The sequence below is a fragment of the Podarcis erhardii genome, assembly GCF_964252035.2.
Source record: "Podarcis erhardii genome assembly, chromosome: 3".
NCBI classification, from domain to species: Eukaryota; Metazoa; Chordata; class Lepidosauria; order Squamata; family Lacertidae; genus Podarcis; species Podarcis erhardii.
Genome location: NC_138507.1, coordinates 93585354 through 93692881, shown reverse-complemented (window position 1 = coordinate 93692881; position 107528 = coordinate 93585354). Strand labels below are relative to the sequence as shown.

The 107528-nt window shown below is 41.7% G+C and overlaps 2 protein-coding genes across 5 annotated transcripts in view; both read right to left on the bottom strand.

Annotated features, from left to right (window-relative positions):
• The window catches only part of TLR5 (toll like receptor 5), a 21630-nt gene extending 4700 nt beyond the window's left edge, over window positions 1-16930 (bottom strand). The window contains exons 1-2 of one of the 2 annotated variants that reach the window (XM_081857787.1): window positions 16080-16930; window positions 1-2394 (exon numbers count right to left, since the gene is read on the bottom strand). The exon at window positions 1-2394 is cut by the window's left edge and continues 4700 nt beyond it. In XM_081857787.1, coding sequence (XP_081713913.1) covers window positions 1-2394; window positions 16080-16157 — 2472 coding nt within the window. In that variant the 5' untranslated portion in view covers window positions 16158-16930. Of the gene's footprint in view, window positions 2395-8800; window positions 8944-16079 lie in introns of those variants that run through there. The other variant, XM_081857788.1, reaches the window with a different exon arrangement.
• A 17564-nt stretch (window positions 16931-34494) lies between these two features.
• SUSD4 (sushi domain containing 4) lies at window positions 34495-107254 on the bottom strand. 3 transcript variants are annotated; one of them, XM_081857811.1, is made up of 9 exons: window positions 106833-107254; window positions 105955-106182; window positions 66243-66455; window positions 55977-56156; window positions 52716-52904; window positions 38962-39153; window positions 37936-38080; window positions 36591-36973; window positions 34495-35220 (listed from the first exon to the last, which is right to left on the bottom strand). In XM_081857811.1, exons 2-9 carry the CDS (start codon window positions 106145-106147, stop codon window positions 35192-35194), a joined length of 1524 nt encoding a protein of 507 aa, XP_081713937.1. In that variant the 5' UTR covers window positions 106148-106182; window positions 106833-107254; the 3' UTR covers window positions 34495-35191. The 3 variants fall into 3 exon arrangements, with proteins under 3 accessions (XP_081713937.1, XP_081713938.1, XP_081713939.1); XM_081857812.1 differs by lacking the exon at window positions 52716-52904 and having other exon boundaries at window positions 106833-107253; XM_081857813.1 differs by lacking the exons at window positions 52716-52904; window positions 55977-56156 and having other exon boundaries at window positions 106833-107248.
• Window positions 107255-107528: the final 274 nt, after the last annotated feature.

Below are 107528 nucleotides of genomic sequence, written 5' to 3'. Positions count from 1 at the left end.
CATTATGAGGACATCTTTCAGGTCACAAAAATACCGACTCTGAGCAAAATTAAAAGCTTCGACGCACCAGCCATCCTTGAGAAACTGCTTTGTCACTACGCAAATTGTTTTCCTACAGTTCCAAATGGCATCACGAATGTTGGTGATGTGATCCTCTCCTGGCAAAAAATCTCGCTCTTCAAAGCAGAGAGCAAATTTGTTTTTATCAGAATACTGGAGGTCTAGGTGCCTTATCAAGGAGTTCTGGACCCACTCAAAATCCTTGCTGCTGTAGCACATGTAGGCATCGTATCTATAGGTCTCTTCCTCCAACGCTGGCTGTTGCTCCTTCAAGAATACTCTTACCACGGTCTTATACCAAATGAAGCAGGTCCCTCTAAAGCGAGCAAAAACAATCACCACCGTTAGGAACATTGTCACAGCAACGGTGGTAAAAATGAAGAGCGACAACTGCAGAGGCTCCAATATCTTGTCTTCATTGCAATCATCAACATTAAACTCATGAAGGCTTTTGCCAGCAAGATCAGGGGGTCCAAAACAAAACCTTTCATCTGGTGACCCAGCTAAGGTGACATTGGTTTGGTTCAGCCACACAATTAGGTCACTTAAGAGGCAATTACAGTAAAATCTGTTATAGGTGATATCCAGATTGTCCAGAGTTGCAAAGAGCTGAGGGTCTGGATAAAGCAGCTGGTTCGAGGATAAGTCAAGTTTCCTGAGGCTCACAGGAAAAGCACTGTGAGAAATGTAAGTTAAGAGGTTTGAAGCCAAGTTAAGCCTAACCAGTGATACCAGGCCATCAAAGATGCCCTCTGGAAGGAAACTAAGGTAGTTATTATTGAGATGCAGGACCTGAAGCTTGGACAACGCCTTGAACACATCCAAGCACAAACTTCTCTCCCACACAAGCTTCAACATATTGTCTCCAAGATCCAAGTAGAGCAACTGGTTGTCTTCTGCTATATTGTTGTACCTGTAGCAGTAGGAGAAGCGATTATTTCTTAACAAAATATACTGGATATCTGGATATCGGAGAAGTTCATAGAGGTCTCCCAGATTGTCCATCCTGTTTCCTCCCATGTCAACATATGTTGAATTTATAGCCACTATTTTGCTGCGGTCTCCAGACTGTATCCGGTTGCTACCTAAAAAAGCATAGCTGAGACTTGGGAGTGTTAAGATTACTTTTAGAGCATTGTCACTGAGGTCCACAGTGTGAAGGTTTGGCAAGCCTTTAAATGGAGCCCTATCAATCACCCCAATATGATTGTGTTGCAGAGCTATAATACGCACATTTAGAAGACCTTCAAAAGTGTAATCCAAGAGTTCTCCCAGCAGATTGTTCGACAGGTTTAGGTGTTGTAGGCTCCAGAGACCAAAGAATGCTTCTTTTTGAATTTTATTTATGTTATTTGAGTTGAGATCCAGCAATTCCAGATCATCAAGATATTGAAATACACGTGGGTTAAGAGAAAAGATCCAGCCATGTGAAATATTAAGCAGGCGAAGGCCACTTTGGGCCAGACCTGCAAATGTATTGTTGTTTGGGTCTGGCATGTTATTAAAGCCAAATGATAAGCCCATGGTGTGAGGCGATATCTTCAAACCCACAAGTGGTGTTCCCTGAATAGCTGCACAGAATTGCTGGGTTGTTCTTATACCCCAGCCATTGCCACCAACATCCAGCGTATCAAAGACAATGTTTTTGAAAGGATTGCCACAAGTTGCCCAGTCTTGAGAATCTTCTTTAAACAAACCATTAGAATTAAGATTCAACAATGTGAAAGCTTTTCCTTGAAAGCTGTAGAGATCTCCCTCACATATGGTTTCAATGCGGTTTAATTTCAAGTTCAGAAGTGTTAACTTTTGCATGTTGCGCAATGAAGGGTGAGGGTGAAGCCTAGTGATCTTATTGAATGCAAGGTCCAGATATTCCAGAGAGACCAAATCTTTAAAGTAATCCTTTTCCAGAATGGATTCGTTAAGATCATTATAGTATAGCAGAAGGTTACTTAACTTCCCCAGCCCCCTGAAAGCCTGCGGATCCAGCACAATCATTTTATTGTAAGCTAAATCCAGTTGATGAAGATTTGGCAAATTCCTAAAAGCATTTTCTCCTACTGTGACAGGAAAGACCAGCTGGCTTCCAAGTGAGAGAACCGTCAATGTCTCCAGCAGTGGGAAGGAAGTGGCATTCACTTGCTGGATGAAATTGAAATTTAGGGAGAGTAAAACAATGCCTTCAGGCAGAGGGGGAACCTGTGTGAAGTTGCACCAGTCGTAGTTCACAAGCCTGCTTGTTACGGCACACCGAGGATCTGCATTTATTTCTCTGTATGCAAATGTCAGTCCAATGAGAAATAGTAGGTGACCATGAAGCATTGTGCTCTTGTCCTAGAGGAGAGAAAAACAGCATTGTAATTCACACAGGACTACAGAAGGCTGGGCTAAACAGCACACAGAGTTTGCTTTACCAGAACTAACCAAAGGCTCTTCTAGCTCAAAAGCCTATTTCCAACAGAGGCCACCCACATGCCCCTGAGCTCATTATTTAATTTAAAGGGATTTGTACAGTTCTTGCTCATCAAAGCCCCTGTGCAATTTAAACAGAATAAGCAGGGTATAAAGTTTATAGAGCACTCTCTGCTGTTGATGATCGGAGGGATGAGATCTCAAGATGGGAGCTTCTATTTAGTCACTATAGCCAATAACTCAGGCGCTGGGGGAACCAGTGGCTTTCAAGATATTGTTGGACTCCCAACTCCTAGCCAGCAAAGGCAGTGGTCTGAGATGATGGAGCTGGGGGTCCATCAACAGCTGGAGACCACCTGTCCAATATATCAGGGATGGGGAACCTCAGGCCAGGTTCCAAATGCAGATCTCCAGGCCTATCCAACTGGTTTCCCACACACCCCACATGCCCCGCCCCCAGCCACGCCACCCTTTTGCCTGGCTGGAATGCATTTTTTAGCTTAGGACCTGCAAGGACTCTGTTCCTTGACCATGAGTAGCAAGTAACTTCTTTCTACCAGTTTCAGTTGTAGCAATACAGTGGTACCTCACATTGCAGACGCTTCAGGTTACAGACGCTTCAGGTTACAGATTCCGCTAACCCAGAAATAGTACCTTGGGTTAAGAACTTTGCTTCAAGATGAGAACAGAAAGCGCATGGCGGCGGCATGGCGGCAGCGGGAGGCCACATTAGCTAAAGTGGTACCTCAGGTTAAGAACAGTTTCAGATTAAGAACAGACCTCCAGAACGAATTAAGTTCTTAACCCGAGTACCACCGTAGTTTGTTGCACAGTAGCTGGGCTGAGGGGAAGAACACAACAAAGAGGCTGAAGGACTCAATGTCTTCCTGATAAGGAAGGGTTGGTTGGGATCCTGGGCTTCCTACACCTATGATAGTTGTTATCTCTTTGCAGTTTATTATGAGTTGTTTGCACAAGCCTCTCACCTGCACAAGCTACATGTTTATGGCAGGGTATAAATCCAGCAACAGATAATATAGAGCTGAATAATTAGACGGGACTGAAAATAATTAGCACTGCTACCACACAATGGCTCCTTTCCTTTGCTATTAAGGTTGCCCTTTTTACTGTGCAAAGATGGATTTAACAATGTACTACCCTAATCTGCTGGGAGAAATTATTCTTTTCATGGTTCCTATCCCTGTGATACTGCCTGGGCCAGAAGAAGCCCAATATATATTAAGTGGAATATTAATCAAAAAAATGAAGGATGAGTAAATGAATCATTGGCAGCTATGGCCACATTCACACCAAATACCCTTAAAGCATCATGGAAGCACTTTAAATTGCCGCGGAGAGATGATCTTGTAACACTTCTGGAGTGCTTAAAGCAGCCTTGCCCAACCTTGTGCACTCCAGAGATCCTGGACCTTGTATGTTAGTACACTGGTACCTCGGGTTACATACACTTCAGGTTACATACGCTTCAGGTTACAGACTCCGCTAACCCAGAAATAGTGCTTCAGGTTAAGAACTTTGCTTCAGGATGAGAACAGAAATTGCACGGCAGCAGCAGCAGGAGGCCCCATTAGCTAAAGTGGTGCTTCAGGTTAAGAACAGTTTCAGGTTAAGAACGGACCTCCGGAACAAATTAAGTTCTTAACCCGAGGTACCAACATCTTGAACTTGTCCCAGTAGCAGTTTGGTAGCCAGTGCAAATCATGAAAGCGGGATGTTTATATGCTGGTGTTAGTTTGTCCCAACAAGCAACCTAGTCATGTTCTGCACCAACTGCAAAACTCCTGACCAACCCTCAAGGGTAGCCCCACACTGAATGCATTGCAATAATCCAACCATGAGGTCACCAATGCATGAACAACTGTGCTCAAGCTATCTGGAAGACACCAGGTTGGGCAACACTGCTTTCAGCATTCCAGCAGTGCTCAAGATGACCCTTTGGGCTAGTGGTTTAAAGGCTAAGAGGACCCTGCTACTGAAACAAGCTTCCCACCAAGGATGTGAATTGTGGAAGAAACACCACTGTGGTTGATCCCGTGTATATGGATGTGGGCCTTTCAACCAAGGATAGCAAATGTAGTGCCCTCCAGATGTTGCAGTCTACAAACTCCCACCAGCCTTCTCAATGGTGAGAACATAAGAGAAGCCATCCTGGTTCCTGTAGTCCAGCGCTATGTTCTCACAATAGCCAATCAGATGCCTATGCCCAAAGCAGGATCTGAGCATGGGTGGGTGATGGGGGTTGTCCTTCACAACATCAGGAGGACACCACGGCAACAACCTCTGCTTTAAACATTAAAGCCATTATCATGAGATGAACCTACAGAAAGAGGCTCCTCATAACATGTAAATGGGCATGTTATAGTTTGTGCAGAACACTGTCGTTTGCCAGCACAGGAAGAGCCAGTTTTGTTTTTTAAGAGTTTACTGAGATTATAGCTGAAATAATTTTTTTGTCCCCTTCAGCTTTATTGTGTTCAAAGTTAATAAGCATAAACTGCTGTGGAACCGAAATCCCTGCAAGCCATCCCACAAATGTATGCTTTTAGGGGGAGCAGGGAGGAGAACTGGGCCATGGGCCAGTAATTAACAAATAGGCCAGTGCCATGAATTATTGATACAGAATTAACTGAACTGCTGCATTCACAGAATGGGCTGCCAGCATCTTGCACAGACTGCTTTTTGCAAAAGGTTTTCTGCTGGGCAAATGCTTGTGTTGTTGTTGTAGTTTAATTACTAGAAATGTTTGCAGTCTTTAGAAGCAGTACAGATATCACTTAAGAGTTTATATTTGTGACAAAATAAAGAGCAACCTGCCTTTTTTACTGCTAATCTGGATGACATATTTGGAATGGCTCTAACCCCAGATCAGGTTTAATCTAAAGCCACCAGCAGCACAGAGAAGGGTTTTGGGGAATGTGTGGGCAAACCAATTGCACACCAGTCACTTCATTGTCCATTTTGGCTATTAAAAACTTGACAGCAGAACTTCCCTCTCCTTTTTTTTTTTTTTTACAGGGACTTCCATTTCTCCAATGCGCAAATTCCATTCATCCCCAGTCAACATGCCAATGCAGTGATGATGGAAAATGTAACCCAGGTGGCACCTGAAAGGCCACATTTCCTCCTTATCAGCTGCAAAGTAAAAGGAGGATATCCCAACAGCCTTAAAAGCATAAATTGTCAACCTCATCATATTAAAAAAAACCAAGAGTTTACTGCCCCAAGCTCATTTTAAAAAGAAACTACGGACAAGGTGATTCGCTGACAACTGCAATTTCTGGATGCATATCAGATGGGTTAATGGAGGTTGAACACATGAACTCAGTAAAGGCTGTTATTCTTCCACCCTGACTGGAAGATGATGGTGACTCAGGAACTACAGTGGTGCCCCGCAAGACGAACGCCTCGCAAGACGAAAAACCCGCTAGACGAAAGGGTTTTCCGTTTTTGGAGGCGCTTCACTAAACGAATTTCTCTATGGGGTTGCTTCGCAAGATGAAAAAATCTTGCGAGTTCCTGCGTTTTTTTTCGCTTTTTTCCGCCCTTTCCCAAAGCGCTAATCCGCTTATCAGCTGTTCCGCTGATAAGCCGCCTCTCAGCTGATCGCTAAAAGCCGCTAGACCGCTAATAGCGCTAATCCGCTAAGCTGTCAATGGGCTTGCTTCGCAAGACGAAAAAACCGCTAGACGAAGAGAATCGCGGAACGGATTAATTTCGTCTTGCGAGGCACCACTGTATTAGTTAATAAGGAAGACAGACTACTGCAACACACTGAACACGGGGCTGCTCACAAGGACTGTTCAGAAGCCTCAGCCAGTGCAGAATGCAGTAGCAAACACAGTGGGGAAGGCTGTGACAAATATATTATATTGTCGCGTCAAATCTGCATTGGCTGCCAGTGTGCATCCAATTACAATTCAAGATGCTGGTTGTTAGCTAATATTATGCATAGCCCAATGATAGCACTACCTGTGTTTGGTTTTCTTTGGATGGAGGTCATTGGTGCTTTGCAATATTTGTGTTTATTTACAAATATACAAGTTACAAATATATATGGGGGTCTCACCCACATGGCTTCTTCTTGTGCAAGTAGGAGGCCTCCACCTACAGATTCAGCAGTCTCTGTGTGAAATGAGGCTGCCCATCAACACTCACTCACCTTTGATGTACATCCTTAATGTACATGCTGTTCTTGGCAAGGCTTCCATACCAGACTTGAAATACAAGATTCCTTGTCCCCCAGTGAAAATATTATTAATGGGAGTACAGCCTCAAAGAACAAAGAGAGCCAACAGTGCCCTCCAGATGTTGATGGATTACAATTCCCATCATCCCTGATGGTCCAACAACATTGGTGGTGGTGGTGGGATTATCACCTTGGCTCAAAAGCATCAAGCTGAAGAGCTAGATGTGGTCGAAAGCATTTCTACAGTGCCATAAATTAGCGACACTGAACAAACCACAGATGCACACAAAGAGGAACTTGGACATACTGCTGAGCTTGTAAAAACTGACCTGCACTGCTTGCACAACACACAACCAGAATCAAGCTGTTCTAAGCCAACAGTGACTTCAGCTTTACCCCCTCCCTGCCCCCACCGGAGAGCTGGGAAGCATGTGCAACTGGGTGTCTGCCCAGTTCCTTCCCTTTCACCAACTCTATCTTCCATGGCTTAAAGGAGTGGCAGCATAGTGTGGGGATGTGTGCATGTGCACCCACCAAGACTTATCCTGACAGCTCCTCTGCTAAAAATAGTTCCCTACCCAGCTGGTTCCCCTGCAGATCTGAGATGTGTAGAGGCGCCTCCCTATTTGTGCATGATCGATATGTGTATGATGTTTTCAGCACCGCAAGGGGACGGGGCAGGGGCAGAACGAGGTGCGGCGGGCTTACGCACATCCTGCTAATGCAGCCTGTGCCTCGGAATGTAATTGCTGCGTAAATAGGAAGTTGTCTGTATTACATTTGTAAATGTGCATCTGGAAAAGAAGCTGCAGGGAATTTTGAGCAGAAAAGCAGCTAGTAGGGAAAGGGTTAAGCATTCCTCCTCTCCTTCTCCTTAACCCACTGTCATTACTCTCTTCCAAAATCTTTGCCTTCCAGCATGCTTTTCAGTTAAAAAAACAAAAACATTATTATTATTATTATTATTATTATTATTATTATTATTATTATTAGAATTTATATACCACCCTATACCCAGAGGTCTCAGGGTGGTTCAGACTAGTAATTACTTGTCCCTGATTCTTAAAACAGTCTCACCACAAACTATAGCAAATACAGAATACTGTTTGCAACCAAAAGACAATATTATAACGAAACCAATATATTGATGCCATCCTTTCCGATATCAAAGATGTAATGAGACTTAACATTATATATATTCTTGGTGCCTCGGACTGAGTTAGACTGTTTCCACTCCAAAAAGAAAATAAACATGGGGTGGGGAAGGGAATTTATTTTTCCCCACTCCGTAAGATTCAAAGTGGTTTACCAAAAAGAAAATACAAAAAAATTACCAGCAAGAAAAATTAACAACAATTTAAAACCATTCTGCCTAATAACTACTTGATCTTGTTACTAAAATTGGTCTGGGTTCTGGATATGCCCGTGATCTTGCTCAGTGACTTGCAAATGCAGAGACAGAAAAAGGGGTGGAGGGAGAGGTAGAGAAATTAAATGCCATATTCAAACACACCAGTTTGTGTTATTGTATCTGATTAACATTTAGTCCCCATCCTTCCTAATATAGCTTCATACAAATCATGAGCAAATTGAGCAATTAAATGAGCTATGTAACTTGTACTATTTTCTGAAACAGTAAAGCTGTCATACAGTATTTAAGAATTTATACAGTTATATAGCTCATATTCTTAAGTAGTGGAAAGGTTCCGTTTAGCTATATCACAGCGTGTTTTATGGTGATAACTTTAACCTTAGGCAAGCACCCTTGCAATCCTGTTTTAGATGCCTGTTTTAGATGCTGAAACTTTTCCAGGCACATAATTTAGCTACATATACTTGTTTTTAAAGGTTGCTGGTCTATGTAACTGATTTTTCTCCCTCCCTCTCTCTCTCTTTCTACGCCACTTAGCAGTTGTTTGATTCAGGTGTTTATAAATGAATCTCAAACAGAGAACAAGTAAATTAGTGCGCACTTTTGCTGAAGAGAAATAGCCAGTGTAGAAGTCAGAAACCTGATCTCAAAGATCCACTGAGAGCAACCTTTTAATTGTCCAGAAATATAGTCCAGCCTGATCTAAAGGCTTAAGGAGTGTGGTAAATATCAACCCCTACTAATCTTACCCATCTGTACAACAATCCTATGCTGTAGTTCAAAGTGGGGAATCCCAGGCTTGTGACATGAATGTGGCCCTCTGTGCCTCTCAATCTGGCCCTTCAGACTCTCTCCAGCCACACTACCTCCCCCAGTTGCAACCCTCAGCAGCTCTGCTTCACAATTTTGCCTGACTGGAGAAGAGAGGTGTATTTTTTTGCTCGCTTTTGCCTGTGGCCCTGCCCACTACTGATTTGTGGCCTATGGAAAAGTTGCCCAGAAGAGGAATGCAGTACTTAAACCAAAAAAGATTACTCACCCCGATGTTGATCCACTGCTGCTCCTGTTTCCATACAGGGAATCGGCTACTACTGCTTTGGGTGGGGCTAAGGTTCCCCCAGTTAATAGGTGACCTTTCAGCCAGTGGATTGTATCTGCCCCTAGCAAACAGGAGGACCATTTGCCCTGCTCCCACAAATATTGGCAAGAATACACAGCTCACATTGCAACAGTCAAGGTCCAGCCAGGCCCTACGTTCTCATTCCCCACTAAAGAGGAAATTATTAAAGCAGGCATAGGCAAACTCCAGCCCTCCAGATGTTTGGGACTACAATTCCCATCAACCCTGACCACTGGTCCTGTTAGCTAGGGATGATGAGAATTGCAGTCCCAAACATCTGGAGGGCCGGAGTTTGCCTATGCCTGTATTAAAGGCACCTTATCATCCTTCTGAGATTAAAAAAAATAAAATCCAGTGTGACTCAGAGAACAGTTTTCTTTTTTTAACAGGAATGTGTCATGTTTAAAGGGGATCTATCAATAGGGACACTTTATGCACATAATATGAGTCAAATGGGTTTCCTATCTAAAATATTCCAGAGATTTAGCAAACTTCAAGCTGATGATTTGATTTGGGAGTGAGGGTGGTTTGAATTGGAAAGGACTGGATCCTGCACTATTAGTAAAGGCATGTCAAAATTGCATTAAAGGGAAATGCAATACATTGTAAGGGAAACTTCAGTTTCTACACTTGATTAATAAATTTGGTTTGAAGGACATAGGGTCAGAATGCATCCAGCACACCACAGTTTTACTCCCCCCCCCAGTACATACAAGTAGTGTACGGCTCTGGAACTGATTTTGAGAGTTCACCAGAACATGGGGGGCTGCAAGGGAGAAGAGAGGAGGAAAAAGTTCTGTTCTGCTAGTGCACATCTCTTGCATTGGATAACATCCCATATTTGGGGCTTTAAATACTTAAAGTCCAAACATGCCCCGTCTCTGTGTGCAGGTGTGATTTGAGCTCCAAGCCTTAAATTAAACAGTTTAAAGAAATCAGATAGTTGCTATACCTTCAAGAGCTAAGAATACAGCAGGTTTTTGTCTAGCTTTGCAAAAGAAAATATTTATATTATGCAAGGAAGATGATCCAGGATTAGCGGCACGAAAGGTAATAGCTGGCGAGATTAAAAACACTCACACAACAATGAACACTCATGGTAGTCTAGCTATTCCAGATTACATGTATTTTATACTTAGGGGCTGTCACCCAATTACAGTAATTGTGGTCAACCAAACAAGAAGATGTGATACAAAATATCCAGTTATTTTTTCATATGAGTAAAACACTAGTTTTCAAGTGAAAAACATTCAAATTGTTGCAAACCACCCTAAGTGGTGTATGAAAATAAGAAGGGCTGGGGGGAAATGTTACAAATAGTAATAAAATTGTTCTATTTTAAAGGAGCAACATTGCAGTCATTAAGGTTGAGAAAATATGCTTGAAAATGAGTCAGCAATGAACTTCCAAGTGCTAGGGATGTGGCTGAGTAAAATTCCAAGGCTTCACCAAAATCCTTTCTCTTCCCTTGACTAGCAAACACAGAAGTGATTTGAAAGCATGAGAAAATTCTGACCGATTGATAATGCAATAAAAATTGCCTGACACTGATACCTATCTGGAATGGTTTATTCAGACACTGAATTTGTATTGTTCCTTGTTCTCACTGACAAACCCATCTGAACACTTCCCCTTTAATAAACATGTTGAACAATACTAGGAAGTTGTCTTAAGGATGTAATATGGAACACCCAAAAGAAACAAGTTACTGTCTTTCTTTTTCATCAGCTGCAAAGGTGTTACCTGTATTATTGTAACTTGTTGAAATTCTGGTTAGTAAGTTCGTTCTGTACATTACTCAATTACAGTTTCCTCTGTAATGGAAGCAGAATGGAACAACAGCTGCTCCTTGTCCAAGTGTTCCCCTTAAGCTAAATTCATTGGCAAAGCACATCAATACAAGGTAAGCTAAGGTATAACTTTAGGACACAAACCAAGGAAACATGAGATCAAGGGAAGGATTCACATAAGGACTCCTGTCAGCATAGGAAAAGACTTCTGCTATAGGGCTTTTCCACACTCCTCCCCAGCACACACCTGGTGCACCCTAAAATAGGATTCAATTGAGTTAGGTGAACCCCCAGAACAGCATGCAGAGGAGAGACGGTCATTCCACCTGGAAAGCTGCAAGGATGAGACATTCACCATAGCACAAAGTTAAATTTCACCCTGAGTGAATCTTACCATCTGTGATGGAAATATCCTATAACTTACTGTAGTACAGGGCAGTGAAAGGAACAGAGATGTCTGTAGACAATCCTATAATGGTACTCATTACTTTGACACTACTCATCTCTCCTGAGCTTTCTAAAGCCATGTGTGCACACTGGGATTTAGAAAAAGAAAGCAGTAGTACCCACCCTAATCTAGCTAAAAGATACATACATGAATTGCATGCATTTGAAAATCATTCGTAACATCAAAAAGCTGGTGGGGCTGATAAAGCATTACTGCTGATCATTAATTTTGTCTGGATGGAATGTGTCCTTGAACTCTGATCATGCCTAGTTTGGATGGCGGACAGAGAGGAGTGTGTAGAAACTAGTATTGATGAATTAGAGAAGGGGAAAGTTGCTGTTGTTGAATATAAAGCAAAATATGGGGGAGCCTTAACCCTAAAGAGGCAAATGGAGGATTACAGCTTGAGGCCTTATATGACTGTAATTAGGAGAAGCCAGTTTTTGAAGATGGGTGCCTGGCCTGATCTGGAAAAGGAAAAGTGGAGAGATCCCTTTATGCAGGGATCAAATGACTTTTGGAATATGAATTTGAGCCAGGAGGAGATTGGAGCTTCGGGGGCCTTTGGACTTGGAAGAATTGTGAAACAAGGTTTGGAATACTTCATGGGCCCTAGCTTTAATTATGGAAACCTGGCAGACTTGTCAAGAAGGAATATAAGCATCGCTGGGTTGGAGCTCCCCCAAGATCTGCTTTTTAGCACCAAAGATTATCAAGAAGATCGGCAGAAGGGAAATGAAGAAGAGTTAAGAGCCTCGGATATCAGATCTCCAGGTTGATGTACGCTGGGAGGTTGATGGAACTGACGGCAGGGGCCGGGACTGGGGAGGGGAGAAGGAGGAAAGAAATTGGGAATTTAAAGTGTATATAAGGAGATTTTTTTAAAAAAAAAAAGTAATGAGAAATGGAAAAATCGTGGAATGAAATTTTTATGACCCTAGGGGAAATGTCTTAAGAGATTAAGTTCAATATATTAGTTTCAATGAGAAACAAGATTAAATAAAGTAAAAATGGATGATTAATTGGTGAAAGAAGAGAATGTTAAATTACAGTATATTAAGATAAATTATTAAGATAAAAACAAAGATGAAGGATTTGCTGAAATATCTAACTGAACCAGAATACAAAGAGGGGAGGTGTGAGGAGGTCAAGGAAATAAGTTAAAGAAGGAAAGTCATGTAAAGGTTTGATTTGTTCTTTTGGGGGGGGGGGTCTGTTTTCCATTTTTTATCTTTTTTCTTTGATGTGACTTGTTTTTATGTATTGTCTTTTTTTTTTTGTTTAACTGGGTGTTTTTCTGTTATCTTTTTTATTACTTATGTAACCTTTAAAATTTTAATAAAAATCTTTTTTTAAAAAAAATAGAAACTAGTACACTGTACAAAGGTAGTGTTTTCATGTCCCCATCCACATTTGACTCTGGCCTCACCCACCTCTGTCAAGTGCCTCTCAGGTGCCTGTCCATAAGAGAAGGTGGCTCAGGAGTCTGAACCCTGCTTAACCTCTTGAACTTGTGCTAGTAACCTAGGTCCTCAGCATAAGAGAAGAGAAGGCTAATATTTTCCTATTTTAGGGGACATGAAGAACCACTGGTCAAAAGCTTGAATAATGGGTTTAAACAAAATCTACTGGATGTCAGAGTCTACAGTAGAGATGCTGGGGTTGCATATATTAACACCCTGCTCCCAATCTCCAAAAAGGTTTGAAATATGACCTTTCAGTATCAAGCTGCATCTACAGAAGAACATTCAGTTCCCTAGCCATTCGTATGCATTCTTCCACACTCCCAAAGGCTGCATAAATGATCCTTCTCTTAGAAGCCAGCAGGAAAGAACAATCCAGCAAGTTTAACTTCTGCAATTCTCAGTTTACTGTGATGAGCCAGCAAGATAAGATTTGCTTCCCTTTCATGTTTTGATCAGAAACTTCCATATAGCAGAGGTAGGGAACCTGTGGCCTTCCAGTTGTTGTTGGACTCCAGATGTTGTCTCATCAAACCCAGCCAGCATGACCAAGGGCCAGGGATGGTGGGAATTAGGCTCCAATGACATATGGAGAGACATAGGTTTCTCAGTCTTGAAAGCCAATATGACCACCCTCCCCTGTGTGGGCACAGATATTGCACGCAATGGAAAAAAAGATGAAAAAGTAAAACTAGACAAATAATTACAAAATGATAAGACCTACAGAACTATGAAAAAACAAACAGCTTAAAGTAAACACAAGAATAGATTAAACGGTTTCCAATATTTACATGCACATGAATTATTGTCGACCAGTGTAATAGCCTCTACCAATAACATTATATAAACAAATGCAACAGACAACCACCAAAAAGACCAGACTCTGCCTTGTGCCTTGCTTACTCTAACACGCCTTTCTTTCTTTCTTTCTTTCTTTCTTTCTTTCTTTCTTTCTTTCTTTCTCTTTCTTTCTTTCTTTCTTTCTTTCTTTCTTTCTTTCTCTTTCTTTCTTTCTTTCTTTCTTTCTTTCTCTTTTTGTCCCAAACAGCTGCAGGGTCTGCGATCTGCTTCAGTGGGAAACTGGCATCAGGTGAGCGGGGAGCAGCTTCTTGCATCTGACATTTTCTCTCACTAAACACCACCACCCTCCCCGCCTTTTCCCTCATGCAGAAAAAAGATAACAGGTCTTTGCATCACTTTCCTTATGGGGAAAGATTCAGGTTGGTCTGACGCAGTCAAAATATATAAAAAAATAAAATTGTCCAGTAGCACCTTAGAGACCAACTAAATTTGTTCTTGGTATAAGCTTTCATGTGCATGCACACTTCTTCAGATACACTGAAACAGAAGTCATCAGACCCTTTTATATAGTGGGAGGGTGGGGTGGGGTTTTTCTAAGGAGGGTAGTAGAAGAGGGTGATTGACTCAATGGGGAAAAAGAGCAGCTTGGGGTAGTGACAGTTGATTTTAAAGGGAAGTCTGTTAAGAAACCTCTCTACTTCAGCAGCTGTCCACACCTTTTGCAGCTGATGTAGGTAAAAAAAACAAAATAAATCACCAGTAACTTAAACAACTAGTGGTGTTTGGCCTGAAGTCCATCCAGCAACCCAGGTTGGTCGATATGTATAGTATTGATTAAGATGGAGCAAAATTTGATATAAAAATAACAACTCTGAAGACACTGTTCCAACAGTCATGGAACACGAGGCAAGTCCTCTTGTGGATCAGGAATTGGTTAAGCAGCAGGAAAAACAAAGTAGGAATAAATGGACAGTTCTCTGAATGAAGAGACGTAGAAAGTGGAATCAACCAAGAATCAGTATTGGGACCTGTGCTTTTTAACTTACTGATAAACAAGTTAGGGGTCAGCAGTGAGGTGGCCAAATTTGCTGATGATACTAAATTGCTCAGGGTTGTTAAAACTAAAAGAGATTGTGGAGAGCTCCAAAAGGACCTCTCCCAATTGAGTGAATGGATGGTAAAATCACAGGTTCAATTCAATGTAAACAAGTGACCAGGAACAAGATATTGGGGTTGTAGTAGAGAGCTTGATGAAGAAGCTAACATGGCTGATGAGCAAACGACAAATTCCATGCTACGAATCAGTAGGAAGGGAACTGAAAAATAAAACTGTTGCTATCATAATGCCGCTATACAAACCTATAGTGCAACCACATTTGGAATACTGTGTAGTGTGTGCATTTCTTTCCCCCTCACCTCAAAAAGGATATTGTAGAGTTAGAAAAGGTTCAGAAAAGGGCAACCCAAATGATCAAGAAGATGAAGTAAATTCCCCTGTGAGGAAAGGTTGCAGCGTTTGGGGCTTTTTAGAAAAGATCAGATAAAAGGTTAAGAAAAAAAGTAAGAGGTGACTTCATAGAGCTTTCCAAATTATGCATGGCATGGAGAAGGGGGATAGTAAAACTCTCTCTCGTATAACGCTAGAACTCGTGGCCATCCAATGAAGCTGAAAGCTGGAAGATTCGAGTGTTACGAAATCCTTAAGTTTATATTTACCAATGGGCAACCAATTTTGCAATCTAAGGCAGAAGTGTTCTACTTAAATCATTGCGGCCATTTCCCTTCACAGTACGGTTACCAAATCTTGCTTAAAACAGCAGGCTGTTCTTAAACAGCATTTTACTACGCCCCCAACACCTCCATGTTCCTTCCCTAAACTAGGGGCACCAAAAGGTGAGGTATGGCTTAAGTGCTAAGGAAATATGCAGCATCTTGCTCCCATCCCAGATACGTAGCCCAGCACAGACAGATGGGGGGAGGGGATCAGCTCCAATTCAGGGGTGCTTTCTTCATTTCACTTCATGCATTCCTCTCAGAGTTAAGCTCTTTCGCTCTCCCACCATGTGCTCTGAAGCACTTTTGGTGATGAAACTTCACATGGAAATACAGTGGTACCTCTGGTTAAGAACTTAATTTGTTCCGGTGGTCCGTTCTTAACCTGAAACTGTTCTTAACCTGAGTTACCACTTTAGCTAATGGGGCCTCCCGTCGCCCCGTGATTTCTGTTCTCATCCCGAAGCAAAGTTCATAACCTGAGGTACTATTTCTGGGTCAGCGGAGTCTGTAACCTGAAGCGTCTGTAACCTGAGGTACCACTGTACACTTTAAACATGTTCAGAGGCACTAGCTCATTTGGCCCTCCCGAGACTAAGGCTGTCTCTCAAGGAGGAGGGAATAGCAGCTTACCTTGGGTTGCTTCCTATATTCCTTCCCGGGCTCTGCGTCCCATGACAGAAGGGAGAAAAGTGAAGAGGAGGTGACCATGGCCGCAAGCCGAGACTCTGTGGCAGAGGCGGGGAGAAGGCGTCCCTCCAAGCCGGACGTTTCCTAGCTTACGCCTCGCCCACCCACTGCCACCCGCCCCCCTTTCGAGGACCAGCGAGGAGTCCGGCGGAACAGGTGTCTCGCGCTGCCCTACCTGGACGCACCTGGATGCAAAGCAGGCACCCGACGCGACCACTGAGCAAGGGGAGGGGCAGAAGCTGCCTAGGCAGAGACCCCTCCTCCCTAACGAACAATGTAGGGCTTCCTCCCACCCACCCCCCACTGTCCCGTGGCCAACTAGTTCCGCCCAAGAGGGTGGCAAAAGCCGCGCGCCCCCTCAGAGAAGCGACCAAACGGTGCCTGTGCGCCTAACTCTCCAGGCATGGTCGCTCCTCCTCGACCCTCCTGAGGACTAGCTACGTGCGCTTGCTGCATTCAGCCCCCTCTTTCGTCACAGGGCCAATGCAGGGCAGAGGCGCCGCCCTCTTCCTTGAATCTTCCCTCGTTAATCCTTCCGCCGCTCAGCAAACTGGAAGTGTAGAAATAGGAAAGGCGCCTGTTTTTCGAGCCTGTAGGGGACTCTGTTTTTTTTTAGCAGAGAAGACGCTCTTTTCCTGTCCGGGAGCCGCGTCGACTGCGCGGCCGCTTTCCGGCCCATCCTCCCTGAGAGCTTACAGTTGGCGTCGCAGGAAAAGAAAGCCCCCCTCCCCACCCTGGTGGGTTTGCACAAGGCAGGAAGGCTTAACACGGCCACAAAAGAACTGCCCCAACTTTTCAGGAAGGCGGCGGACCGGGTGAGCGGCCCACGCTTTCTCTGTATATCCACACTGCAGCGAGGATCCTCAGCCCTGACAGGAAATCGTGCGCTTCTCCAGGCAGTCAGGGAACAACAAATTCCAAAGGGCGAAATTCAGGTGCTATTGGGGCTCCTGCAGAAAGTCGTCCTAAGGCCAGCTGCCTATTCTCCCAGTATACCTTTGAAACACATTCCAAGCACATTCCTTCCCCCCCAAAAAAAAAGAATTCTGGGCACTGTAGTTTAAGGGTTGCTGGGAACTGTAATTGAGAGGTGTGAACTACATCGCTCAGAATTATTTGAGGAGAAAGATTGTGCTTCGATTATACAGTGGTACCTCGGGTTAAGTACTTAATTCGTTCTGGAGGTCTGTTCTTAACCTGAAACTGTTCTTAACCTGAAGCACCACTTTAGCTAATGGGGCCTCCAGCTGCCGCCGCACTGCCGAAGCACGATTTCTGTTCTCATCCTGAAGCAAAGTTCTTAACCCGAGGTACTATTTCTGGGTTAGTGGAGTCTGTAACCTGAAGCGTATATAACCCGAGGTACCACTGTATTATTAGAAGTCCAGTGAGTATGCATCCAAAGGATTGCATGCTCTATAAAATCTCTAACATGTTCCCAGCATCTTCTTTCTTCATCTTTGGCGATCACTCATAGCCGAGAGATAGTCTTCCATAAACAAGGTTTTAACAATGAGTCCGTAGGTGACTGTGGAGGCCAATTCTGGACCTGATTATCATCTTCCAAAGCAATTACAGTACTCTAACTCCCAGCATAGGCTTCTACCAACAAGGGTGGATTATTTCACACACCTGCCAATATAAGGATTTGATTAGCTGTGATTCCTGCACTGGGGTGGGTTTTGATGGATTGGTTATTTAATTTTTATACTGCTTAATATATTTTTAAAAATCTGTAAGCATTGCACAGAAAAGTGAAGCAACAACAGACACCTTAAACAAAATAATACAAAAATGCACCGTTACTTATAAAAATGCACCCCATACATTTAAGAGCATGTTTAAAACTCTTTGTATCCCCCAAAGAATCCTGACAGCTGTAGTCAGTTGGGAATTGTAGCCCTTTGAAGGGTAAACTACAGTTGCCAGGATTCTTGTGTGGAGTGCTTTACATTTATGGTATACACAACAGCATCAGCAAAGGCACAATATGGAAATTAAAAGGCCCTAGACCTACTCAACAATCTCAGCAGGAGGAAACGGGACTTTGACAACAATTCATGCATAACCACCCAATTGGTTGTGATGTCCTTCTTCCTCCACAACTCTTTAAGAAAACATGGAGCAACATTGCTAGATTTAGACCCTAGATCTTATCTGCTGTCCTTTTAAAGTTGCACAATTAAAACAGCTACAATCCAGATTCATAAGAACAAGTAATGACAAACAGCAGAATTTGTTTTTAGAGAGATGGCTTTTGTTGGGGATGTTCTGGGATATCAAGTTTTAAGGCAATACTCACCTTATACTTTTTTTTTACTTATTAAATATGTCAAAATAAACTAAAATATGTATGATTCATTGTAAAGTAACTGAATGTTTAAAAAAGGATTCCTGTTTGACATCCATAGAGAGGTTGGTGTATATGCATTTGCATCAAGCATGTTTAGGACCCTGTATGAAGGCTCCTACTAATGTGGATGAATTACCGGTTTTTCCTCAAAATCTAAGCATAAATATGGGGAAAGCAAACTACTTGGTAGAGGAGCTAATTTGTAGAAGGAGCTGGTTCTCCCTTTGAAATGCCAGCCTTTACTAATAGGTGCTTTTGATAATGCCAGTTGGCTTGGTCTTTACTCATCAGTCATCTTTATTATTATTTAATATGACATTAAGCAGTAAAATGCTCCTCTAAGTGGTATAGAAGAGCCAGTCCAATAATGCACACTCTACACATGAAAGGAAAAAAGGGGACAGAGTAGGGAAGACCAGGGCTGGCTATTTTGCTGCATGAGGCGAAGGTAAAGATGGCACCCCCATCCATTTCAAGATGGTGACCCCTACTTTTCCATATATGCCACGCTTGAAGGCTGGGAAAGCTGAGTAGCACACACAGATATATCCTCCAACACCTTGCTGCCACTCACCTCTTACTCCAGCATCTGCTGCCTGAGCCAATTGCCTCACTGTCTAACGGTAGGACTGGCCCTGAAGAATGTAGTAACCCACATTCGCGCCAACCAGCTTCCAGATAGAAACTAATTTAGTTCTTTAAAAGCTGGCTCTTGATAGGGGCTGACACGTATTGTCCTCTTCCAGGTCATATGCTGAGTGTCAGACTGATGTGGAAAGTCTGCAATCAGGCTTTCCTTCATTTTAAAGAAGGTACAGGGCTGGGGGGCCGGGCCTGGACCAGGGACTAGTGGTGTGGGAATCTACCCCATATTTTCCCTATACTGTTTTCCAGATTTAAAATTCCCACCCATTTCACAAAGCTGTTTGTCCTTTGAGAGGAAACATTCACTTACCATATAGGCCAGGGGTTCCCAAAGTGATGCCCTCGGTGATATTCGACTCCAACTCCCATGAGCCCTAGCAAGCACAGCCAATGGTCATGGGTGTTGGGAGTTGTAGTGCAGCAATATCTGGAGGGCACCACATGGGTTACCGCTGATATAGGTAGAGAAGCTATTTAAACCAGTGATTTTCAGAGAATGAGGCTGAGATTTTGGTGATTTGGTCAGAGTAAAGGGAACACCTTTGGGAGGTTATGGACTCCTTCCTTGGAGGTTTTTAAGCAGAGGCTGGATGGCCATCTGTCATGCATGCTTTAGTTGAGATTCCTGCATTGCAGGGGGTTGGACTAGATGACCCCTGGGACCCCTTCCAACTCTTATGATTCTATAATTATAAGCCTCACCTTCTGCAGTTAAGAGTAGTGTAGTTTTTCTGAGACAGTATTCTAGCAGACCAAGAAAGGGGTGGCTGTAGCGTTTTCATAGATATTGAGCAATCTGATACAGAGTGTTATAAGAATTTTAAGGTCATATTTATATATAAAAATATGTTCATAACTGTATATATAAACCACATGTCTGAAACCCCCCAGATTAGGTCCTGAACAAATTGACCTCAAATATTTCTCTGCAAGGTCAAAGTGGGAATCCTCCCCATTGTCTCTTTCCTCACAAATCCTGTCTTAAGGGCACATTCAAGATATGAACAGGGTGTGAGCCTATGACCTGTTACCTAGATTCAAGAATTAAGTAGTTATAATAAGAAAAGAGTGGCCAGAACCCAGATAATGCAATCAGGTAACTTGCCAAACAAGAGATAAACAGCGTACTCAGATGTCTGTTGTAGACCGCCTTTTCTGTGATGTATGTATGATGTTTCTGGGGGTGGTCTTGGACTCCAGGGCGGGCAATTTAAAATGTCTATATAAGGGCAGGCACACCTTTGTTCTGGGTCCTCCTCCTTTCTCCTGTGTGTGGGGGAGCACCCTGTTGCAACAGTTAATAAAGATCAGGCTTACTAGCTGCTTTGCTTCTCAATATTCTCTGGTTGGTCTCTGTTATTTCCTCCTACCGACAAAGAACCTAAAAAGAGGACTCTATATGGGCTCTTGGGTACCTCATAAGGGAAAAAGAGCAGTTTATTTTTCTTATAACAAGAGCTTTACTTCTGGAGGAATCCAAAGAAGAAAAAGAGTTCTAAACTTGCCCTTTATCTCACTACTGAAGTTTATAAAAACACTTAAATTTGCATGCACTGTGGACTATGAAAAAGAACTTGACACCTCTATATTCACCCTGACAACTCTATATTTACTTTATATCTAATTGCATTTACTTGTTGATAAGACATTTTGTTGGATGTTTTACAAAAAAAGGATATTATTTCTTTGAGGGGCGTGCTTGGGTTAACCCTGTAAGAAAAAACAAACACTGAATTATTTATCCAGCTTTGTCTAAGCAGTACACCTTGCTCTAGGACTATTTCAAAGCAACACAGTTTGCAAATAATATTTTCAATCTCTCATTCCCAAAAAGCAGGTATAAAAACTGATCATTGATATTTTATTAACTGGATGTTGGTCCAATAAAGAGAAATCATTCGTAATAGATACTGAGTCTTTCTTTCTCCAGTACCAAAATAGCAACAACTCTAACCTCCAACGTAATTTTTGTCTCCAAATAGCAAAGCCCACAAGGGCTTGAATGAATCTGGTCCGCAGTGATGTGTTTGTGCATAGTCATGCGTAACACACCCCCCCCCTTGTAATCCATTGGGCTGAACTATATGTTTTATTTGTGAGTGCATCTGCTCTCACACTTTGGGGTACCAGGCAAATGTAAATATCCTCAGTACGTAGTCTGAAGTCTGTGAGTGCGCATTTCCCCCCCAGAGTGTTCCCCAGTGTGTGTTTGTTTCTTTGGCAACTGTCACATTAACAGGGAGGACCTCAGAGGGAGGTGATAGCCACAGCAAGTTGTTTGCACGCAGCAACTGATTTTCAGTCGCTGCCCTTTCAGAGCTCAGCCATTCCATTCCATTCCTCCTCCCCGATTTTCCGTTTTCACTGAAGAAGCATTCTATGGTCACGGAGGATTCTCCACATTGGGCTGTTTTGAGGTCCCTGCCTCTTTGTTATTTCTCTCCAAAGGGAAATAAGCTGATGCCTCTCTCATAGTAAATAGAAGGAACCCTGCCATCTCTGTCCATGGAGGTTCTGTTTCATAACCAAGGTTAAAGGTTATTCTCCACAAGCTTGTCTAGCCCTGTAAAACTATCAAAGCTAGCAAATCAATTAAAAATGTTAATGATGTATTTTGTAGGGAAGTACTTTTTGTTTGTCCTGCCTTAACTCAGATAGGTTTTATTGGGTTTATTGGGTTTATATAGGTTTTATTCCCCAGAATCCTGGTATTATACGAGGGGGGAAATTCTGCCCATTCTGTTGTTAACTATTTCTACATCCTCATTTATTCCCCTAAGACAAACCCCCAGGCTCAGGTGCTCAACGTTTTGTGGAACTGGTTATCTTGTTACAAAATCCCCAAACTATTACTGAGGAAGTTATTTCCTCATATTTAGCTTGAAGCGTGCTGCTTTTCAGTTTGACCCTTGGTAGATTGTCATATAGTGGTACCTCGGGTTACAGATGCTTCAGGTTACAGACTCCGCTAACCCAGAAATAGTACCTCGGGTTAAGAACTTTGCTTCAGGATGAGAACAGAAATTGTGGCTGGCAGCAGCGGGAGGCCGCATTAGCTAAAGTGGTGCTTCAGGTTAAGAACGGACCTCCGGAACAAATTAAGTACTTAATCGAAGGGACCACTGTAATTTTCTTGGGCAAACTGTCACCTTTCTCTTTCCTCTAAACCAGGGTTTCCCAAACTTGGGTCTCCAGTTGCTGTTGGACTACAATTCCCATCATTCCTGACTACTGGTCCTGCTAGCTAGGGATGATGGGAGTTGTAGTCCAAAACCAGCTGGAGACCCAAGTTTGGGAAACCCTGCTCTAAACCAAGAGTGGGTTACCTCATGTCCTCCAGGCCTCCCTTTCTGCACCTTGGGACTCTTCCCCAGGCCACATCCTTCATGGGACTGCAAGCCCTCCAGGAGTGCATTGATCTGGCTGGAATGTGTCCTTAACTTGTGATAACATCTCTTGCTTGCCTGGATAGAGTGTGGTGTGTGTGTGTGTGTGTGTGTGTGTGTGTGTGTGTGTGTGTGTACAGGTGTGCAAAAGGGACCAGAGCTGATGAACCAGCTGTAGCTGTTCTTAGCCATCCAGGCCATCCAGGCCACCTGAGCCCCCAGTGACAGTACTGAACTTGGGACTTGGGCATTTTCGTCTCTTTTCCTTTCCTGACACCTTCAACATGAAACGGTAACTTCAGCGGACAGATTCCTCAGGAAACACCATACATACAAACTCTAGCTCATTGTACTAGTTAAATATTAGCTAGGAAAAGGAGCCTTTCGACTTTTCACTTCAGGTTACAAATACCTTTTTAAGGCCAGCACAGCAGGCCAGATCCACACAGCACAAGTCATCTGAGGGACAGAAATTCCTTCAAGCCTGAAGCAGACCACACTATCTTCCCCTGTTCCTGTTATACAGACAGTGACAGTAACACACACACACACATTTTTGTGTAACATTCTAACTCAGCCAGCACAGTATTGGATCCCATTCCCATTACTGCTATCACATTAGTGGCTCGTAACACAATGAGCTTGTTTCTCCCCACGCCATATCAAGTCAAATTGTTACATTGCTGTATATTCTGTGGGGTGCTGAGGATGTCTTCACCCAATGTGTTTTATCTGATTTGTTTACCTGCAACCCTCCCCCCCCCCAGCTCCAATTCAATAGACAGCAGCTGTCTGAAGTGTACACAACTCAGGATAACCATGGCTTGCGTTTTCAAAGTAAATGGAAGCTGGCTTGAGGGAAAATACATGACATGGGAGTATATCTCAAGAAGCTACAGAATACATATGGGTTTATGACTAGCATCATGTGTGTTGGGCTTCAAACACCAGTGGTGAGAGCACATTGGAGCCTGAGTAAATGGAAATGTGTGCACAGCCTCTCTCTCTCAAGCTGCTGCTTATTTTGTTCTCTCTCTCTCACCCCCATACCCATCAGTCAAGGAGGACTCACTTTCTCAAGCTGATGGATTTCACATTTCCAGCATGCCAGATCTCCACCTTGAAGTAAACACCTCTGGCCATATTAGCTCCCTGTAAAGAGTCCCTGTATCCCTGTAAATGGATGTGGGTGGCGCTGTGGGTTAAACCACAGAGCCTAGGACTTGCCGATCAGAAGGTCAGCGGTTCGAATCCCCGCGACAGGGTGAGCTCCCGTTGCTCTGCCCACCTAGCAGTTTGAAAGCACGTCAAAGTGCAAGTAGATAAATAGGTACCACTATGGCGGGAAGGTAAACGGTGTTTCTCTGTGCTGCTCTGGTTCACCAGAAGCGGCTTAGTCATGCTGGCCACATGACCCGGAAGCTGTACGCCGGCTCCCTTGGCCAGCAAAGCGAGATGAGCGCTACAACCCCAGAGTTGGCCACGACTGGACCTAACGGTCAGGGGTCCCTTTACCCTTTACCTAAAGAGTCGTCACATTACCCGAACATCTAAGGTTGTTCCAAGCAATTTGCCAGGGAAGGGGAGGTATGGCTAGGTCAGCATTTAGAAGAGCCCTGCTGGATCAGGCCAATGGCCCATCTAGTCCCACATCCTGTTCTCACAGTGGCTGACCAGATGCTTGTGGAAAGCCTGCAAGCAGGACACGAGAACCACAGTTTTCTGCCCGCCTGCAATTTCCAGCAACTGGTATACTGAGATATGATGCATTCATAACAGGGGAGGGATAAACTAAAACACTTGAATACCACAGACATGCTTTAGGCATTGAGAGAGAGAGGGAGGGAGAGAGGTGGGGGAGAGAGAGAGATGATTTTACTCAGGATGCTAATGATACAAGGAGCTGCCTTATACTATGTCAGGGCAAAGTACTATCAGCAATAATTTGTAACAGCTTTCCTTGAACTCTGAAGCAAAGGTTTCCCCTGGTCCCAGGCTTTCATCCAACATATATCTGCTAACTAGATATGTGAGGGATTTTTACTTGAGGCTTCATGCATGCAAAATATGTTTCATGACTCAACCACAGCTCCCATCCTGCACTCTGTCCCCCATGACTTAAAATCTCCGACTGGTATTTTACTTCAGCTCTAGAACAGTGTTTACTCCTGTAAGTGCCCCATGTGACAGAAGAAAGGAAGGCAGATTTTCATAATTTATGGAATTAAATTATGTATTTAACCAGTGTAAACATGTTTAATTAATGTCACAAACAATTAGGGGAAGTCTGACTCTCTGCCTCATATGAAGGATATATGGTGCTGTCGTGCTGAAATCAGACCACCACTTCTAAATAATATTTATTTGCCTGGAAGGGGAAAAAAACCCTCACAGATCTTATCTCAGACTGAACAGACTGAAAGGATAGATGAATCACCAACTATGCTGTGCTGGCAGCAAATTAAAAATTTAGTGTTAGAACATAGTTCATAAGCGATAGACACAAGTGCTATAGTGGAACAAGCACTCAATATCTGCGAATCTATAGTTTTGAAGAATTTATAATGCTTCATTTAAAAAAATAGAATGCAGCTGTTTAGATATTTAGGAGTTGGCCACCCAAAGTGGCTCCTTTCTTCTTCTTCTTGGCAGGGGGTTGGACTTGATGGCCCTTGTGGTCTCTTCCAACTCTATGATTCTATGATTCTTCTTCTTCATCTTCTTCTTCCTCATTTCATTTTTATACTGCTTTATATTTTTCAGAAAAAAATCAAAGCGCTTCACAACCTACATTAAAATTAAAATATCCACTAAAACAATCCAGAATATAACCTTGCTAAAGAAAGTCAAATATAAAGTATACACCCAGAGCAACATAATTAACAGGAAACTGAAATATTAAAAGATTTCAAAACAGAACATTACAAAGGTCAGCTACAGAATGCATGTTTAATGCAGCAAAGTTAACAAACAAAATATTAATTAACTCATGGAGATGTTAGATGTAACAAGTGCAATCTAATATAATTCTGTTACCACCCTGGTATAACTGATGAGCTGCCTTGGTGATATTGTGAGCGATCCTGGTATTCTTGATGCAGAGTGGTACCGAAATGCTTTAAATAAAATTAACACAGGGACAGGAAATATTTGAGACTGTCAACACTCCTATATGGTGCTTTTGTGCAGTGTTCTGCTTAGTTGATAGATAAGCTGATGAACCTATCAGTCTGTTTGTCAAGACAATGCCACTGAATTTACTGTTTTGGCAGTGAGACATGGAAGAAGGGCTGACATCCAAGAAGGGCTGCTTGCCACACCTTCCTACAAGCTGCTGTTAAACAGGCTAATGTTCATTTTTCCAGAACACACCTTTGAATGGAGGAAGGAAACAGCTCTTTCTGAAGATTCTGAGGAAGGGAAGTGATCATGCTCAAACCAAGCAGGATTGGGTTGGCACTGGCAGGTGTTATGTGCAAAACATGCACCAGTGTAAGATATTAGTGCATACTGGTGCAAACTGCTACAGCTAGAGCCTATTGCTGCCAACGTTCTTCCCTAAAACATTCTCACCTACCTTCCATAGCATGAGCATACATGACGCCCCAGTTTGAACTGTATCCAATGGTTGTGTGAATGAGAGGCAGCCCACACAAGTGATCTTTCTAGTTTTCTCTTGCTCTTTACAGCCCGACAAAAAAAAAAAAAAAAAACCCCTTTCAGAGAGATGGGGAGCCCTCCTGAACAGTATATATTGTATGGTAAGACTGTGTGTGTGTGTGTGTGTGTGTGTGTGTGTGTGTGTGTTAGTGAGAGAGAGAGAGAGAAGAAAGAAAGAGAGAGAGAAAGAAAGAAAGAAAGAAAGAAAGAAAGAAAGAAAGAAAGAAAGAAAGAAAAAGAAAGAAAGAAAGAAAGAAAGAAAGAAAGAAAGAAAGAAAGAAAGAAATGCAGGCAGAGAAATCTTTTGCAAGCTACTTACTAGCAAATAGAGAAGCAGAGATATGTAATTTTATGTTATTCTTACTTTACTTGTATTTTACCACTTTTAGGTTTGTGAGCCACTCACAAAATTGTTACTTGAAGGGCCTCAAAACAAAATATAACAATATAATAAATTCATAAATGATGCCTGTCTCTTAAGTTTTTGTTTGCTGATTTTAAATTCACAGGTTAAAGTTAAAAATGCAACAGGTCAAATGCCTACATGCAGCAATGGAAGGCTAAAAAGAGTGGGGTGTTTGGGTCAGCTAGACCTCTTTGGCCAGCGTGCTCTAGAGCATTGATTGTGGCCACAGAAGGTCCTGGTTTAGCATCCCAGCCAAATCCAACTCAGATGATAGATGGTCTTTCCTGAGCATTATCCCTTTCTGGGGAAATTCTCTCGAGGTCAAGTTGACCACAAAACAAACTGGTGTCATTACATTGCCAAGATTTCCCCACACCAATCTAACGTGTGGGCATGTTTTGTTGATGACGCATGCAAGTCTGGTTGAGTAGGGTTTAAGTAGCTCAGTGCTCACTCTCACAAGTTGATGCTTTCAATAGCACCCGCAAGCAGCTGGGCGACACAAAGGTGAAGCGGGCCCACTTTCCACAGTATGTTTCCAGTGTGGGAGTGATTTACAGGAGCCCTCCTCTAACTGGCATGCCTCATATAAGAAATAGCCTCCAGAGATAAGCAAATCCAAAGGATTCTCAGTTAGCTGCTGACAAAGGAATTGCTCCTGGCATCTGCTGCGAGGTTTCATCTATTCAGCACCAGGTGAAGACAAGTGCATCAAATCAGTCTACAGTTATCATTAATGTATTCCTAGCTGCTTTCCATGAAATGCAGATTATGAAGTGCAGGGTATAGTAGTGCTAAAGAAAGCTAATCACATTAACTGGCTTAGACTGCAGAAGATATCACATCAGCCATTTCTATTACAGTATTAAGCCAATGCAGAGGTCTCTCTCTCTCTCTCTCTCTCTCTCTCCAGAGTCTGATGCATTTGAGCCCCCAAGGGATCATATTTCCAAACCACTTTAATGTCCCATGTACAGACCTTGCAAACTGTTGAATGACAGCATGCCCATGTCAGCAGAGGGAAGATAAAAGCGTCACGGGGAACCTGTTTTTGCTTAACACCCCTGGTTGTCAGGCAGACAATGACAACACAGGCATAGAAAATGTAATTAGCAGGGGGAAATACAAGGCATCAAATCACTGCAAGACAGTCACAATATTGTCATACTGGAGAGGACAAGAAATACATGAAAGCTGGAAGCATCCCAAAGACCATAATGAGAAAGAGAGAGAGAATGAGGATGAGAAACCACACAAAAATGGCAAACAGGGGCTTATGCACTTAGATAATTCAGAAGCAAGTGTGTGTGTGTGTGTGTGTGTGTGAGAGAGAGAGAGAGAGAGAGAGAGAGAGAGAGAGAGAGAGAGAGACTACGCAAAGGAACACACAAACATGGTATAGGGGGCCTTATATGCCTGGGTAGGTCAGAAACAGCAAAGCTTCAGCATAGAGGCAGCATCTTGCCCCCAATTCCAGGGCGGATAGCAGAGAGCACTCCAAAATGAATTTCGACAGATTTTGATGCATTAGCTTAATGTAGTTGGTTGTTGTTGAGCTGGCAGTTCAGCAATAATTTTGCACATTGATAGACAAAATATTCATGCAGGTGCATCAAATAATGGAAAGTTACTTCTTTGAACAGCTCAGTAGTCGGTATAGCAAATGGAGTTTTCACAACAGAGAATGGTAAGCAAAGAAATGGAGCCAGTGTTATTCATAAAATGATCTGGACTCTTAATAATTTTTTTAAAAAAATGTTAGAGATGTTTAATTGCCTTGGCCATGCTGAAGAAGAGGGGGAGGAGGAAGAGGGGGAGGAGGAGTTTGGACTTGATATGCCACCTTTCACTCCCCTTAAGGAGTCTCAAAGCAGCTAACAATCTCCTTTCCCTTCTCTTCCTCCCCCACAACAAACACTCTGTGAGGTGAGTGAGGCTGAGAGACTTCAGAGAAGTGTCACCCAGCAGCTCAAGGTCACCCAGCAGCTGCATGTGGAGGAGCGGGGAAGCGAACCCGGTTCACCAGATTACGAGTCCACCGCTCTTAACCACCACACCATGCTGGCTGTACTCTGTAACCTGGGGATCTTTATTGTAGAGCCAGTCCATCAGTACAAGATCATAGAATTGTAGTCTTGGAAGGGATCCTGAGGATCATCTAGCCTACCCCCTTGCAATATAGTAATCTCAACTAGATCATACATGACAAATGGCCATTCAACCCTTGCTTAAAAACTTCTACCTCTCATGGAACAGCTCTTCCTGTCAGAAAGTTCTTCCTGATGTTTAGTCAGAATCTCCTTTCCTGTAACTTGAAGACATTGGCTTGGGCCCTACCTCCTGGAGCAGGAGAAAACAAGCGTGCTCCATCTTCCATGTGACAGCCCTTTAGGTATTTGAAAGTGGCTATCGTATCTCCTCTCAGTCTCCTCTTTCCCAGGCCAAACAAACCCAGCTCCCTCAACCATTCATCATAAGGCTTGGTTTCCAGACCCTTTGATCATCATGGTCATCCTCCTCTCCACACGTTCCAGCTTGTCAACATCCTTCTTAACTTGTGGTGCCCTCAACTGGACACAGTTCTCCAGGTGTGCTCTGACCAAGGCAGAATAGAGTGGTACTATTACTTCCTTGGATTGGGACACTGTATGTCTGTTGATGCAGCCTATAATAGAGTTAACCTTTTTTATCACACTGTTGACTCATGTTAAACTTGTGGTCTACTAAGACCCCTAGGTATTTTTCACATATACTACTGGCAATCTGAGTGTCCCTCATCTTATATTTGTGCAGCTGGTTCTTCCGGCCGAAGTGTAAAACCTAACATTTGTCCCTATTAAAATTTATTTTGTTGGTGCGAGCCCAGTTCTCCAAACCGTTAAGATCATCTTGAATCTCAAGTCTATGAGCACAATGTGAGTGTGGGGTTGCTATGTAAAGCTTTTAAAAATATTTCCTAGAACCAGTTTTAGGAGTTCTCCATTACAAAATAGCTGTCTATAACATATATCATGCCCCAAAGCCTTTGTTCCCTTCCTGCAGTAGAGTTACATTTTTTAAAAGGTCAGTGTTTTAAGCATCAGAGGCATCACTTGACTGTTTTATTGCAATACCTGAGGATTCAGTAACCACAAAATGAATCAGCAGGATAAGTTCAAAAGGGTAGCACATGTGGCCATTGAAGACTTTGATATCTACTTCTGTGCCCTGCAGACTCTAGTTGCCTAAAATGGTGATGGTTTAATGGCTTAAGGAGATGTATTAAACAAAAAACAACTCTTACCTGATATTTTCCCACTTCACCTCAGGTGCTCTTCGCCAGCAGCCTGAGACAGATCTGATCCATTCAGTCATGAGACAGGTTCAGATGAACTATCTACAAACTGTTGTTGCCACATTTAAGAAACTATTTTATCTAAAATGTCCAAGATCAGATTTGTAAACTCCCTTACTGGGAGTTAATTCTCATTAAACTCAGCAGGATTTACTCCTGATTAAACATGTATAGGATTGGACGATGAGTTGCGTAGAGACAATAACTTCCATGGATGAAATGCCGCCGCAAATACATTTACTTGAATTTATACCGTATCTTTTGGATTTTTCTAGTTATAATTGGGAGGTGGGGCTTAAGTGCTGAACTTTCCTTAGCCTCAGGACCAGCAACAGAGGACCAAGTGGGGATGGATATAGCAAGAGTTCATGATGTAGCACAGGAGAGGGATGGCCCCATTAATTGGGAGCAATGCTTATGAATTATCCACCTGAAATGGGACTCTCATGAGGTTTTTATCTCCAACATTCCTCAAAATCAACAGACATGAAGGCAAAATGAATGGAAGATTTTTGATACATTACAGCAACACTTTTCTCTAAGTCCCACAATAAACTCTGGGAATATCTGGATACTACTCAGCAGCCATAGAACATTGACAAAAATACATGCTGTTTGTTACATGACAGTTTCCCAAGGCTGTTTACACTGTTCAGTGCATGGTTCTTGAGCAGCCGTTGCTTTCAGACAATTGCAATTGACTCAAATACCCCTGCTTGCAAATACATTTCCAGGAAGCTTTGTCTTATTTCAAGCATTACTTATTTTCATTATCATGAGCCGTAAAATAAAAATATAAGGCACAATAGCTGCACTGCCAACCTACAGAATCCCTCCTTCCCATTTCCCTATAGTGTTCATCTTTTTTATCACTGCGTACCTACACAAGTGGACTCTTCAGAGCATTTTCATTGTGTATGTGGATGATTATACACTTAAGACTGAAAATAAGAAGTGGTTCAGGATCTTTAAGAGCATTTACAACGAGCTCTTTCTTCTACTATAGAAAAATGAACCATATATACCTGGATTGGTAGTAAAGGTGATACTCCTCCTGGACTTTTTTTAAAGTCATGATTTAAAATCTGAAAGCAACCTAGTTGCATTTTCTCTGTGCTTTACTGTGAGGCTATATAATGGCAAGTTGTAGCTAGTATGTCAATAGCATTTGTAATCTGCAATGCTTGTACGGTTGGGAAAAGGTATTGTTTCCTAAACCAACCAGTATCAAGCTATCGAGAAAATTCTTCTCAGAAGAAGCAGAAGAAGCTTCTTCTGCTTCTTCTTCTGCTGCTTCTGTACCAGTACATTCGAAACTAAGAGGAATGTCGACAGAAGAGGCCTTAGCGGTTGCATTAAATAAGATAAATGATTCACTGGAACAGCTTAACAAGAAAGTGGATGCTGCAACTTCTAAAATTGATTTAAATACAGAAAGTATAAATAATTTGGGACGAAAGGTGAATACCAATACAGAAACCATTCAGAAATTGATACAGGAATCTACTTTGATACGGCAGACTGCAGAGGAAGCTAGGGAGAAAGCCGTTGCTGCTGAATGTAAAGTAACACAACTGGAGAGAGAGTCCCAGCCCTACAGAGGCAACGTGATGATCATAAGTTGACGCTTGCTATGATTGAACTTAAAGAAAAACAGACGAATCTGAGGATCAGAGCCCTACCTGAATTGGAGAAGGAAAGTTTGCTAGACTTTCTTACACAGGAATTTGCTGACTTTTGGGACTTGGACTTGGGTCAAGAAGAGTTTAGAATTGTGAGGGCCTTCAGACTGGGAAGAGGAGGGGAAAAAGAGAAGAATAGAATAAGAGACTGCTTGATCACCCTTCGAACTAAAGAAGAGAGAGATAGAATTTTGGGTTGGCACTACCAGAAGAACCTAGAAGTACAACAGTCAAGAGTGGAGATTTTTAAAGACGTCCCGAAATATCTTTTGGATCTTCGGCCTAACTACGGAGATATAGTTGCCCTGCTGAGAAGGAATAAAATCATCTTTAGGTGGGAGTTTCCCCAAGGTCTATCCTTCAGTTTCAAAGGAAGGAAAATAAAAATAAGATCAGTAGAAGATAAAGTAAACTTTTTGTATAAATACGAAGAAGATCTGCAGAAGGGACTTGGAAAAGAGCCAAGAGCATTGGATAGAAGATCACCAGATAGAGGACTAGAGCAAAGAGCATCGGATAGAAGATCACCAAATAGGGGAATATTGGATATATCAGCATTATCCTTTGGATTGGATCTCCCAGTGAACGTGTCACCACCACCACCAACAGAAGAAGAGCAAGCATTGGGTGCAGTTGGAGGAATATCAGCGTAATTACATGATGGCGTTGCAGGTTTCGAGCTGGAATGTGAATGGATTAAATTCCCCAGAAAAAAGGCGGAGAGTCTTTCATTTATTGAAAAAAGAACATTTGGACTTGATTTGTTTACAAGAAACACATGTGATAAGGCTACACAGGAAGATATTGAGTAATAAAAGATTGGGCCAAGAATTTATCTCATCAGATAAAGTTAAAAAAAGAGGAGTGGTCCTTTATGCAAAGGAGAGCCTATCACCGAAATTCATATTTAAAGATGACCAAGGAAGATTTGTTGCAATTGAAATTCAATCACAAGGAGAGAAATTCCTAATTGTAGGTATTTATGCACCAAATGAAGGAAAATTGGAGTTCTTTAAGAAGCTACATGAGACTCTGATGGATTACATGGACTATAATATGATTTTGATGGGAGATATGAATGGAGTGGTGTCTACAAATATGGACAAGGCACAGAGACAGGTAGTCACCAAAGATGGTAGACTACCAAAAACCTTTTTTGACATGACTGAAAATATGGACTTAGTTGACATTTGGAGAATGAAGAACCCTCTGGGAAGAGAGGGAACTTGTATTGTATTATTATTATTTTCTTTTTTTCCCTTTTTTTTCTTTTTGTTGTTTGTAGTGTTTAAATTGTTGGAAAGTTAATATATATATATTTTTTAAAGAGAAAATTCTTCTCAGAAATTACATGCACTAGAGAAGTAAAAAGTGCACACATTTGGGAAGCATCCAAAATTGTCTTATTTAACTGTTTGTCTAGATATATACAAATTGTTATTGTCAGAGGTCAAGATACAGGTGCACCATGCAAATATCTTCCTATCTGCACAAGCATTTTAGAAAGCAGAAAATCCAGAGCAAAAACCTATTTTTTGGGGGGGGGTTGCATTTTGTTCCATGTGTTTGTTCATTTTAAGCTGTATTTATGTTGCAGTACTGTGTGAATTAGTCACACTTTTGCATTCCATCGCTAGAATCTTTTGAAGAAGTGTGGTTAAGAGATATTTTAAATAAGTAAAATGAATGCCATTGTATTATGGAAGATAATTTTTGTACTTATCTTCAAATACTTGAGCATGTGGAGCTAGGAAGCCTAAATGAGCTGGATTTAACAGTAGCTGAAGTAACAGCTTAGATGTATTGAGTGGGGAGGAGAAATCTGCCCTTTCCCTCCCTGAAATGATATCCATGCTTCCCTTTTATGTCAAAAGAACAGCAACAACAATCAAGGCCATGGAACAAAAGAAAAAGGTTAATCGACACAGTTGTGATCTGGATTGGGAGTAAGGAAGAAGTTGTAGAAAATTCCAGATACTGTGGTACCTCAGTTTACAAACTTAATTTGTTCCGGAAGTCCATTCTTAAACCGAGGCGCACTTTCCCTACCGAGGCCTCCCACCACTGGTGTCCTTCCACCGTTCTGATTCCCTTCGGCTTCCAGGGCAAAGTTCACTAACCGGAACACCTACTTCCGGTTTTGCAGAGTTTGTTCACCAAATAGTTCATTAACAGAGCTGTTCGTAGACCGAGGTACCACTGTATACAGTCTGGCATTTTGTGTTAATGAAAAAAAGGAAGAAAAATAGGAAGCTGTCTTATACCAAATCAGACAACTGATCCACCTAGCTCCAGAGTTTCAGTCTTTCCCAACCCTTCTTTCTGCATGCAGAACATGTGCTCTGTCACTGAACTATAACCGTTCCTGATCATACCATGTGTAGTATAGATCTATAAAGTTATTAGTACAAACCTCAGCTTAGGTGTGAAAGCACTAGTAACTAGTAATACTGATATCTCACAACAGAGCCAGCCTGGTCTTCCTCCAGGATGTTCCTCCTTGTAAGTAGCTCGAACAGGCCAATTAACCTCCCTCCCTCCCACCCACCTCACCAGTTTCCTCTTTTCCTTTTTCAGCAGACATTCAACATCCCACGATTAGATGCCACTGAGCATGCTCATTCCTCACTGACCTATTTAAGCAGAGACTTCCTCTTTGAGTTGGGGTTCAACCAATACCATTGCCTTCCTCTTGTTTCTCAGTGGCCTCATTAAATATGGGTGTGAGACACTACTATTTCAACATTTGCCTAAGCGTAGCTTTGCTACTTTTGTTTAGAACTTGGAACATTCATGAGAAAAAACAAGTCAAATGAAATGCAATTGTGATGATGTTTCATAAATACTTCTATTTTAGATCTTTTTTTAAAAACAAAAAACAAAACCTTTAGATCATGACTCAAGCCTCTTCTTTCCTTTTATTATACGTTTACCCAGAATAAGTTCTTTCTTGAACTCAGGTGCTTTGTTGCTGCAGCCGCCTCTTTAAATGACATCACCACAAGAGTTTCTCTCTACAAGCATGGTTAAAACAGACCATTCAGGAATGACCTTTTCCCAATTTTAATTTCAACACTGTTTATTTCCCCGCACCCCATAAATTAGGATTCCTTTGTAAATTGTGGTCCATCATAAATATTTAGCAGCTTCAATAAAGCAAAATTTACATCATCTGACATGCTTTCTTTAGGCAGTTTGTACCTGTGCCACAAACCACTTTCACTGGTGTTTCTAAAGAGCAGTTAAGACTTCCTGCGATGCAGATACACTCATCACTATTCCATAAATCTATAGTTCTTTTGCAGTGACTAGTCTCATCAAATCCTCAGGATTCATTTTTGTAAAGCTGCCGTTGAATAGCTGATGCTCTCAACCCCCAAAGTTGATTAAGATATGTGCACAAAAAAATCTGGTGACATCATAATGTGGAAGATTTATAAAAACCGAAAATGCCCTCCCCCGATATTTAGTCAGTCTTTATATAGAGATTTATATAGATATATAGGTATGTTTGTATACATATGTGCATGATTCTTTTACGCCCCCCCCCCAAGAGGTGTGAGCAGGTAATGATCAAGATTTGTGCAGATTAAGGGTCTTCATCCATCAATGGAATTTCTAGAAAATAAAAGAAAGAGTTAATTGGGTTTTAATAGTGAACTCTGTGAAGGGAGGACCTGAAATGTTATTTTGCTATAACATGCCATTAACAGGGCCGCTGTTGCTAAGAGGTTAAGGCACTTTATGCATGGAGCCAGACAACCCATTTTTTTCCTTTTACTTTACTACATAGCGACCTGGTGCAATTACAAAGTATGCTACATGGCTGCATACAAATCAGACTAATTGTTCAAAGCACTTTGCAGGTGGCTGTGCAGTGAAGTAGTCCTCTGATTATTCTTTCTTAGGCCAGGCTAGTTTTCAGAATGAGAATTAAATGAAGATTCAATTCCCGCCCACCCTCCCCCGTTCAGCTTGTGTGCTTGAAGCCTGGCACACATTCATGACTAATTTGGAGTCATTTAATTAGTATGTTTCATGAAACAGTTCAACATGCAGAGGAATAAGAGGCCATGAAACCTTCGGCAAGCCAAATTTTAAAGATGGCCAAAAATCACATTGGCCGTGGAACCTATTCAATAATGTTGGATCCTAAGCGTGATCTTACTAGCTGGGGAAACCCAGCCAGATGGGCGAGGTATAAATAATGAAATTATTATCATTACTACTATTATTTGCTCTCAGCATAAAAGATGACTTAGCGTATGTCTTCATTAGAGTAGGTGACCATGAAAATCAGCCGCTAACACCAGTTTGCCACTGACTCTGACTTTGAGCATTACACAAACCACAGTAAACTATACATAGCTCATTGAAATACACAGCTGGATGTTGAGAAAAATCAATATTACAACAAGGTAATTGGATTGGTCTTTCAGACAGAGTAACAAAAGACTAGGTAGATACCATGTTGAATTTTACTGTAATGTAGTGTGTGCGCTCATTACTATAAAAAAAAAGAAAGAAACACCAAGAAAAAAAGAACTAGGGCATAGGCTGATGAAACAGGGCATTTTGGGCTACTCTCATACTCCAGGCCCAGACTATAACTCCACATGTTTTTAAAGATGTGCCATGTACCCAAGAAAACTAGCTAAGCTGACCTCCAGCAAATGTTCAGTCGTTTGCAGTGGGGGACGCGTTAACCCTCTCCTGCCAAAAAGGAATTTTTAGGCACAAATCCTTGGTAGAATCTGATGCAAGGTGGTGGTGAAACTTTGAGTTGTAAAGAATTTGCTGCTGCTGTTGTTGTGGTTTTTTTTTTTTAAAAAAGTCAGAAGCAAAAGAGACATAGGCTGGAACAGAAAGAAAGACCCAATATGCAGATAGGTTCCTTCTCCAAAGCACAATCTCATGGCTTCTTCATATGGGGGGAAAAACCTCTGACACTAAAACAAGCTCACATAATGTTCAAAAATCAAAATTACCATCTGCAATGTCAATGCTTGGGCTGGTTGATGCTACTTCCCCGGTGGTGCTATTGATAGCATCAGTTCTCTCTGAGATAGGATGTGCTCCCACTTGACACACAGAAGATGTGTACAAACTTTGAAGAAGTTCCGAAGAGCCTGAAATGCTGTCACAGGTATCAAATTCCGCTGGCAACCTGCCCAAGTCATCTGGCCCCGGATAAGCTGGAGGGTTCTGATCATCAGCCTGTAAAACATACCCCTGTCCAGCAGGGGACACACATCCAGGTGCCAAGGCATTCAATCCACTGCTCACAGCTTCATCGTAGGAAGGTAGCATCACAGGAACACCATCCACCACCACGAAGTCAGGGCCACTGCTGCAATTCTCCTGAGCTCCTCTACATTGGAAGGAGAGAAAGAGTGTGCGTGAGTGTGTGTGTGAGAGAGTGTGAATGGCAGAATATCATCTTCCAGCAACATATGAGGTTTGCCACTTAGAAAGTTTTTAATAACCTGAAATCGAGGCAATGCATCATTAATATTTACTTCAAATATGCCCAGGTATCTGTTCAGACCGATAGCCATGTGCAATTTGTCACAATAAGCTAAATAGCTCCAGCAAACCGGGGAAGAGGTGGGAGAAGGAAAGCAAGCAGCTGGGTGGCAAAGATAAGGAACTCTCTTATTCCTCATTCCACACTGTGAACATCAGCCTACATTAAGATTCCCAGAATCACAAGTTAGGCTGGGAAATCCAAGGTTGGCAGTGAGAAAATCTCAGCTAACTTTCATGGCATACTGCATCTGTATTGCGCATTAAGGCGACGGACACATCAATTGCGAATAGCAACTTTATTTACTTTTATTAAATTTGTCAGTTGCTTTATTTTGCCCAGGGCAACCCAAAGCGACCTGCAACTAAACAAATAGACAACAAATCCCACATGAATACATTAAAACCAAGAGGAAAGAGAAATACTTTAAAAACATCCCACCCACTTCTAAAAGGTCACAGATAGTTAAAGGCCAAAGGCCTGGTTATAGATGAAGGTTTTTGCCTACAGATACATAATGATGGTGCCAGGAGAATTTCCCTGGGGAGAGCATTCCACAAACAGGGAGCCACCGCTGGCAGCCACCCTAGTTTAAGATAAGAGGGTTGAAAGGACATTATTGATTTGCTTGTTCATTCAGGGCTTTCGTTTACCACCCTTGATGATACATATAAGAGAGTGGTTCGCAATATTTATTAAAAAAGAATATAGTGCAGTAAAATCAAGTAAGGATTAAATACAGTACCACACTGCCAACTACTGGGAGAAGGGGAAGGAGGAGAACATAAGAGAAAAGCGTTACTAACCTTGGAAGAAAGCGTGCCTTAAATTTGGTCTGGAACATTCTGGCAAGGATAACTAACAGAAGCACCAGAAGAACACTGGTAGCAGTGAATGCCACAATCTTCCATGTTGTCAGGAGAGTTTCCTGTGTGTTTGGCCAAGTTTGTTCTGTGGCACAAACGATAATGAAGAAGTGTCATGTTAGGTAATAATGGTTTAATACTTACTTTTCATTAGAGCCATAAAGGATCAGGGCCCAAATACTTTACAATCATGCAGATGACACAAAACTGGGAGGGGTAACTAATGCCTCAGAAAACAGAATAGGGATTCAGTATGACCTTAAGAGATTGGAGAACTGGGCCCAAACTAACAAAATGAATTTCAATAGTGATAAATGTCAGGTTCTACATTCAGGCAGGAAGAACCAGCCCATATAAGATGGGGGACACTTGGATTGCCAGTGGAACATGTGAAAAGGGTCTAGGGGTCTTAGTATATCACCAGCTTAACATGAGTCAACAGTGTGATGCAAGAGCAAAAAAACAACAAAGGCAATGCTAATCTGGGTTGCATCAATAGAAGTATAGTGTGCCAATCAAGGGAAGTAATAGTTGTGTTCTATTCTGCCTTGGTCAGACCACACCTGGAGTACTGTGTATATATAATATGTCCTTTAAAAATTATCTGCATATAAACACATCAACATAACAAGAACCAAAGCCAAAATAAATGTTACATTGGTAAGATTGCGCACTGTTAAATAGGGGACCCCACCTTTCCACTTCTATTTGCCTGAATGTTTACTGTCTAAACCAGGGGTTATCAACCTGGTCCCTACTGCCCACTAGTGGGCGTTTCAGGATTCTAGGTGGGCGGTAGGAGGTTCTACAGCACAAGCTGAATCCTCCTTCCATCGAGCACTGGTGGGAGGTAAGGAAATTTTACAATCAAGAAAGATGCATTAGTGGGCGGTAGGTATAAAAAGGTTGACTACCCTGGTCTAAACTTTCATGTACAGGTCAGGTTCTCAAGTTGTTGTTTATTACCTGTTTTGACACAGTATACTTGATATGACGGAAACCATTCTCCATACTGGCAGGTGATATATTTGTAATCATTGGTGAGAGTGTAGCCAGGATCACAATAGAACTCAACCACAGTCCCATGGTTGTAATGCTCGCAAGGCCGCGGGTGGCAAATGTAATCTCCATGAGTCACCATAGGAGGTAGTGGACAAACTTGGACACAAAAAGACCAAACATATGTGAGGATGAGTGAGGTATAACATTGCATGACCGACATCAATAAATATAAACTGAATGCAATGTTGGATGATAATCAGAATCAGAATTTATACCCCGCCCATCTGGCTGTGTTTCCCCAGCCACTCTGGACAGCTCCCAACCGAATATTAAAAACACAGTACAGCATTAAACATTAAAAACTTCCCTAAACAGGGCTGCCTTCAGATGTCTTTTAAAATTAAGATAGTTGCTTATTTCCTTGACATCTGATTGCATGCAATCTCAATACACAAACAAGCTTGTGCACATCCCTTTATTTATGCCATTTACAAACCAATATATTAGCAAACTACAGGCCTGAGCCCTGTGCATTGGCAATTATAATTTTCATACCAAGGCAATAAAATTAACAAGACACAACCCAGCAGACTACAGAGCAATTTCTACCTCTATTCTCCCAGTCATTATAGTGATTATTTTGAAATGGTTTTGTGGTATCTTGTGCTTTATTGCACCTATGTATATGATTTGGCACAAGCTTGAAAATTTATATGAGTGGGCAGTCTATAAATATTTTCATAAATAAGTAAGTAAATAAAATGAGGGTGTTTTTTTTTTAATAGAATAGGACTACCTAGGCATTCAGCCTTGACATCTCTAAAGTAGTTCAGGCAACAGAGGTTTATCACCTCCAGCTCTTAAAGACTACAGAAAGCTACAAGTACACAAATAATTATTTCAGGTGGAGGAAGGGGAATAGTAGTTCAATTAGTTTATTGGTTTCGATAAATGTTTCTATCCGTACTTGAACTTGCTATTTGTCTGTGGTGCAGATATACATACACCAAACATTAAATGCTTCCTTGGAACCTCATAAAGAAAGAAAAGTTCAAAATACAGAAGCACTTCCTAATACCACCAGGAGGGGATGAATGCTGAGTGCTATCCAGCACAAGGTAGGCATATGTAAAGCTCATTGAAATTGACGAAATCGATGAAGTGCACAGCAAAATACTCATCCCACTGATTTCTGATTTGTTAAGGAAACCTAACTTTCAATGAATTGTACTATACACCTGCAACAGATGTTAAGGACTGACCAAAAAGGTACATATGAAAAGAAACATCAACAGTTTTATATTTCACCACAATTAAATGTGAAGGGATGGCCATCAATGCATCACCATTTACACATTGCTCCAATACATTAGCATTTCATTTATTTTATGAAGGTTGTTTTACAAAGAAAAGAAGCAAGCAACAGGTGTCTAAATTGGCATTTTGGTGTGCAGAGTATTATATAAACATTCACTAATACATCAAGTAAGGCAGGTAACTGGCATTCCTATTTTACAGATACAGTTATTTGAATTCATAGTATTTTTACTAAATATAGTTGTACATGCAACATTAGGAGCAGTTTTGCAGCTGTTTAGAAAGCACTGGATAATTTAGCTCCATACCATATCCACACAGACTCCAGAAACTCTCCATTTACTCATTGCTAAATAAAAGGTAACCACAACCACTCTCACTTAGATTAGGGCTTCCAGGCAAGAGGATAAAACTAATGGGCTGAATTCAGCCCTGGTGCCTTTCCTTTTACAATTTAAGAATCACCTGTTGCCAATGTTATATGCTGCATTAACCATATAGGTAAAAGGTAAAGGTACCCCTGCCCGTACGGGCCAGTCTTGACAGACTCTAGGGTTGTCCGCTCATCTCACTCTATAGGCCAGGAGCCAGCGCTGTCCGCAGACACTTCCGGGTCACGTGGCCAGCGTGACAAGCTGCATCTGGCGAGCCAGCGCAGCACACGGAAACGCTGTTTACCTTCCCGCTGGTAAGCGGTCCCTATTTATCTACTTGCACCCAGGAGTGCTTTCGAACTGCTAGGTTGGCAGGTGCTGGGACCGAACGACGGGAGCGCCCCCCGCCGCGGGGATTCGAACCGCCGTCCATGCGATCAGCAAGTTCTAGGCGCTGAGGTTTTACCCACAGCGCCACCTGCGTCCCTCATTAACAGCGCCACCCGTGTCCCTCATTAACCATATACACAGACTCAAAAGAACCTTTTTTGGGGGGGGGGCTTAGCATCATTTGTGTAATGGATCTTTAGAGACTAGAAAGCAAATCCACTACCTCAAGCCAAAATAGTTAACAGAACAACCCCCTTTGTGTCACAAGCTCTGCATGCTGAATTCCTGCTACCAGCATTTTCATTTCAATAGCTGAACCTGCAGAATATTAATTTATTATTAAACAGCAGCAGGTGCCTAGTGCACTGGAGATAGATTTGGGTTACCTAAAAAGGGTCAGGCTCGGCTCCTTTCCAGGAAAGAGCAAATTTGTTCACTGTTTCCTTCCAACGGCTGCTGTGTTTGGATTTCATGCCTCTATTATGCAGTAAAGACCTACTGCATAGATATAAATAATGCACGCATCAATTCACAACAGTAGATTTCCCACAGAAATCACAATTCAGTAACTTCTCCCTATGCATCTACTTACATGAATAATGTATTTCAAAAGTAATTCCCTACCCCACCTACCCAAAAAAGCACAACAAGACATTAAACGAACCTTCAGAAGAGCCTGAATGTAATGTGCAACACTTTCTATTCTGCATGCCCTGGAGACATGGCTTTGTTTGCATTTTCACTAGGCAAAGCTTTATAAATTATAATATCTGGAAACTAGAGCACATAATTCACACAGAAAGCAATATTCTACATCTTTTCCAAGCTGGACTCAACCTAAGGGAATGCAAGATGATTCATTAGGAAGGTCTGAAACGCTTTCCTTGTTTGGCTTAAAACAACGGCTCTAAATGGGAAGGAACCAAGGGAAAGAAACTGCTGATAAGCTCTCTCAACAAGCAAACCTCTCTGACAAGAATAATCTTAGCTGATTAGGGGACACTCTATTACCTGCTGTCCCTAGCCACTTCTCTGCTTCTCTATCTAAACATCTTTGCAATAGTGTTGATTTGCAAGGGTCTGGCATAGATAACAGGCTGTCAGAGATGTGTCAATACAGAGCAGTGATCCAACGCCAAGCAACATGAAAAGATTTTCCACCAGAGAGATTAACTACTTTAAAGAAGCAAAATTTCAAGCCTGCAGCAATGCCACCTGCTGCCTCTTCTGACATTCAGAAAGGCCCAATGCATTACCCAAACTGCGAAAAAGACTCCATGAACTGAAAGTGAAGACACTAAACATACTTTTCCTTATTTTTTTGTTTTGTAACACAAGAAAATCTTTTTCAAAAAAAAAACACAACAACTTAAAAAAACAACAACAATATTAAGGAACCAAAAACAATAGAGTGGAAGTAAAATGAACAATGCCACACGGGCTCGTTTGTCTATTAGGAATTACCATTTCTAGATATTTGATTATAGAACAGCAGTGTGCAGGGATGAGCTCCCACAATCACCTCCCAATGAAGTCCTACTAGCACAGATCAACTGTAAAGCCAAATGTCTTCAGAAGACTACAAGAGGAGAGTCAAGGCACACACTAGAGTGGAAAGAACAATACTCTCTATCTGTGGTAATGAAAAGCAACAATTATGTTAGCTAGCGTGTTGTTATCTTTTGGAGAAAAGAGGATAGGTGTGTATTTTGGACCTAGAATGCATTGGAAACAGACACAAATAAAAATATATACATTTTAAACAGGTAAGGCAAATGCTATTTCTCTATTATTATTATTATTATTATTATTATTATTATTATTATTATTATAAAAAACAACAACAACCTCTTGCCTGCTGCTCTCCCCCCCCCCCAAGTAAGGACCACAGATGAAAGAATAATGGAGCAGGTTTGAAAATAACCAAGTTATCCTTGATTCAAATTGTACTTTGTTCTTATTGTAGTTACACCCATGGGAATAAAGGCTTTCCATTCACTAAGTAATTAATTTTATGCTAATGCAGGCAAATTCAGTCTCTTGCTTTCCAAAAAATCTGTGTGTGCACTAAGAGACGCATTGTTATATTTACGGTAAGCTCACAAACTGAGATACTGATATTTTAATTGATAACCTGCAGGCTCGCACAGGCCTTTTCAAAAGAAGTCATCATCTGTCAAAGCCACTAAAAACATTACTGCTTCATTCAACATTATTAGCGTTAAGACCAATCTTTTGCAGACTATTAATTCAGAATAGAAAGAGCCAGTTAGGCGATGCCTTTGAGATAGTCCTGTGCATTACAAAACTTCTAGCCTAACCAAATGAAGTGGGCCCTGCTGTGCAGAGTGCTTCTGCCCAGAGCTCTAGTCAGCTATGCTTTCTTTCATAATACTTATTTCCACCCTCACTTGAGTCTTCTGATTCACCCTGACACTGAGCATGCTCAGTCACAAGAATGCAAGATGAGCCTACTGGATTGGGCCAATGGTCCTTCTAGACCAGCATCCTGTTGCCACAGCGGTAAGCCCTCTCATGATTCCCAGTGGAGATAGAATATAGCTATCTTCCATGAGTTGGTCTGAGCCTTTTAAGCCATCTAAGTTTGTGGCCATCACTGCTTCCTTGGGGAGTGAATCCTCCATTGGGCTGAGGTTTGTTTGTTGTTGTTTTTTTGCAGCAGGGGGAGGGGGCTGCCCCTTAGGCTGTATTCATAAGCATTTTTCAACTTCTACAAACCTAGCCCTGTTTTGGCTACATAACCTGCAAAAACCCTGAGCTCATTAGTAGCGTTTATTATTATACAGTGGTACCTCCGGTTTACCAACAAAGGTCCATATAGTTAAAGCCATGGTTTTCCCAGTAGTGATGTATGGAAGTGAGAGCTGGACCATAAAGAAGGCTGATCGCCGAAGAATTGATGCTTTTGAATTCTGGTGCTGGAGGAGACTCTTGAGAGCCCCATGGACTGCAAGAAGGAAATCAGCCCTGAGTGCTCACTGGAAGGACAGATCCTGAAGCTGAGACTCCAAGACTTTGGCCACCTCATGAGAAGAGAAGACTCCCTGGAAAAGACCCTGATGCTGGGAAAGATGGAGGGCACAAGGAGAAGAGGACGACAGAGGACGAGATGGTTGGACAGTGTACTTGAAGCTACAAACATGAGTCTGACCAAACTGCGGGAGGCAGTGGAAGACAGGAGTGCCTGGCGTGCTCTGGTCCAGGGGGTCACGAAGAGTCGGACACGACTAAACAACAACAACAACCTCGGGTTACATACGCTTCAGGTTACAGACTCCACTAACCCAGAAATAGTACCTCAGGTTAAGAACTTTGCTTCAGGATGAGAACAGAAATCGTGTTCCGGCGGCGCGGCAGCAGGAGGAGGTCCCATTAGCTAAAGTGGTGCTTCAGGTTAAGAACAGTTTCAGGTTAAGAACGGTCCTAGGCCACAATCAGAATAAGATAGGTGGATATATTTTTGAAGAGCTTCCTGTGGATCTGTTGTGGGAAGGAAATAACTGTGTCATCCTGACTGGCTAGGTGTTTCCAGCGTCAAGGAAAGAATCACAACACTATTTTTTCTGAAATTCAGTACATCCTTCCCTTTCCCTAGAGAGTACTGGGGCAGTGCCAGGTCAAGCAACAGAAAGCAGAAAGACATGCAGAGAGTGATCATGACATGGAAGAAGGGGAGAGTTTAAGCTCTGGAGCAGGGGTAGGCAACCTAATTGCCTTCTCAATCTGGCCCACGGAGGGTCCAGGAATCAGCATGTTTTTACATGAGTAGAATGTATGCTTTTATTTAAAATGCATCTCTGGGTCATTTGTGGGGCATAGGAATTCGTTCATTTCCCCCAAAAAAATATAGTCCGGCCCACCACATGGTCTGAGGGATGGTGGACCGGCCCATGGCTGAAAAAGGTTGCTGACCCCTCCTCTGGAGGGAAGCGGGAGACTGACTGCTGCTGGTGAGCTAGTGCCCTTGTTGTTCTTATGAAAAAACCACCACTGATATTACTGTCTCACAGACTGTAGGGTACTTGCCTAATCTATTACCCATTAAAAAGGGATGTATATTTTTTGTCTTCTTGAGAAGGTATCTAGGAGATAATGGGCCACTTTTGGTCTTCATTCTGATTTTACCAGGCATTGTGATCCAAAAGCATCTTTCCACTGTACAAAAGAAGCAGATGGCAGCAGAAAAAGCAATTCAAGTTCGGCAAGAGATCCGCCTGCATGGGTTTAGAACCAACCAGATAATCTATTTTATTAGCCGAGGAAATGCACAGTAGCCCTTGCTGCTTAAACCTTTGCTTCCTTTCGTGAGGTTTATCACCCTTCAAAAATGCTTTAGAGCCTTTGAATAAAAAGGCATTACATTCCTCTCAAATCCAGATTAGCTGCTGTATTACAATGCACTGGAAAACTGCTATTCAAAATACTCTGGAAATTATAGAATGCTTTTCAAAATAAGTCCTGCCTAACCTATTATCCCAAACAGAGGGAATCTTGCCTTCCTGACAGATGCATCCAGCAGTTAATACAGAATTTTATTCTTCATTCTGGTTTATCAAGTTTACAGTTCCATTCCTGTTATTCATTAAGAAATAAAGCAGAACAATTAAAAAAAAATTGTACATCTCTGTATTAAAAAGTGCTACCAGAGCCATGAAATGGGAATCTCAGTTTAAAATCTCAATTTATACTATGAAGCCGCAGCTTTCTGCTGGCTAAAAGACTGGCTACTTCTCGAAGACACTGACGTACTGGACCTGGAAGGTTTTAACAATGCTTTTGGTTGGCATGCATACTTATGGTATGACAAAGTTAAGATCAATAAGGCCTTTAAGAACCATATTGTCAGGAAAGCAGTGTTTAACGTCTGGACAAAATATAAAGACTTATTGGAAAATAAAACTCCAAGGTGGCTTTCACCTCTGGAAGCTAAGGCCCGAAAAAGACCCAATATGGAGGCCAAATGGCCAAAATATTGGGAAATATTAGAAAAAGATGGAGACAATTGGAAATTGCAGAGTTTGGAGAAAATGAAGGATAAGGTGCGAGACTGGTTACACTATGCTCAGATTAAAGAAGTTTTTAAAAATGACAAAAAGTTAGGGTTCCAGGTGGAGAAATCGAAGTTAGAAACAGAATTGTTAGAACCAAAGACTAAGGTACTATCTAGAATGTATAACTTGCTGTTAAAATGGAATACACAAGACGAAATGGTTAAATCGGCTATGATAAAGTGGGCACAAGACATTGGGCATAACATTATGTTTGAGGACTGGGAAAGGTTGTGGACCACTGGGCTGAACTTCACCGCATGTAATGCTCTGAAGGAAAATGTAATGAAAATGATATATAGATGGTACATGACCCCAGTTAAACTTGCCAAAATATACCATTCGTCTGATAATAAATGTTGGAAATGTAAAGAAAATGAAGGAACATTCTTTCACCTCTGGTGGACATGCCCTAAGGTGAAGGTCTTCTGGGAAATGATATATAATGAGCTGAAAAAGGTATTTAAGTATACCTTCACTAAGAAACCAGAGGCCTTCCTTCTGGGTATTGTCGGCCAGAAGGTGTTAAAGAAGGACCGAACATTCTTTATGTATGCAACAACGGCAGCAAGGATACTCATCGCAAAAAACTGGAAAACTCAAGATCTACCCACACTGGAAGAGTGGCAGATGCAGCTGATGGACTATATGCAACTGGCCGAGATGACTGGCAGAATCCGTGTTCTGGGAGAAGAGAAGATGGAGGAAGACTGGAAGAAATTCAAGATGTATCTACAAAAACATTGTAATTTGGTTGAATGTTAAGAAGGATGCTAGATTATAAAAAATTGGCCACCACTAAATTAGATTTAAATTTGATGATAAGTGAGACTAAAGAAAATATAAAATTTTTTGGAAGAAGTGCTAGATTATATTTGAATGAGTGGACACGAGATTGTAAACAAGTTGATAATATGTTTGGAAAAAACTTTTAACGATGTAAATGGGAGCGGGAGACGCGAGGGAGTCCAAAGAAGTGATGAAATTATGTTTGTGACAGAAGTAAGATTGTTTATTATTTGTGCATTTATATTTAAAAACTTTAATAAATATTTATTAAAAATAAATAAATCTCAATTTATATTCCAAGCAACCTGGGTACAAGATTTGCATCTGAATACTCATTCAGGTGAGCCAAGGCAAGTTGGAATATCCTTGCATGTGAGACTGATGCTCTGAGTGGGAGAGTGATATTATTCCACAGACTGTCCTAAGAAATACAACATCCCTAATTAAAGAATTGATATGACTGCATTGCCATATTTAGTTACCTCTAGCACAAACATAAGAACAGTAGCAAAATCTAAACTACTGCCATGGTCTTTTCTGTTATTTGACGAAGTACTAACCAACTGTATAGAGGTATAAGAGTCTGTACTGGTTGTGTGTGAGCTGAATAAATAAGATGAATAAGGCAGATTCAGTAATCTCTACCAAGTCTAAATGTGATGTCAGTACTCCCTACACACACACACAAAGAGAGAGAGAGAGAGAGAGAGAGAGAGAGAGAGAGAGAGAGAGAGACTTGTTGCTATACTTGTATACTGTTGTGAATTTGTGGGTGACAGACCTTTTACCCTCTGGACCCAGAAATTTCCAAAGGACATCATTTATAACTCTGAGGAAGCCCCTGGACTCCCTGGAATCTCACCCTGCTATGGAGACTGGGGTGGCATGTAACAATAATTTTCCGTGCCATATAACTTTGTTTAATTAGGTATCTATGTTTCTCTAGGTCCATGGGCTTTGTAAGCAGCAGAGTAGTCCAAAATGTTGAGGCTTTGGGAGTTAGAAGAAATGCAGATTCCTGTGTAGGCATTGAAACAACAATAATGTAATTTATCCAGTAATACCAAATAAAGTGGAACTTAATCCAATCTTCTAAAAATAAGCAAACATCCTGCAGCAAAAGATACAGTACTAAACTATTCTTTTACAGCAATGTTGTCAACATTTATGTGAGAAAAATCATAAACCCTGTTGAAATATAGACTTAGATGGGGCTCACTATTTCTCTCAAAGAATGGGCATGAAGGGGAAAGGAAATAGAAAGGAAAGATATCGCATCAAAGTTTATTAGGGGATCTATTGCTAATGTTGACAGACAAGTTATATAAGGACAGTAGACATTTCCCCTTCAGCTTTCCATAGAGATTTCAAAGTACCAAGATTAGTCTCTCAAACCTCTGACTGGGAGAAGGCTAATCTGACTAGATTTTGTGCCTTATTTACTGCTAGCATTTGCAACATTTAATATAATTAAAAACCAAACCACACACCTAAAACTACAGAGAAAGCTGTAAAATGGGGTTGGTGCAGGGAAGCTTGAGAACAATTATTTATCCAAGTGGGTGATCATGACAGGCACGCTCCCCATCATAACCTCCAAACTGAGTAAATTCAGGCAACCACCACCTACTGTTAATTTTTATGTTACATGGCCTGATGGCTCTTTTAATAGCTGTTTTTTTTAAAAAATGCTAATTATACAAATATCTGTAATGGCAGTTGGAGGTTTAAAATTGCTTTGGATTTATATATGATCACTTTTAGTTTGTTGTTTTATTTAATTGAACCAATTCTTATGTTTTCTGTTCTATGATATAAATTGCCTTCAGATCCCATAGTATAAGGCAATAAATAAAGTACAGCGGTATCTTGGGTTACATACACTTCAGGTTACAGACTCCGCTAATCCAGAAATAGTGCTTCAGGTTAAGAACTTTGCTTCAGGATGAGAACAAAAATCATGTTCTAGCGGAGCAGCGGCAGCAGGAGGCCCCATTACCTAAAGTGGTGATTCAGGTTGAGAATAGTTTCAGGTTAAGAACGGACCTCTGGAATGAATTAAGTACTTAACCCAAGGTACCACTGTAGTAACAGCAGCAGCAGCAGTCTGGAAAATGAAATAATCTGAGTATCATTCAAAAGTAACTATAAACGGCATAATATTGACTTTTAAATCTCTGTGTTAGCTGAGTTTGAAGCTTTGACTGACAGTATAGCTTCTAATACAGGGGTCAGCAAACTTTTTCAAGAAGGGTCAGTCCACTGTCCCTCAGACCTTATGGGGGGCGGACTATATTTTGAAAAAAGAATGAACAAATTCCTATGCCCCACAAATAACCCACAGATACATTTTAAATAAAAGTACAAATTCTACTCATGTAAAAACACCAGGCAGGCCCCACAAATAACCTAGAGATGCATTTTAAATAAAAGGACACATTTTATTCATGTAAAAACACGCTGATTCCTAGACCGCCCGCGAGCTGGATTTAGAAGGCAATTGGACTGGATCTGGGCCCTGGGTCTTAGTTTGCCTACCCATGTTCTAATACGTACAAAACCTTTAGTGGGAATAAAGCAAAGGAGATTTATCCACTGACCTCGTGCTCAATCAATCAATATGGTCCAAGATACAAAACGGTAATACAGCTCTCCCTCCATGACAAAAAGCAAGCATGCTTATCCTTACGTAAAATGTAAGTTCAATATTAAAAGGCAGGCCTCAGGGAGTAACCAGCTCTTCTCTCTTATTGCCTAACCCTTTAGCACAATTTGATAGTCCAGGGAGGAGGAGAAATGGATTTTTCAAAAGATATATGTTGCAACACTTTGGGGAAGAAAATGCAGCTTAAAAAAAAAAAAAAGATGCTTAGAGATTTGATTAACTAGAAACTGTACCAAGGGGTTTCTACACAGAACACACAGGTGACAGTAGGAATAAAGTAGTGATTTAGTTTGACAACCCTATTATCAAACTGGAATAGAAGCCATAAAAAGGAGACGCAGATAACAAGCCAATATTTTGTTCTCTTAGCACTGTATTGTGTGCATGGCTTCAAGATTATAAACATTCAGCAATGGAGAGGTGGGGAGGGGGAGAAGGATATGCAACAGGAATGAGTCACTTTGCAGCCTCTGCCCCCTGCCTACACAAGCCTACAATGTCCACAGATGGGGGAAAAAATGTGTTTGCAAACTTACTACAGTATGGCATATTTCAAAACACTTCTATTATTTCAGCAGTAATATGCTTTCCAGGATGCCATAATGGAGTGGATGGGGGGGCAACCAAATCAGGTGTTTATATGCACAGATATGACAGCCTTCAAAGATTGATAATATAATTTCATTTTATTCATGCGACACTAACACAGTATTATTTTATTTAGGTTTATTACCAGTTGAAATGCGAAAAACTGTCTCCGAAAGAAGAAAACCGCAAACCTTGCAAACATGTTATTATAGAGTAAGAAAGAATCCTACATAAACTAGGCAGATTTTGAAAATTCTTCTTATCTCTAGTGTTTTTATTCCACATACAAAATACTTTGCACTTATCTGTTAATACTGAACATTTGTGTATGTATATACAAGCTACAAGCAACAATACAATACAGGTGTAATTCCATAAATATTTGCACCAGTGTTAATGCACAGATGAAGATAAAAATTGACACGGTAAAGGCCAACTAAACCAATTTCCTGACCTTCAGCAATACCAATTATATCCAAATCATTCCTGACAGATCATCTAATTATCCTTTTTTAAAAGCCTCCAGTGTTGAAAATCTACATGTTCACATGAATATTTGTTCCTCTGCCAAACCATTCTTTATAGACAATTCTTCCTGGTTATTAAAACCTTAATTGATCCATCTTCCAATTTAAACCTGCTGCCTGTATCCTCCCTTCTCACCATTAACCACAGGAAGCAACTTTCCCCCATCTGTCCATATTTAGGAACATAACAAGGAAATAACAAATGTAATTTCTGGAGCCAGGGGCTAAAGGAAAAGAACAACCCCACCCCTCTATCACAGACGCACAATTCGTTTTTAGAAGCCAAGCAGGGGCACTGAACAAATTTCACAGTTGTGTTGTTTGTACAGCACACTAAACTGTAACTTAGTATTATGTGCACAAACAAGAATAAACTGCATGGGTATTAAGTTAGAAAGAAGTATCAATAGAGTTTTAATTTCCACACCCTGCTTGCTCAAATCTTTTGGCGAAGCTTGTCAACTGGGACACAGAAAATCAGTCACAGGTACTCATTTTTCTATTCGACAATGCATAAGTTTAAGACAAGTTTTTTTTACTACTAGTATTATCATTATCTGTAGAACTCCAGAGTTGTTTATACTGTTTGCTTTTTGTAAACTCTCTGAAAACCAATAAAATACAGTTATGAAAGAAGAGGAAGGAAAGATGTGAGAGAATCAATGGGGGCTTTGGACAACTGAAGGACAACAAACCAAGGAAAAGCAACACTGAAGACATATTGCCAAAATATTACAATGTAAGACTGTCGTGCTCATTCTATAGGACTGAAGGTGATACAGTTCAACACAGTGCCAATGAACATGATCCCTCCATCTTCACACAAAAGTGAGCACCTACATAGGGCAATTCTTTTCAGTTGGTTAGTTGTGCTGAACACTATCACTAATAGAAGTTCCTGCAGAAAAAGGTTTCAGAGCAAATCAATAGGTCCAACAGCAATGATTCACCAGGATCAGATACTGTTTCATCCAGGGTTTTGAAGAAACTTAGATGTATGAAATTGTTGAATGATTGGAAGTGATATGCAATCTCTACACACACACCCCTCCCATTGGCCTATGTACTGGAAGGTTAGGAAGTAGATAATGCACTACAAATTCTTGGAATAGGCTTGAGAAATGATCCTGGAAACCAGGAGTACTATTTCAGATGCCATGACTAAGGAGGACATATTCTCAGCAAAGTTTAAATGGAAGCATTCTTTTTTATACATTCACATTTAAATTTCAAAAAAACCAGTGTATTTTAAGGGCATTTGTTTGTACCTCAGAATAAACTACATTAATGTTATTACTATTCAGACAAGGACTCATATTTGCTGGACTTGTCAAGAAATGCCAATTGGTGGAAAGACCGAAGGACAGAGGAAAAGCAGAAGCAGCCTGTTCTCATGGGCATGTTTTCAATGAGGCACTGCAAAGAATGTGAGAGGGCACACATTTTGATAAAAAAACAGGTGAGAACAAATGCGGGCAGGGTGGGGGGAATAGAGACAATAAATACATTCAGGATAGTTAACCCGGGGCGGGAGTCATATTCAGAAGAATCAAGTGGTGTCCAGTCCCCTTGGAATTGTACCACTTCAGAATGAAAATACAGTGGTACCTCGGGTTAAGTACTTAATTCGTTCCGGAGGTCCGTTCTTAATCTGAAACTGTACTTAACCTGAAGCACCACTTTAGCTAATGGGGCCTCCCGCTGCTGCAAATAGAAGGCATGGGGGGGGGTGACCTGAATTGGCACTGCAGCAGCAGGGAGAGGGTTAAGGGGCTTTTTTCCTCCCATGTCAGACTGGGCCCACTTTTGGATACCCCACCCCAACACCTGCAATTTATTTTTTAAAAAAACCTTCCACATAATAGTTAATTGTGTGAATAGAACATCTAAGTTTGGGTCTAGAGAAAGGTGAAGTGGAAAGTCATTAAATGAAGTAAAAAATATACCAGATATTATCTGACAAGTAATAAATATTTTAAAAAGATATAAGATGTTTTACCTTCCACATCAAGGCACCTAGGTGGGCTATCTGACCAGATAAGGTTATACATGCACTCAAGGAACTCTGTCCCCTCTAGTTTATATCCAGGAAAGCACTGAAAATATATCATAGTTCCTATTGGGAAGGAGGACTCGAACTCAGATATGTTAATATAACTATGAGGAAGAACCAATGGCCTCAGGCAACCTGCAAATTAAGAAGAAGGAGGTATCTTATTATGAGACGCTTATTTTTTAAACATCCCAATTACAGCTATCAGGCTAAAATATATATTCCCTTCTCTCCCCACAGCGAATGTTACTCCTGCTCATCTGATTCGACTCTCAGATTCACCCCGCAATGTGCCAGATCACTACTCCTAATTGTTTAGTGTACAGCTGTAGCAAATTATAATATAATGTCTGCAAAATCAGCATAGGATTAATTAAAAATGGCAGTATTTTCTCTTTTTCTACATTCTGCCCCTCCCCTTCAGTTTATAGTTCAATAATTATTATTTTTCACATGCAATCCTTCATTTTTAGACCGCTACTTATCCAAACAATTGCTTGTTCACTTCAAAGGTGTGATACTCAGCATCTTATATATATTGTAATCGGTGCATGCAGTTAAGAAAGGAATATTGGCTAGTTCCAACTAGTTGCAATGGGTCTGAACATCCACACTAAGAAGCTTCCACAGTTACCCACTAGCTGCAAAAATATTTAGGCAAGCAAATGGATGCTGCTTGAAAGGAGAGCTTTGTAGTGGACACCAAACTTTATTCTTACTTTCTCCATCAATCAAAACAGGCTCAAAGATTTGTAAAACGATCTCAATGAGCACCATGTGCATTTTGTGGGCCTCCTATTCTGAGCTTCATTTAATATAATAAATTTAATGTACTCTTACAGCTATACACCAACATATTTTTAGCTAGCAACAAAGGATCCCCAATGAGGATATTTCAAATAGGAACTTATAGGTTGCACCCAGTGTTAGCCATCATAGTCAAAGTATCTCCATTGAAGTTAATAGACAAAACTAACTTCAGTCAATTCATTTCAGTGGATCTACTATGAGTAGAAATTACTCCAATACAACCCTATGGGAACATACCAAATAGGTACTTAATTCTGTGACTTTTGTGACTTTGCCATTAAACACACATAACACTATATTATCTGTTTTGAGAAGTACACTTGGTTTAAGTTTGCTTACAGTGTCAAAAGGCACTATGGCCTTGTCTATTATTTTGCATCTAGTCATAGTGCAATTTGTGCCCCCGCAGCCAAGCGTAGCCCATTTATTGTAATTTGCCCTGCTTGGAAACTTTAGCTAACATGGCATGGCAGATCCCCACCTGACATGGACGGGAATGTCAGACATCTATCTGCACTGGCATCCAATTCCACAGAATGATACAAGCTCCAGATTTACCTCAGAAACCGCCTCTCCTCCTTATGCTACAAAATTTTCCTAGACACCAAGAATACATTCTTACCACCACCCTGACTGTGCAGATGCTTATAACTGACACTAAGGCATTCTTGCAGGCCGCTTCAGAAATATGCAACTTTCTTTTTCTGGACATTTAAAGTACAGAAACTTAACTGCAAAGGAATGCTGCCACCTTGGTGTTGGTGATCAGAGTATGTAAAACCTGTTCTTCATCAGCTTTGTGTTTCCAGGACCAACTGAAAGTGAAGGTTTTGACCTAAAGTACAATTGGGGACCAAGTTATTGGAAGGACTTACACCCAAATGGGTCTTTCCCAAGCATGAATATTTGCTCATCTTGCTTCCTTGGTCAGTGCCATGGGAGAGAAGGCCTTATTTGTGGTTGCCCCAGTTTATGGAGCACTCTTCCCGTGGAAATGGAGATTGCCTCAACTTCTCAAATTTATAGGAGGGTTTATTTCAAGCAGCTTTCCCCCCTCTTTTAAGTCTTTATTTTATAAGCTTAAAAAGAAAGCTACTTTAAGAAGTATAGCTCTTTAGCAGCGAGAATCTGCAGAGCTATTTATTTTTAATCGACCTGTGTTTAAAAAAGTTTGTACAGTTGCCATTTTAATTATATAGCTGTGTTTTAAAACTGCATTGTGTTTTTATGATACATAGGGTGCCTTGAGTGGGCTATGCCTAAAAAGGCAGTCTATAACTAAATTTTATAAACAAAAATACAAACACCTCTCCCTTCTAGGAAAAGAACAAGAGGTTGCTTCCCTCACACTGAAGGAGAGAATGGGAGCATCCCTTAGGGCTCACTTTTTCCTTACCTGCTCCCCAAGACTTTAAAAATAAAATATATCTGCTCATTTTCACTTATGGCAGGAAGGCATAATAGGCACTGCATAACTCCACTAAGTAAAAACTGAAACCTTTTTTAAAAAGTTTAAAAACCTAAAATAAAGCAGTCCACACCTGAAAATAAAGTTTTCCCTGTCTAGCAACAGGGGCAACTAAAATGTAGCTAAAACTATTCTCTAAATATATATGCAGAAAAGTTATTCAGTACACAGTAGGCATATGCAAACTTTATAAAAATCTAACATCTTCCATCCACTCTTCAGGTGGGCATTTTATCTTCTGTGGTGATGTGCAAGTGGTCATCCTAAAATCTTTTTCCCACCTGTGGTTGGTGCCAGACATGAAAGAATAGCTGTCAACGTTTCCCCTTTTTTAAGGGAAATTCCCTTATTCTGAGTAGGATTCCTCGCAAGAAAAGGGAAAAGTTGACAGCTATGCATAAAAGTGGATGTGGCCAGAGACATAAATGGACAAAGTAATGGATGTTACTTTTCCTTTGTATAGTAAAGCTACATTTCAGCCACTCAAAAGCCAGAGGTTTCTATCCACACACTGCCCTGCTCCCTGCATCCTCCATCCAGGCAAGCAGACACTGCAACAGTTCAAGGACACCTTGCAGCCGGGCAAGAGTATTTGAGGACTGCCCAGTACAGTGTGTAGGGAGAGAGGTAAGGCCTTGGGACTGAGCATGGCCTGGGCAGAGTCCTGAAGACTGGGCAGAGTGGCCAGAGTGCTGGGCTGAGGTTCCCTACCTTTGTACTAAACCAAGTGGTATGCAAATATGTTTTTTGCCCATGTTCATTGAAAAAAAGTCATTTGGCAAAAGGTACTGTATTACTGTACTAAGAACTATAGGTACCCATTATCTCTTTCAGCAGTAAAAGAAAGTAGAAATTAGAAAGATAAATAGGCAAGTTACACCGAGACAAGGCGTAAGGTCTATAAAAGAGGATGTTTTGGTGTACTAAACCTTGACAAATGGGCAGATTATCCCATGTTCCATCGTCTTGACACACTGAAACCATGTTGTCTAAATCAGGGTAACGGATCTGGAATCCTTCATGACAGCTGATTATTAATTTATCTCCAGTCCCGTATGTCTTGTTATGAACCTCTGCATCTTCAACAACAGGTGCAAGGCAATCTGTGGCTTCATAAAGAAATTATATATTATTAACTTAAACGTCAAAAGTTGACCAGCTATGTGAAAACACTCTTACACAAAGTCAACCCACAATAGCAGTTATTCTTAGAAGAATCTGCAAACTTTTGTGCCTAAGCTGATTTAACACCACACTTCCATTAGCATCAAGACTATTATAGGATATTATATCCTGTGCATTATAGACAAGTTCTCAACAATCTTTAAAATTGTATGTATAGTTGAACTACCTTTACAGCAAAATAAAAATACAACCACTCCATCAACAATATTACTATAAAGAGTAGAAAAACAACAACTGGAGGTATAATATGAAGAAGAGTTTAAAATCAATTATTATTATTATTATTATTATTATTATTATTATTATTATTATTATTATTTACCGGGGGGAGCACTGGCAGCCATGGTGCCTACCTGAGAGGTGCTGGAACTGCACTCCGGCTGAAAAAAAGCACTGCTCACATACCAAACTTATCTGCTACAGTATTAGACTAACTGAAAGCTAGTAATATGTCTTCCCTTTTATGAAATGTATTTTTAAATGATGTATAAATTTATAATGCGTCAGTCACATCCATCCCCATCCTCAGTCATCTTCAAACCTCAGAGCGCCTCCACAGCATCAGATTATTTCAAATCCCTATTTACTTCTTTGCATCACAAGTGGCATTAAAAGGAGTGTTTGCATATTTATACTTTAGTTTCCTTCTGCTCCACATTACTATGGATTAGTTTACTCATTCCCTTTTCCCCCCTTTGTGATTTGCACAAGAGTCTATTACAAGCTGCAGCACCAAAGGACATTTAAGGTCAGGAGCTCAACCCCCCACCTCAGCTCTATATCTATCCTATAGATTAGTCATAAAGAGTGTATGTATCAGTTGATTAATAGCAGCAGAGGCTCCTGCATTCTTAGCTGGAAAAGGGGCGGGGAGGGCAATTTTCACAGATTCCCATCTCAGCAGCAGCCCCCAGCACTGCATCCAACAGCACTCTGGTTAACCTCCTAATTCCCTTTTTGGGAAACCAAGGAAAATCTGTGATATGCTGATGTTTGGTTTGTGCTGGGTGACGTGAGCGGTCTGCTGAAATAATCAGTTACAAATTTTATGGATTTATTAATTTATTTTGGTATTGTACTGAGTGCTGTTTGTACGGATTTGCATTTTATAGTTTCATTGATTTATTGCGAACTGCCTTGCAATCATAGTACAGAGCTGTCTATAAACGGAACAAATCAATACTAAATTGTGGGTGTGAGAATCCTGTTCCACTGTGCAGGTCAATGCTGAGGCTGAGTTTGGTTGGGATTCCCAGTTTAGAATCCCCCATACTTTTCAGGTGGCAAAAAGGTCAATTTATTTAAACTGCTCCCCCTCAGACTTCTTCCTAGGCCAAATCAAGCACACATAAGCCTCAGGTTCCATTGACTTGCATGAGGGCTGGTCCTTTGAAATGTTCCAGAACTCTTAAAAACAAATCAATTTTTTTTTCTTCAGAAAGAAAACCGAGCTAGAGCAAAGATCTTTTCTGCTAACTTTTTTTCAACCTCCCTAGGCTCAGGTGACACATACACACCAGGAGTACACAGCAGCATTTTGTTGCAGAGCCACACTTGCTTGTACTCTAATATTTTTAAATATTTTAAAATACAGTAGATAATAACACAACCACTTAAGAAGGGCTTGCAGCATGTCAAGTGTTATAAAGGATACTAGGTGTTCTATGTCGGCTCTTACTGAACTGTGCCTGTTTTTTTTATCAATTTCTTTTTATACGTTACATTTCTATTGCATTCCTTTCTCCAAATCAGCCTTTGAGAACTACAATAGTCAAGTAAGGTTATTTAGACTGAGAGGTAACACAATTTGCCCAAGGCCACTCAGCGGTCTTCTTAGGCAAGTGGAAACTGTGAAGCACAATTTCCTCACGCACAATGCCAGCACTCTACCCCACTGCATTAGGCAGTGTGGGGAGGATATAGGGCATGGACTCTATCAACAGCAAGCAGTGGGGAGGGGGCACAAGACCAAAGAAGCAAAACTAAGAGCGGAAGAAAGCACAGCATCTTTGATCTCAAGAGTGACATATACAGACCAACTGTGAGCAAAAACATCAATGAATACATCATTGACTTGTGGCTTGCTGTTGTCTTGAGTCTTGCTGTTCCACAAATAGACACGGAACATAACTGAGGTGAAATATGAGATTTTCATTTTCAAAAGCAAGAAACATTGATCCTGTTATACAATGACTTCACTCTCATTTATTTCAGATGATGGCTTGTAGATTGCACCATTCTAATTGTGTGGATGCTGGCCAGAAACATTGCTTCTTTCACTGAGCTGTTAGTGGACTGCCATCCCTGCAAATAGCTTCTGCTATTAAACCAACTTCAAAGCTTCAGCCAGAGGAGACTTGTTCAAGGAGGAAAGTCTGCTGAACACTTATGTACAAAGGATGAAACTGTACAGTTTGTTTTTTACCCAAGACTCTAAAATATTTGGGGGGGAAACCCTGTAACTACTAGCTCCCACTTTAGCAACTGGGGTAAGTAAATACATATTCTATATGGAACAGCTCAAAGTTAAAACAGAAAATTTAAAACTCCTCATTTGCTGAAAAGATGCTTAGCCCCTCTATTTTCTCAGTAAACACACTGTTGAAAGCCCAAAACACAATCTCTAAGCGGCAATGGAAATGAATATTAACATGCTTTTCTCTAGACTATTTCTTTTAACTATGATATCTGTGCCTTAAGATATGCAAGAAGCAAAACAAAACAAACCCAGCTTTAGCAGATCAATGTGGTGCTTACCTTTTAACAAAGATAAACAGAAAAATGCAAGCTCTGAAATCCCCAAGTGTAATATTCTGTTATGACAGAAATATAGCACTAAGACATCCAACATTAACGAGCCTGAGAGGTACTTTGCACATTACATTTTGCACATGACCTAGTCCACTGTGGCCATGGTGGCCATGCACAGAGCCCTGTTTGTCCCCCCCTTCTCCCACTTATGGACGTAAGTAACACAAGGGTTGTTAGGGAATAATAGGTCTGTGTGCATCATTCATATGCCCACTCAGCCATCCTCTGCTGCCTCATGCAAGTTACTTGTGTTCCATAACATGCATACACACAAAAACCAGAGAAGGGGGAGGAAGCAACAGCAAAGAGAGCATCACAATGTATAGGGCTAGTGAAGAGGAGAGGCATAAGCAAAGCCAAACATTCAAATTCTGCTCCCTCTAAATAATAAGTTGAGTCAGGACATGAGTGCTGTGAGAGTAGTAAGTGCAAATATATTGTGTTTTCTGTTTCCCTGTAGATTGATCACACTTGAACTATTTACACAACACAGATGCTTGTACCTCCTATCCCCTCTACATTTGAAACTGCTCAGAAAGGTGTGCTTTTCTGTCAGTGAACAGAAGCAGTATAAACCCCCAGCTTCTTTTAGTCTTAACAGGAGCATAGCCAAGTTTGTGTCCTGAAAAGCAGTAGCATATGTTAGTTTGCTATGTTGTCAAATCACCTATTTGCCTGGTTTAGGCTCCAGTTTGTAATATGAAACAGCATAACAAACTGAGTTCCTTTTCTGGGAGTATTTTTCTCTGGCTAAGAACGTTAAAAAAACACAATGATTCTGAGCTTGTGCAGTGCAATTGTCTTCTAGAATGGGTTCCTTGTATACCGAAAGGATTGTAGCAGAGCTAATGTTGTCCCACCCAGTCTTGACATATCAAGTACCAGAACTGTTTCCACAATAGACATTTAGTGCACAGTTTCCACACTTTGTTCACTCACTTTTTACAGGGCATCTATATGACGTACTGATGTTTCCCCTATGCTCATTCCATACTCTGCCCCCCACTCCCCGACAGAAGAAAATCTAACTTTTAAAAGAATAATGGAACAGTCACACAATCATCCCAAGGGTAGATTGACATGGGTTGGTCCAATACATTTTGGAGGCTGCGTTTTCACATGCAGGGGAAAGTCCCTAACTCACCGAGGGATTGAGACCCATCGGCTTTAGCTGGCCAGTCAAAGCAATTTCCCAAAGTGTGGCTGCTGCTGCATGCTGACAGCTTCTAAGAGCCACAGAGAACTGAGTGCAGGATGGGGACCAAAGGTGTACAAACTACCCCAGAAGAAGTACAATGTGACCCCCGCCAAAAGTAATGCCCCTCCCCTAACACCCAGACACCCTGAAAATGTACTGCAGGATTATTCCTAAAAGGAGGAGTTAAGCTCAGAAGTGTTTATTCCTGATATAACTGGTATAGATACCTTGGTTGATAGTTAGCGTTAAAATCTATTAGCAATCTATCAATGCAACTCAACTTGTTTTTTATGTATTCTTCTACCAACAAACCCAGGATATGGTTTGATCAAAAATTTACAAGCCAATATTAAGACCTTGTGACCTGTATGTGTTATCTAATCCAGACAACTACAACTAATCCAGAATGCAGCAGCTAGACTGGTGATTGGGAGTGTCCACCGAGACCACATAACACCAGTCTTGAAAGACCTACACTGGCTCCCAGTACGTTTCCGAGCACAATTCAAAGTGTTGGTGCTGACCTTTAAAGCCCTAAACGGCCTCGGTCCCGTATACCTGAAGGAGCGTCTCCACCCTCATTGTTCTGCCCAGACACTGAGGTCCAGTGCCGAGGGCCTTCTGACGGTTCCCTCGCTGTGAGAAGCCAAGTTACAGGGAACCAGGCAGAGGGCCTTCCCAGTAGTGGCACCCACCCTGTGGAATGCCCTCCCACCAGATGTCAAAGAGAAAAACAACTACCAGACTTTTAGAAGACGTCTGAAGGCAGCCCTGTTTAGGGAAGCTTTTAATGTTTAATAGACTATTGTATTTTAATATTCTGTTGAAAGCCACCCAGAGTGGCTGGGGAAACCCAGAGAGATGGGCGGGGTATAAATATTATTATTATTATTATTATTATTATTATTATTATTATTATTATATCAGATTGTTTTAAAATGCTGCTGTGGGTTTTGCCACCAATATGATATACAAATCTGTCTTATCAGTCGGGGCAGAGGATGTGGTTCAATCTTTTTGGCGCTGCAAATTAGCAAATGTTTACGTTTCCTCATTGACAGGATTCCAGATCACATCAGAGCATTGGTGGGAGGCCAGGAGGGGGCAGCACATGCTCACACTGAGAGTAAGTGGGGCCACATCTAGGTGCCTAGAAGGCTGGAAGCAGGGGTTTTTTAACTTGTTAAAAATAACCGGTAGATAATTACAAGGCTGTAATATGCAATCTTACATTGTGAATATGCGGATACATCATTTGCCGCCCCCGCCCCCAGCCACCTTGATACTATATGACTTCCAGTGCCATTGTCTACAAAGGTGTGTGGGCATGGACGAAGAACAGTGCACAAGTGCAAAGCAAAACATAAATAAATACCTTTCATGAGATTACTACCACAGCATAAAATGCACAACCATCATCCTAAAGAAAAATTGTATTCTAGGCCTAAGAAAATTTGATTCTGTTGTCCTAGAGGCTTCAAATTTATACCTTTTTGTTTCTGCCTTCAAAATGTAATAATGTGGAAAACAAACTTAGTATGCACACAAAGCTTGCTAACCTGAAGCAAGATAGATAAAGTGTAAAGTGTGGCAAAGAATCTCAAATATAGTGTCACTGCCATGAGCTAATGATCATGGCCCAAAGAAAATAGAACAACCTGCAATCCCAAAATCATTGGGTTCTACACATTATTCAGCTGATAGAAACTAGGAAGGCTTCTGATTCTGACAGACTTCTTTGAAGAGCTAATGCTCCTCATGATTTCACTATTCTCATAATACACTATTGTTTGGGACTCCATGCTACTGATGACAGGACCTTGTCATTCCCCTCTTTTGAACCATCACAAATGTCCAAAATATCTATGCCAATTTTGCTTTATCCAATGGCAACTTATGAAATAAACATTTCACACCTCCAGTTGGGCCAATACCACCTTGTTGGCAGCTGCAACACAAGGAGGAGACTTAAAACATGACAATACTTGAAGTGTCACAGAGGAGGAAAAACAGGTTCCCCACCTCTTTGCCCCATGCCCACCCCCAATGTTCAGTTGATCTAATTTGCTGCAAATGCATGTACAGTGGTGCCCCGCAAGACGAATGCCTCGCAAGATAAAAAACTCGCTAGACGAAAGAGTTTTCCGTTTTTTGAGGTGCTTCGCAAGACAAATTTCCCTATGGGCTTGCTTCGCAAGACGAAAACGTCTTGCAAGTTTGTTTCCTTTTTCTTAAAACCGTTAATACCCAGGGTGCATTGCTTGAAGAGGTGCAGTTGCGACTTGACTTCAAGGAGCAACTCATAGCACGCGGTTTGGTAGCCTTTTTTAGGTTTTTGAGGACTTTGGTTATTTTTGAAGCTTTTCCAAAACTTCTTTTGCATCCATTTGGTAAGTTAAACTTTTAAAACTTTTTGGGAGGTTTTTGGATTTTGGGTTGGGGTGTTTGGAATTCAAGGACTTGGTGTTGGAGGGTTGCAAGAATCTGGGAGCTTGTGTGGGTTTTTTTTTATTTTTATGATTTTCTGTGACCATTGGGCCATGTTGTTGTTGTTTTTTTAAAAAAAGTCTGGGTTTGAATTTCTGTGTGGTGGGTGGCTGGGGGAACAGTTGGGGAGGGGTTTGCAACAGTTGGGGAGGGGTTTGCAATTTCTGTGTGGTGGGTGGGTGGCTGGGGGAACAGTTGAGGCTTTTGAAGACTTTGGTGATTTTTGAAGCTTTTCCAAAACTTCTTTTGCAGCCATTTGAGGTTTTTGAAGACTTTGGTGATTTTTGAAGCTTTTCCAAAACTTATTTTGCATCCATTTGGTAAGTTAAACTTTAAAAACTTTTTTTGGGGGGGGTTTGGATTTTGGGTTGGAGTGTTTGGAATTCAAGGACTTGGTTCTGGGTTTGAATTTCTGTGTGGTGGGTGGCTGGGTGCTTTTGAATTTTTTGGATGTGAAGCACAGATTTTTTGTGTGTGTGTGTGTGTGAGTTTACGAAGGTAGGAGTGTGCTGCCATGGGACCCAAGAAGACTGCTGCTGCAGAGGCCGGCGAGAGGAAGAAGGAGAAGGTGACGCTGGAAATGAAGAAGGAGATCATCCGGAAGCACGACGGTGGAATGCGTGTGACAGATCTCGCCAGGGAGTACGGGAGGAATCCATCGACCATCGGGACCATCCTGAAGATGAGGGAGAAGATCCTTGCGACTGATGCAGCCAAGAGAGTCACCAGGATCGTGAAGAACCGCCCAGCTGTTCTGGAGGAGGTGGAGAAGTTGCTGCTCATCTGGTTAGAAGAGGCCATCATTTGTGAGAAGGCCAAGGCCTTGCACGCAGACCTCGTCCGGGAACAGCCAGGAACCTCAGGCGAGCCGAAGTCTTCAAGGCAAGCAGAGGTTAATTTGACCGGTTCAAGACAAGATCTGGAATCCACAGCGTGGTCAGGCATGGAGAGGCTGCCAGTTCTGATGTTCCTGCGGCTGAAGACTTTGCAGCGGAGTTCCTGGAGGTTGTGAAGACGGAGGGCTACGTTCCACAGCAGGTCTTCAACTGCGACGAGACCGGGCTGTTTTGGAAGAGGATGCCCAAAAGGACTTTCATCACACAGGAGGAGGCCAAGTTGCCTGGCCACAAGCCCATGAAGGACCGTCTGACCCTGCTCTTCTGTGCCAACACAAGCGGCAACCTGAAGATCAAGCCCCTGCTGGTGTACCACTCGGAGAACCCACGGGCCTTCAAGAGACACAAGATCGACAAGGAGCAGCTGAGTGTCATGTGGCGATCCAACAGTAAGGCTTGGGTCACACGTGTACTGTTTGTGGACTGGGTCAATCTTGCTTTTGGCCCTGCTGTCAAACAGTACCTGCTGGACAACGACCTGCCGCTGAAGGCTTTGCTTCTGATGGACAATGCTCCTGCTCATCCTAAAGGCCTTGAGTTGGACTTGTTGGAGGAGTTCAGCTTCATCAACATCATGTTCCTGCTGCCTAACACCACGCCACTGCTCCAGCCGATGGATCAGCAGCTCATCGCCAATTTCAAAAAACTCTACACCAAGGAGCTTTTCAGGCGATGCTTCGAGGTGTCTGATTGCACCACCATCACCCTGCGGGAATTCTGGAAGGACCACTTCGACATCGTCACCTGCTTGAAGATGGTCAACACGGCCTGGAACGGGATCAGCCAGAGAAATTTGAATTGCGCTTGGCGCAGCCTGTGGCCGGACTGTGTGGCACCAAGTGACTCTGATGCACCAGAGTCAACACTGGTGCAGGACATTGTTGCCTTGGGGAGGACCATGGGCCTGGAGGTCACAGAGGAGGATGTCAGCGAGCTGGTGGAGGAGCACAACCACGAGCTGACCACCCAGGTGCTGGTCGAACTGCAGGCAGAGGCTGCGCAGGAGCAGGCCTCGCTGGAAGAGGAGGAAGCAACTGAGGAACGGCTGTCCTCCAAAGAACTGAGGGACATTTGCATGAAGTGGAAGGATGTGCAGGCTTTTGCACAGCAGCAGCACCCTGACAAGCACGTGGCACATGACCTTGAGAACACTTTTGATACGAGGGTCATGTCGCCTTTCAGGGAGGTGCTAAAAAGGCAGATGAAGCAGCAGACCATGGACAGGTTCTTCAGCAAGAAGCAAAGAGTGGAAGAGGAACCTTCTTCGAGTGGTCCCCCAGAGTCGTAGAAAATGTACTGTACACTTTGTTGATTTTTAAATGTTTTTCTGTCATGTTTAGAAACTTAATTTATTGTTCCTTCAGTTTTTGAAATGCTCTTTACAGTATGTGTGACTTTAAAGAGCAGTTAATAAACTCTTTTTGTACCAAATTTGGCTTTGTTTGGACTTTTTTTGACCATAGGAACGCATTAATTGATTTTCAATGCATTCCTATGGGATTTCGTGCTTCGCAAGACGAAAAATTCGCTAGACGAAAAAACTCGCAGAACGAATTAATTTCGTCTTGCGAGGCACCACTGTATTGCTCATGACAAGTGCTTGATCCACACTATTAAAATACATAGCAAGCTGATTCTTCCAGCAAAATGGTATCTGAACATTTTTAGTGGTGTGTTTATCCATGTTTGCACATTCATGCACAAACACACTAAAGACAGCCCATATTTTATAATTTCTTGATCACAACATTATCACTGACAAGCACCCAATAAATCAAAGAGCTGGAGTTTTAGTGCATGTTGTTTAATAAATGGTGAAGCTTTTCCACGGAAAAGATTTTTTTCCAAAACTGCTGCTGGCAAGAGCCAGAGTTAGACCAGCAAAAATTGTCAAATATGTCTGAAACAGAAAATGAACATAAGAAAATTGAACTAATTACATACAAAAGAAAACAAGTTCTTTTATTCCCACAGATGTGTTCCTAAATATAGAAGTAAAATTGCGTTATTACTGCATTTTATAATCTGGCTGCCATTCTTTTCTGAACCCAAATGAATAATTTACAACATCCCCTGCAATACATAACTGATTTAATACTCCATTTAACACATACCCTTATCATCATTATAAATTTAACCATAATGCCCAGTAAAGCATAACATTAAAATTTTACAAAGAGCATTCATTTGTCAGAATAGTAATTAAATACAACTAATAACATCAGATGAACTTTTCATCTGTTCATTAAGATGTATCAAGAGACTCCTGAATCTTCTGCCCCAATTCAGAGTCCACCAAACACACAGGGATAAGAATGTACCAAATTTGTCAGCACACAACATTCTTTATAAATATTTTAACTCTAATGATTGTTTGCTCAAGAGGAATTGAAGGTTTTGCCTGGGGAACCCAGGATAACCTGGAATACTACTGGTCAGAATGAAAATGATACTGCATTTAGTGCCTGGATTCAGCTAGGTCTCCAGTTTCCATTTATTGTAAAAAGTCTTCTCAGAAAGAAAGAAAAAATGAGCATGATCCTGTGAGCTGGAAGCACAGATATGATAGAAATATGGAGTTTTCACAAACAAAGTTTGTCGGCAGTAAATAGACTTACCTTCTTGGAGGCACACGGGTTTCTCGCTTGGCTTCCAGCTTAGGGAGCCGTTGAAATGTCTCTCACAAAGCTTTTTGGATGGGCCCTTAAGCCTGTATCCTTCTTGGCAATGGAACCGGACTACTGAACTTTCAAAGAAAACACCTGCGCCAGGCATCTTATATCCATATTCAGGGAATCCAGGATCAGCACAGGCATGGAGCTCATCAAAACCTACGTCAACAAAGAGGCAAAATATTTTATGTTTGGTCAGAAATGTAGACAGTGTTCTTCCCTTCTCCAACATCTGCCAAAGTGAGATTCCAAGGCAATATTACAGTCATATTAGTTTCATAAACTGACAAGTGGGGTCTGCAATAAAATACCGCTGCTAATTCCCAGGTTACTCTATGTGTTAACTTTGTTTTGCCAATATACAATCCTCTCCACTGCCAGGCCATTTTAATCCCATTCCCAGCTTCCAGCCTTTGTTTGCTAAAATTACATCTTTTCAAAAATGGTATTCAAGGCAATCAACAGCAGTAAAATACAGATTAACAGGGTTTTTTTAAAAGCAAATAAAATGCATCAATGAAACTAATGGAGGCAACAGCCAGTTTAACAAATTGCAACACAAAACAAATTCCTTCCAGTAGCACCTTAAAGACCAACTAAGTCAGTTCTTGGTATGAGCTTTCGTGTGCATGCACACTTCTTCAGATACACTGAAACAGAAGTTTCCAGACCCTTCTATATAGTGAGAAGGTGGGGAGGGGTATTACTCAGAAGGGTGGTGGGAATGGGTGATTGGCAGATAGCTGTGATGAGCCTGTTGACGACTCTTAACGACTGCAATAGGTCTTACAGGAAAAAGCAAGGGGTGAAAAGGTGAAAAATGGCTTTGTCATGTATAATGAGATAAGAATCCAAGGTCTTTGTTCAGACCAGGTTTGACCCTATATAGAAGGGTCTGGAAACTTCTGTTTCAGTGTATCTGAAGAAGTGTGCATGCACACGAAAGCTCATACCAAGAACTGACTTAGTTGGTCTTTAAGGTGCTACTGGAAGGAATTTGTTTTGTTTTGACTATGGCAGACCAACACGGCTACCTATCTGTAAATTGCAACACATTTACACTGGCTGTAACAAACTCAATCAAAGCCCTGTCTGAATAAGACTATCTCTCCTTGTTGGTGGAAGCTCATTAGAGAAGAGGTTAGGTGGGTCTTCTGTGGTAAGTTGCCTGTAGATGCAGCTACCAAAAAGGTATTTCTCTTGAGTTTCCAACAAATGAACCTCAGCTTTTGGTGGGAGAGAAAAAGGAGCGTCCCTCAATGATCTTAAAACATGAGCAGGCTGAGGCTCTTATGGAAAAATATGCTCTTTCGCTGCAACAACTTTCCCTCTGATTCCTCTCTTTGCTGACTGCCTTTCAACGGCTTTTTCTCACCCACAGACATTGAACCCCTGACCTCAATAACCCCTCCCTTGAACTCTTTTCCAGGTTTTCAACTCCATGTTTCTACTGCACTCACCCCCATTCTGACCTAACTTTTTGTCTTCTGCCACATCACTTTTAACACCAAAGTTACATTTTAGAAGTCTCCCCACCTTTGCACACATGTACACCCCCCCCAAACAGCAGAGGTAGCAAAGTGCAATGCTTGTGGACTTCCCATGTACATCTGAGAGTAGCAGCAATTATCATCATATAGGATCCTGAAGACACTGTTACCTACATACTTATCCTGGTACCCTGATTTCAACCAAGTGTTTTGTTCTACAATACAGTTTTGGTTTCCTGTCAACAGCAGATTTTTGCCTGACTTCTACCAAGCTGCAATGGAAGCTGGTCCATTAGGGCAAATGTGGCACCATCCTCAGCTCACTAGAGATCTCTCTGCTAAGCTGTCTCAGAGCCTAGTTTCTACAGCTACCTGAGCTTTATTTAAAACCTGGGCTGGAAATACTCCAGACTCTGGCAGGCTGAGTTTTTGAAGAAAGAAAAAGCAAACAAGAAAAAATTGTATTTGTGAAACCTAATGTAATATTAGGAAAGTGAGAAAAACAACCATAAAAACAGTATGTTGACATGTTAAACTCTGGAGGTAAGGAACAACTATATCAAGGCAAGACAGCTGGAGTTACAGCAGCTTCTTAGAAGGCTTACAACCAATTGCATTTTTACTCTCAACCAGAGAAAAGAAGAGCCCTTCTCAAACTGATCTTTCTTACTGCTGCCCAGAAAAAGGAAAAACGATCTCCTTTGTAGGAGGAAAAATCAGTTAAAGGAGCAGATAGGGCCAATTGACACAGCTACCAACCTGTCTATTGTTAAACTGGCAATTCAATTGTTTAACTAAAAAGGTCAGAAGACCTGCATGTGGGCCCGTACTTCATGCACAAAATATAATGTTGTGACGGAGACGAAATCCCTGTGATTCTTGCACTTCAAAAAGGAGCTGATTGCAGCGCATTGTGTGATGCATGTGTTTTGCCTCCAAGATTGACCCATCAATGCCTGAAACTACATACCTCTGCAGTAGGCTCTCTGACCACTGCCTTTAAAGCTGACAATTCTATGATTCTATTATGATCTAGTTGAGATTCTTGCATTGCAAGAATGCAAGAATTGGGCTAGATGACTCTCAGAGTCCCTTCCAACTCTATAATTCTAGATTCAGAGATGAGGCAGCTGCACTACGTGTGAGAAGGAAAGGGAAGCAAGATACCGGTATGTGGCAGACCAATCAGGGGAGTAATATCTGTAGTGTGGTAGGGTCAGCAACATGATTCAGTGCCAGGATTTGTTTTCCACTTACATGTTAAGATGAATTTCCAAGGGACGACCTTTTGTAAAGTATAAGGTGACGACTGCTTTATGAAGCTTATATCAACATACACAGTGGAGGTTTACAAAGAAGTTTTACAGGAAATGAATAAACCCCCAGAAAATGAGACAGACAGACTAAGCAGGTGCTGAATGTTAAACAGCTTCACAACTGGCACAGCAGGAGGGCAATTAATGCCAGTGGGGAAGAGACCTGGAAAGTTTGAAAGCTACCAACTTCTGACTTTTAATGCTTTGATTTTGAATGAGATGTATCTCGGGGGCTCACTATTTTCTGAACATTAAGCATCAAGAGACACCAAGGGAGAAAAATATCATAGTGGCTCAACACAGAGAACAATTTTCTCCCAGACACCGCCCCCCCAAAAGTCTGTATTGCATGGTACAAGTATCAACAACAACAGAAAATCCCACCACCACACCAGGCTAACAGCTTAGAGAGGAACATCGGTTCCCCACTGTCCCCAAGTGCAAATGATGCTGAAACAATTAACTTTAACCAGGATGAGGATATAATGTTTCCTAGCCCTAGGCACATAAATTCTCTGGTGTATAAAACTGGAATCCAACATCATTTGAAGAGCCACAGGTTCCCCACCCCTGGGATAGAGCCTATTTGTGAATTCATAATCCAAGGTCACAGTTTATTAATGCAGATAGTGTCACATTTATATAAAGGTCAGCCTTAGGAAGAAGTGCCCAATAACATATAGCTGTGTAAGTATATGTTGTAATGTTTTTCATATGTAGACTCCTCTGAACAAAATGTGAAATATGACCATGCTGGACTTCATAGAACTTGAATAAAGGCAATATTTACACAGATATTTTTACAGTTTACAAAGTAGTTAAAACTCAAAGAACCTCAGCTTGCCAAGAAACAGTATTAGCAAGGCCAGTTACTATTCAGAAGAGAAAGATGCCTGCAGCAATCTTGAAATACATTTTTAAATGGAAAGAAAAGGGGAGGTATCATTAAGACTGCCTGGATAGGTTATCCACTCGTGGGTGTTTCTTCCTCCTCTTTCTCCCTCTGAAACATAAAGCCTCCCTGTTCTGTTAGGCAATTCACCAAAAAAACATAGATAAAATGTAAATATAAATGCTTTTAAAGCTGCTAAGTAGTCCCAACGTTAAAGTCTGTTATCATAACAAACCCTTAAAGGCCACTAAACATGCACTACATTAAAGAAATGTAACATAAAAAGGGCTGCTGCAATTCTTAAAAGTCTGCTCAGGAAAGAGATAGTGTGCTTCTAGCAGAATACAACATTGTGAGTAGTCACTTTGGTTTACCCCCCCCCCTCAATATTTTAAGTTTTAATATAAAATTATCAGTATCTGTACTTTTTGCTTCTAACATGACTGCTTACAATTTGCCTATCACTCTACAACCATGCGGTTGACCAACCTGCCAACTCAAAATAACACTTTGTGTATCTGATGAAGCAGACTCTAGTCACTGAAAGCTTATGCCCTAATAAATGTATTAGTACTTGTGGTGCATAAGTAGCATGACTACACTCCTGGAAATTCTTAAACAATCTAACTTGGTGCATATTTAAATTTCAAATGAGGCACCCAAAGGATTTGTGCATTTTGCTCCAACTTAATCCAGAGAAAAACACAAACAGATGCCTCTTTAAAGCAGCTTTGTAAATAATCTCAGAAAAGTTACTAACCTGGGGGGGGGGACCCAAACCCTAGCCCACTCAGAGGTTAGTAGCCTGTATTTTTATGCTGGCCTCAAAGAAGAGGAAGCTCTCTCCCCTATAATAGCATCTTACCAAGATAGTGATATAGAAAAAATCCCTCTACCAAATAGGCTGGTGGAAAAGGGAAGAGCTGAGGGATGTTTCCTTCATTCACAGCCAGAACAGAAACCATATGATTCTATCATTCCCCCACCAGTCCACTCACTCACCAAATGGAATTCCTAGCTACTTTGCTAGCTTTTACATAAAGGGTCTGAAGGTCTTGTATTCTTTTCAAAATTCCACCCTAGATACGCCTCCCACAGTGAAAGCATAAGCACCTGATCCAGTGTACACCGAGGGCCATTTTGCAAGAATGACACACCCACATACTTGCTATGAAAGCAGGCCAGCCCAAGATATTATGCCGCCTCAAGTAGACAAGCAAATGGTCCCCTCTCACCTGCAAATCAAGGTGCATAGTACCCACAGCTGACCAAATTATTCTGGCATCTGGGGAAGAATAACTTTTCCCTGGGGGTGAAAACAAAAAAATAATAAATGGTCGCAAATGGACTGCCCTTTCATAAGACCCAAAATCAGATACCTCCCTCTGCCTAAGGGTAGGACCGGCACTGGTGAAAATAACACTAATGATGCACTTCAGAATATATGAGATACTCTTATCTGTACGCAGAGATTACCACTACATAGGAAAAATATAATGTGAAGCATTGGGTGTGAAATAGAGGACTAGAAACTAGCTTCCCACCCATACTGCTTACTGCATTTATCTGGTGCAGCTAGTTATCATGTGTGATGAAAGATAGAATTTTTCAACATATCAGGCGTCCTATTACTAAAGATATCCTGGAATGATGATAGTATCAAGATATCAGGCTTCCATTTTATTTAATAGCACATTTTTACCATCTCAATAACCTTCTTTCTATCATAACAGAAAAAATGTGCTCCCAGTAATCAGTTTATATAATGTTATGACATTTAGCGCTTTTCACTGACTATTCAAAAGCCTCCTGCTATTGCTCATCAGCAAATTCAGAAGAGTTAAAGTTTGAGCAGCTCTTTCACATTAAACATATTAAATTAACTCCAGTGTTAGTGTAAAGGCCTTGACATCTGTTGCCCTGGTCACTATAGAACATTTTTAAACCAGCCAAGAGAATTTTCAGAGATAAGCCTTTGAAAAGAACCATGGAAATGTTGTAAGCATGAAAACTAATTGAGCTGGTTCCAGCTGAAAAGCCTTATCTTGCAGGGAAGGTTATATCCAGCTAGGCAAGAATTGCTTTAGAACCAGGTCTGAATCCATTTCTCTGTAAACTGATAAAGAAATAATACAAGTTTTATTCTATTTTCTGGAACCCTTCTTGTTGCTGTACAGAACAGCCCATGACCTACCAACAGAATAAAAACCCACAATATCAACTGTAAAAGCCCTCACAATATTATAAACTTAGAACTGGGTTGCTGTTTGTTTATCTACTGCTATAATGCTTGTAATCTAAAGAGGTTAAAAGTAATGTCAAAAACCCTTAAGGATAATAAATATAAAATCAGCAAAATTAAATAAGAGCAGTAGTTTTCTTCCCTAAAAGGTAAAGGTAAAGGACCCTTGACAGTTAAATCCAGTCGTGAACGACTCTGGGGTTGCGGCGCTCATCTCGCTTTACTGGCCAAGGGAGCCGACGTTTGTCTGCAGACAGTTTTTCCAGGTCATATGGCCAGCATGACTAAGTCGCTTCTGGTGAAACCAAAGCAGCACACAGAATCACCATTTACCTTCCTGCTGGAGCGGTACCTATTTATCTACTTGTATTTTGACGTGCTTTCAAACTGCTAGGTTGGCAGGAGCTGGGACAGAGCAATGGGAGCTCACCCCATCACATGGATTTGAACCACTGACCTTCCGATTGGCAAGCCCTAGGCTCAGTAGTTTAGAACACAGTGCCACCCCTATGTAACCACAAAAAGCGACAGTTGAACAATGTCCAAAGACTATATCAGATCCAGCAGCCACACAGCAGCATCTTGACAGCATTTCCCTCCCAGCAAAGGATGGAAAATAATAGCTTTTTTTTATATATATATATATAAAAATTTTTATTAAGATTTTTGAAAACAAATACCAAATAATAAACAATCTTATTTTTATCACAACGTAGTTTCATCATTTCTTTGGACTCCCTCACGTCTCCCGCTCCCATTTACATCGTTAAAAGGTTTTTCCAAGCAAATTATTGACTTGTTTACGATCTTATGTCCACTGATTTAAATATAATCTAGCAATTCTCCAAAAAAATAAATAAAAAAAATTATGTTTTCTTTAATCTCACTTATCATCAAATTCAAATCTAATTTAGTGGTGGCCAATTTTTTTTTATAATCTAGCATCCTTCTTAACATTCAACCAAATTACAATATTTTTGTAAGTACATCTTAAATTTCTTCCAATCTTCCTCAATCCTCTCTTCTCCCAGGTCTCGGATTCTGCCAGTCATCTCGGCCAGTTGCATATAGTCCATCAGCTGCATCTGCCACTCTTCCAGCGTGGGTAGATCTTGAGTCTTCCAATTTTTAGCAATGAGTATCCTTGCTGCCGTTGTTGCATACATAAAAAATGTTCGATCCTTCTTTAGCACCTTCTGGCCGACAATGCCCAGAAGGAAGGCCTCTGGTTTCTTAGTGAAGGTATATTTAAATACCTTTTTCAGTTCATTATATATCATTTCCCAGGAAAATAATAGCTTAAAGTTAGACAAGGTGGGGGAGTACAGTCCACACCAGTAACTTTCTCATGAATGTCTGTGTTTGTCATTTTCACATTCATTCATTCATTAATCCGTTCCATCCCATGTCCATATTACTCTGTGAATGTTTTTAAAAATCTGTATGAAAATGCAGATCTAAATATGTATTTTATCCAAATACATATAAAAATAATATTTATCTCAATGTATGAGATATAGACACAAGGTGACTACATTTAAGTGTGTTTGTGGTAAAAAATATTTGTGAAGGCTTTATCAAGAGTGAAACTCACTTTTTTTGACAGCCCAAACAGAGAAGAGAAGCTTGAGGGTTGAGTAACATTAGCTTTAAGTCTCTAGAGACTGACTACAGAGGAATTGTGAGACTGCTATGATGTCATAGTCAGAGCCCCAAGAGACAATCCTCATTTTCAAAAAAAGATGGGAAGCAAAGACATGTATCCAAAGCAATTCTGTCATCCTTGAGAACAAAATTGTGTAGATCTGAGCACTATCCATCTTTCTACTTGCCAAGGGTTCGCCTTGGTTGAACCTACTTTTCACAAGCAAGTTTTCTCTGAAACCAATTCAATTTTATTTCTTGGGCTTCCAAATTCACCTGGCCTTTTTTCTCTGTTGCTCTGCTGTGTCAGGAAGCATAGGCTTTGCTGCTGACAGCAGGACATGATCTTCTGCTCATGCTTCTCATATTCACTCAGTGTACACTGCAGCTGCAGGGTTACCTCAGATCAACTTGGAAAAAAATGCTGCAGAGGGACTACAGCAGAAGGGGCACAAATGTGCCGTGTGTCACACTAAAAGAGAAAGAAGCCATTAGAGCCTCCTGAACAATCGCAAGCACTAAGAGCCCCTTCTTTTAAGCATGCAGATGCAGAGCTCTCTGCCTCTGGGTGGTTTTCTCCCTCATTAGGGACATTAGCTGAAGTGCCCACTTACAGCTATGACAAGAAAAAGGACAGACGTGCACAGATTAGCAAGCTTTTCCTTAGGTACTGAATGCCACACTTACCATTTAATCAGAGAAGCAACTTCTGCAATTGCACATGTGTGTGTGTGTGTGTCTTCCACACCTATTCCTTAGGGGCTTCAGTTACCTACTGTTTCCTGTTTAAGATGCAGGCATACAATAACCTTGTTTAAGATGCAGCTTGCTTACCTCTTTTGTCAGATGACTTTCTGGGATGGGTCTGGCATTAGCAAGCACAAGGAGGATAGCCTTGGCTATATTACGGTTAGGAAAACCAAGACTGAGGTGGGATGAGCCATCCAGCAAGATTGGGACAACTACAGGGCTGTTTATAGGGTAGTGTGAATAACAGGGAATAAACAAAGAGAAACAAAGGAATAAGAATAAGGCTGCAAAGCTTGGTGTCGGCTATTATTAGAGAAATGTAGGCAAGAGCCATTGAATAGAATGCCAGTGGCTTCTTTTAATCCTGCCACCACTCCAGCAAGAAAGGAAAAAAGGCTCAGGAGGTTTAAGGAAGGAGCTGGCATCTCCCTTAGCCAGGGAGTCAGAAACTGTGAGCCCCCAGAGCCATGCATCAGAATGAGTGTCAAATAGGACCTGGGCTTAGATTCCTGCCTCAGCTGAGAAGCTTACAGGGTGACCTTGAGCCAGTCACTCTGCATCAGCCCAAGCTGAGGCAATCAACAAACGGCATCATTTGCCACACAATCACAGGAGAGCAGAATGCGATGTCATCCACAGCCTCTGAAACAGTCCTGACATCTTAATGAAAGAGTCTGGAAAAGGAGAAGCTGTTGTCATCATGAAAAAGTTGGAATACATTACAAAAGACTGAGAGGCAATTATCCAGCACCATATTTGTTGTGACATGTAAGATAACAGACCCAGTTCAGGGCTCACAACCAGCTGCTGCAGATCAGATCACTGTGCCTGAGACTGTTCGAGAGGATCCCCCAGAATAACCTCCTTTACCATCAGGTTCTTTGGGGCCAGATCACGATCCTCACAGGTGCCTTCTGCTGAGCTTGAGGAAGCAAATGCCTCTCTCAGTACCACACTAGTCCAGCAGAGCAGGACACACACCAGGAGGGAGAGCTAGGGAACAGAGGAGTGCTCAATTTCAGGCCCAGAGAGTTGGCCCTTTAAGAAACTGAAGTTCTCAGCCAGGCGGAGGTTGTCTGGAGGCTGAGGTTTAAGAGCCCTCAGACGGCTCTCAACCTCTGCAGGAGCAAATTGCTCACTCAGAGCTATCCATGGTCCTGCAACTCCTGACCTGCCTTGCTGCCTTCTCCATGGGATCCAGCAGCAGACTAGAACACAGCCATATTTTACAGGCTTCTAGTGAAGAAGACCAGAAAGAATCACATATCCTGATGAAGGAATTTGCTAAAGATATGCCGAAGCAATCCTATACTGACACATCCAGAGAGCCTTGGCCAGGGGATCTACTACCCAAAATAAAGAAGCCAGCAACTATTGATGTGTATTCATGTTATCACCGTCTGGTTATATTAACTCCATTTTTGGACCACATGCCACCAATACTCCGAGTTACTTGTGGAACACTACTGATTTCCTGATGAAACTACAGCACATTGACAGTTTGCCAGAATATACCACCATAATGACCATGGATGTTGCGGCTCTTTAATCAACACCCCCCTATAAGCCATCAGGCATATCATCCCTGATACAACATATCTAGCTTCCAAAACCGACCACTTTATATTTACCCACAACTGAAGACACCTTGTACATATGCCGTCCTTTATATAATGTGTTGCAAAGGCAATACTTGGGTCATATTGTAGGGAGAGATGGGGAGGTGAGGTCTGACCATGACTCAGTAATTAATCTTCTGGTGGGCAAGATAAATATACAACTGTGGAAACTGCACATTTTTTGTACAACTGTAGTAACTGATGGGAGGAGAAAAGTCTTAATAAAGAATGCTGTGTCTTGACTGGGAGATTCAGAATTCAAAGTTTGCTTCATGCCCTTATTCACTTAGGTTTTATATAACTTTATTCAGATTTGTGATGTTTTATTTTATTTTATTCAATTATATTTTAATATTTGTTACAAGAGGACCATTTCTTTTTTAAAGGGGTATGTTGTGAACTGCCAGAGATAGTCAGCATTTTAAGTTTATACTGTAATTTAATTGGCTCTGAGTTAACTTCTGTTGATGTTACCTTATGTTACTTTCATATATTGTTAAATTTCTGTTTGGTGATGGCTTAATAACTAGATACATCAGAAGTAACCAACATTATACCCTCCATGTAGCTGTGGAACTAAAACTCCCACCCTCATTGACCATTGGCCATGTCAGCTGGGGAATAATGGAAGTTGTAGTCCAACAGTATCTGGAGGGCATCAGAATTTCTTTTCTTTTTTATGAAATAGGGCTGCCATATGCCTGGGATTTTCCAGACATTACTGGGATTTCAAAGGTGGAAGTGAAGTCCATGACAGCTTTTCCTAGATTTTCAGCAAGTAAACTGAAAAATTGTGTTTTCTTGTACTTTTTTTTTGTAACTTTGGGGTTTGTCTTAAAAAAGCTCAATTTTTGGGCTTTCCTATAAAAGCTCCCCCTTCATGGATCACTGCCTTGTTGTGGCAAAGGGGCTTGAATAACCCCAAGAAGCTATGAGCTATGCCATGCAGGGCCACCCAAGACGGACAGGTCATAGCTGAGAGTTTAGACTAAATGTGATCCATGTAGAGAAGGAACTAGCAAACCACTCCAGTATTTTGCCAAGAAAACTCCATGGACATAAAAAAAAGGAGAAGCTTTGAGAAGAAAGTGAGAGTTTCCAAGGCATGCTCTGGTTCATGGGGTCACGGAGAGTCGAACACGACTAAGACAACTAAACAATAACAACAAATAAAAGCTCAACAATTTTTGGGGTGTCCTGGTTTTTACTTTTTGAAATATGGCAACCCTAAAATAGTTTTATGAGTAGCAACATTTTTATAATTGGTTTCACACTACTTATTTTTCTATTGGCTTGTATTTGTTTGTGAACCACCTTGGTGTATTTCTAGAAATCAAAAATTGTATATAAACAACAACATTTAGTTTGAATAAAAAGATGGAAAATGACTCCAGGCAGCAGCAGTACTCAAAACTGAGATTTGGATTGAGCTATTCATATACACAAGGCAGATTTTAATGCTTCCAGCCATTTAAAGGAAAACAACATGACAAGGCCAACTGCATAATTTATGATTGCTTGTTAAATAGGTGTTATGTACTATTCAGCAATTCCCTGGATTTAGTTCTTAAACAAAAGGCAAAAAAATTACAAAGCAAATCTGCCAAAACTTCTTTCAGAGCATTTAGCTCTTACTAGCATAACTTTTGTTTCCCTATGAAAAGATTGCTATAACTGTCAAAAATGGTTTACTGTATGTGTATACTACTTCCTCCCCTCAAGGGAATTTTTAAAATTTCAGACAGGAGGGAACAGGCCTGCAAGTCTCGAAATGAGTTTTATTGGTTATGCCACCAATAAAAATAAATGTAACTTAAAAATTAATGAAGAAAGAAACAGAATTATAACATCAACAGCATTGTTACTTCTGGGTGTTGATTTTAGAAAATGCATTTAGCGTTCATTTGAAGTACTATGGTGCTGAAGCACTTGTAGTTTATCTGTCACATTTTGGAGCAGTCTGGAGGGGGTAAAATTAATTACTATTGCCATTCATTAGTCTGAATAATTTTATACTGCACATGTATCCCTTAGGAAATGTAGCAAAGCAGCATCAGAAATGAAGTGTGTGTTTGTGGTTTTGTGTGTGTGTGTTGGAATTCAACATCACACTATTCTAATCATTTATTCTGTGTAAGCATTCCTGCTAGCCAGACGAAAGGTTCCCCCCTTCTCCTCCCCCCAGCATGCTCTGGTCTCAGGGCTCTCAACCCCCAAATCCAATTTGCAGGCAGTGTGGGAGAAGGAGAGGTAGAGGTAGAGGTAGAGGGAGAGGGAGAGGGAGAGGGAGAGGGAGAGGGAGAGGAAGTCCCATTGCAATAGTCTTTGTGTATGGCTTCAGCTGATGGGGCTGCTTAGATGGACCCCACTCATGTGTTTTTATTTCTAGGCCAATAGCACAAGTATACATTAAAGAAAACGCAAAGTAATTAAATGGCACTTACTCCATTCAATAGTGGGCCTGGTTTCTTCAAGGCTCTAGAATCAAACACAGGTGTCACTTGAAGTTACAGCATTAAAGTGTAACTATTATAAAGCTCCGTTATACATAATTCACTGTTCTCTTTTTGTTTTGGGCATAATAGCAATTTTGCATATCTACGAGAACTTCCAGAAATTCTGCATCATCCCACATTAAGAATATCTTTCCACAAGCAAATTATGGTTTGGGTCAGATTCAACATACTCAGGTCTTCTTGTTGTTTCTGAATAATCAGAAAGAACTGACAACTTAACAAGGACAGGACCTCCTGTAGTACCTTTTTGCAGCTAACATCCTGCGAGGCAGCTACCTGACCTTTTCAAGATTTTGGATTACCTTCACTGCAAACCCTGTTTTATAATTCATTATACAGCAAGTCCATGTAGTCATGTTCTCTACATGAAAGCAGTCCCAAATCATTGTCAATTCCCCCATGCAGGCATATGTTAGTGTGAACTAAGCTACACGTGCAAGGCCAGTCCTTACATTAGGCAGAATGAGATGGCTGTCTCAGGTACACAAGTGCAGGGGTGAGGACTGATGGGGAGCTGTTGATGCCCACAGTTGTGGGCACCATGTGCCTGCACTGTACCCTCTAAACTACCCATCTGCTCTCAGCTGCAGTGGAGACAGCCACCAGTGTTCAAGTAAGATTAAGCTACCAGTCCAAGAAAACTGGAGGGTGAGTGTTGCTGTCTTGTTCTTTGCCTCAGGCAGCAACATGTCTTGAAAGGCAATATGAAAAGGTGATTTATTTATTTATTTTTAAAGGAGCAATCAGGTAGTTCAAGGATGCGAGGGGGACTTCGCATTGCTTGAAAATGCTGGTGCTCAAATTGTGGGAGACTTCCAGGAAGTAGTATACCAGTTTTAGAGCAGCTAACAAGAATTCCACTTTTTCTGTATCCCTAGTTACATTTGCAGGTAACTGAAAATACAGTCTTGGCAGATACTGGATTCAGTTTGTGAGATTTCTGGGCATGCAACAGAGGATGCTACCACTCTGGGCTCATTCAGAAAAAGCCACACAAGTTCCCAGTGCTCAGCAAAGAGACCATTACTATTTGGCTTCAGTTGCTAGCAAGGTGTCAAACAAATCCACAAGATCAGCATTGTGCCTGTGCCTCACTTCAAGGTTTATTGAGAGTACTAAGAGGCCCCAAACCAGGTATTCTGCCTTCATTCCTTGCCATCTAAGCATGATATTATTTACTTTTTTGCTTCAGTAATATTTCTTATAACACTACAATTTTGATTTGTGCAGAGTTCCTAGTTTCCATCAAATTTATCTTTGCTGTCATTTAAATTTCTAAAGGTTTTCATCTGGTTTTATATTACAATAACATCCATTTGATTTATGCTGCTCCTTGTTTTCTATACTTCTGGCAAGCCCCCTTTCATTAGTCACATGAGAAATCTTGCCCCAACCTTTATAGTTGCTCTTTGGAGATGTGCTAGAGCTTTTCTTTTCAGCTAAACACTCCTCTGAGATGGAATGACCAAAATGAAACCAAGCATCTGAACTGAGAGCAGGAACAACCTGTGCCCAAGAAACGTCTCTCGGTTTTGTTTATTTCTCCCAACTCCAAAGCCTTTCTTTATCACCCTTTAGTAAAAACCCATCAGGTGCTCAGTAAATATATATCTAATACTGTAGGAATAAAACCAACATTTAAAAGAAAGCCATATATTTCAGTAGAACTGGTGAAACCACAATCAAGGAATCAAGGAAAGTTAACAGCACATGCTGTGCAAATTAAAAAGGTCTTTTTCTGGCACCAAAATGACAAAGCTGATATCAAGAGAACCTCTTGGGGAAGCTTCAGCTCTTTCTCTTCCCTCCATGTGCTAACCTTCTCTATGGAAAAAGACGGGCTGCAGGGTTCTGGGACTGTGTGTGTGTGTGTGTGTGTGTGTGTGTTTATTTTTAAAACCCAACAGACATAATATTGTACTCTTCAAAATACTGCACACTATAATTATTCTGGTTCATTAAGAAATGCACAAAATAAATGTGCTATCATAGATATAAGACATATCCTACTGCAGTCTTCTTTCCTTGGCAAAATTTTTAAGAACAGGTAATAGAGAAACCTCCTGCTTGCTTCCGTGATTGACAAAACAGAAAGAGAGGAAACAGAAAAGAATCCAGGATCTCTCTTGAGATAATGAACTATTCTTGTCACAACGAAATGACCACATTACTGAAATTCTACATTATCAATTCTCTGCTACACAATGAATCACCCTGTCTGTGGTTTGCAGGCTGAAAAATTCTCAGAATTAGGACAGAATGGATGTGCACTTTTTGAATCCCAGTTAAAAGCATGCATCCCTCCATCCAAAGTGGAAGGAAGAGGACACATAATTAGAGCTCATCACAATGAATTGTAGTCATGTCTGGCCAAGGATTGGGGCAGCAGGGTCTGGTTATGACTTAATTAATCTAGTCTGCAAAGGACTGAATGCTAAAGGAGGAGCTTCAGTGCCTAGTTCTTGAAGGACAAAGGTGGCAGTGGGACTGATATTAAGAGTCCTCTCTCCCAGAGACCTAGAACAAGATGAAATCTTATGCATTTCCTATGCAGACATTTCTGAGTAAAAATAAAAAAAATGCATGGAAATGTGTCACATCTATCAATCACAGGCACACACATTCCCCCTTTGGCTGTGCTTACTCACATTTATTTATTTAGTATACTTACAAAAGTATTAATATGCTGCCATTTATACTGCAGAAACAGGGTGGTGTACAGCAGTAAAAGAAAAGCTACTAGGAAGCCGCAGTTAATCATTGCTACCTATTGCAGTTTTGTGCAACAAAATGCACACATTTCATTATTCTTTTCTACATGGAAATGCTTTCCATACAGGAGAATTCATCACATTTGAAGCAGATCTTAGCTTTAAATGCAGAATCTGAGCAGATCTCACAATGAGCTTCGCAGGCAAGTCAGAATTCTGTCATAGCTGTTCCAGCACATCCCCTTTTTCTAACACTCTGGATCTTGTGTTTAAAGGGACCATTATTACAAATTGATTGTGCCAGTTAAGATGAAGAAGGAACTTCAGGGCAGCCAGTTTTTGCTGGCCAGGGGAAATGTATTTTCTTTGCTTGTTTACTCCAGGCAAATTCAAATCTCTTGCTACTCTCAATGCCTTGTCCAAATGCTGGGAAAACATTACAGTTCATTTATAATGCAAAGGGGAGATAAAGCTGGCTTACCAACCTATTGTCTATGTAGAAAAGTGCACAGATCCCCATCGGTTTGGCTCAAAGAATCCCCTACCCATCAATAAAAAGTAGACGAAGAAATTGGGGGAAGTACAGAGCGTGGCACCAACTAATAGGCTCCAGAATGAAATCTAATTGATAGTGTTATCCATGAATGCTTCAAAATCATCCCAAAATGGTCCCAACAAACCAGCCTGATTCATTCATATATGGTTCATCTATATGGGCGGGGAGGACCGCTATTGGTTTGTGTGGTTTTTTTTTTGTTGTTGTTGTTCTTGTTTTTAATCTTGTATTTTTGTGCTTTTATGTTGTAATTTGATGTTGTGAATCATCGTCATCATAGTTTCATTGGCCATTTCAGGCACAATTTCTGGTGATACTAAACCCTGAGCAACTTGGGACCCAAATAACTGAAGAAGCATCTGTATGAATTTGCCTGTTCTTTAAGAACTTCTCCCAAGAGCCTTCTCTATGTACTTCCTTCATATGAAGCATGAAGATCACCTACACAGGAGACAGCTTTCTCAGCAGCTATGTTCTGATTATGGAATGTCTCGCCCAGCCTCCAGGCAAAGATGCTTTTGTTAACCCAGGCATTTTAAACTATTTTATTGATTTAATCAAGCAGGTTTGGGGCTGCTATCATTTAACTGTCAGGCAAATGCATTTTTATTTACCCAAACACGGTAAAGTACTGTATTGATTTACTATAACAAGTTTTAGGCTGCAGTCCTATATACACTTATGATTTGTCCACATTTCTGTTTGTGCTATGTTTACTTCTGTGTGTCCCATGTTTTCTATGCATGTGTCCAACAGGGGGGTTTTTTGTCTCACCACTTTCCCCAGGAAATCACCCACTGTTTACTGCTGAATCAGAACAAACGTTAATCCCCAGAAAACTTGATTGATTCAGTGGTAAACAGTGGGTTTTCCTGGGGAAAGTGGTGAGACAAAAGAAAAGCCTCTCCAACCTACAACTCACAGTAGAAAAGGAAGTTGATGAACCCATAAAAGGTAAAGGGACCCCTGGCCATTAGGTCCAGTCGTGACCAACTCTGGGGTTGTGGCGCTCATCTCCTTTTATTGGCCAAAGGAGCCGGCGTACAGCTTCCGGGTCATGCGGCCAGCATGACTAAGCCGCTTCTGGCGAACCAGAGCAGCGCATGGAAACGCCGTTTAACTTTCCACCAGAGCGGTACCTATTTATCTACTTGCACTTTGACGTGCTTTCGAACTGCTAGGTTGGCAGGAGCAGGGACTGAGCAATGGGAGCTCACCCCGTTGCAGGGATTCAAACCGCCAACCTTCTGATCAGCAAGTCCTGGCTCTGTGGTTTAACCCACAGTGCCACCCACGTCCCCTTGATGAGCCCGTACCTGTCTTCTTTTCATATAGGCATGCATATAATTGTACTTTTAGTCTTTTGTAAGGTTTTGTCTGCTGGTTTTATCTTCTGTTGTCTTGTGTTTTGTTGCGGAGTGTGTATTACACTTTCCATCATCCTGAAATCTGGTATTATGAAAGGTGGCATAGTTTTTAACAAATAACATATCCAGGGCACAAGCTAAGGGAACCTTTCACAAAGGAGAGGCATAAGAATATGGCAGACCGTACGTGTTTTAGAAGTAACAGTTTTTTGTTGCTAATTAATGTAGCTTAAGTTTCCAATTCCTAGGCGGCAACAACAAACTTTTGTAAGCCAAAATCAAATGATTTTCTGACAGCCCTACACAAACAATACTGTGAAAACAGAGCGAAACAAATTATTAGGTAATAGCAAAGAAGCTATAAGACCTGGGCAACCAGTCACAGGCAATTTTTCAGCTCTAGAGATAATGACTTTCATATGCCAAGTTAAAAAAAAAAAGGCAAGAGTAGCAGGATTTTGAAATGACAGTTTGCCGCAAATTAAGGGGATTCAAATGACCACATTTCTCTTATTGTGAATTAATTTATGCAACCCAACCACCACAGCACAGTCACAATGGAACTGTACAAACTGAAAGGGGCAAATGCATGAACACAGCCAGATACTATGTTTTCAGCAAACTATTTTTAGCAGGTTGCAAAAAGATTGGCAATATCAGAAGGAACTATGTACTGCATCCCTTTTGGCGACTCCCTTCCATACAACTTCCAGGGACTGAAAAAGTTAAAATCTATGGGTTGGCTACAGATCTGTTGTTCCATGATTAGACAGACCCCTTCAGTTTGCAGGAGTGTGCCAGATGCAGCAGAGGCTCTTGTTATAAGAACTGGATGCTCACATAGGTGGGAAAACAGACTCCTGCTATCCTTGGTGCCACCTCCCACACTGTTCTGGAGGTTCAGGGCCTCAGAGGGTTGAAGGTGGGAGAGGGAAACCAGAAAAAACACCTCTCATGCAATCTTATCTTGCCTGAACTCCTCCATTTGTAAGATCCATAACTCATGATGCAAAAAAAGCAAAATCCACTGAAAATCCATGGAAAGGTAGATACCTTTTGTGCATTCTACAGATTCCTGGGTGCCATCACTTTTTCTGCCATGTGACATTCTTCTACCCCTAACCCAGATATTTTATTCTGATTCTGAACTCTCGGCCATCACAGATTCCCTCCATTATCTATATATCTAATCTATCTATCTGCATTAGGCACTAAGGCACTAATGATTGGTGGAATCACAACAGAGAATCCATGGAGTCTGATAGAAAGATCAATCATTTAAGTGACAGGGAGAAAATAAGGATTGCAGCCAAACATGAAAGCACTTGCTAATTCAGAATACATTTGACTTTAACAGAGGTTTTTGGTAAAAGGAAACTTACTATGCTATTTGCTCAAGTCAGTGACTAAAGCAAAAATAAAGACACATTAAAATGTTTCTTCTTCAACAGCTAAAATTTCTCATAATTAGGATCAACACACTTGACCACTTTAAACTGATCAGCAAGCCACTGAGTTTGTCTCTGCAGCAACTATATTAAATTTAGATCACTTTTTAAGAATGTATGCTTTTCTAAAGGAAAATTGCTGCTAAGTATGTGTAGATACAATTTCTTTGTTGTTGCAATGTAAATATATATTTATTATGTTTGTGCCTGTTCCCATGCCCTACTGCAGCCTTTGTTGACTGTGGCTTATGGGAGTTGTTGTCCAAAACATATGAAGGGCATTAGATTGGCAAAGGCTGTCTTATGGTAGCCAAGCCTGGGACCAGGCCTAAGTACATGTAACTGAAATAGCAGCATATTCCTTCCCTGTAAACCCCACCTACACTTCCCATTGGTGGTACTATACTATTTTATAGATACAGCGATGTCTGCCCATGATCCAGAGGAACTAGGAACTCACATGTCTTGAGGGAAAGGTGTAGTTCTATTAGAGAAGGAGTTCATGAAAGACAAAATGCTATCAAATCCAGATACTGAAATCAGTAATGCCGTCCACTGGATTAGAGTTAGACAAATCTCTCAATTTCATTTCCTCTCGTTTTTCCAATACTTCTCCCCATTTCCTTATCTGTTCTAGATTGGAGAATTTTAAGAAGTGTGGATTTCAAAATGATACCTTTGTTTTGGTTAATCCATTGGTTCAGGAAGTGCAAATTAGGTAGGTTAACAAACCAAACGAATTTCTTCTCCATTCCTTTCCTTGAGTGAACAGCTCAAGCCTTCCAGGAGATCTACTCATCAATTATCCAAACCCCACACTCCCCTATGTATTCTTGCATTATGCATTGAGCTGAGCTGAGAAGCAAGGCTTCGGGGGGTGCAGGACCTTTCAGCCCAGGACAGAACATCAATATAGGGCTCAGTAAAGTTCTGCGGCTTTCAATAGAGATATGTCAATCTTAGAACTGGTCCATCATCCAGCTGATCTCCCTTTGATATAGACTAGGACTCAGTTCTCAAAGAAGCAGAAGAGGCAGTAAATCTGTTTCTGGTTTATTGTATCAGTTTTGACTGCTAGGTACCAGAACCCACATTAGCTGCAAAATCAGTGAGCCTATACACAAGCTGACGTATCCACCTGGTTGGTTCCTGAGTGCAAGCTGCACTTGAAGTTTGAGAGGTTGCATTGCCCTGAACCAATTTCCCTTGAATACTTGCATTTCTCTGGAACAAACAGTCTCACTTGTGTCCAGTCTTAAATGGCTGGTTGCTGGCCTGTGCATTACCTTCAGCCTCCTAGTCATGCTAAGTTAGTTTGTCTATGAAGCTTAGATAGTATAGACCCCTAAATACAAACAAGCCAAAGGTGATGCCAGCATGGTTAAATATCAGGATTAAGGATAATCCACATAGCTGCCTGCTATGTATTTAAATGCCAATCTACTATGCTCTGGAGTTTCAAATTTCTGTAGGAATATTTCCATTACTAAATCCAGATGTAATTTTTATCAACCTTCCATAATTCTTTCTGCCCTGCACTATATTTAGCATAAGATCGGTTACTGAGAGCCAGTGTGGTGTAGTGGTTAAGAGCGCTAGATTCGTAATCTGGGGAACCGGGTTTGCGTCTCCACTCCTCCACATGCAGCTGCTGGGTGACCTTGGGCCAGTCACACTTCTTTGAAGTCTCTCAGCCCCACTCACCTCACAGAGTGTTTGTTGTGGGGGAGGAAGGGAAAGGAGAATGTTAGCCGCTTTGAGACTCCTTCGGGTAGTGATAAAGCGGGATATCAAATGCAAACTCTTCTTCTTCTTCTTCTTCTTCTTCTTCTTCTTCTTCTTCTTCTTCTTCTTAAATTCCCATTTTGGTATTGCAGTGTTGCAAATAATTCCAACAGGCATCTATAATTCAGGCATGCATTTTGCCCCTTGTCTGGTCATCTAGGGTGGGGGCGACCATAAAGTATACATTTGTTGACCCTGGGCAAACAGTTGAATGGTAAAGAATGCCCCTTTCTGCCGTTAGCTTGTTCACTGCATCACTCCTGGCGCAAGGCAGACACAAAACAAAAGACGACACGTAAAAAATGAACACAAAGTAGTAAGCACTGAAGTTGGCACAGATAAGATGGCAAAGTAATTACATCTGAATTCCTCCAGAGTAATTACACCAGAATTGGATGTAATTACTCTGAGAGAAGTTAAAAGGGATTATGGGCAAACATGACATTATAAAACATTTAACCTGATTTCTTGGTTTGCTTATAATTTAAAGTCGCCAGCCTTTTACAAAAGTATGCTTTTCTGCTGAATGCTCTTTATGTAGCAATAAGCCAATATCTCCCCTATCTGAACTCATTGCATGCAAACTTAAAACATCCAGCACTGGAACATCAAAACATAAAGAGATAAGCTTTTAAGTCTCCTTAGTGTTGCTTTTCAATTGCTAGCTTGTGTGATCAGTTGGCTGCTTGAACCACTCCCTGAAGGAGGAGGTCATTCTTATTTTCAGTATGTTTTAACACTACCATTGAATACATGCCATGAGCTGAAACCTGTCACTCAAGGTCATACCCCAAGTGCAAAGACTAGAGAGTCCAATTATTTATTTAGGGAAATTGGACCCCATATTTTGCACTGAAACATGACAGTTTCCTTATATATGGCAGGGGTCCTCAAACTTTTTAAACAGGGGGCCAGTTCGCTGTCCCTCAGACACTATTGGGGGCCGGACTATAGTTTGAAAAAAATATGAACAAATTCCTATGCACACTGCACATATTTTATTTGTGGTGCACAAAAAACAGGAAAAAGTTTTAAAATGAAGAACCATTTTAATCAACATAAACTTATAAGTATTTCAATGGGAAGTATGGGCCTGCTTTTGACTAATGAGATGGTCATTAGATGGATATCTAAATAGGAAACATTTTTTTTATTTTTTGGGGAGAATCATTTTTAAAATCACAGAAGCGTTGGAAGTGGCCACCATAATCATAGTCCAACTCCCTGCCATGCAGGAATATTTCACCCAACATGGGGCTCATGACCCTGAGACTGAGCTAACCAACAAGAAATACTGGGGAGAATCTGCAGCCACAAACAATACGTTCTTAGCACACACTTCCTATTTATTGTGTGTGTGTGTGTGTGTGTGTTTGTGTGTGTGTGTGTTTGTGTGTGTGTGTGTCTGTGTGTGTCTGTGTGTGTCATAAGGATTCATTACTTGCCCTTTGCATCTTGTTGCTTGAATAATTTGCATGGTTAATTTACCATCAACCTTGCACTGTATCAAAACAGACCATGAGCACTACATGCACCACCACCATGGAGCATCACTTACAATAGTAGCAAAGTATTGCATGGATGTGGTTACAGATGAGCAAACATTACGGTCATACGCTGATGTATGTATATGCACTCTCGGTGTCCTTTAACATTCTCTTCTGGTGAAGAAAATAGACTGGCAGTCACCACAGACCCTTGTTGTAAATACAAAGAGCAGTTTAGCTCTCACCTTGCTGCACAGAGTGCAAGCACATCAAAGCTGGCTTCTTAAGCTATTTCCTCTGCAAGCACTTTCTTTAATACAGTTGCTCTCTACCTGTGCTCAGTCTGTGGGGCCTGCTATACAGATGGCCTTGCTGCATAGCAGAACTTAGAAATGCTTAGACTTCGTTAACTCTGTTATTTCCAAGTACTATTTGTCCATTAAACTTAAATCTTTTGAGAATTAAGGATTTCCTCTTAATCTTAATGACAGAACTTTTGAATGATTACAATCATGACAAAATATCCATGAACCCCCCTGGCCTAAGTATGATAAAACATGACCCACTTTAAAAGGAATCTGGGCTAAAAAAAACAAAAAACTCTGTTAAGATATGAGGGTCCAGGATTCTTGAGGCTCTTGTTGGGGACAAAGGATTGCACTGGGCAAGGCAGGTAAGAGCCTTGCTATGTAGTCCTCCTGGGACAACTCCAATCAACACGGGGAAAGAGCAAATAGCAAAACTTATTCATCTAATTCAAAAATAAATTTCTTGTGTCTGTGTGTGCACCCATGCCATTAGATTATTCACTGTTCCAGTAGACACTGTGAGAAGGTTAATAGTTAAATAATCCATTCTTTTTCACTGTTAAGATATCTCTAGAGATTTCCCAAGGGTACAGAGTAACTTGTCTCTTCTCAGTCAATATAAAGGACTTGCCCAATATGAATATAGCATATAGCATACAGACATCTCCATGAGATATCCCCGGATATATTATTTTGGAATAAGCTAAGAACCAACATAATAAATAAGCAGTATATTGAGCAGTACAACATAAGCATCCATTTGCTTCATCTGCCTCCCCAACACCAACTCTTTGATTATAATCTATCAGACATGACAGAAAGTTGTATGTGCCATGAGATTTTTGTGTAATTCAACTGCCTTGTAATCGTTTTAAAAGGCTATTGAAAGCCAGGCCAAGAATTACAAGGGTATCCTGTTTTGAACATGAGCAGGAGCCCATAGACAATGGATGCCTAAGTGTACCTTAGAACGGGCAGGTAGGACCTGGTAGTAGTTGCAGGACCTTGGACAGCTCCAAGCAGACAATTGGTTTCAACCGGATCTTCACAGATGAGAGACTCTCAAGCTCCACTTCCTTCTTGAACAGAGGGGAGTCTTAAAGGAATAGTCTTCTAGCCTAGAGAGTAGAACTCTGTCACTTCTCAATCTGCTCCTGCCTTGTTAAGTTGTCTGAGCTAGTCACTGGGCAGCAATAAATAGGCACTAATGAGTACAAAGGGGGACCATTTCCTCAGAGGAATATGGCTCAGGGTACTTTCTCTAGGGGTTTCAGTTCAATAAGCTCTTAGCTGACAAGCTCCAGATCAGTGCTAGGACCTGAAATGAGCACCACTTATCTTCCTAAACCAGCCGATTCAGAGTCCTGGCTGCTGCTCAGGGTCAGAGTCATAACAGAGGAAGACCTGAACCTAAGAGGGAGGGCACACATGTCACATTTACAAGGTCCCAAGTTCAATCTCCAATTAAAAGGTTAATGGGAAAATACCTCTGTTTGAGACCTTGGTGAACTGCTGCCAGCATGAGTAGAAAATATTGGGCTAAATGGACAACTAGTCTGATATAGTTTTCAGCAGCTTCCTGTGTCTCTAGCCATTTGGCATGGGTGTGCCCTTCTGTACAATGAGGAGTTTTAAATTTGAACCATCTCTTTAAAAGATCCAAAACGAACACTTCACTTTTCCTTTTCCTGCCAACATTACAGTTTATTTATAAGATAAGTTTTACTCAAGAACTTTAAAATTACAGCTCTTTGAATGGACTTCACACACAAACACAGTGTCCCCCACATACAATCACTGAAGCACTTTCATAATGTCAATGTTTCACTGCAGCTCAGAAAATAAGGTACTAAAACAGAAGAGATTATGAGTAAATGCCATGCTAGTTTTGCGCTGTGGGGATGAAAGAACAGATGGACAAATTGGCATGCATGCATGCCAAAGCTATATCTAATGCAACATCCTACAAATCCTATAGATTAGATACATAGCAGAGGAATTAAATATTAATACAATTGATAGCCTAAAGAAACCTACCACCACTCCACAAATTCTAAAATTATTTTATCCAGTAAATAATCCACAATTTACATTATTGTGGGATGTATTCGATGTGAAATATGATCTCAAATATCACTTCTGAGCTCCTCTGCAATTAGATGATATTGTGATCCTTCTGCAGAGAGTTTATGCAAGTTCAACTCCCACAATATTGCTTTTCCTTGAGGCTAAACTACAAACAACAACAACAAAGCAGACCTACTACACTGAGGCAGGAAGGAGGCAACAAAGTACACTCACAGACCCTGGAATATTTAGCTGCTGAATCACTGTAACACTCACTATTAGGCAGGGTTCCTCCATGCCGAGGAGGCTTCAGAATAGCACTGTTGTTGTTGGATTGCCTCAGCTTTGCCTCCCAGTGCTGATGCAATTGAAGCTGCCACTTCCAATCTTTGAAAAGCTCATGTATGTAAAAGATGTGTGCCCACAATCAGGACTTGTCACACTTCTGCTTGTACCATGCCTAGAAAGCATTGGTCTGAGTGGGTTTCCCCTTGCCCCACTTCTTTCTCAGGGAAAACCTGCTCTTTAGTGCTGAATTGGAACAACCATCAATCCGGAGGAAATCCGAATTGTTATTTGCTCCGATTGAGTGCTAAAGACTGGCTTTCCCTGGGGGAAAGCAGTGGGACAAGAAGAAGTGTGGATGTACAAGTTTAAAAACAATAAACAGGTGTGCATCAACAGAGATTTATGCTGCAGGACAAGGAGCAAATATATGCACAGCCACAAGACAGAATACCATGTGAATACAGAGCAAAATGTTATATCATTAGCTCTATTTTTAAAAATATGAAAGATGAGGTGCCCTAATGCACAGTACGCTAGGGTTTTAAGCAGCAGAGCTGAAGAACAAACACTATACCCAGCTATTGTTTACAGACACTGTCTTTGCTTGAAAATAAGATTGCCATAGTCAATGTTGAAGAATGCCAAACAGTTTCTGCAGGAGAAACTTTCAAGAATAGGTTGCTGTCGTCTTCTTCAAATGCCAAGGTCAGCACTGATTTAGGTTATCAGCCATTACAAGGCTGAGTTAAGTTGAGACAGACAGAAGGAAAGCATTCAGTGAAATGTCCTAATACCAGCACTTGCTCTCTTAAAAGTGAAGTTTCTAATTCACACATTGCACTTTCCCCAGTCCTCATCCTCTACAAGATCTCTTATTTATTGTTTTGCCCACTACTTTCTAAAACAGAGGTCTCTAGCCCGACACCCAATGGTATTGGCCTTTTCCAGATGCCTTTTGTATGTATATAGACTTCTATGATCACAACACAGACCCAATTAAAAAACCACAACAACCAGCTATGGTGACAATTCTGTCTCCATCAGAAGTGGCTAGTTTGGTGCCTACCAGGAAGGAGAGAGGTGAGGGAGTGGGGTGGTTGTCATGACGCAGTGGCTGAGTCAATCTGGTACTCTTGCTGCTGTACTCACACTATGCCAACCTTCCTACCACATTGTTCCTTCCCATCCTGGTAAGCACAGTGGCATTCCTGAAAGGATGCTTTCTTTGTGGCTCTGCTTCACTGGGAAAACCACACCTGTCCCCCATATCTACTGGGACAACACCTTCAGAAGCTTCACACACATTTTCTAGAGTGATACAAACCACAATCTGCCAGCAATGCCATAACACCATTTCTGTGGGTCAAATACGCTGCCTTACATAATGATGATTCTGGGGTGGTTCCCAATATGTCAGGATAGACTAGTCTGTACACAAGTGGATAAATGGACACACAGACAACATAAAAAATGGTTAACAGAACGAAACATTGGCCTGGTTCACATATAGCACTAAATCATAAGTGCGGCTTGCTTCGATGTTCAAACCCAGCCCTGAAGACCAATCATGGTTTGTTTTCCAATAACTAACTATGATGTGAAGCCATGTTTGTTGTTGGCCTATGACCCATGGCTTGTTTTGGCACCATGTCTGCACCCAGCAGCCATATTTAACTGTGATTTGTTTGGCCACTCCACTCCAGATGAAAGAGCAGCTGGATAACAAGCCAAGCTTTGGAGGAAATAAGACACGACTCTGCCCTTTAAAAGTGTGTGCAATTTATTAGCCTTCTTGTGTTCCAAATCTCTTCTGCTGTTTTCAATTTTTAGGGGGTGGGGACAGCATGCATATAAAACCTTTATAAGCAAACACAAAAAAATGCTATTTCTTTTTACTATTATTTTGTCATGGTTCTATCATTAAGTATCTACATCCATTAAGTATGTGGCTCGGCATGAAATGATCAGGAGCATTTCAAGCCCAGATTAAAGGTATCAAAACTTTTGCTCAGAAAACATGTTAGAATTTAGACACGGGGCATCGCCGCCGCCACTGCCCTGTGAACTATAAACAATCAGTAAGAACAGGAACCAGATGACTGGAATGCATCATTTAATCTGTCCTACTTTTTTTAAAAAAAGCATTATATATTTAGATGCAGTAAAACCCAAAAGCTTGGCTGCGTTAGTATTATAATTTTAGTCTTGTCTGAAATACAAATAAACCCTTTAGAAAATGATGACCCTGAAAAATCTCTCTCATTGCCAAAAGGAAAAGAAAACTCTGTACATTTAGAACACCTTTAAGCAGATGTCTCTCCCCTCCTTCGCTTATTCTGTCTTGGCATATTACTTTAAATTCACATCCAAAAGGCAGACTTGTTGATCTTGGTACTGCTTTTTCAGCTTGGAGGTACAACTAAGTTAGTTGTTTATTTTGCATGTTGTTTGGGGAATAGCCCTCAATTTTTGTTATGTTTATGAAGGAATGAAAATATTCCTCATGCCAAGATTTATTCTTATATTAACTTGACTGCCAAGAGTGGGTAGAATTTAACAGGTGTATTAAGAGTAGATTTTAACAATATTTGGTCACAGTTCCTGGGGCTACTTGACATGCAGATTCCTGTATATTCATGTCTGTAGCACTTCTCACCTCTCTTTTTATCTCCTGCTATATAAGTTGATTGACAGTTTAGTTGAAAGCTTGTGATGGTAGTAGACAGGATAACAACAAGTGGGGGGACCTACTTATCTATTGGTATTTGAATGGTCATAAAAAATTAAATAAAAATCTAGTTAAATTTGCTGGGCCTCCCTTAAGACAACCACTTATATGCAATGTTTTCTCCAAAAGGCTGTATATACAAGTATATGCGGAAGATTCTATACACTAGAGTCTGCTGCCATGCATACCTGCTATTGAAAGCATCAAGGAAATTATTTAAAGTGTCTCTTGTAATGTGATAATAAATTAGAATATAATTTTATTCATATGCACTCCCACAGCAGGGGGTGAGGAGAACCCAACTGGGCTGCCAATAATAATAAATTCTGAGCTTCTCGGTCTTGCATATGATTCAAAGTGCTGGGATGACACAAACTTCTGGCAGCAGAGCAGCCATGATGCTTCAGTAATTCACAGGTGAGTCCTGGCCTACTACAAAGGAACTTTAGGAATTTCAACAAGACTGAAGTGGGGAGGGAAAGGTTTGCTTTTCAAATCCATTCAAACTCAAGCTAAAATGCCAACTCTGACCCCATTCACAAGACTAGCTGTCCTTGAAAAATTGGCCAATTCATTAAGCGCATAACTACAGCCCTGCTGGATCATCCAGCCCGGCATCCAATTTTTTTCCTGTAGCTAACCAGATGCCTCTGTGAAACACAAGAGCAGAATAAGATAGCAATAGCCATCCCAACTCTCATTTCTCATCAACTGCTATTCAGCCACATGCTGCTTCTGAACCTGGGGAGCTCATACAGTCGCTGTGACTAGCAGCTGTTGAAATACATCATCCATTACAGTCTCCAACATGTTCATAGGTGGATTAATTAACCTCTTCAGTCAGTGGCTGAACCAAATCAAGGAAGAAGAAAACCACCCCAATGTATACACAACTGGATTATCCCATACCGTGTAACACAGGGAAAGCTGCCGTGGCACCCTCCAGATGTTGTTGAACTTCCAGCTCCAACTGGTCATGCTCAACGGCTAATTGATGGGAGTTGTAGCCCAGCAACATCCCAAGGACACCATATTGCCCACCCCAATGTAGCACAAGCCCAAATATCAGGTCACCACAGCAAACATGCTTGAAAACAAGGTCAACTCCCTATGATGTCATAGAATCATAGAATCATAGTTGGAAGAGACCACAAGGGCCATCGAGTCCAACCCCCTGCCAAGCAGGAAACACCATCAGAGCACTCCTGACATATGGTTGTCAAGCCTCTGCTTAAAGACCTCCAAAGAAGGAGACTCCACCACACACCTTGGCAGCAAATTCCACTGTCGAACAGCTCTTACTGTCAGGAAGTTCTTCCTAATGTTTAGGTGAAATCTTCTTTCTTGTAGTTTGGATCCATTGCTCCATGTCCGCTTCTCTGGAGCAGCAGAAAACAACCTTTCTCCCTCCTCTATGTGACATCCTTTTATATATTTGAACATGGCTATCATATCACCCCTTAACCTCCTCTTCTCCAGGCTAAACATGCCCAGCTCCCTTAGCCGTTCTTCATAAGGCATCGTTTCCAGGCCTTTGAGCATTTTGGTTGCCCTCCTCTGGACACGTTCCAGTTTGTCAGTGTCCTTCTTGAACTGTGGTGCCCAGAACTGGACACAGTACTCCAGGTGAGGTCTGACCAGAGCAGAATACAGTGGCACTATTACTTCCCTTGATCTAGATGCAATACTCCTATTGATGCAGCCCAGAATTGCATTGGCTTTTTTAGCTGCCGCGTCACACTGTTGGCTCATGTCAAGTTTGTGGTCAACCAAGACTCCTAGATCCTTTTCACATGTACTGCTCTCAAGCCAGGTGTCACCCATCTTGTATTTGTGCCTCTCATTTTTTTTGCCCAAGTGCAATACTTTACATTTCTCCCTATTAAAATTCATCTTGTTTGTTTTGGCCCAGTTCTCTAATCTGTCAAGGTCGTTTTGAAGTGTGATCCTGTCCTCTGGGGTGTTAGCCACCCCTCCCATCAGTCGTGAGCTAGATGCTCATCAGTCATGAGCTAGAAGGCATGACTATGCTCTCCTGGGGCAAGGAATCTACCCATAGCTCTTGGAAATCACATTGCAAGACTCATTAGCCTGCTCACTTGTTCTTCTACTGCCACCTACCTGCTTGTGCCATTACTGATCCTCCTTTAAGAGAGAGTGCACACAGATACCAGCAACAGCTATGGATGATCCTTCACACCCTAGATCAAAAACACAGTGAACCCCTGCTCATGCACTCCTCCTTGTTTTTTCCTTTTGCAGCCAGAAGACGAGAGAGAATCCACAATGGAGTTCTAATGCAAGCCAAAACAGAGCAGTGGAGGGTAATAGGTAGCTATTTTGCATCCACTTGCTCTCCTGTGTTGCCAGTTTCCCTATTGCTTACTGTACTTCCAGTTCCAGCTCACATCTATCTTACCCCAAGTCTTTCTGTACCATCAGTATTCACCTCCTTCTCCTTTCAGTGAACTATTTTTTGTCCCACATACAGAGTGTGCATCCACGGTCCCCAGTGTTTTGGGGCCTAGAGGCACATTTTGAAACTGAAGAAACTGTTGTGGGCACCACAAAACACACATTTCACAGAATAATTTAAAAAGTATGATGTCCAGAACCCTCCAGCAAACAGGCAAAATACATATAGACACTGCAAATAAAACACAAAGAAGCAGAAACACTCTCCCCACAAAAATAGGACATTTCCTCCAAATAATCACCCCTTGCAAAAAAACAACAACCAACCCTCAGTTTAAACAATGGTAAAATTTTGGGAAGGGTGTACAAAGGGTGTCCACTTGAGATGCCACCAGGAGACCATAATGGACTTCAGGCTCAAACATTTCTGCAAGTTGCTTCAAGCCTAGCATAGAGAGGGGTGTCTCTCAACAGATTGCTTCCATTTCTCCTTTTGGTGTTTCTCTTTAGCCAGACCTTTCCCTACAATTAAGTGCCATTTGGCATACCTTTCCCTGTCCCCACATGCCCCATAAGCAGGTGTTTTTAGTCATCTGCAAAGAAGTTTATTCCGCTGAATTACCTTATATAGTGCAACACTGCCCACAGAACAAGAAGAGCGGAAGTGACTTTGTAGACTTCACCCACATGCACATTTCGCCTACAATGATAAGCCATTCTTTTGCCTCCCTTGTCATTTGGTTCCCAGGTTGTTGTGGTTAAGGTTAATAAGCAAATTAGTCCCAATTATGCTGTTCGTAAAGGGCACTTAGAATTTCAAGCTATGCTAGCAAAAAAACCCAAACCAAAACACCCCTAATTACTACATTATTTATTTGTCTTTTGGAGGGGGCTGAGTCTTTTCAGTTTTACATTGTGCACACAGGGTCTTAAAATATTGCAGCATTGTTTGTGTGATGTGATGCAGAGAAAAATGTCTGTCTCTTTCATAAGTACTTATGCTGCTTGAATACTAATTATTAGTGTTACGAGAATGTTTTATATTGGCATCTAACACATTGCTTCATACGCTGCATGCCAATAAGTAGACAAAAATAGTGTGATCCTACTTCTTTATTCTGAGTTAATGCCTCATTTCATTAACTGGTGGATTTAGCTCCACTACAAACCCCAATCATCAAACTGTCAACATCACTCAGGCCAAACCCAATGGTACCAGTTGCTGTCCTCGCATTTTGTCATCCACTGGTTCCTAGCAATTTATGGGCAGTAGCCCCTGGCCAGCACACTGGACAGGAGCCATGCCACCTCCAAGTGCAGTTGTGTACTGACATGCAAAATAGTACAACGATGAGTGTGTCAGCACCAGCTGGGCAATAAGACTTGAAATCAACACATGAACAAAGCTTTTTGTCTGCACTGGCCAACTGTGCATCAATGATTGCCATTCCGGACAATAATTTTAGTGGGGGTGGGGAGAGAGAAAATGCATAGCCCTTTGTTGCTAAGGAAGCATCTTTCCCTGCCATTGTTAGAGCCACCTTTCCTCAAAAAGCTTCCATTTTGTCTGGAAGGGTAAGCTAGCACAGGACTAGTCACAATGGGTAGGGGAGCACAAGTACACATTGAAAAGCCATGATGAATATAAAAGTGCAGCCCATGTAACCCTGGTCTCTCCAGTGCAAAGGAAACCTGGTTCCCAGCAGAAACCTGGGGGAGTGTCTCTCTCTACCCCATTCATTTTCAGAAAGCTATTCCAACTCTGAACTCCCCTCCCTCCCTGTTTCTGTTTTTGTCTCTCCCAACTTTCCAAGTAGTTATCCACGACAATTTAAGCATGCTGATGCTTTCGTTTTGTTCTCCTTTACCCTGCTTTAGATTCCTGTGTGCCTATCACCTTCTTATGTCCTATTTGACATTATATTTCCCTTTCTTAGCTTTCTTATGCTGCTGTTAGGGTGCCTGTGACACAGTGGTAGACCATCAGCTCCGCACATCTCCACGTTGGGCTGGGAGAGACCCTTGTCTGAAATCCCAAAGAGCCACTGCCAGTCAGTGCAGACAATACTGAACTAGATAGGCCAGTATAAGGCAATTTCCTACATTCTTATGTTCCCAGTATATTAACTCCTCTGTAGATTTAACCAACTTCTTCCCAGTTCTTTCTAGGTTCTTATTTTTTGAACAAACCACATATAGGAGTACTCTAAACTCTGCCTTGTTGTCTCATTGTTCATGGCCCTTTGCAGAAGCACCAGTCCTCTGTCACAACACACTATGGCTCTGTATTGAAGATCCTTACACATATTGTTTTGATCTACGGTATTAGCCAGTGTGGTGCAGTGGTTATTGTAGGGCCTGGAAGACCAGGGTTCAAATCCTCACTTAGTTAGGCCTGAAGCTCACTGGGTGACCTTGGGCCAGTCACTGCCTCTCAGCCTAACCTACACTTGTTATGGGGATTAAATGAGGACGAAAACATTGTATGCCACCTTTAGTTCCCTGAAGAAAAAGATGGGATATAAATGCAGTTTAGATGAGGACCTAAATTGTGCTCTCTCTTCTGAAGCCAGTGCACTTGCTGCAGAAGATGCAGGTGCTTTTTCCTCAAACTGGCACTTTTGTTGCAGGAAAGTCGCATGATGCCAGCACCCAAACCACAATAGTCTGGTGGCAGAAACATGCTCACTGCTTTCTTTGCAATTGTTAAATTTTAAGTGGACTGCAATTTTTCCACAAGTTAATTGGGTACCTCGGACAGTGCCCACGAGAAGTAGCACAATCTCTCTTCCCCACACCACCTTTCCATCTCACATTATTTGGTATACCTTTTTAAGGGCTTTAAAATAAAAATTAGCTTGAGTGCACAAACATTTGCCATGAGACTCATTAAACTGAAATAGCAAGCGTCAGCAGAATTATCTCCTTTGCAGCAACTCCAGAGATATTTCAGGCCTTCTGGTTTCTTTATTAAATTATTATTATTATTATTATTATTATTATTATTATTATTATTATTCTTATTCTTATTCTTATTAATTATTATTATTAGGGAAACTCCACACCCCCTTCTGCAATGCAGGACATGTCTCCCACGAGCACAAGAACATCTTGTCAATTTCATTTCTCAGCTTTCCATACATAGCACAGGTCAACTTGGCAAAGCTCCATAAACACAGGACTGCATTGCTGTGCATTGCCGCTGTGTTGTTAACTTTGCCATTGGTTACTTTCATGATTTATTATTATTATTAGTAGTAGTAGTAGTAGTAGTAGTAGTAGTAGTAGTAGTACTATGCAAAATTCACTTGCTTTAATTGTGAGAATTTTTGCAATCCACCTTGGGACCATTTGGTGTACAATTAATAAAACATTTTAAAGAAAAAACAAAACAAATTCCTTCCAGTAGCACCTTAAAGACCAACTAAGTCAGTTCTTGGTATGAGCTTTCGTGTGCATGCACACTTCTTCAGATACACGAAAAGTGCATGCACACGAAAGCTCATACCAAGAACTGACTTAGTTGGTCTTTAAGGTGCTACTGGAAGGAATTTGTTTTGTTTTGACTATGGCAGACCAACACGGCTACCTATCTGTATTTTAAAGAAATAGAGGCTTACTGAAGATTGCAAAAAAAAAAAAAGGAGCAACCTACTCAGAGTAGACATTGAAATTAATGGATATGACAAGCCTATGTACATTACTTTCAACGGGTCCACTCCTACCTTAGAAACAACCCTGTTTGAGGCTGGGATGCACTTTGAAGAGCCATCTCACACAACTAGTCCTGTACAAGTGCAACCCATTTCATATAAACCATTTCCCATAAAGAAAAATTAATCTATTGGTTCAATTAAGTAGTATTCATTCAGAACTCCAGAGATCAGAACTTGATTCAATTAGTTGTTGGAGTTGGAGTTTGCAGGGGGTGGGAGAAACCTAACATTAATATGTCTGAATTTTCTCTCTGGTGTGCAAGCTTAAATCGGTTTTCCTAATTATACATTTAAGTCACAGGAGCAAACCTGCATGTCTTTGCTGTGCTTAGGTGGGAAAGATTTATATACATGCCTATTTCTGGGGGGAAATATCCATGTAATGTGCCAGGTCATTCCATATAAAATAAGACAATATGACATGGGTTTCAGCAGGTGCACATCCCGGGGGCGTGGCGCGCCGCCTGCAGGGGTATGGCGTGCGTCCTGGGGGCATGGCACACTGCCTGCGGGGGCGTGGCACCCATTACTTCTAAGGAATAGCTAACTCATGAGTCCCAAGGGATCCTTCTTCCTCTGGCAAGCTTTCTGACTGACGGAGTGCTCCTTAGGACTTAGTGGCCACTCTGTTTCCACCTCATATTCTGTGTCTTGAGGTAGTTAGGTTACTGTGACCCTGATGGCCCTGAATCCTTCTGCTCTGCCTCACGGTCCTTTGATGAGGGATGCTGCATTTTGATGTTTCCTTTGGGAAGCTCTAGGTCAAGCATAGGCAAACTCGGCCCTCCAGATGTTTAGTGACTACAACTCCCATCATCCCTGACCACTGGTCCTGTTAGCTAGGGATGATGGGAGTTGTAGTCCCAAAACATCTGGAGGGCCGAGTTTGCCTATGCCTGCTCTAGGTCATCCTCTGAAAAGGATTCCTCCAGTGGAGGCATGACAGGGAGAAAATGCTCAACTTGGACTACATTATGCCTTAAGAAGCTGTTGCTACTAAGTTTTGCAATGTTCTTAACTGAGCATAGGTGGCAAAGTCCAATAAGGAACTTAAATGTGAAAATCCAGAGTTTTATAAGCTCTATACTTTTCTTTTAGAAGTCCAAGTTTATATGTAACTTATTAACATATCCACCACCATCAAACTTCCCCAATAAAATGTGCTGTTTTATTATGAGTGTAGGTGTAGCTGTGAATCATTTATGGACAAATTAGGCAACAGGCTCTCTAAACACATTGAAAAGTAACATAGATAATTTCAGATTGGCATGATTATTAGAAGAAATGGTCTGTGTGGTTTCTTCAGCGTTAAACTTTCCCATGTCAGTTGGCAAGTTCCATCGCTCCAGTGTTTCATAGACAGAACAAAATACATTAACAGTTGCACCGAACAAAGTATGTTATTCACCACAAACACAAATTAAAATTCCCTTAATAGTTTTCCTATCAGAGATAGGTAACAAGTTTTATCACTTTCTTAATCCTCCCCTCCCCCCATGTATTTAAGTGTTCTGTATTACAGTCCCATGGACTGCAAGAAGATCAAACCTATCCATTCTTAAGGAAATCAGCCCTGAGTGCTCACTGGAAGGACAGATCCTGAAGCTGAGGCTCCAGTACTTTGGCCACCTCATGAGAAGAGAAGACTCCCTGGAAAAGACCCTGATGTTGGGAAAGATGGAGGGCACAAGGAGAAGGAGATGACAGAGGACGAGATGGTTGGATAGTGTTCTCGAAGCTACGAGCATGAGTTTGACCAAACTGCGGGAGGCAGTGGAAGACAGAAGTGCCTGGCATGCTCTGGTCCAGGGGGTCACGAAGAGTCGGACATGACTAAACAACAATTACATCCTTCACCAGTAGACCCTGGTTTACATCAAGAAAAATATACAATAGCCTACAACGAAATATAATAAAAACAATTATATTAAGTCCCAACACAGGGAAGAAAGACAGCAGCATTCAATTACTCTGAATCTATAATTTTTTCACCCCACCCCTCCTCCAAAAAGAAAATACGGAAAGAGGTATATCTTGACTCGTTTTCTACAACAGTGTAATGAAGAGGCCAGGAACATGTCAGCAGAGAGTGAATTACAAAACACAGTCACCTTCAAAAAGGCCCTTCCCTGAGTCCCTAGTACACTATGTACTTCTCCAAGATCTCAAGGCGCAGGCAGGTCTGTGTGGTTGAAGGCATTCTCTCAGATACTTAGGAACCTGGTTATTCAGAGCTTTAAACGCAAGGGTAAGCACTTTGAATCTGGTCTGGAATGTAGGCTTATATACTGCACAATAAACAAAGTATATCAGCGGTGAACATCACATCCATAAAATAGGATAAAAATGCTTAGTCAACATCTAGACAGGGATACACAATAGCCGATTGCTGAGCAATGCACCAGAAAAGATCTGTGTAAACAGAAGAGTCTTAAGCAGGTGTTTGAAACAAACTACCGTATTGATGGTGAATGCTTAATATTAAAGGACAAAGAGTTCCACAAGCAAGGCACAGACACACCAACTGCCTCATTTATTGCTGAAGCAAGGCAAACATCATGTGTTACCCTTAATAGTGTATCACTGGCTGAACATAAAGATCTGGAAAGAATGTACTGTATAACTTTCCTAGGTGCTTTTCATTTAGATTTACTTATGGAAATAAATTTATTCTGCATCCTTTTCAGGTTTGTGTTTTTGGGAGCAAAAATAATATGGAAGCGGAATTATTCTTTACAGAGTTACTGACAAGAAAAAGAAAACGTTTGCATGTTATATTGATTTGGGGTAAAACAGCAGAGCCTTGCTGTCAACAGAGCCTTCAGAGCAGGAAGATATAAAATAAAAGGAGTTTAGAAGTTAAATTCTGTCCTCAGGCAACCATTAATTGAATCCATTACAGAACAAAACATTAAAACAGCCAGGCACTTCATTATTACATGGAACAGTTTGCCATTGCTTACTTTATTCTCAGCATTTTAGAGTAGAGAGAGAGGTCAGCTTTCAACACAATTCTTTCATTTTAAAAAATGAATCTGTTTCTGTTCTCTGCAGGAATAATATCTTGTGCAGATTGTATTTGTTTTATTGATATTTTATTTTGCTCTTTGGCAGAAAATATATATATATATATATTAGTGTCTTGCTGTTAAATGTCTGCTACAATTGTTTTTAAGGTTTGCATTGTATTGACTTCGTATTGAGTTAATTATGTACTTTTCTCCATCTATTCTATGGAGGCCTGTGGCTGACAGCAATAAAACTGAATTGAACTAGGCTTATTTCTATAAAAGCTCAGTTATTCACATTTAGCTTTATTATGTACACTTTAATACCATTAAACCTACACTTTAATACCATTAGACCTAGAGAACACTTATATTAGTACAGATGTTGAGGGGGCGCAATGACCGCAAGATTCAGTTCAGATCCCAATTTGGCACTTGAGAAAACAACCAACCTCAAGCTTTGCAGGCTGCCTGATTCTGCTCAGGGACTACCCAAATTTACTCCATTTATCTCTGTTTGTTACATATTCACCATTGGAATTTAAAAAAAAAAAGATTTTTAACTTTTATTCCTTCTGAAATAACTTGATGAAATTGCACACTAGCCCCTCCAGAGTGGATAAAGCCTGCCAATTTACAAACATATAGGTCCAGGGACTTTTATTGTGGGTAACATCAACCTTGCATGTTCTTTTTTATAAGGAAGTATTTATAACTATTTCATTTGGTGGCAGAATTAGATTAAAATTAGCAGGGAAATTCACTCATTCTCAGGGCATGAATCCTGACAAAGGTCAGAAGGATAGCTGCCATGGTTCACCTGCAAAGGCAGTCATTACAACCTGGGGGTAAGTTTTTTTTTAAAAAAATGAACTCCATTTTCTGGTTTGAATATTGCAAGCACAGGAGAGATGCCCTGGGTAAGAAAGACTGCAGCCTCAACAAAACCAAAAGAAACAATGCAATCTGGCAGCAGTAATGATGCTTTCTTGTAATTAAGCAATGCCCACAGTGGGATGAAAATATGTAAAAACATCAGTGGTTACAAAGCTGTTTCAAATCTTGGCCATCTGGCACAGCACTTAACATCATGCCATAGTGCCTAGGTCAGGTAGTACCTACTGAAATCTGATAAATGGGGAAAATATGGGAATTGCATGCACAAGCCTGCACTGCCAGGTTTTGTGGAAAGCCTTATCTGCAGAAAGAGCTGCCTCGTTTGTCTGCCATTGGCTGGCCCACAGAAAACTGAGTGACACTATCACACATTTCACAGCACTTCAAAACATTAGTATATCCCTCTAGTTTTTATTTTCTATATGAGACACCCTCATTTATTTATTTTTTAAACATCAGCTTGTTTGTGTCCTTGGATCTCCTGCCAAAGTACCCATACAGCTTCCTGCAAACTCTCAGGCAGAGAGAGTTAAACAGAGTTAGCAGAGTTAAATGTGTATAAACCCATTGGTTTCAATGAGCTTAAATCCTATGTTGAATTGTGCCTGGATCATTCCCATGGGATCTCTATTAAGCAGCTCCAACCTAGTAAACACACACACAAAAGCATAGCACAAAACATCTGACCACAGATACAAACTTAAGCTGAGTGCATACCAATGATGACCGTCTTCACGGCCACCAAAAACCAGTTAAAACCAAGAGGCATTACATACTATTTGATTCCCAGCTTGGCACCTAACCTTGAAAGGCATCTCATTTTTAACCACCTCTACATGAGAAATCCAAGCAGTTATTTCACATACAGACTTCCCTTCAGTAAATGTGAGGGATTTGATGGCCACATCTGGACACAGCACTTTTACATAAACCAAGGATGTAGGCTCCCCAGATGTTGTTGGACACCAACTCCCATCAGCCCCAGCCAGCATAGCTAACAGTCAGGGACAGCTGAAGCTGCAGTCCAGCATTAACTGGAGAGCCTATTTGAACTGGTGGTAATAAGTTTGTCTTGCTCCAAACACATCACAATCATAGAATATTAGGGAGAAACAAACAGGCTAAGTGCTGGTTTGGAAATAATAACCAAAACCTTAAATCCTAACTAAAGAGTTTTCAAAGTTGATGGAATAAACAAAGATCTGAAAGTTTCCAGTATTATCCCTAAATGGAACAGTACTCATCCGAAAGCACTGCAAGGACTTTCTTCTGGTGCTGGCCCCAAAAGTTGAAAAGAAGACAAATTTCTCTTTAGAAGAGCGGGGGTGGGGAGGGGATTTGCAAAAATGACACATGCAAATTTGCTCTAACAGCAGCATTTAGCTCAGTTAGTACTTTGGACAGCTCATAGTTTCATAGAAGGATCACTGTGAAAAGCCAGTTGGGGTTGGTGGACTAAGATCTTCACCTCATCTCACTGGCCCTTTCTGGCTACATAAGAAGTCTCGCTGCTATACCAATCCCTCGCTGCCAGTCTTGACTCAGGGTTAGCCACTGGGCGTGGGGTTTCTGGCTGTATTGGATCAGCCTCCAAATGCTGATCCCAAATAGCTATTGTTTTACCTCAGCCTGTTACTCTGAAGAGGGGGGTGCAAGACTCCCCAATATTTAAGAACTGATTTGTTCAGATCATTGTTTATATATGCCTGGTGTATCCCAGGGGGATTTCTAACCATGTGAGTGGATGCCTCATATCACTGTAGGAGGATTTATTTTTTTTAATCAGGGCGGAAAGGAAGTCTTTTCCCCACTGAGCATCTGTGTGCAGCCTTTCCTCGTCTACATTTGGGAGTGCAAGGGTGCTTGGACTTCTTCTGATTAATATCTCTTTTTCTTGGAAGGCGGAACACAGTGGTTCTCCCTTTAGCATGAAGTAGAGCATGAACAGATTGATGACTATGTGCTTTCCTGAAGAAGAACCTTCTGTGTTTGAGCGGGCTGGGAGAAGGTCCTTCCATGTATCTAGGGTGACAGAAGCATCTTTAGAGGAAGAATCGGATTCTTCTACTCTTTACAAGCAATCCTCAATTTCAGTAGGAAGCAGTCATTTAAGAGGTCATTCCCCTGAGCATTTGCAATGAGGGGAGGGGGGTGGCCACTTTGCCTTCAAGCTGGGATGGCTGGGTTTTCCCCCTTTTTTGAATTGGCTGGTTTGAGAAGCAGCCGGGCAAGACCGTGGAATGATAATGTCCCCCCTTTTTAGCATTTGTGCATAGGAGATCAATAGCCGGAGCTGTCTCCTCCTACGTGAAGGGGGAACCTGCCCGTCAGCAGCTTGCCAGCCTCGCTCGCTCGCTCCCTCCCTCCCTCCCGGTTCTGCCTGTCACATGAGTTCGCCGCTCACTCACCGCCTGTGATCTGCGCGGGGCCAAAGCACAGAGCCAGCTGGAACCACAGGACCACCAGGGAGAGTCTGGACTGCGAGCGCTGAAGCAGCGGGGGCGGTGGAGCTGGTGGGGGGGGCGGCGGCCGTGGCTGCTCCTGCCGCCGCCGCTTCTCTAGGAACGGATCCCCGCTGCTCGGGTTCATTCCATGATACATCTTTCATCCGCAAAGGGCATCGGGATTGCAACGGTCTGCAACGACAGGAACAGGCAGCTTTGCTTCAGCAGCACACGGGCAGTTCCCTCCGCACACCTTCCCGCCCCCCGCCCCCCGGAGGAGGCGCCCCTCACTCAGGCACTTTCGGGCCCTCCGCCTGCAAAACAAGGAAAACCTATCCCACGCCGGGTCGCCCGTCCGCCGCGCGCTCCCTGGCGGCAGGATGGCAGTGGTGCTTTCGCATGCAAGAACCGGCCTGCCCTCCCCAGGTTTGGCGCCGGGGGGCCACCCCCTCCTACCAACGTCACCTTAGCCGAACCCAGAAAAAAGCCCCGCTCCGGCGGCGGGAACTCCCGTCCCCTCCCTTCTCCCCTCACCCCGGTCCCTCGCCGGCGACGAATACGCCGTTCCTCGGCTCCATTCCCTTCTAAAGTCCCGCCGCTGGGGGTCTTCCTCTGACCGACCCGCCCGCCCGCCCCTTCTCGGGAGCTCCCGGTCACTTTGGGAGGCGCGCGCCGGAGTCCCCCGCGCGGTTTTTGGGCCAGATGCCGAAAGGGAGAGAGCGAGCTGCGAAGTTCTCTCACCTTCCTTCCCCCAGCGCCGCAACCCTCCCTCGGTGGCCACCAGCCCCTCTCGGCTTTCCCTCCCCCCCCCCCGTCCGCGGCGCAGTGCGCCCTTTCCTTACCTGAGAGCTGCCCGCCTGCATGAGGGAGCCTCTTTGCTGCCTTCCCCCCTAGCCAAGCTCTACCGCTGCAGGGCACGCGACCCTTCGCCGCCGCCGCCGCTGCTGCCTCCGAGTCCGCACTCCCCTCAGTTGCTAGCGGAGGAGGACGGAGAGAGACTCACGGCGCGCGCCGCTGCTCGCGCTCATCCTACCTGTCTGCAGGGGGGGGGAGGAGGAGGAGGAGGGGAGCGAGGGAGAAGGAGGCAAGAGCAGAGAAACACCCGCGAGGCGCCGGCTGCCGCAGCTGCTGCCAACGAGGAGGCTGAGCGTGCACCTGCTTTAGTGCACGAGCCGCCTGCCACGCTGCTGCTGCTGCTGCTGCTGCTGCTCCCGGGAGGGGGGCCCTCCGGCTGGCGCGCGGAGCGGGCGGCCCTTGCTGCGTTTTCCCGGGGACGAACGGCGAGCGGAGGAGTGCGAGAAGGAGGAGGCGGTGGCAGCAACTGTGGAAGCCATCCTCGGTACTACGGTGGCCCCCGAGGCTGTCACCAAGCCTGCTCTGGGACTGCTGCAAGAGCGGCGAGCATTTCGGAGAAGGAGGCGCCTGGGCTGCCGGGCTCCCCTCCCGCCCTTCAGGAAGGGGAAACGCGCCTTTGGAGCCGAAGCGCGAGGGGGGTGCTTGGGGGCGAGGGGCACGTGGGTCGCGATCCCTTATGGATC

Excerpts from the sequence above, each read along its gene's own strand:
- SUSD4 (XM_081857811.1), bottom strand. The coding sequence starts at position 106,147 with ATGTATCATGGAATGAACCCGAGCAGCGGGGATCCGTTCCTAGAGAAG. Across the intron at positions 66,456-105,954 it reads CCCCGCGCAGATCACAGGCG|GTTTTGATGAGCTCCATGCC; the intron begins GTGAGTGAGCGG and ends TTGTTGACGTAG. Across the intron at positions 56,157-66,242 it reads ACCCGTGTGCCTCCAAGAAG|CCACAGATTGCCTTGCACCT; the intron begins GTAAGTCTATTT and ends TTCTTTATGAAG.